General features: G+C 39.5%; 4 protein-coding genes and 2 long non-coding RNA genes across 9 annotated transcripts; 3 read left to right on the top strand and 3 right to left on the bottom strand.

The window, feature by feature from the left end:
* Window positions 1-222: 222 nt before the first annotated feature.
* marco (macrophage receptor with collagenous structure) lies at window positions 223-19420 on the top strand. The gene is made up of 13 exons (XM_044131913.1): window positions 223-378; window positions 1384-1482; window positions 1663-1799; window positions 2040-2157; window positions 2271-2333; window positions 11305-11394; window positions 13239-13301; window positions 13471-13515; window positions 14070-14150; window positions 16463-16498; window positions 16601-16645; window positions 17549-17713; window positions 18982-19420. Exons 1-13 carry the CDS (start codon window positions 276-278, stop codon window positions 19110-19112), a joined length of 1176 nt encoding a protein of 391 aa, XP_043987848.1. The 5' UTR covers window positions 223-275; the 3' UTR covers window positions 19113-19420.
* Window positions 19421-23593: 4173 nt separating this feature from the next.
* Window positions 23594-54907, bottom strand: lg11h2orf76 (linkage group 11 C2orf76 homolog). Of its 3 annotated transcripts, XM_044131914.1 has the most exons (5): window positions 54587-54896; window positions 39560-39610; window positions 37192-37229; window positions 31780-31861; window positions 23594-23925 (listed from the first exon to the last, which is right to left on the bottom strand). In XM_044131914.1, the coding sequence occupies exons 1-5, from the start codon at window positions 54798-54800 to the stop codon at window positions 23849-23851; spliced, it is 462 nt and encodes a 153-aa protein (XP_043987849.1). In that variant the 5' UTR covers window positions 54801-54896; the 3' UTR covers window positions 23594-23848. The 3 variants fall into 3 exon arrangements, with proteins under 3 accessions (XP_043987849.1, XP_043987851.1, XP_043987852.1); XM_044131916.1 differs by lacking the exon at window positions 31780-31861 and having other exon boundaries at window positions 54587-54907; XM_044131917.1 differs by lacking the exon at window positions 39560-39610 and having other exon boundaries at window positions 54587-54902.
* Window positions 54908-55476: 569 nt separating this feature from the next.
* Window positions 55477-64647, bottom strand: LOC122839898. 2 transcript variants are annotated; one of them, XR_006372135.1, is made up of 4 exons: window positions 63021-64647; window positions 56650-56764; window positions 55939-55998; window positions 55477-55852 (listed from the first exon to the last, which is right to left on the bottom strand). It is a non-coding gene; the product is annotated as an uncharacterized LOC122839898 (long non-coding RNA). The 2 variants fall into 2 exon arrangements; XR_006372134.1 differs by lacking the exon at window positions 63021-64647 and having other exon boundaries at window positions 56650-57788.
* On the top strand, window positions 57910-69491 carry dbi (diazepam binding inhibitor (GABA receptor modulator, acyl-CoA binding protein)). Its single transcript, XM_044131912.1, has 4 exons — window positions 57910-58058; window positions 66618-66735; window positions 68618-68680; window positions 69176-69491. The coding sequence occupies exons 1-4, from the start codon at window positions 58044-58046 to the stop codon at window positions 69247-69249; spliced, it is 270 nt and encodes an 89-aa protein (XP_043987847.1). The 5' UTR covers window positions 57910-58043; the 3' UTR covers window positions 69250-69491.
* Window positions 69492-70087: 596 nt separating this feature from the next.
* On the bottom strand, window positions 70088-75273 carry LOC122839897. The gene is made up of 2 exons (XR_006372133.1): window positions 75227-75273; window positions 70088-71572 (listed from the first exon to the last, which is right to left on the bottom strand). It is a non-coding gene; the product is annotated as an uncharacterized LOC122839897 (long non-coding RNA).
* A 5815-nt stretch (window positions 75274-81088) lies between these two features.
* Window positions 81089-106271, top strand: itgb2 (integrin, beta 2). Its single transcript, XM_044131911.1, is given in 16 exon segments — window positions 81089-81183; window positions 82362-82413; window positions 82766-82863; window positions 84353-84554; window positions 84918-85088; window positions 86384-86625; window positions 87238-87396; window positions 87615-87710; window positions 87804-87893; window positions 90277-90414; window positions 91314-91504; window positions 93655-93909; window positions 95498-95743; window positions 95871-96082; window positions 104290-104456; window positions 105884-106271. Coding segments are annotated over 15 exon segments (2382 nt in total). The 5' UTR covers window positions 81089-81183; window positions 82362-82364; the 3' UTR covers window positions 105950-106271.
* The last annotated feature ends 3021 nt before the right edge of the window (window positions 106272-109292 follow it).

Below are 109292 nucleotides of genomic sequence, written 5' to 3'. Positions count from 1 at the left end.
CAGAAAAGAAGAGTTGTGCTTATTTCTGTCTCTGTATCGTAGGTACAGGATGTTATTACATTTGTAATAACATAATGCCCAATGCTGACCCACAATACCACACAATACCACAGCCCTTCAACACACAGAGTCAATATCAAAGTTTTTCCACTTCCCCTCTTTGTGCTCATCTCTGCAGTTTCATGAGTGTTGTGTTGCAATCCTGAGAGGAGTTATTTTCCCAACATCAAGAACTACTTAAGCAAGAGGTAGGCAGACATCAAACTGTAGTGAGAATGGAGACAGCAGTGGACGAGACAATGGACCAGGTCACCCATTACAATCCACTGTTCGACATGTCGCTGAGCAGGAGCGAGCGCTACAGCTTCCAGCATGATGGTGAGCACCAGATATCAATGTTCTCACGACAGATTAATGGAGAAGTTCTAGATATTAGGAAATTGTACACAATAAAACTACTGGTGTTGGCTAAGCTAGGATATTTCCATACAGTGGATACAACTAAAGGCTGTCATTTTACACTGACCAGAGTTTTACTTTGCCAAAATGTTTGCTTTTGACTGTAGTTATGACAGGAAATTTTCAGATTTTGCAAAAAGCCAAATTTGAGTATAACTAGATTTAGTTTCACATACTGTACAATATAACTTGTGCAGCTTGTTAAAATTTTCACCTGAAATCCAATAGAAAACAAATGCCAACATTTATATGAACAGCTGAAAGCAGGAAAGAAACACAAAGAGCTATTTAAAAAGAAAAAAATTGTTTTCAATTAATTGATTTTGTGGGGTTACACTTTCAAAAAGTACAATAAAAATCAGCATCACCAACTCACCATCACACCACACATTTTTAATTTCAGCAAAAATATTTATTAATTGCTCTTTATGTGGACAACTTTGTCATTCTGAATGCACAACAAGGACTACTTAGTTTAATGAAAAGATTCAAATCTTTAAAACGGAACAGTGTAAAAAGAGCAGTGAACACATAAACTGGTGGATGGCTTAATTTAGCAAAAAAGGATAAAAATGTTGCAGCTTGACTGAGAACTTCTTCAGTTAATACCTGCTTGGTTACAACAAGGCATGTAAGACCTTCTACCAGTTAATATGTTCAGTTTATTTATTCTGCTAGAGGCTGAAACAGTTTCTCTGCATTAGTTAATGTGTTGGACTATAATAACTAATATAGCTCAACATTTCAGTTACATAAACCTGTCTGATAATTAAGTGGCACGCCCAAATATATCTTACTATAAGAAGTTCTTTCTATTTGATGATCTGCTCTATAAATGTCTTCCTACAGCGAACAAAGCAGTAACTCTCTCCTGCCTCACAGAGGTCATCATCTGTCAATGTGCATTTTCTCTTTGTGTTTCAGATCTGAAACCAGCCCCCTCCAGAAGACACTGGAGTTTTACTGTGATAATTATCTGGGTCATCTTACAGACAGCGCTTGATGCCTTTCTCATTTATAAAGGTACAAATATTTAGGCAAAAAATCTGGACTAAAATTACAGTTCAGTTTTAAGATAGTTTTAATTCAGATACAACAATTAAAGAAAATTGTAAATATGATGTAACTTATGTTAGTCCTAAAATCCCTAAATGGTTTAATGAAAGAAGTGCTGTTTAACTTATTTTTTATTTCTGGCTGTAGTTGTGTTGGGACTGAGCCCTGCGCCACAGAGTTCATATCATCATAGCGACAACGACCTTGACCTCAACCTTCTCATCCAGAACAACAGCCAAGAAGCCAACAGTCTGAGGAGCCACTTATGGGTTTTGCAAAATCAGGTTCACATACATTTGTATATTTCACAGAAGATTAACGCAGCTGGTTCTGAGTTTTGTTTTCAGAAGTGCAGACTTGAGTCAAAAAAACTATCATTTCAAAAACTCAAAATATGAATGTGTCTCCCAATAAGTTAGAACTTATAATGCCCAATGTAAGTATTTTAATTAGGCTATATGTAACATGTTATTTATTATTTACATGTAAACCATTTGAATATCTTTTGGTTACCATGGTAACAGGTCAAGAGTCTGTGTGGTGAGGAAGGTCAGCTACAAAGATTAAGGGCTGACCTGAACTTGCTCAATACCAGCAACCACAACCTGGAAAACAAACTAACAAACATTAGAATCAAAACAGGTACTTATATGTGCATGGTTGAGTACATTTGTTTAAAATTTAGTAACATTTGTGTTGAGAAACTGATCTGAGGTCAAATATATCTCTTGAATAAATTTATTTTGTGCTTTTAGGCCCACCAGGTACAAACGGTCTACCTGGACAACAAGGTCCGAAAGGAGAGAGAGGCCCAAAAGGTGAGTCCATCTTAACTGGACATTACTAACATGAATGTGAAGTGTCACATTCAGATTTTTGAGTGCATCTCTCAAAACAAGTGTCCTGTTTTGCTACACTCGTACTGCTTACATTTGGTTCTTAGCATGTTGTTAACAAAGAAAATAAACTATTTAAAGGGGTTTTACACTGCAGCAGTGGTTGATACTCTATGTGGTTTTATTTGGTCTTTGGACAATTAAAGGTCTCCTTTGAATACAGTAATTACAGTTAGTCTCAGATTACATAATCTTCTACAGCTGATGTGAGAATTATGGTTAGTTAAAATTTGTGATCACTTAGTCAAACCTTAGAGTCCTGCTGCTGGTGTGCCCAGGATGCAACAACTGAGGAGAGAGTTTGTCTTGTTACATGACTAATTACATGATTTTAAAAGTTTATTGGTGTTTGTTATAGTTGCTTTGCTCTTGATTTGATTTCACAAAAAATATGGCCATGGAGATTTACTCTCTTGGACAGACTCCAGATCAGTTTGTTTCACAAGTTGCCTTGTGCTAAAGTATTTTTTTTCCATTTATTAATAAATGAATCCATGTTTTCATCCTAAGTGTCACAAGTGAACTTGTTTCTTGATGATGTTTCATCTAAAAGGCTCCTTTAGTTCTGGATATGGACTGGAACTCAAAAAATTACAGTATTGTGTAAAACTGCAATATTGCTTACCATTCATCTCAGAAAGTGAAATGGGTATTTTATTGAAATGTATTACTAGTGGAGTAAAATATCTGAAGCTTCTGTGTTTTGCTTTGTTTATAAATATAGCGTACAAGTAAAGAAAAACAAAAGTCAATGTCTCACAAAATTATAAGATCCGCTATCAAAGACAAATGTTTTAACACACATGTCCAGTATGAACATTTCTTGATTACTTGGTTGGGTTTCCTCTTGCATGAAATACTGCATCAATGTGGCGTGGCATGGAGGCAACCTGTCGGTTGCACTGGACAGATGGGATGGAAGCCCATACAGCTTGTGGCTGCCCTAACCCTGTTTTGGCTGGGAAACTACTGTATTTACCCCTCTTTCCTGCTATGCTCCCATATTAGTGTTTTTTCATAGATTTACTGTATCACGGTAGCCATTTTGGCCGCTTCTCCTTGGCCTCCCCGTGGGCTGCCACCTTATGGTGGTGGAGGGGTTTGAGTGTCCAAATGATCCGAGGAGCTATGCTGTCTGGGGCTTCATGCCCCTGGCAGGGTCACCCAAGGCAGCAGGTCCGAGGTGAAGAACCAGACCAAGCGCAGCCTGAAGACCCCTTATGATGACTAATAACCATGGACCTAGTTCCCTCTAGTTCCCTCTAGTTCCCTCTAGTTCCCTCAGCCAGACGCAGGTCTCCAGGGCCCCACTCTGGAGCCAGGCCTGGAGGTGGGGCACAACGGTGAGCACCTGGTGGCTGGGCTTTTACCCATGGACCCTGGCCCGGCTCAGCCTGAAGAGGAGACATTGTTCCCCCCTCCCATGGGCCCACCGCCTGTGGGAGGGGCCAAAGGGGCTGAGTGCAGTGTGGGATGGGTGCTGGCTGAGGGCAGGAGCACTGGAGGTCCGATCCACGGTTGCAGAAGCTGGTCATTGAACTGGTTTTTGATATCTTTGGCAGCTACCAATTCCTGCTGGAAAATAAAATCAGTATCTCCATCCAGATTGTCAGCAGAAATGAGCATGAAGTGCTTTAGCATGTCGTTTGAGTGTGGACTTCAGAGAACCCAGTGGACCAGAACCTGTATTCACTTGTGTTTGGTGGATTTTATGGAATAGATTTCACTTGATAATCCTCTCAAAGCTCCAGTTCTCCCTGTTGCTGGTGCATCTTTTCCTACCACGCTTCTTCCTTTCACTGGATTTTCTAGTAACATCCTTAGATACAGAAATCTGTGAACACCCAGCTTCTTCACCAATGATCTCTTGTGCCTTCTCCTCCTTGTGAAGGCTGTCAATGATTGTCTTATGGACAGCAGTCTTCCCCTGATTGTGAAGCTGACTGACCCACAGTGAGAGTCTATTTAAACATTAAAGGGTCAGGAATCCATTGCAGTTGTTTTGAGTTAATTAGCTGATGAGGATGTGACTCCATAAATTTCCACTAATGGCATTTTCCAGGTTTTTTTATTTTCTGGGATACAAACCTCTGGCTTCTCATTATATCTGTTAAATATATTGTAACGATTCTGTGTTGTAGTTCTGCTGGGGTCCATTTAGTTATTTGTATTTGTTAAAAGTTGCATTGTGACCCATTTTGTTATAGTGTTATGGCTTCCCCTGTCTGACTCTGCTGGCTCCCACTCACATGTGATAGGTCTGTCATGTGGGCGGGGGATCGGTGGAGCGGGAGTTCCAGGACCGGAAGTGGGGAGAGTTTAGAGGCGTGTTAGCAGTGAAGCTATCGGGGAGCGTGCCATTTTGTTGGAGGCGTGAGCTGCAGCCTCAGAAAAAGCAGATGTAATTTTCTAATAAACCCTGTTTGGCGGGACTACATCTGCGGTGTTGGCGTCATTACAATATTAATCAAAATTACAGGAACAGAAAGTTTGGAATATAAAAAGGGTATGGTGTTTTGTGAGGGACTTTATCTTTTACGGTTCCAGTAATGCCAGAATTAATAATAAATACATTGTGGTATTCTGATTTAGTAATATAATTACATTAGTTGTGCTACCACCCCCACGCCACTATGGGCAGTATCAGGCCCGAAAAGATGAAGACTAAGAAGCAGATTTAGAAGTACACAAAAAGCTACGGAATTTGTTAAAAACTGTGAGCTGCGCTGTAGTAAATAAAAGAGAGAAGTTCGAGTACAAGCTGAGAGTGAAACTCCTTCCTAAAGATGAAGCTATATCACAGACTTCAAAAGAAAATAAAAACGGGAGACTGCAGATATATAAATAAATAGCGCCCCCTTCACTTCCGGAGTGCAATGGTTCCATTTCCAAATAAGGTACGTGACTGACACCGGTCTGTCCCCGCCCCTTTCTTTTTGCTGTAGCGAGGTGTCGTCTTGCTTACTGAGGAAACGATTATGGGCCACATTGTAATTTGTAGGGTTTTTTGTTAGTCTATAAACATGATAGAAGTTACATCTCTCTTTTCGGTTATAATACAATATTTAGTAAAACTTGTGTACGGACACACAGTCTGCTAACAGAGAGCTGCACAGTGTAGATTATAATAATTGTGAGTTTAATCACAGGGAGCGACAGGAACACGATCGTCAAGTTTTGTAATGGAATGACCGTGAATTAGCAGCTCGTTTCTCTGAAAAACTGACAAATAATAAAGAGAAACGCAGAGAAGCTGGTCAGAGATCTGAGTTGTAGGTTTGTGCCAACAGTATAAAACACCAGAACTTTATAATATTAGCTTGGTGTGATGAGAATTTCTTTTTTCGCTTGAAATTAAAGAATAAAGTTCATGAAGTGGCTGCAGCAAGTGTGTTTTTGGGCCAGCAATAAAATTTTATAAGACAAAATAAAATATCTGGGATTATTTAGTCCATCACAACCAGAACCTCGAGGTTCTCTGTTGTTGAGTGTCGCTGCAAATCAGCAGAGAAATAACTGCAGCTGTTGAGCTCCAGACCGCAGTACGGAGAATCTCCCCACTGGACCAGAACCGAACCGAATCACAAATTAACTTGTAATAGTATGGAAGCCCGTTTCTGCCACTCTGTTAAATATTAAATAATAATAATAATAATAATAATAATAATAATAATAATAATAATAATAATAATCTCATTACTAATGAGATAGTATCTCAAAACTTTCCTTGCATTTGGTTGCATGTTTTCATACACTGAAGGAAGGTCCTGGAAGCTGTTCCCAGTGATACTGAGTGTTTTGGCCCACTGTTCAATAACGTAAGCAGGTTCTTGGACAAGTGTTTTGTGTGCAAACTCTTGGAGGATTTCGTTTACATTGCTGGCACTGGGCATTCGTCTGTGACTGTGGTTATCAAGAATCTTTATCAATTCCTCTTTGTCAACACTGCTGAGGTCTGACTGCCATGACTGAAACACAAAGCGCTCAGATTCAGACATGCACTTAAGGAAATTCTCCACCACCTCACTTTTTACCTGTCTAAGGGCAGATTGCTCTAGTATGACAAGAGCAAGCTGTCGTACAGCTATCTTTGTATGACAGCTTGGTACTCCACTCGGGTGCCACCCGAGTGGAGTATGTTAAAGAAAGAAATAATAAGTTAGCTTAATTTGGAAAAAGCTTGGCTCTCTCAATTTCTTTCCTATTTCCCGGATTCTTCCAGCGAACCGTGTGTGCCAATCAGGAATGGCGATGCGTGATGATGTCACAGAGTTACAGCGTTTAATCCAATAGAAAACCACAATGAGGTAACCTGAGCTGCAAAACAGCCAAGATACAGACTCATTACCTGAGACAGACAAAGAATAAAAACCAGGACAGAGAAAGAAGAGGCAAAGACATGTCTTTGGAGAAAGCTGATGCCAAAATGGCAGAAATATACCACCAATCTGATTTATTATTACTGTGCACAAACTTTTATAGTGGAGGTGTTTCCTAACTTTTTAATGTATTCAATTGAGGCGTAGCTCTGTATGACCAATCAGACGCTACCTTGGACGCCAATAAAACTTAGAACTTCCCCTAATTTCACGCCAAGATCAAAGGCCATTTGCTCTCTGGAAGAACAATGGAGCAAGCAGCTGCATCCTGGTCTTCTGGCTCTAAGGCCATTTGGGCAAATAAAAGCATAAAACAAGACTTCACAGATACCTGTGAAATTCGGAGTGCCTCCCGGCCAAATCAAGTAATTTAGTTTAAGGAAAGATTATCTTCACAAACCTAGTTTTGCATTGAGCCTCTCCAAAGATTTGAATCTTTGCCCTATTACATAAAATCCTGAACAATTTTCTAATACCAAACAACACATTTTCATTGAAACAATTTCCATTTGGTTCAGATATTATCATAGACAGTACAATTTTCAAATATATTCAGCATTCACCATTCTAAACTTAGATAATGCACTTTAATTATAAACTTGCTATTAATACTTAGAAAAATCTTAATGATCTCAACATTCTATGTTGCATTTTAGTTTAAACCATGCCAGATGTGATTAAAAAACCTTTAATGTTCTGTGAACCCAACAGAGTTCTGTTTCACAGGCAATACTAATTTTATGGCCTCCTGACACAGCAGGAGGAACCTCACAGAGAGATCACAGATTTGACCTACTTCTAAATATTTACCGATAGAGTAGTTTTAGTTTCAAATCCTTTACACAAACCTGTTTAAAATTAAGAAATTTGTTCAAAATCAGACTGTTCATTATAACCTTTACATTTGGGGTAAGATTAGCTGTATTAAGCACTAAAAATAATTATTTTCTTCAACAAGTACCAAGCAAATAATTGCTTGGTAATAATTGCTTGGTAATAATTGCTTTTATTTGCAAGGAGTACCTTGCAAATAAAAGCTGCAAGGATTGTGGACAGAGTTTTAAATGGACCAATAAAATTTACAATAAATTATTTAAAAATGAAGAATCAAAAGGAGAAGGAGGCGCAGGCAGTCCTTGACAATAAGTCAACAAACAAGTCTGTGATATAGACGCTTAGCTGGGCCAAAAACACAATGAAACATCAAGACAGATTCCGTCAATAAATTTGCAATTGATTACGTTTCAAATAAAACTCTAAACAAGTGGGTTTTTAGTTGAGATTTAAAGGAAGTCAGTGTTTCAGCTGTTTTACAGTTTTCTGGAAGTTTGTTCCAGATTTGTGTTGCATAGATGCTGAATGCCACTTCTCCTCGTTTGGTTCTGGTTCTGTGGATGCAGAGCAGAACCAGAACCAGAAGATACAACAGCAGCAGATCTTTAATGTATTGTGGTGCTAAACCATTCAGTGATTTATAAACTAACAACAGTATTTTAAAGTCTATTCTTTGAGCTACAGGGAGCCAGAGGAGGGACTTTAAAACTGGTGTTATGTGCTCTATCTTCCTGGTTTTAGTCAGAACTCCAGCAGCAGCATTCTGGATCAGCTGCAGCTGTTTGATTGATTTGTTGGACAGACCTGTGAAGACGCTGCTGCAGGAATCAATGAGACTGAAGATAAAGGCATGGATGAGTTTCTCTAGATCTGGCTGAGACATTAGTCCTTTAATCCTGGAAATGTTCTTCAGGTGATAGAAGGCTGACTTTGTAACGTTCCAGTCACTCCCGCTCCTACAGCTGGCCGCCCGCTCCTCGACGACAACCAGTCGGTTAATTCGCTGCCCTCAACAGCAATCAGACGGGTGGTCCTCCTTACTGATCAGTCCTCCCGTCTCTAGTCCTTCAGTCAGCCTGCACCATCCTCCAACCACCAGCCCAGGTCCGTCTGCTTCTCCCTAGCTGTCTCACCGTCGATGACTTATCCCTGCTCCCAGTCTGCACGCTGCTTAATTAAATGCAGAACACCTGTGCTGCTGCAATGGGGCGTCTCCGGGTGTGCGTGGCACGTGACCTCAAAAACCAATAAGAAACATGCAACACAACAACCCAACTGAATCTAAGAAAAGTAAATACTTCAGAATATAACAAGCAATCCTAAACAACAAATATAAAGAACATAAATTTAACTCAAAAAGGAAAACCGAGGCCACATTACCACAATAGGAAGATATTTCTCTCTTGTCCATCCAAAATCAATTATTCGGCCTACACTCTCCCACTGCTGCTGTCCATAATCATGTGGCAGAAAAGGCATTTTATAAGTGTTTCCTGTAGTACACTGGTCATAGAATTCTTTCCAGAATTCAGAAAGACAGTCTCTAACGACTCCTCCATCATCATAACCCATCTCAGGTGTTCCATCTGGGAGTACAAGCTGGATTTTGAAATCTCTATCTAGAAGTCAGTCATCACAGAATTGTGCTATGAGCTCAGGAAGTACCTGTCCTCTGTTAACTATCAGTATCTTCTTCAGATGATGTGGATTGAGGGGATATTGGCAAAGTATCATCCAAAATCTGTGGCTCACTGTCAGAAAACGGTCCTAGAAACACTTTGTTACTGCTATCCAAATCCTCATCACTAAGCTCTGTAGAATGAGTGAAAAGTTAATACTGTCATGATTTGTTATGTTTCCAACAAATAGGAAGTCAGAAGTTACTTCTGTGGATATTGTAGATTGGCTGGTCATTGCAACATTTACAGCAGATAAAGAGGAAGGCTGACTCAGAGAACTGTCTTGATCCTGAAAAAATGGTGAAGATAAAACTTCATCTTGACTGCCTGACTGTTTGGCCTTCTTTTTATGGGTGGTCAGGTAAAACTTGAGAATAGTCAGTTTTGTAACATGAAACATTTGTCCAACAGTGATTTTGTCATCAATTGCCACTTCCTGATAATCTTTCAAATCTATTTCAAAATCTGCTTTGAACCCTTCTCTATTTCTTCCATTTGGAAAGAAAATGTCAACAGCCATCTGGATTATCTCACTTTTTTTTAGCATCCTTTGATACATCGACCTTCCCTGTTCCACCACTTTTTCTTGCTCTTACTTGTTTAAAAGCCTGTTGTTCTTCATCACACAGCAGCCAGCCTATTTCGATTTTTCTCTTTGACTTCAGAGCATTCTTCTTTACAGTTCTTTCAGATTGCTCTACTTTTTCCATACCACGGCCATCTTCATGAGCAGTTTTTTTTTAATCCAGCTTTGATTTCAGGCGCTCAAACAGTTTTGATTTGCGACTGTTTGGGGGGCCATTTTCCTTCCTTTTACAGTATCCTAATAGGGCTATGCGGTCTCCATATGATGGCAAATAATTCTTTAGCTCTTCGTCTGTCATGAGCTGGATGACGTTGGTATCAATCTAAACAAGGAAAATGAAAAATAATTTCTTTAAAACTACAAAAATGGAACTAGAATTGCATGCAAATTACTTGAATAAAATCAGATAACATTGTTAGACACATGCTTTAAAAAAACTGTAGATTTTGAAATACCGAATGTTTTCAGCTTGGTACCTTCTCACTCAGCATGGTCTTGATAGTTTCCTCAGGAATATTCCTTTGTTTTCTCACTTATTTTTATTTCCATGGAAGCTGCGCCTAGTCTGGAATTTCAATTGGCTCTGATTCCTTCCTGGAGGAGGAGATAATGCTGCCATCACCTAATGTTTTTCTCCTTCTATTAACTTTTTACATTCAACATCAAAAATAACCCTACATCAGTTCATCTGTTTCTTCTTGTGCATTCTGCTCTGTCTTCTCAAACCTCCAGCCAGTCGAGACAGATGGCTGCTTGTACTCAGCCAGGTTCTGGTTCTGCTGGAGGATTCTTTCTGTTAAAGGGGGGATTTTCCTCTCTACTGTTGCTACATATATGCTCAATAAAAGGGATATCTGTAAAGTCAATGACAACGCAAACGCTACCCAGCAGGAGTGACCTGCTGGGTTTCCTCAGAAACTTTTGAAACTTCTTTGAATAATTAATTTAGTATATTTTTCAGTTTGATAACTTGGATCATTTGGAATGTATGTGTGATTGAATTGAAAACATTTTTCTGTAAAGTGCTTTGAGATTTGTTGTGAATTAAGACTATATAAGTAAACTGAATAGAAATGAAATTTACTTAATCTATTTATTTGCGCAAATATCAAAACCAGAGTCCCCTTCCCATAAATCCTTAATAGAGTTCATATTATGGATACTGTATCTATTCCAAACCCAGGAATTATGACGGATTTGTGTTTATGATCATTGTTCCGTTGTGAGATCCAGTTGTTTCTAAGTCTCAGTTAGTTATTTGTTAGTTGCTGGTTAAATTTGACAAATCTGGTGAGCATATCATTGTGAGTTAAGCAGTTATTTTACTGTTCATTTTCTTTTTTTCTTTCTTTTCATTTGGTGTGATGCGTTGTACACAACAGAAAAGGATTGTATGTAGTGCTTCTGTTTGACAGGTGACAGTGGGGCTCCTGGCCCTTCAGGTCAAAAGGGTGAAACAGGACTCAAAGGGGGAAAAGGAGAACTGGGAGCTGCTGGTGAAGTTGGTGAGTTGTAGTTTTCAGTTACACTAATTATGTATGTATGAAAAGTGGTCAAAGAAATTTGCAAATTGAAACTGGCATAATCGTTGTTATGGCTGACATATAGACCATCTTCTCTGTTGGTACTTTTCTATATCTGTGTAATAATTCTAGGCCTGTCGCGATAAATGATAAATCAATTAGTCGTACGATAAATTAAAACTATCGACGTCATTTTAATTATCTGCATTATCGTCTCTTCCGGCCTTTTTCTCTTTCTGTTGATGACACTGAATGAAAAAAGGTTCAACTCCGCTGCTCTCCACTGACCCTCCCTTCCTCATTTCCTCAGTGTAATGTCCAGTTCACACTACAACATCAAAACCTGAGAGATCACACATTAGCCGACAGAAATCCTAGGTATAACGGTTCCATTGGGTTCCATCGGGCCGTGTGGTGTCCAACAATGCAAAATAATGGCTACAAGTCCAGTTAACTAATTTTAAAACCAGTAATTAATCAATGCTTTACTACAATCTACCTGCAGTGCATGTGGCTCTAGTGTCAGTGTAACATCCTGACTGAATGAAAATCATTATAATCTATTTATGTCACCTTAACAAAGAACAGCTGAAAAGTTACCAGATTCATCAACTGTGTAGCAATTTGGCTCCAACTCCTCCCCTCATCATTTCTATATTCTTTGCACAAAATGTTTTGTAAATATTAATGTTGTTTCCACATATCATCTCTAATGTCCGCTGGACTTCGGGCTGTTTGGGATTCCCCTCTGTAATTTCCCCACAGAAAGCACAGAGGAGAATCTGTGATTTCTGATTGGCTACCTGTTACATTCAACAGGCTGCGTTAAGCTCCCAGTCGGGGAAAACCCCAGAGTGCCACAACAATCTACCGTAACACACCACACACTACAGGATGAGCGGTTAAGAAATCACAAGCAACAATCTTAGAACGATCAAAGTTCTAAGGGGAAAATGTAGGTGTGAACTAACGTGTAGTGTGAACTATTGCATCAGGTAGTCGATGTTCCATCTTCTCTATTTAAATCTAATAATTACTGAAGGGCAATATGGTTTACAGTCTTCATAATCTGAACTCTTTTGGTTGAAAGCAGTATTTATTTACACTTTGGATTTATGCTGCTTAGCTTTTATTCAAGTATATTTTTGTTAGTGGAGACTGAGAATCCATTTTATTTTAGTTTTTGGTTTTGTTTATTTTATCAGTTCCAGTGTTGAGTGTTCTTTTTAAAATAAAGTGCATCTATCTTTGGCAGGAAATTGCATTCATTATTATGTAATTTCCATTAAATCAGCATACAAAGGTCTTCAAACAATATTATCTTCTATCGCAATAGTTTTTGAGACAATTAATTGCTCAGTAAAATTTGCTATAGTTACAGGCCTAAATAATTCACAAAGTCCCAGTCAGCTGGGATTTATGTCTAGAGGTCAGTGGGTAAAAAGCAGGATCCACACTCCTTCACAGGACAATGTGGGGAGACATTTAACCCTTACTGTCATAAGGGAAAACGGAACTAAAAGTGAAGTTCAGTGAACCAAAATTAAAAGTAAATTAAACTTATCTCTTGCTTTACATGCTTAATAAGGATAGAATATGAACTCCTTTGACTCCTAAACAGAAAATGTGTCAGCGGATTGTTGTTATGAAATATTGAAGTGTCTCTTCCCCCTTTAATCTGTGATGCTCATCAGTAATATTGCTGACATGCTGCTACTTAAAGGGAAGACAGAACATATTTTCACAGATGGCATATTGGTCAAACAGCTGGTCTTGCTGTGTGTGTTTTTGTATGTGTGCGCATGTGTGTGTGTGTGCCACTGTAGGTCCGAAAGGTTCAGCAGGGAATCCAGGAGCACCAGGCAATAAGGGGGAGCCAGGGGACCAAGGTAATGTTGTAGGTTAAATGGTAGTGCATAGGAGTGAATACACACTGACATTGCTGTCAGCATGTAAAGCTTTTTTTTGTTTCTTTCATAAATTATTGTCCCTCTGGTTTATCAGTAGACAAATTTTCTTAAAGTTTTTGTCTTGTGTTATCTATTTTTATGACTACAGGCCCTCGTGGAGAAAAAGGTGACTCTGGAATGTCTGGACAGAAAGGTATCCAAAATTGTGTTAATGCATTGATGCCCCAAGAGGGTCCTGGAGGGCCGACATCCTGCATGTTTTAGTTCTCTCTGGTGGTAGTAACAACCTTTTCAGCAAGTAAATGTTCTTTTTAGACCTCTAATGAGCCATCATTGGATCCAGGTGTGTTAAACCAGGGAGAGAACTAAAGCATGCAGGACCCACTTTGAGCACCACTGTGTTAATGTCTTCCTGAAACCACCTCCTAACTGCCATTTTCCTAACAGGTAGCCCTTTAACAAGGGGTTCATAGTCAGAGCAGAGATCAACAATATTATAATCTGATTTCTCCAGAGGAGGTCTTGGTTTGGAGACATTAGCATAAAGCAAATCCAAAATCTTGCTTCATGAGTGGAGCAACTGACAAACTGGTGAAATGTTGGCAGTGTTGAAGAGAGTGAGGCATTATTCAAATCACCAGATATTGCCACAAATGCATTGGGTGTTGTGTCTGTATCCTAGCAAGAACAGAATGTTTGTAAAGGTGTATGTATTTACATAATACATTTTGTTCTTGATTTCTGCAGGGGAGTCTGGATTGTCTGGTTCACCTGGATTAAAAGGACAAAAAGGAGACCCTGGAAGTGTTGGCCCTCAGGGACCCCCAGGTCATCTACTTGTTCACATTCCACAATATATGGTTGCAGGCTATTTAAGTTATAGTTTGTTTATATGACAGGATTTAGAAGTGACAGAAAACAAGTGCATATAATACAGTTTGTTTACAGATATATAGACTATACAGTCATGTATAAAATGACTCAACCACTTTATTCCTTACCATATTTTTGGGCAGTTAGGACTACTGCTTTTATATATATTTAACTGTGATAACTGCGACAATAATGGGAGAAAGAAAAAATGTCATGTTGTGGAAGTCAGCAGAAAAAGACAAATACAATTTGGGTCTTGATTTATTCTCAATGTCTTCCAACCAAAATCAAAATTAGAATGAAGTACAACCATTGGTGTCTTCTAACCTCACCTTCTCCCCTTCACAATAAGAGCACACATTCAGGTGTGAAATATATACATTGTATTCACCACACAATCCACTCTGAACACAAAGAATGTCACAAAAACATAACATGTGAAACAACATCACAACTACATTAAACACACAAATGAAAAACTAAACAGCAGCGACAAAAACAAAACAATTGAAATACCTAACGGTAACCCCTAGGCAGTTAAATAAGTCGGCCACCACGGCTTCTTTTCGGGTTGAAATTGAAGGAGACCCTCCAGATCGACTGCTACCAAACTGTCCATCTGAGGTGGACAAACTGGCTGTTAGAGGAGGACCCGGAAGAGTGATAAAGAAACTGGGGGACAACCACAGCAAGGTGGCTGAGCCAACTCAACTGGGTCCCCTGGTCCCAGGAGGCTAAAGTGGTGAGCGGTGTGAGTCATGGTGGGTAAATAGATACTCGGCAGACACTAGGTCCTTTGGCACAAACACCTGTGGTTGGCAGTGATGTGCTGCCAATGGGGCAAAAGATCTAGATTCCCCAATTAGAACTGTTCTACTCCCCTGGGAATCAACCAAAACCCGCTGGACCAGGAAGAAATTCCCCTGGTACCCTCAAAGGCTGGCCCAGGACCAACTCAGCTGAAGAAAGCCGCAGGTCCTCTTTTTGAGCCAAACATAGGTCCAACAAAACCCAAGGCAGGCGATCTATCCAGCACGCCAAAGCTTAAATCTTACTGGTCACTTTACTTTTGTTTATTTGGCGGCTTGGTACTTTTTCTGTAAACTAAAAATGAATGATCAGAGGTTGAACCTCCTGTAGTTCTAAGAGCAGTTTGGATCCCAGCGGAGCTTGTTACCGTGTCGGTTCTGTTGGGTCGTCGGTTTATGAGCTTCTTTGACGTTTTCTGAACTGGAGAGCTGATGGGTCACCCGTTAGCTGACATCTGCTGCTCTTCCTGAGTGTCTCGCTAAGACTGTGGGTTAAACAATTTAATCTAGTTGAAACGTTAATCAAACATTGTTACTTCACCTCCTCCTTTGGACGTCTGACTCCACCTGAACCTGGGAATCAACATCCTCCTCTTTCCACGGATCTACTGGGTCACCTTCGCTTCCATGTCTTTATTCTTTAGCATCTTTAGCAAAAAAAAAAGAAAAAAAGTGTGCGCTGCTTTAGTGGTTTGACGCTCACATGATGTGCGTTGGAGAGGTGGTTGTGCTCTTGCAGGTCAGGTTCAGTGATAGTTTTGTACCTTCTGATCTGTCGGACATTTTTTTCTACATCTGCTGGTGACCGGCAGCTTTTAAGTTTCTGAAACCACAAAAAAACCTAATAAACCGGCACCCTGCCAGAACCACGCACACTGGAAAAAGGTCAGGCGGGATCTTAGAACAACGGGAGATTCAAACTCCGCTCATCATTTTTGGCTGACAGAAAAAGCAAACTGACCAATAAGATTCAGGCTTTGGCTGCCCTTTGACCCCCACAGACTCACACTTATGTGCTACATACAAGATGTTTTGGCACAAAAGAACTTTTTCTTCTCTCCACAATTTTGTTAATAGTAAAGAGGGTTGGATAATAAAAAAATAAAATAACTTTTATTTTTTTATTTAAAAGAAAATCTCAGTGCCTCCAGCTGTTCAGCTGCAACAATCCAGACTCTCAGTCACTTGTGGACAATTTAGAATCAGACAGAAAAGCTCCAACAGGGAATCAAACTTACAACTCTGAGCTAAGAACTTCTGATCACATGATAGTAATTAACCATATCTGCCATGGTAAATCAATAGATAACTATTGTCAGTAGTCCCTAACATTAATATGATCAGGCAGCTTCTAATCATATATATAAATTTTTTTACAATGCTTGAAAAGATGTGTCTAAAAAAATCCCAACAGCTTTTGTTTCAATGTATTGTTTGTGTTTTGTATTGTTTTACCAGGTGCAAGAGGACCTGTTGGACTTAAAGGGACTCAGGGTATGTGCATACCTAAGATTAATTTTGTTGTGAACTTCTACCAACTATTTAATCAGCTGAATTAGATGTAATATTTTTTCCTCCACTGCCTCAAACCCCCAGGTCCACCTGGACTGCAAGGAGAAAAGGGCGAGTCAGGAAAAGAGAGTAAGTAACTTATAACAGACAGTTTAAACACAGCAACTATGAAAAATAAAAAGACATTTGACATGAATTGATCTGTTGGATTTGATGTAAATATCAACTAAACCAAATTAATGGGGTCAGAAACTCACAGTTACTATTTTGGAGAGTAGAGGAAAGTGGTAGTTAGTAAAAGTATGGTTCAGAACAGTCCTGCAATCTGTGTGGTCTCCATTCCAGCTTCCTTCCTCCTGCCACATGCTCACGTTACCCCAAGTGGTCCAGCGATTAGAGCATCAGCGAGTGCAGCCAGATGAATCTGGTTCTAGCAACAGCTGCTTTCATTTGTTGCCATGGACAGAAAAGCGGCATGTACATTCTTAGCATTTAGCATGTGAAAGTACAGTTGGAGACATGAGCTGTATAGAACATATCCTGGCTGAATGAATGATTTGATGTACAGAATGAAAACAAAACTATATCCAACAAATTCATTTGTATTTTTTAACTGTAATAACTTGTTAGATTACTGACAAAACTGTAATCATTATTACCTTATAGGTATGTTACTCCCTTTATTACACTTAAAGTGGATAGAATCATTAAGTGATTAGCCATTAATAAATTATTGCTTAATACAGATTTTTTTCTACATACAACGGTTTTATACTGGTGAATATGTTAAATAGTTGTCTTGCAATTACCCTGCACTCTGTCAGTTGCTTCTAGTTTTTCTTTTTATACATCTTTCCATTCCTCCAACATATGTTAAATATGACCAACCAGAATTCAGACATTACAATGCTTCTTTATCTGATACTGGCTAGTATGTGTGTTTTTTACAGTTAGTCATTTCTATTAGTATTAGTTCACATCCAACTGATGTGAATTAACAAAGTTTAAATCTTAAACTTTGTGTCTCCCCAGTCAAAGTGCGTCTTGTGCCTGGACAAAACAGAGGACGAGTGGAAGTCATGCACAGTAACATCTGGGGCACCATTTGTGACGACAGCTTTGGAACTTTAGATGGGAGAGTGATCTGTAAGATGCTAGGGTTCCAGTCTGTTGTTTCCACCTTCACTGCTACCCCAGGTAAGCAAGCATGCTCTGCCTTTTTTTCAATAGAGGATCTTAATTTTCCATTTTTGGGGGCCATATGTGCAGGAGGTAGGGCTTTTTCCTGTACCTGGTGGGTTGCTGGTTCGTCCGTCTCAGTCATTGTGCCCTTGTGCAAGACACTTCACCTGCCTTACCACTTGTCTATGTTGAGAAGGCCTGGTGGCTGAGATTGAATGTCAGACTCACTATCACTCAGTACAGGACAGCTGTACCTACATTGTAGCTTGTCACCATTATTGTGTAAATGTGTGTATACTTTGGATGCTTTTTCACTCACATGTGGAAAAAAAATTTGTAAATACAAGCAGAACAAACATTGCCTGATTTTCATTTCAGAAGTAGAGTAGTACCCTAGTAGAGAAATGGAAAATGAACAGAAAGCCAATTGGCTGATCTGAGAGATGCAGCACTCCTCAGTACAGTGAGCCTTCGCTATAACGCCCTTCACCTTTCACGGCCTCGCAAATTCTTTTGTGCAGTTTTTTTTCACACAGTTTATTGTGTTCTGCATCCTGATTGGTTAAACAGTCTCCATGCTTCTTCTCTACATGTGTGCCAATAACGTTACAATATTTAAATATACGTAATACAGCAAATTTTGATAAAATGTTTTTGCCCAGATGAAAAAAAGAGTGACCACAACTATCGATAACTATGTTCTTCTTTCAAAAAAACACACCTGCACCACAGGCTTCAAAAGAAAAAGACACTAGAGAGCGGAGTGAGGCCGCAGTGTCACAGTCAGAGGAACAGTGAAATACACCAGTCACAATTTGTCCAACTAAACTTCGAATTGATCATTAAAATGATTATTTTATTGTAGTTATTTGTAAGAAAGCATCCTCTTGTTAAAAAATGGTTAGGCCTGACAACAGGTTTTGTTCTTTGGTTTCAATGTAGAGTATTTAATTATGCAGTATAATAATTGTAAAAAGATAAAAGTAACTACATCATGGATTTTGCCTATCAAGGGTTCTTTTCAAAACCTAACCCCTGCGAGAAACGAGGGTTCACTGTACCTAGATGGAGAGAGACCTTCATCCCAAATCTTTTCTTAATACTTTTTGGGAATCACCGTTCTCCTGATATTTTCCGAGATAACACAGTTCAAATCAAAATAAATTGTGCCATAAGTAGAACATAAATAGAAGAGGACAAACAAAATTCCGTCCTATGACTGTCGGGTACTTAAATAAAGATTTCTTTAAAGAAGTGTCTCATTAATGCATGTCTGTTTTTAGGTACCGGTAAGATCTGGTTGGATGAGCTGCAATGCACAGGAGCAGAGTCTGACATCTTTGACTGTCCACACAATGAAGTTGGTGTTCACAACTGTAATCATGATGAGGACGTGGGAGTACAATGTACATAGAGGCAGAAGAGAGATTAAACTGTGCAAAAGTTAACTTTGTAGTCCTTATGTTAGACTGAAATTTATCACATTATTTCATGTTTTTCTTTCCAGTCATATTACTTGAGTAATACTATACTATTTGACCATAACTTTAGAGACACTATGTCCTCGGAGTAGGTCCCACATTATGCATGAAACTAAGCAAACTGCGCAGCCGCTTAGGGCCCCAGGGCACTAGGGGGCCCCCTTAGTGGAACTGATTTTTTTTTAGTAATGATTTCTATGTGATTATATTTACAAAAACACATAAATTCATTATAAAGTTGTGATTTTTTGTGATTTTTTTTTTTACAATTTGAAAATGTATGTAGAACATCAGGGGCAGTTCCCCTGGACTGGCAGACTAGGGTGGTGGTCCCCCTGTTTAAAAAGGGGGACCAGAGGGTGTGCTCCAATTACAGGGGGGTCACACTCTTAAGCCTCCCTGTCAAGGTCTATTCGGGGGTTCTGGAGAGGAGGGTCCGTCGGATTGTCGAACCTCGGATTCAGGAAGAGCAGTGTGGTTTTCGTCCTGGTCGTGGAACACTGGACCAGCTCTACACCCTCAGCAGGTCCTGGAGGGTTCTGGGAGTTCACCCAACCAGTCTACATGTGTTTTGTGGACTTGGAGGAAGGCGTTCGACCGTGTCCCTCGGGGAGCCCTGTGGGGAGTTCTCCAGGATTATGAGGTACCGGGCTCTTTGATACGGGCTGTCAGGTCCCTGTATGACCGGAGGCAGAGTCTGGTCCGCATCGCTGGCAGTAAGTCGGGCTCGTTTCCGGTGAGAGTTGGACTCCGCCAACTCTCACCGGAACGTTAATATGAGCTGCTGTGCAGAGCGCTTTCAAAGATAAGTTATGCGCATGTGTGTGTGTGTGCCACTGTAGGTCCGACAGGTTCAGCAGGGAATCCAGGAGGATAATAAGTTAAAACAATTTACAAAAAATTATTTATCCTTCAGGATGAGAGAAAAGACAGAGGAAGAATCGAGGAAGAATCGAGAAAAAGTCAAGATAAAAGTATGTTTTAATGTGTGTTGGTAATGTAATGTTTATCAGAAAGATTTGTGGAGCTGCAAATTGAAAATTAGCTTGATAGCACAAATGTTTGTATTTGTGTGAAACTAAGTTTTAACTTTAAATGAGTTGATTCTCGTGGTTGACCCTGGATGTTTCTGAGTTTTTCGCCTTCGAAACGTGTTTGATATTGTCTAGCAAAATGATTTTCCATCAGGCTACATGGATACTGCATTAATAAACTGATGAGCTACTCTAAGCTGTAGTTGATGATATGTGGTTTGGTGCTGATAATTTATGCATTTAAAACAAACTGTATTTTCACATCAATTTCTAAGTTATGAGAAACTTCTCCAATTAAAATAGTTTGAAGACAGAATCAACCCAGTACTGATCCACATTCTCAAGGGAGAATGACTCAGCTGGCATAAATTTAGTTTTTATCTATTGTAATTACGGTATACCTAAGAGAAATTAATTTAATCATAAAATGTCATGAACATGTGTGTAGGGCTGCACTGATGGCAGTTTTCTGGCCGATCCCTGGTTACTGATCTTTAAAAAGCCTGACCTGCCGATTTTGACTTTGCTGATGTTTTTTTTTTTTGTCTAAAATGTCGCTAAATATAGCAAGAAAGCCGGTGAGTTGGCAACAGTGGGGTAAATATTGCTAACTGCAAACATGCAGACATGACCCGTTAGTCAAACCTCTCACTGCAGAGCAGAAGAGGACAGAGGCTGAGTTTTAAATCTGCTGACGAAGATAAGATCAGGGGATAAGATGGGTTTCATATAATTATCGGCCAATCACCAATCCCATATGAGATGGACCATATGAGGCAGCGTGCACTTCGCAGGAGCGCCTCCATATTCACAGAAGTGATGTCCAATGATTACAGACGTCACACAAGGTACAAGGTATAAATAACATCATTACTATTGTTGCTCAAGAACATGGCAATAAATGTATACCTGTAATCAAAAATAAATAAATCAACTATCAAACATCCAACAATACAAATAACATTGAACAAAAAGGTCAAATGTGGCCTCCTCCTGTATGTTTCCTCAAATGGAAAGTATTTTAACTCTATTGAATAGTTGACCGAACTTTAACATTTAATAATTACATTAATATTAGTGTAAGTACTACTTTTGGAACGGTCTCTAGTCAGGTTGCATTCAGACAGGTTTTCTACCATTTTAGAGTTCACTTCAACTGGACCGAGACCGAGGTTTTTAGGGGGATCAAAGTCTGTTTTGAAATTCAAATTTACATTTTGACCTCCCAAAATGAAAATCGGACTTTCTAGACAAACGGATCAGAGTCTGATTCAGGACTCTAGTCCTGTGTTGGTCTGAATGCAGCCTCAGACATGATGAGTTGAATCCACTGCACTGTAGGTCTTACCCTTACCGAGGGACAGATTTCATTTATGTGACTTTAGTAACTCTTCTATTTTGTGTCTGTTGAATGTTTAATGGCCACAAAAACTGTTTTGGATGCCTGAGTTTTATAGAACGAGTATTTATGATATTCACACAGCCACCTGCATTAACTCTGGCTGACTAAGTGGACAAAACATTTGATACGGAAACATAATTAAAAAATGCTAAAATTAAACCAGCATATCAACAAAGTGAAAACAAACACTCCTCCACTGTCTGAACCACTTAACCACTTACGCACCAGCCAACTGGTACCAATATATACATTTTATCAGCGCAGACACAGAGCCAAGTGCTGGCAATGTGTTGAGATGTAAACAGCGCAAATAATTCTTTGTTCACAAAGACAAATTATTCTCACCGCTCACTCAACGCACACCTCTGAAAGCACGACAGGTTCCGTACCTGCGATTAGCAGTCAGCCTGTGTCCAGTTTGAGTGAAAAGAGACGTGTGTGATCCGCACTGAGGTATACTTCAGACATCAAACATTGACAGGGTGCGAGACGACGCACAGAGACACCAGCAGTGTGATTGGTCCTCTCCCAGCTAATTTAATAGCAGCAGTTCAATCTCACTATCTATCCAAAAACAATGTCTATCAACAGCACTAAAGGGTGGTGCCACAATATAGCAGAACCTCAAGGAAGACACCAAAAGACCTTTAATCCAATAAACACATTTTCATGTTCAACACCATCATATATTAACTTAGCAGTCATACTACATTGTAGTACATTATAGCCCTGCTTGCTCTGTTTTTGTGCTGTCTTTTTCTATATTTTTGGAGCCTTTCTTTGTACATCCTCCAAATCTACAAATTATGGATCTGGTCAACTGGTCTCTCAATGCAATTGATCACATTTTCTCAACGAGAAGACTGGACACAGGGGACACACCCTGGATTTATTAATAATAACAGGGTTTCTGCTATTATCTGGCTTATCAACAAATTTGTCACGAACTTGGATGAACTATCGAACACTCAGACTGTTGGTGTGGACAGAGATGCAAGTTGGATGTGAGTCTTGCTGAGACTTGCAGCCAAGCTGAGGACTCTAAAATTCACTAATGGAATGGACTCGATCTTAGAGAAGTTGCTAGTTTCGATTCAGTGGAATGACCAAACTAATTTGGATGATTGGGAATTGAGATGCATCGGAGAGACTTTAGGGAAGATTGAAATGTATAATCTACCCGACCTAGGACATTGTGTATCTGAATTGGCTTTCCCCTGTTGCTTTGGAACGGCTGCATATTTCCAATCTCCTTGAAGATATGTAAACATAACGCTCCTTCCCATCTCACCCCTCCTGTTATCCATGCAGCTGTGGAGCTGAGCGCTCCCAAGAACATGCCTTGATAACATCTTATTGGACTTCTGCTGGGAGGCTGAGCAATGTGGTTTCATGGCCCTGTGATGTCACCACCTTCACTTGTCTTTGTTTTGTCTGAATGTTGCTATGTGCCCTGATGTGTCCTTTCCTCTTTTTATTTCATTCCCTTTATTATTTAGAAACTGTGGAGTACTCACTTTTAACCCAGAAAAGGAATTAGTCGCCCTTTAGCTTATTTTTTATAAACTGTAGAGTACTCATTATTTAGACCAATATTATACTTCTTAGATTATTTTTTAGATTATTATGCAGAAACTCCTACTACTGCAACCAGAAAAGGAATTAGAACAAACTTAGAAACTAAGTAATAATAATAGTAAAATTTGGTATAAATTTAGCAAATTTAGAGCAGTCCAGAGAATACTTACTTATACTTATCTACCAACCCTGAATAGTAGTATCTCGTTTATCTAGTTTAGATACTTAAGATCAACATTAGATTCGTTTTCTTCTTTTGCTCTTTCCTTTGGTTTAATTTCTTTGTATTTCCTTTTAATTCATGTAAAGCACTTTGTATTGCCTTGTTGCTAAAAATGTGCTACATAAATAAAATTACCTTTACCTTTACTGTGTTAGTACTGTTACACAGTTAATGAAGAACAGTTATTAGAAGTTTATTAACATAATAGTAACACTAATCAAACATATACATTTCAATGGTAACTTGTATCAGAAACATACCATATTAATAAAGGGACATAATAGGTCAGTGTCATACTGTTCCTTCAACTAAAATCAACAACAACAACAACAAAAAAAACACCCACATTTTTACATAACAATGGAAGTCCTGGTTGTTGTCATTCTGGCAGTGGTTCCAGGAAGAACCAAGGTGAAAACTTCCACTGTTTGCTCACCATTTTGATTTGGGGTTTGTTTTATAGAAAACATAATCTTCTTTTCTGAAGAATCCCACTTCTGTTTCATTTGCTGGAGAGAAAAAAAATCAAAATATTTAGATTAAACTGACATGCTTGTTCTGGTAATTTATGTAGCATTTATTATTGACATATAAAATTACACTACTGTACAATTATTAAAGAGCTCAGTATCATTTATTGTCTTACCACCCATCTGTTAGGAATTCATTTCTTTTCCCCCTGAATGATCAATGATAAATCAAGCTGCATGAACATTAATGGGGATTTAAGCATTGCCTGTTACGTTAATTTGTGTAATGAGGGCCTAATCAGATCAATTTCTTGTATCAAGCTACGCATAGAAATCAGGCAGCTTACTTAGGCAATATGTTCCAGAAAAGTTCCAACTCAGAAGTCAAAATGCACTCTTAAAAATGCCAGACTATTGGTGCGTGAGCATACAACCATGACCCATTTTGTTGCAAATAGTCAACAAGACCGAGCTGAAGTCCTGCTTAGGCCTGTCATGATAACAATTTTTGCTGAGCGATTGTCTCGAAAATTATTGTGGTAAACAATAATATTGTTTGAAGACCATTTTAAACTGATGTAATGGTAATGACATGATAAAGCAAGCGATATCCTGCCAAAAATAAATGCACTTTATTTTCAAAAGAATATTTAACACCGAACTGGTAAACTAAATAAATAAAGCAACCAAAAATAAAATGGACTCAGTCTTCATTAAGAAAGAATGCACTTGAATAAAAACTAAACAACATAAAACCAAAGTAGAAATAAAAACTAAATTCAACCAGAAGAGGGCAGATTCTAAAGTCTGTATATTATATTGCCCTTCAATAATCATTAGATTCAGATAGAGAAGAAAAGCATATCCGTCTATCTGATGCAATAGTTCACTCCTCCCTTTAGCCCAGTTCACACTACACATTTTTTTGCCCTGATTTTCCCCTTACGATAATCTTAGAACGTCCTGTAGTGTGGTATGACTGATCGGGTTCAGTCTGTAGACTGGCTGCTCTGATCTACATCAGGCATGTTCAACATGTTGAATTGTCTTGATTAGTTTATCACTGCAGCGTGTGTGGTTTTTTCTGACTGGGAGTGAGAACGCAGCATGTTAAATGTGACCGGAAGCCAATCAGAAAGCGTGGATTCCCATTCATGCTTTCTGAGGGGAAAGCATGAAAGGGAATCCCAAACAGCTGACACGGCGCAAGCTAAAATCCGGCAGATATCGGAGATGATATGTAGAAACAAATTTAATATTTATTCAACATATTGTGCAAAGAATACAGAAATGACAAGGAGAGGAGTTGGAGCAAAACTGGTACTGCAGTTGATATGCCTGATAACTGTTCAGCTGTTCATCGCTAACATGACATAAATAGATTATAATGATTATAATGATAGGGTTATTCATACAGTCAGGACGTTAGGCTGACACTAGAGCCACATGCATTGCAGGTAGATTCTAGTAAAACATTGATTAATGCCTGGTTTTAAAATAAGTTAACTGGACTAAATACGAATTAACCAATGAAGCTTAAACACACAAATGGTAAAGTTGAAAAAACAGAATAACTCTCCTCCGTATCATAGTGCAGTAAATAAAGCTCCCTCCTCTGCTCTTTTATCCAACATCTTTTCTTTTTGCTACATCTTTTGTTGCTTTAAATAAACTCACAAACTATCGCTATTGGGTCTACGTCATCAGCCATGTTTGTTTACTTTAAATTCATGTGTGTTATAGTGGCTTTTACAGGTTTTTCTGTCTGAAATCCGAATGTTGGTGAGAGAAATCGATTTGTGTGTGGTGTGTTACTCTTGCCATGTGGCTGAACACCACACAGCACGATCGTTGTACCTAGGATTTTCTGTTGGCTGATGTATGGTCTCTCCAATTTTGAAAATGGCCTCATGATCGGCTGACAATTCTAAAATCGTGTAGTGTGCGCTGGGCATTACACTAAGGAAATGAGGAAGGGAGGGTCAGTGGAGAATGCCGGAGTTGAGCCTTTTTCATTCACAACACAAAGAGAAAAAGGCTGGAAGAGACGACAAAGCTGAAAAATTAAAATGAGGTCAATGACTTTAATTTATCATATGGTTAATTGATTTATTGTTTATCTCGACAGGCCTAGTCCTGCTCAATGTGATCCAAAAATGTAAATTGACTGTGCCTTTGAGAAGAATGAAACATGGTGCAGCTCTGCTGCGACATGGAAGAGGGTCTCCTCGTGTTGTTTGTATCGTTTTCTGTTAATGTGTTTTTATCAGCTCTCAGCCTGGACTGATCAAGCAGTATATTCTCCAAACATAGGATATATATGGGAGTGCATGATATCTGTCCGTGGAATGGGCTTGAGGAAAACTGTGCAGCTGGCATTGCTGTGGCTAATCCTCTCCAGCTCTGTTTCTCAGTGCTTATTGGAGGTTGACGCGGCACGACTGTCATACCGCAGGGCTGAGTTACTGAGTTTTCGGGAGAACAGTGTGCTACCTTTATCGGACCTACTGGGGGACGTCCCGGGAGGACTACTTCAGAACTATCCTTACCACTACCGGGAGTCTTGTGGACGACGGAGGACCAGGAAGAGAGGCGGCATCAGGGAGCGTGTACGTCGGGCCACTAAGCTACCGCTGCCCTCTATCATACTGTGTAACCCTCGCTCCCTCAGATATAAGCTGGAGGAACTGCGCTCTTGTCCTGTGGCATGCCAGGACATGTTTTCAGCGAAACTTCGTTGTACGATCATTGTACAACGAAGTTCTAGAGAGCTTAACTCAAGTGGATGGTATTAAGAAAGAGATATTTTAAGTTAGCTTAATATGGAAAAGTTTGTCTCTCTCTCTCTTCCTTCCCGGGTTCCTGAGCGGATGACTTCACGTTGGCAAGGAAACAGCGAGGCGTGCTGACGTCACAGAGTTACAGAGTTTAATCCAATAGGAAAACACCGTATGAATTAACAAGGAAACTGCAGAGTTACAGAGATATACATTCTTTACCTGAGTCAGAGAAAAGATAGAGAAAGAAAAGACAGAAAGAAGGACAAAGACGCGTCTTTGGAGAGAGCTGATGCAGGAAAAGCAGAATAGAGCAGCTATCTGAATTTTATTACTCTGCAGTTGAACTTTTATCATTGGAGGTGTGTCTTACTTTTAATGTATTCAACTAGGCGTACCGCTGGTTGACCAATCCAGCAGCTACGTAGGACATTCAGAAAACTTCAACCAAAACTTCAACCTCCCCTAAGTATACGGCCGAAATCAAAAGTCGTTTACTACTTGTTAAAATTCTAAGTTATTTTCATCAAACTTAATTTCTGCTTTTCTGTTTTCAGCATCTCCAAAAACTTAAATCTTTGTCTTGTCACAGAGCAAAATGAGGTAGAATTCCTTTTTGTAATTCAAACAATTTTCCTTTGATTCTGAAATTGTCACTGATAATACACTTTTCAAATACATTCATCATCTACTAGATTAATACTTCTAACTTGGGTAATATACTTTAATCGAACACACGCTACTAATATTTAAGAATGTATTAAAAAATCAGAAGTTCCTAAAATTCCAGGCTTTGATCAACTCCAGATGCAGCTCTCCTCTCTGAGAAATCCCCGACCTCCAACCTCTGAGCAGGGGAAGAAATGGTTTATGGCCTACCTAATTTAAAGCCTTTCAAGAGAATAGTGTTTTGGTTAAACTCCTCCAAGAGAATATTTATCTCCTGTCTCCTGGCTTACATCTGTTTAGCATTTGTCCAAATAAGAATGTTCATTCTACCTAAATGTACATGGCTTGAGATTAACTATATTAAGCACTCAAAAATAGTCATATTTCCTTAACAATAGTTTCACTAGTGTCCACCTGGACAGAAACGCTGAATCTGGCAAATCCAAGGGTGGTGGGATTTGCATTTATGTGAAGGACAGTTGGTGTTGCAACATCGCTGTCAGAGACAGAGTATGTAACCCTGACGTGGAGCTGCTATGTGTCACTTTGCGGCCATACTTACTCCCAAGGGAGTTTACCAACATCTTTGTGTGTGTAGTTTAAGTACTTCCCAATGCTAACGCAACAAGAGCAGCAATTCAAATCTTGGACTGCGTCCATCACCATCTTCAGAATAAGCCGGATGCTCCTATGTTCATCCTTGGAGATTTTAACCATTACAGTTTAAACAAGTTTCTACCTGGCTTTTTCCAGTAGGTGAAGTGCAGTACAAGGAACTCTAACATCCTAGATAAATGGTATGGCAATATTAAAGATGCATACTCTGCAAGAGTTAGACCACCTCTTGGCAATTCAGATCATAATGTGGTTCATTTACTTCCTGCATATTGGTCTGTTTTTAAATCAAATAAGCCTGAGCTCCTCCAGGTTAAGGTGTGGCCCCAGGAAAAAATGGAGGAGTTGAGTTGTTGCTTCCTTAATACAAACTGGGAAATATTTTTCTTGGATGCAAATCATAACTGTATTGCTGAGGCAGTCACTGCCTACATCTCCTTCTGTGTGGACTCTATTACACCCCAGAAGACAGTAAAGAGGTATCAAAATAACAAACGATAAATAACAAAAAAATAAGGGAGTGCATTGCCAGGAAACAATCTGCCTTTAAGTCAGGGGAAAAGGCTGGTGTTAGAACAGCACAAAAGGATCTCAATCAGCTGCTGAGAACAGAACGGCAGCAGCATGAGGACCGGGTGGAACATGAACTGTCTGATTAAAGCACCAAGGGACTGTGGGACTCTATCTGAGCCATGTCCTATATGGCTTCCAAGCGGAAGGCCCTGGCTGCACTAAATAAGAACGCAAAAGCAAATGACAGTTCAAACCTACGGTTTGAAACTGATAAGGAGAGTTGGCAAATATTACAGAATGTAAATTGTGGAGCTGAGAGCAGAATTGTAATTGATTTACAGTCAGTACTTAGGGTCTTTATGGGTTTAAATACATGGAAAGCAATTGGCCCAGACAATATGTCTGCGTTCCTTCTTAAGAACTTTGCAGAGGAACTTTCTCCAATTCGGCTTGAACTTTTTCAGATCTCTATAAACACTCATTTGGTGCCAGATATTTGGAAGAAATCAATTATCATTCCAGTTCCAAAGATTGCCTGTCCACAGACTGATAATGATCATCTCCCGGTAGCGCTCACTTCTATTGTAATTAAATCCTTTGAGAAACTCATGTTGGAGCTACTACAAATGGAAGTGCAGCTATTTCTGGATCCCTTTCAATTTGCTTACACTAGGAGACGTAGTACCAGTGATGCTATCTTGACACTGATGCACTAAAGCATCTGGAGGACTCTGCAGCATATGCCAGACTTCTTTTTGTTGATTTTAGTTCAGCTTTAATTCCATTCATGTAAACATTCTTCTCAGGAAACTGATACAGTTGAAGGTTAATCCTTTTTTAACTAAGTGGTGTTATTCTTTTTTTATCAAAAAGATCTCAGCAAGTAAAATACAATTCAGTTCTCTGATTCTAAGTTAAGTAGCACAGGAGACCCCAAGGTTGCATCAGTTCGCCTTACATTTTTATTTTGTACACAATTGACTGTGTCAGTTCTCAACCCAATCAGTAGATCATAAAATTTTCTGATGATGCTGTTATTCCGAGTCTCTAAACAGACAATCCCGACAGTCATAAAGCTGCTGTAGATAAGTTTGTTCCATGGTGTGACTCTCATAAGCTACAGATAAACACCTCCAAAACTGTTGAATTATTTTTGGATCCTAAATGAATCAGTGACGGGAGTCCCATAGCCATCATGGCTGCTCCATCAAACAGGTCACATCTTTTAAATATGTAGGTGTGTACATAGATGGTGATCTGAGCTGGCGCACACATGTGACAAATGTATGCGCAAAGGTTCACCAGCGTCTATATTTTCTTAGACGACTTTGATTGTGTGGTGTTTCTAAAACAATAATGTTGATCTTTTATAGGTCAACCATCGAGTCTGTTCTTGGATATGGCATTACTGGATGGGTTGGAAATCTTACTGTTAAATTAAAAACTCAAATTCAAAGTCTAGTGATGGTGGCAAGTAAGATTATCAGTACTCTGGATCTATCTTCTCCACAACACCTGTTTGAGCAGGCTACCATCAGACAAGCTCAGAACATCTTGTCTGATGGGTCACATGTGGTCGCATCAGAATATGTTCTGAGTCATCATCTACTAAACATGACGTACCACCAAGTGTCATTAAATTGCTTCAGTTTGGTTCAATATGAGGAAGACTTTATACCCTCCATAGGATGGGTAAGCCACAAAGGTTCATAGCTGAGGATGCTGGCTGTTCACAGAATGCTGTGTTCAAGCATATCAATTGAAAGTCTAGTGGAAGGGCAAAATGTGATATTAGAAGATACACAAGGCAAAGAAATGACCATGGGATTTAATGGTTTATCAAAGGGGGAAGATTCGAGAATCTGGCAGGGACCCAGAAAGAGTGGAATGAGGTTTGAGTCACAGCTTCATAAACCACCACATTCAAAGGCATCTAGGAGATGGGCTACAACTGTCAGGTTTCTCGAGTCAAGCCACTTCTGGACCTGAGCCAATTTAGGAAGAGTTTCAACTGAGCCAAGGAGAAGAAGGGCTTGACCACTTCCCAGTGGTCCAAGGTCCTCTTTTTCAATGAAAGTATAGTGTGCCTTTTATTTGGTAATGAAGATTCAAGGATTTGGAGGAGGACAGGAGAGGAACTGAACTCAAACTGCTTGTACCCCAGCGTCCACAGCTAGTCATGATTTGGGACGCATTGTCTGCTGCAGGTGTTGGTGAACTCTGCTTTCTTAAGTCCAAGTTGCAGTCTACCAGAATGTTTTAGAGGACTTCATGATTCCTGCTGAGGATCTGTATGGATTTCATCTTCCAGCAGAATCTGGCCCTTGCCCATGCTGCCAGAAGGATCAAAACTGGGTTTGATGCTCAGACGATCACTTGACTGGCTGGGCCTAAACCCCATTGAGAATCTATGGTGTATTCTCAAGAAGAAAATGAGGAGCACTTTTTTTCACTCTAGCTCTCTGTGAAGACAGACGCTTTTTGGATCCATAATAACAGGATTTCTGCTAGTTGGAGCTTGTGGATGCTTGGCTTATCAACAAATTTGTGATGGATTGGGCCAAGCTAATGAACACTCAGACTGTATGTTGTGGGACAGATTTCAAAAGAAAATTAAAACGGGAGACCACAGATAATATAGGAAATGGAACAATTGCACTCTGGAAATCACTTCAGGAGTGCAATGCAATGCATTTCTAAATGAGGTATGAGACCGACGGTGGTCCAATGGAAGATTTCTTCTTCACCAACACACTGCACACCTCTTCGTGCACTGCCTCCCTCACTGGTGGAGATGGTGTATTGCAATACTTAAAACGGCCTTAAACAATGTTTCAAATGCAAAGTTCATAAATGCTTTGTAGACATCTTGCTGTAAAACTTCAGATCAATTAGGTCAATTAGAAATTTAAGGCTAAACAAAATGGCAGAGCAACATAATATTACCAGATAAAGCTACGTAATTTTTAAAGTTTAATCAGTAATACTTTTATAACAAATTTATGACAGATCACAATTTCTTAGTTATTGTCAAGTTGTCATAACAAAGACATTTTGAATAATGTCAACTTTGTATTAAAAGTGTCATAATTTACCAAATGACACTTTATTACAACAGTCATAAATATTCAGGAAGACTTACTCATGTTCATGACAGGTGTTATGTTATGTTTATGACAGTGATGTGTCAGTCTTATTCACACACCATCTAATAAAGTGTTACCAAATTAATTAACAAAATTACAACATTCCATTTCACTTGTTCAGGGTAAAAAATACTAATGAGAATTCAAAAGGGATAGCAATTAAAGGTTCTTACCAACTCCGGCAGCTTTGAGGGTTTGGTCATCTTGTAAAATTAACTTTTCATCATCATCCAAACTCATTACCAACTCACTTGTCTGAAACAATAGAACCAAATGTGTACAGTTTATTAGGATAACTTTAAAATAAATATTTCCTGTTAAATCAGTAGTTGAAGAAGCAGTTTTGGGTGAAAATTCATACGATGAACATCTTGATTTTGTACAAGTTTATTTAGTGCAAAACAGATTTGAAAATCTGGCAAGCTGAAACCCGACATGGTGTACTCTGAAAGAATGACCTGTCAGGTTTAATACAAACCATACCTTACACTGTCAAACTGCTTAGATTAGTGATATCAGCCAAAATAGACGTAACCACAGTTTACCAGCCTTCAACAGGTTTTAGAGAGCTGGTTTGCTGCAGATCCTGGATTTATTTGATCACTCTATTTTTCAGACAGTCCGTAAATTTTGCAGCTTTCCCTAATTACTCTAATTACTGAACAGAGAGTAGATACACACCAGTGACATTCTCAGCTCTGGAATACATGTGTACATACTATCAAATTTTACTCTGTATTCACCAAGTCATAAATATTTGAACAGCCAAGTATCTCCTGCAAGAACTTTGGAAATCAAAAAAACCTCAACTGTACATTTAAAATCGATTCCTTGTTATTACTGTACTTTTTAGTAACATTTTGATGTCAAAATTACAACACAGAGGCGTACTGCCCCAATTCTCACAATTTTGAAGGTTTGTAATCCTCTGTGCACTTATGAAGTGTGTTCCATAGAGTACACACTGCACAGTGTGTACTCTATGGCAGTGGTCCCCAACCCCCGGGCCGCGGACCGGTACCGGTCCGTGGGCCAATCGGTACCGGATTCTGTCGGTTGTCTTGCGCGCCAACAGGGAGTAAGTAACAGGCAAAATGAGTAATAAACAGTTATCTTTAGAAAGTTTTTTTACAAAGGGGAAAGTGGTCAGTGAAGAGGCAGAAGAGCCCACTTGCAAGAAAAGAAAAAAAACATTTAACAGACAATACCAGGAGTCCTACTTGAAATATGGATTTATCCCGGTAGGTGATTGTCATATTCCAAGCCCGCTCTGTGTCATATGTTGCTTGCTAATGAGGCAATGAAGCCGTCAAAATTGCTTCGGCACTTAGAATCAAAACATCCCGGATTAAAAGACAAGCTGCTGGAGTATTTTGAAAGAAAAAAACAAGAACATGATGGACAGAAGAAATTACTGAGGGCCACCACAACAGTAAATGCAAATGCCCTGACAGCATCGTCAGGGCATTTGCGGAGCCTTCATTCTCTCAGCTGGTGCAGGATCACCTCTCTTTGCTTTTAAAGGAGTTCGAACGCTACTTCCCAACCACAAAAGACCTACGAACTGGCAAGGAATGGATCCGCGACCCATTTGTTAACAAACCAGGTCAATATAGCATGTCTGTGCAAGAAGAAGATCAGCTGCTGGAGATCGCAGACGGCGGCCTTAAAAATATGTTTGAGACAGCAATTCTGCCGGTGTTCTGGATTAAAGTCATGGCAGAATACCCTGACATCGCCACCACAGCACTGAAAACCCTGTTGCTATTTCCGACATCATATCTATGTGAAGCGGGGTTTTCTGCAGTGACAGCGACCAAAACAAAACAACGGAATAGGCTGGACATAAGCAACACACTTCGAGTGTCGCTATCCCCCATCAATCCCAGATGGGACCGTCTACTTGGAGAGAAACAACCTCAGGGCTCTCATTAATGTGTCGTTGTCATGAGTTAAAATGTTCTTAAAAATAAAATGTTCTTTATATTCATTTTTGCGACATATCTGTATTTTATTTTGAAGGGATGTTTAAACGTTACAGCGTTTGAGCGTTAGGGCAGTGGTCAGCAAGAGAGAGCTTGTGAGTCTATTTGAAATATATTTATATTAATCTATTTCTAATTCAAAAATCGTGCCGTGTTCACATGGCACAATTTTAGAGTTGTCGGCTGATTTTCAAAACCTGAGAGACCACACACCAACCGCTAAAATAAACAAAAAAAAAACTTAAGTACATAACAGTTTCGATCATGCCGTGTGGTACGAGTCAGGAGCAACACACCACACCCGAACCGACTTCACTCACCGACATTCAGATTCCAGATAGAGAAATTTGTAAAAACCCACTGTTTATGAATTTAGAGTAAACAAACGTGGCTGACGAGGTAGTTTGTGAGCTTATTTTAAGCGATAAAAGATATATATAACAAAGAAAATGCGTTGGATTAGAGTAGAAAGAGCGCGAGTACCGCCTCTATTTGCTGCTCTATATGGAGGTAAATTCTGTTACAAAAACCATCAACAGATGGTTGTTTCTTTAAGCGTCATTGGTTAATGACCGAGATAGTTGATTGTTATTACAGTATTTACTATTTTAATGTTTACAATTAAATGTTTACAATTACATTGCCCATTGTTTACAAGAACAATGGGCACAAAATAACGAATATATGTCTAGTTAACTAATTTTAAAACCAGGCATTAATCAATGTTTTCCTAGTGAAAATCTATCTCCAATGTATGTGGCTGGTGTCAGCATCAAGCACTGACTGAATAAATAACCTTATCATTATAATCTAATTATGTTAAGTTAATAATAAATAGCTGAAATGCTAACGGATTTATCAATTGCGGTCGCAATTTCGCTCCAACTCCTCTCCTTATCTTTTCTATGGATATTCCTTTACGAAATGTTTAATAAACAGTCACGTCGTTTCCACATACGATCTCCGAAATCCACCGGATTCTTAGTTGCGCCAGGTCAGCTGTTGTTTGTTTGGGATTCCCTCTTACGTTCTTACGTCACCGCGCTTTCTGACTGGCTACCTGTCACATTCAACAGGCTGCGTTCTCGCTCCCAGTCAGGGAAAACCCCACAAGCGGCGACAGTCCAGATTTTAGATCACGTTTTTTGTAAGACACTACATAGCAGGATTATCGCATTGAAATCACGTTCTAAGATTGTCATAACGGTAAAATAATGGGAGAAATTATGCCATGTGAGACACCCCCCCACCCCCCCACCCAGGCCGCAGAAAAATTTCCAAAGCTTGACCGGTCCGCGGTGACAAAAAGGTTGGGGACCACTGCTCTATGGAACACACACAATGTACTTCATAGAGTACATAGTGAGTACTTTTGGAAGTACATACTTATAGAGTACTTCACAGAGTACTCTATGAAGTGCTTAAGAAAACTCAAAATCAGCCCATTTCCCCATGCTGGAGAGTTTAGCTTAGCTGTTACAATACATGAAGTTCATTTTAAATTTAATCACACAAAGTAACACCTAAACCCAACAGTAAACTCAAATTTCAATAAAATCAGGTTGTTTTTGTTGTTTTGTCTCATGCAAACTTTGCTTTAATTCTATTTCTTTTTCTATTTAATCATAAGAAATCATAGTCAGGCAGAGAGAGAGAGTCATGAAACAGGAACAGCAGGCTTCCTGAAAAAAGATAAAGTTTCAGCTTGCAGATTTATAAAAGGTTTTGAGACTATTCCTTATTTCAATGCATGAAAGTTTTAAAAAATTAAGTCTAAATAAATTATTCAAGACCCAATGCAGAATACTTATATTTTCTCTTTTAAGAATTAACAACTGTAACTTTGGTGTCAAATAATTAGGATCATGGATGATTCCTGTTTTCTTTTCATAAGAACACTTATATTTACTCACATAATGATTATAAGAAGAGAAACTAATAAGTTATTGTATCAATAATATAAATGAATGCTAAATCAGAGAAGCTAAATAAATTATAGATGTAATTTTGAAATAATGTAAAAGCTGCCCATAGAAAAAACAAGCTCTTCTTGCTTTTTCTATGGGCAGCTGGAAAGCTGTCCAAAACAAGCAGCTCTTACAGCTGCATGCAATTCTTTAAGTGGCCATTTCCAACCTAATCAATCAAAGTCCCCAGGCTTTGATGGAACAGAGACGCCATTAGAACATGGAAACATAAAACACTAAGGCCACCAAGCACTTTTTAGATACATTGCTGTATACCAATAACATTTCTTTGTTTATTTCATTTAAAACCCCTTAACCCGCACCGGAACGCCCGCCTGCCGTTCATCTATTGTATTTTACGGGGCTGAGATTTATGGATTTAAACTCTGCCGGTGTATTGGGCAGCCTAGAGCTCCCCTCCTCCCCCCACTTTACATTGACACGCATTGGATCAATAATTTTATGAAATGGCTTTTTCCGAGCCAATAATATCCAGAAAGCAACTTGAGCTCATTTTGACATGCCTGTATTCTTTCTGGAATATTTCTGACTGGTCAACTCGGAGACTAAATCTAAAGCCACTGATGTGGCCACCACGTGTCCTGTCATAAAGATATAAGACATTTTGGGGTTAGTTTTGACATGAAACCACCAGCTGCATGCGTAATCTATGCGCCCTGATGCGTAACCGTGTTTACAGGACTTAATCTCACCAATGGAGAGACACATTGTCAAAATGTGTCAAAACTGGATATATTTCTTAAGCAGAACTTCAACACAACTAGCGTATTAGAAGGGGAGAGAGGATCGGAGAAGGAGGGAGATCCCGGGGGAGAAGAGGGTGGGCCGGCCAGATGGGGCTGGACAGCGTATTGCAAGAAAGGGGAGGAGGTCTGACTGTATGCTAACCCCTTCTGTCCCCAGATATGCTATTTTATTTATAGAATTATAAGTAATTTCCACTATCAGTAATGTGTCTATCAGAGGATTCCGCTGGTCATTACCTTTCATTAGAGCCTCATTGATGACAGTATGTTGAAGCACTGAGGAGTTACAGTCATTTGAAATTTGAACATCATGTGTTGTCCAATTGCACCATTTGGAGATGAAGACTGCAAATGGAACACTTGGACAACACCTGTACATCCTCAAAAATAAACATGTGCAAAATGACATTTCTTTTTTCGGCTATTTTGATCAATCTTGAAATCCACAACCACAATACTTTATTCTACAGATTTATTGTATTTTCCACTCCATACATTCAACACTCAATGTGTATTCACAAGAAATAAAAATAAAAAATCTAGGTGAAGCAAAATTTAAAAAATGTTTTTGTTACACATATAATAGCTACAAATACTTAAAGTATTTTTGACTGCTTAAATAGAAAATTTATCTTGTCATCTTCATAAAGAGACCAAGCTTTTGCATGTACTCCAAATTGTTCAAGAACAGCTGCTGATTTAATTTGGATTTACCTTTTCAGCTGTTTTTAGAGATTTTGGGGGCGAGAGCTAAGGGGTAAAAAAATTCAACACTATTTCTATAAATCTTAATCTGAGAAGTCTTTTTTTAATTTAAAAACAAACCATTTTGATGCTGCATTGCTGACTTTCCAACAGACAAATACCTTTGAACCATGAGCTTGATGAATAATCTTCATAGTGTCTGAAAATACAAAATAACAGAATTAGAGAATATGTTGAGTTTTAACAGAATACCAAACTAAGTCATGCTGATCTCTTAAGTTTTTTAAAGTGAAACCTGGAGATGTAATTCAGATTCATTTAGTGCTCTACAATGGGGAAAAATAACTCAAAACCACTTATTCTTCTTTCTCGCTCTCTGTGTCGCTTTACGCTACAAGTTGCCATAGCAACTGACAACAAGGCAACTTTATGTATCAAGATTCAGCACCAAAAACAATCAAACATTACCCCACATAGAGCAGAACATTCAGCTATAGTTATGGGTTTTTAGGCTAGATGTATATTTTGATATTATTAATAAGTGATTGCTGTGGTAGGTTAGTCACCGCTGCTATTATTGGCCAATCTAGTTGATTAGCTAATTTAAACACCTGCTCTACTGATGTCAAATTTTGTGCTAAATGCTGCTTCTCCTCGTTTGGTTCTGGAGATGGAGAGCAGAACCAGAACCGGAGAACTTGAGAGGTCAAGAAGGTTTATACAACAACAGCAGATCTTTAATGTATTGTGGTGCTAAGCCATTCGGTGATTTGTAAACTAACAACAGTATTTTAAAGTCTATTCTTTGAGCTACAGGTAGCCAGTGGAGGGACTTTAAAACTGGTGTTATGTGTTCTATCTTCCTGGTTTTAGTCAGAACTCCAGCAGCAGCATTCTGGATCAGCTGCAGCTGTTTGATTGATTTGTTGGACAGACTTGTGAAGACGCCGTTACAATAATCAATACGACTGAAGATAAACGCATGGATGAGTTTCTCTAGATCTGGCTGAGACATTAGTCCTTTAATCCTGGAGATGTTCTTCAGGTGATAGAAGGCCGACTTTGTAACTGTCTTTATGTGGCTCTGAAAGTTCAGGTCAGAGTCCATCACTACTCCCAAGTGTCGGGCTGATCGCTGGTTTTTAGCTGTAATAACTCTAGATCTATGACTCTAGATCTAATAACTAACCAACTTTCTTCTCCCTCGCTATTTTTTTCTTAATTAAGACTTTTTTCTGACCTTGTTATCTAGTCATAGTGTAGACAATTCATAGCACAATACTGCGTCCCTTTTTATTTAATATGCCTAACAGAGAATTGAGGGCGGGAACGTGCGTGGGTGACATCCTGATGCAAAGAGTCTATAGTTTAAAATAACATTGAAGCTCATCTAAGAATATCGTGAAATATATTGTGTATTATGATATAACAAAAATATATCAAGATCTTAGATTTTTTTCATACCCCCCAGCCCTACCGTCAAACTTATTGTTTTTACGTTTTTTACTTTATTTCAAATAAATAACACTAACATAGATAGAGGATCTCTATCACTAAGATAAATTTCACGATATTATATAAAAAATAAGGAATCACAGACATTGACAGTGTTGTTGGTTTTGCTTTTTTTAAATTTCAAACAGACATTTCACCAATAAAATAAAATAATAATAATAATAATAATAATATAAAGACTTTCATGTTTCTAAGTGTAAATACAATATTTTACTATCAAATTTACATAGTCAAATACATGAAATACATAACATTCTGTGATTGTGAGTCTGAAAAGGAGTATGATGAAGTTTACCTTTTATAATCATAAATAATCATATATTTCCATTCATTAATTCATAGCATAAATAGTCTTCCTGTTTCCAGTATCCTTTCCAAAAACATATAACAATAATAACAACTATAATATTTCCTGAACCAGATTAAGGTAATACATACACCCATATCTCTCTCTCTCTCTTTATATATATATATATATATATATATATATATATATATATATATATATATAAAGAGAGAGAGAGAGATATCTCTATATAGATATATACACACACACACACACACATACGTATTTACCTGCATATATACATAAATAATATATACCTATTTACACACACATACAAAAACCTGCACCCAATTGCCCAAGTTATCCACAGTGCTATAATTCCCAGCCAAATTCATCACCCCTGTTCATCCTCATGCAACTTATATTTTTGGAACCTTTCTTTCTTTGGACGTCCTCCAAATCTACAAATTATGGTTCCATGTTTCATAAGCAAGCAGAGAGTCCAAGTATAGAGTAAGTGTGAGCGTTGACGTGAGACTCTTTGAGAAGAAAGACATAAAATCCTGCTTTCAAAATTAAAATGTAAGCAAAAGCATTAAAAGTTTTCAGAACAAAAGACATAAAATCCTGTTTTTAGACTGAAAATCTAGCATTATGGCAGAACACTACTGACAATGAATTACACTTTGTTTCAGAAACTTATTGTGAAAATAATAAAACAAACATACCGTATCCATACTTTCTGAAAGGAGGAGGAAGTCCTTCCCTTGTGGCAATATCTGGAAGAAATGTATGTCTCAACTTAAAGCTTTTCATGGAAGTTTAGTAATAAAAAGTCCTGGATGATCCCATCTATTAAATAAAAATAAACCGGGAAGTAATAGAGCGCACAAATAGAAGATGTTGAAAGGCTAAAATAATTAAGCAGTTTTTATATTGCAATTTGACACACAACAAGAGACATAAAATAGTCAAGATATATTTTTCCTCCAAGTTTTTTTTAAGTCTTTCTGGGTAATATGTATATAAGGCACATTTATTTGGAGTTACATATGGTTCACAATTATTCATTAAAAAAACACCTAATTTATATTTAGAAAAATACAACTGTGATCAAAACGTTTGGAACTGTAATAACTTTTTTTTAACAAAGAAAATAATTTAAATAACTTTTTTTTTTTTTATTAAAATGACTATTTTGTGCATGTCAGAAATCTTTGGTGTCAATTTTCTATTTTTTGGTTGCGCTTTCAAACTTTTGCTTGCGAATCTCACATGAACATCCTGGGTGGGGCTTAAAGACGAACAATGTAAGATGTGTTCCTATTGGTTAGTGCTGACTCAAGGGAAGATTCTAACTGCCCCCACCTCAGAACTCTGTCCCAAACTGGCAGACTGACAGGGAGAACTTCTCACCTGGATGAATCAGCGTGGCTTGCTCTGAGCCGAAACCCACTTTCAATTTCAAAAACCAAAAAGGCTCCACCGACCCCACTCCAAGAACAAAGTGACCAGTGTTGAAGAAAATAATTATTTTTAGTGCTTAATACAGCTAATCTTACCCCAGATGTAAAGGTTATAATGAACAGTCTGATTTTGAACAAATTTCTTAATTTTGGGGTAAGGGATTTGAAACTAAAACTACTCTATCGGTAAGTATTCAGAAGTAGGAAAATAATGCAGATAAAAAGGGGATCTCTCTGTGAGGCTCCTGCTGTGTCAGGAGGCCATAAAATTAGCATTGCCTGTGAAACAGACCCCGGTTTGGTTCACAGAACATCAAAGGTCTTCTAGAATCACATATGGCATGGTTTAAACTAAATACAATATAGAATGTTGAGATCATTAACATTTTTCTAAGTATTAATAGCAAGTTTTTTAACCAAAGTGTATTATCTAAGTTTAGAATGGTGAATGCTGAATGTATTTGAAAATTGTACTGTCTATGATAATATCTGAATCAAATGGAAATTGTTTCAATGAAAATGTGTTGTTTAGTATTAGAAAATTGTTCAGGATTTATGTGATAAGGCAAAGATTCAAATCTTTGGAGATGCTGATTGCAGACGAGAAAAAACTAGGTTTGTGAAGATAATCTTTCCTTAAATTAAATTACTGAGGTTAACTTTGTGAAGGAGACACTTTAAAATTCACAGGTATATGTGAAGTCGTATGTTAAGGGTCTATTTGATCAGGTGGCTCTAGCAGCTGCTTGCTCTTTTGTCTTACAGGAGACAAAAGGAGCTTTTTGATCTTGGCGTGAAGTTAAGGGAAGGTCTAAGTTTCTCTGAGTGTCCAGAGGAGAGCCTGGTTGGTCATACAGAGCTACGCCTTAATTGAATACATTAACAAGGAGAGAAACGCCTTCACTATAAGAGATTGAACATGATAATAATAATTTAGATTGCTGTCATATTCTGCCGTTTTGGCATCAGCCTTCTCCAAAGACATGTCTTTGCCTTTTCTTTCTCTGTCTTTGCTTTTTTTTATTTTTTGTCTGTCTCAGGTAATGAGTCTGTATCTTGGCTGCTTTGCAGTTTTTGTTGTTACTTCATTGTGGTTTTCTATTGGATTAAACGCTGTAACTCTGTGACGTCATCATGCATTGTCGTTCCTGATTGCCACACGCTGCTCGCCGGAAGAACCCGGGAAATAGGAAGAAAGAGAGAGCCAAGCTTTTTCCAAATTAAGCTAACTTAGTAATTTCTTCCTTTAACACCAGCCAGGCCTCAAAACATTCAGACTCCGTGGGAATCCCACTGAAAAACAGATTTCCTGCACTTCAGCCTGAGCCTCTGAGGGAAACCTCACCTTCAAACATCAACAATGAGACAAGACCAACACATCCACCCCCAAAGCCCCAAAGGACAAAGCGACTACAAGAAAAATGAAAGGTATCCCAAAAGTGATTATTGTTGGTCAGAGAACTATAATGTCTTAAGTGAGAATAGAAAACATAAAAAAAGGAGGAGGTGTGGCTTCAATATTTAAGAATTTCATAAATTGTAGTAAAATTTCTTTGGGTCACTTCACTTCTTTGAGTATCTTGGAATTGAGGTAAAAGGCCTCAAACGAACTTTAACACAAAACTCCAACATATGAGAGATAGAAGTTCATTCAACTCAGCAAAGAAATTTTTCACATATGTATTGATTATGATTGTTTAATAATTGTCAGTGAGTTCAACATTCATGTTGACAACTCCTAAAACAGAGGGGCTAAAAAGCTCTAATATCTTAGAGACTTTTGGTCTAACACAACATGTCAAACAAGCAACACACACTCAAGGACACACACTGGACCTGGTTATCAGTAAGGGTGTGAATATTTCCAATGTCTCTGTAACTGATGTCGCCCTGTCGGATCACTTCCTGTTATATTTGAAAGTTCTTTATCCTTTAACCCACTTGGACAAACAGCTACTGTCACAAAATGCTCTTTCACAGAAAACAAAGTAGAAACTTTTCATCAAATCTACTCTTCTTCCTCACCCTTAAGCTGTAATGACATAGATAAGTTGGTAAAGGATTTTCAGTCTAAAGTTTCAGATATTTTGATTCTATTGCCCCAATTAAAATGAAGGTTCTGTCTGGTAAGAAGAAATCTCCATGGAGAAATGCACAAACAGTTAGATCTGCAAGACAACGAAATGGCGTAAAACTCAACTTTACGTTTATTATGAAATCTTTGTATCTATCGTTCAACACTAAAACATGTAAGGGAGGCTTTCTTTGCAGATCTCATAAACAAAATCATTAAAAAGCTCCAGCTTTATTTACAACAGTTGACAGACTCACAAACCCTCCTACGACGTTACCACCTGAATTTCAATCCAATGTCGCCTGCAACAAATTTTCCAGCTTCTTCTCAGAGAATTTTTTTAAAAAATCAGAGGACTAACTGCACATACTAATGCTGTGCCCAAACAAAACAAATACAGGAAAAATGATCCAATTTCAACTACTTAATTATAAAACCCTAGAAGAAATTGTAAGTCAATTAAGTTCAAATCCCAGCTGTCTGGATGTTCTACCCACACATTTCTTTAAAAAACTGCTGCCTGTTGTTGTTAATGAACTGATCCAAATTGTAACTCATCACTCTCTTCAGGCGTTTTCCCCCAGGCTTTGAAAAGGTCAGTTATCAAACCACTGATAAAAAAAGAACAATCTGGACAAATCACTACGGCAGAATTACAGGTCAGACTCCAAAGTTCCATTCATCACCAACGTTGCTGAAAAAGCTGTTTAAACAATTAAATAGCTTCCCAACAATAACCAACTACTTTGACTCCTTCCAGTCTGGTTTCCCATCTCACCACAGCACAGAGACTGGCATCGTAAAAGTATTCAATGATGTCCAGCACTGTGGTTCTCCACAGTGCTGATTTTGTTGGACCAGCACTGTTGACCACAACATTTTACTGAATGGACTGGAGAGTTGGGTCGGACTCTCCGGTCCAGTGCTGAACTGGTTTGAATCTTACATAAAGAACAGGGATTTCTTTATTTCAGTTGGAAACTTCTCATCAAAGAGGTCAAAGGTCACATATGGGGTACCCCAAGGTTACGCGGATGATACACAGCTCTACATTACCACTAGCTCTACATTGTCACCAGGAGACTCAGAACCCATCCAATCACTGAACAGATGCTTAGAACAGATAAATGTTTGGATGTGCCTAAACCTTCTCCAGCTGAACAGAAAAGAAACTGAAGTTATTATTTTTGGACCTAAAGAGGAACGATCTAGAGTTATAGATCTAGAGTTATAGTCAATGCACAGTTTCAGTTATTACAACTAAAAATCAGCGATCAGCCCGACACTTGGGAGTAGTGATGGACTCTGACCTGAACCTTCAGAGCCACATAAAGACAGTTACAAAGTCGGCCTTCTATCACCTGAAGAACATTTCCAGGATTAAAGGACTAATGTCTCAGCCAGATCTAGAGAAACTCATCCATGTGTTTATCTTCAGTCGTATGGATTATTGTAACGGCGTCTTCACAGGTCTGTCCAACAAATCAATCAAACAGCTGCAGCTGATTCAACATGCTGCTGTTCTTGTTCTCACTAAAACCAGGAAGATAGAGCACATAACACCAGTTTTAATGTCCCTCCACTGGCTCCCTGTAGCTCAAAGAATAGACTTTAAAATACTGTTGTTAGTTTATAAATCACTGAATGGTTTAGCACCACAATACATTAAAGATCTGCTGCTGTTGTATCAACCTTCTAGACCTCTCAAGTTCTCCGGTTCTGGTCTGCTCTGCATCTCCAGAACCAGAACCTAATGAGGAGAAGCAGCATTCAGCATCTATGCAGCACAAATTTGGAACAAACTTCCAGAAAACAGTAAAACAGCTGAAACATTGATTGTATTGTATTTGAAACATAATCAATTACATATTTAATGACGGAATCTGACTTAATGTTGTGTTTTGATTGTAGATTCTATGTTGAATTGTGTTTGTTTTGATGTAAAGCACTTTGAAATGCCTTGCAGCTGAAATGTGCTATACAAATAAAATTTTATTTGATTTTTGATTTGACAGTCTTGTCTGCTGCAGTCCCTGTTATCATATCATGCTAGCTAATGTTAGCATTAGGTAAAGTGAATATACTAGCCTTGTGTAATATTCACCTGTCCTTATGTTGAATTTATTAATCGTCACTCTTTTGTTGAGTTGCAAAATACCAAATGTATTTGGAGGAAATATATGTTAAAAAACTGACAAGTGACCATACAGATTATTTATTTACCAAGCACATAATCAGTGCTGTGGATGAGGGGAGACAATGTAACTCTTAAATATATATTTTCTTCCAGATGCAAAATGAAAAACCAAGGTGGTAGATCACAGGCCAAAGGAGAATATTCACCTAATTTCTGCCTTTTTTCAGTTTTATTTGGTGTGTCTGTGTCTCTTGTATTTAGTTTTTTTGTAATTATATGTAATATGCCTTTTGCTGTGTTATGTTATGAAATGAAGTTGGTGTTCTCCTAATTCCCTATTCCAGAACGACCAGCAGAGAGCAGCTGAAGCAGGATTGCTGAACAGAGCAATTCCTCCACCTGCAGTTTGGGACAGAGTTCTGAGATGGGGGCGGGGGGGGCGGGGGGGGGTCAGACTCTTACCTTGAGTCAGTGTTAACTAATAGGAACACATCTTACATTGTTCGTCTTTAAGCCCCGCCCAGGATGTTCATGTGAAATTTGCAAGCAAAAGTTTGAGAAGCGCAACCAAAAATTAGAAAAGTGACAACAAAGATTTCTGACTTGCACAAATAAAAGTTAGTATTGCAAATAACTTTTTCACTTCATGAGACAAAAAGTGAAAAAGAAGACCCCAATGATGAATGTGAATGTAAACTTTGCGTGTTCCTCGCCCGGACGCGGGTCACCAGGCCCCCACTCTGGAGCCAGGCCTGTAGGTGGGCTACGATGGCGAGCGCCTGGTGGCCAGGCTTTTCCCATGGAGCCCGGCCGGGCTTACCCCTGAGAGGAAACATGGGCCCCCCCTCCCATGGACCCACCACCTGTGAGAGGGGCCAAAGGAGTCGGGTGCATTGTGTGATGGGTGGCGGTCAAGGGAGGGGACCCTGGCGGTCCGATCCTCCGTTGCAGAAGCTAGCTCTTGGGATGTGGAATGTCACCTCTCTGATGGGGAAGGAGCCGGAGCTAGTGTGTGAGGATGAGTGTTTCCGGCAAGAAATAGTCGGTCTCATCTCAGAGCATGGCTCTGGTTCTGGAACCAGTCTCCTTGAGAGGGGCTGGACATACTTCCACTCTGGAGTTGCCCAAGGTGAGAGGCGTCGGGCAGGAGTGGGCATACTTGTTGCTCCCCATCTCGGCGCCTGTATGTTGGGGTTTACCCCGGTGAACGAGAGGGTAGCCTCCCTCCACCTACGGGTGGGGGGACGGGTCCTGATTGTCGTTTGTGCTTACGGGCCGAACAACAGTTCAGATTACCCACCCTTTTTGGAGTCCCTAGAGGGGGTACTGGAGAGTGCTCCTCCTGGGGACTCCCTTGTTCTGCTGGGGGACTTCAACCCTCATGTGGGCAATGTCTTGGACACTCGGGTGAAGAGAGGTGCGGAGCTGTCCACTGACCACTACCTGGTGGTGAGTTGGCTCCGCTGGTGGGGGAGGATGCTGGTCAGACCTGGCAGGCCCAAATGTGTTGAGAGGGTCTGCTGGGAATGTCTGGCAGAATTCCCTGTGAGACGGAGCTTTAACTCCCATTTCCGGCAGAACTTTGAACACATCCCGGGGGAGGTGGGGATATGGAGTCCGAGTGGACTGTGTTCCATGCCTCCAATTTTACCATACCATACCATACCATACCAGCTTTATTTATAAAGCACTTTAAAACAACCACAGTTGATACAAAGTGCTGTACAATCCAAAAACAAAAACACAACAAAATAAAAATAATTGTAATTAAAAGTAGTTTAAAAACAAAGACATACACTTTAAACTAGATCTCACTGGTGTTGAAAGCCAAGTTAAATAGATGGGTTTTAAGACGAGCTTTAAAAGTGGACAGAGAAGGGGCCTCTCTGACCTGCAAAGGTAAGTCATTCCATAATTTGGGGCCCATAACAGAGAAAGCCCTGTCCCCTCTGAGCTTCCTTTTTGTTCTCGGTACCTCCAAGAGCAGCTGATTTGCTGACCTGAGGGACTGATGGGGTATGTGGGGATGAAGAAGCTCAGTGAGGTAAGCCGGGGCAAGATTATGCAATGATTTAAAAACAAACATAAGAATTTTAAAATGAATCCTAAAATATACAGGCAGCCAGTGAAGTGAGGCCAGGACAGGGGTCACATGGTCCCTTTTTCGAGTACCTGTCAACAAACGTGCAGCAGCATTTTGTACTAGCTGCAGACGTGAGAGCAGCGCCTGACTAACTCCCAGATAAAGTGCATTACAGTAGTCCAAACGAGTTGAAATAAAAGCATGGATCACTGTTTCAAAATGCTGCCTGGAAAGAAAAGATTTCACTGACGCCAATCGCCTTAAATGATAAAAGCTGGACTTAACCACGGCTCTAATTTGGCTGTCCATTTTAAAATCACTATCCACCTTAAAACCAAGATCTGTAATAACAGGTTTAAAATATTCCTCCAAAGGTCCCAGGTCAACAGAGGAGGACTCACAGGAGCCACTGGGTCCAAACACCATCACCTCTGTTTTGTTTTCATTAAAGTTTAAAAGTTCAAGGCCAACCAAGCTTTAATATCTCCTAGACAAGCCAGGAGATGTTTGATTGACAGTACATCCTGCTGCTTCATGGGCAAATAAATCTGACAATCATCAGCGTAACAATGAAAAGAAATCCCATGTTTCCTAAGGATAGAACCCAGAGGCAGTATATAAAGAGAGAAAAGCAGTGGGCCAAGAATTGAGCCATGTGGGACACCATAAGACATTGAGGCCAGAGATGATTCAGAGCCACTAATATTCACTGAAAAAGTTCTCTCCTCCAGGTAAGACCTGAACCATTTAAGAACAGTGCCATCAATACCAACAATGTGGTGTAATCGCGATATTAGAATGTTGTGGTCTACTGTATCAAAGGCAGCAGTTAGGTCAAGTAACATCAGAACAACATGGTGACCAGAATCACATGCAAGAAGGACGTCATTAAAAACTCTAATCAAAGCAGATTCTGTACTATGGAGAGTTTTAAAACCTGACTGAAATACCTCCATGATGCCATTGTCATCTAAAAACTGTGTCAGCTGACAATACACAATTTTCTAAGACCTTAGAAAGAAAAGGCAGCTTCGAAATAGGCCGATAGTTAGCCAGAACAGTAGGATCAAGGCTAGGTTTTTTAAGCAGTGGCTGCACTACTGCATGTTTAAAACTAGCGGGAACCACACCTGAAGACAGGCTGCTATTTATAATTGCAAGAACAGGCTGCCCTATACTAGGAAAAATATCTTTAAAAAGTCGTGGAGGCACAGGATCCCGGGGGGAACCTGATAGCTTAATGTGGCCAACCACATCCTCTAACAGTGAGACAGTCACAGGCTCAAACTGATTGAAAGCAGCCGAGCAGGGGACTGAAATTGAAGGGTCAGAGTCAGGAGCTGTGATACGAGCCCTGGTACTACCAACCTTTTCAATAAAGAAATGCATAAAATCATCACACAGCTCAGGAGAAGCTTCCAAGCAGGCATTCTGAGAACTATTTAGCACAAAGTCAATGGTGTTAAACAAAACACGTGGATTATGACTGTTTGAAGAAACGATATTTGCCAAATATTCCCTTTTTGCCTCTTTAACTGTGCTCTGGTAGAGACGCCAACAGTCTTTTAAAATCTGAAGAGTAACTTGCAGTTTATCCTTTTTCCACCTGCGTTCAACACGACGACATTCCTTCCTTGCAGCACGAGTTCTGTCATTAAACCAAGGCTCAGGTTTAATCCTGGGGTGCCTGGTTTTTAATGGAGCAACCGAGTCCAGGATGGTTTTACAGGAAGAATAAAACCAGGACCAGAGCTCTTCTGTGTCGAAGTGGAGGAAGTCAAATAATCCACAGAGCTGAAGAAAAGCAGTAGAAAAATGAGTGGCAGTGGAAGGGTTAATAATGCGACAGCGCCGAACAGCAGTGCGAGTTTTTACTGAGGTAGGTGTCAAAGTAACAGTGAATAAAACAGGCCGGTGATCCGAAAACACAGAGTCACAGATTTCCAAGTTAGTCACAGGCAGACCGCAGGAAATGACCAGGTCCAGTGTGTGTCCATGTTCATGTGTAGGGCCGGATACGGCCTGTACCAGGTTAAAAGAGTCCAAAAGGGTTAAAAAGTCCTTTACCAGAGGCTTATTTGGACAGCACACGTGTATATTGAAGTCCCCAACAATAAGAACATGGTCATAGTTAGTTAAAATCCCAGATAAAAAATCAGAAAAGTCGCTTATAAAATCCTTATCATATTTGGGGGGCCGGTAGACTACAGCACAGAAAACTGGGTCTACGATCTCATCTCAAAAGACGAAACTCAAAACTGGGGAATGATGTCTGTAAAAAACACTGCTTACATTTGTAGTCCTGTTTGTAAACAGTCGCTGTGCCTCCGCCTCTCCCCGAGGCCCGTGGTGAGTTAAAATAAAAACAATCCGCTGGTACAAGCTCAGATAGAGCACTGGACTCACCAACACTCAGCCACGTCTCAGTCACACACAGAAAATCCAGGTTGTGGTGACCAAAAAAGTCCCGAAGAATAAAAGTTTTATTCTGGCGACCTGGCGTTTACCAGGCCAATCCTAACAGGAACTTGATCCTGGGCTCCGACAAGTCGGGAAACCCGGGACAGCGGTCTCAGGTTTTGGTAACTCCGACGGCGCATATAGAGCCGAGAAAAGCAAGGGCGGCGGCGTAAAGGAACTTCAACGCCGACCACTGGCACCAAGTAAACACCAACGGGATCCAAGAAACGCCGAGGCACCCGAGAGCCCAGGAACGATCCTTGCGATGCTCGAGCAAAAGCAGAACAGTGCGTCATGTAACACTTCAGCTTCACCAGCCGGCCGCCTACCGTCTACGACGCACACGACTCCTCCGTGGAAGCAGCTCAGGAACCCGGAACAAGTGGCTCGGAATCTCCGACAGAAGCGGGGGCAAAGATTGTCGGCCCGCAACATTGAATAACTCCATATCCTGGACCAAAGGTTGGAGGTCTAGTAGTGTGTTACGATCATACACCAGCAGAGACTCAGTTCCATAGATGACACAGGACAAAAACAGTATAAACATCAGCAGACGTAAGAATGACAGACGAGCAGCCACACACACCGGCGCCATCTTGTTCCATCTTGCGCCAATTTTGAGGCAACCTATCGGACCTGTGGCCGTAAGGTTGTCGGTGCTTGTCGTGGTGGCAACCCTCGAACCCGTTGGTGGACACCCTCAGTGAGGGATGCCGTCAGGCTGAAGAAAGAGTCCTATTGGGCATTTTTGGCCTGTGGGACTCCGGAAGCAGCTGATTGGTACTGGCAGGCGAAGTGGCTTGCGGCCCGGGTGGTTGCTGAGGCAAAAACTCAGGCATGGGAGGAGTTCGGAGAGGCCATGGAGAAACACTTTCATACAGCTTCGAGGCGATTCTGGGCCACCATCCGGCGTCTCAGGAGGGGGAAGCAGTGCAGCACCAACACCGTCTACAGTGGGGATAGTGTGCTGCTGACCTCAACTCGGGATGTTGTGGGCCGGTGGGCAGAATACTTTGAAAACCTCCTGAATCCCACCAACATGCCTTCTATTGTGGAAGCTGAGTCTGGGGACTCTGGGTTGGGCTCTCCAATCTCTGGGGTCGAGGTTTCCGAGGTGGTCAAAAAGCTCCTCGGTGGCTCCTCGACCACAAATACGATCAGGATATCTGACATCACCACTACAGATACCCCACTGGCAATGGAGAACCATTATTTTTCAATTGTTGATGCGAAGACTTTATGCCTGTATGCTAGTACAGTAGTAGTCTAGCACTACATTAGCATGTGTTTGTGAGACATCCACGCACGTTGTAGCTGCACTATTGCAGTGGTTATAAAACTATTTTAGACAACTAAAAGGGAAAACAAGATCTAGTGATCTACGATCAATTGTTTTGGTCTTTCAAGTTCGGCGTTACAGACAGATACGCTAAAGGGTAGCCTAAGTTTAATGAAGTTGAAAAACAATGTGTTTTCTTTAATGTTACTTTTCCGGCTATGTTTGTTTATAATTCTTGAAAAGTTCAACCTTTTAGATTTTTAGTTATGACAGTTTGTTAATTGTTCGAGTTTCGATTGGTTTTGTCTGATCGAATGTAGGGGAATGTAACGGTTTTGCTCCTCCATACAACATAGGAGACGAAAGTAGTAACATTGTGTCTGTGTTTTCATTATTCCCCTACAGGTAAAGTTTATTCATAAGGTGTAACTTTAAAGCTATCGATTACATTCTTTTAATGAACAGGGAGCATTGTGGTGACTGTGATAACTATAGTCTAAGACAGGGGTGTCAAACTCCAGTCCTGGAGGGCCGCTGTCCTGCAGTTTTTAGATGTGCCACAGGTACAAAATACTGGAATGAAATGGCTTCATTATCTCCTCCTTGTGTAGATCAGTTCTCCAGAGTCCTGCTAATGAGCTAATTATTCTATTCAGGTGTGGTGGAGCAAAGTCACATCTAAAGGTTGCAGGGCAGTGGCCCTCCAGGACTGGAGTTTGACACCTGTGGTCTAAGAGCTACTATACTCATCTTAACTTTCTGGTTAGCCGCGTCCTGTGTGTGTTAGGTTTATTTTACTGTGATGGCATAACCGGAATGTGTGTAATGTTTACTCAATATGTGACAGTGTAGTGTCTGAAACTGTTTTGAAATATTACCATTACAACACTGGAGACGAAAGTAGTAACATTGTGTCCGTTTTTTCATTATTCCCCTACAGAGTTCTTACTCCTAAGGGGCGTAATACTATTACGTAGAATGGGCAACAGCCAATGAAAAGCCAATGCCCTCTGGTAAGGTCCATAGGAAAAAAAAACACATTAACAATAAACACCAGACTGCAGTTTGTTATGTAATTACTTAGGCTGAATCAAGGCAAGCTGCCACGTTATGTCTTGGAAATCAAAACTAACAAAACTGGCTACATTTCATCGACTTAAACTTTTTTTTGTCAAAGGCAGTGATGTCAGTAACGCGTTACTGACGTCGGACCACTTTTTTCAGTAACAAGTAATATAACGCGTTGCTATTTCAAATCCAGTAGTCAGACTACAGTTACTTATCAAAATCACTTTGCATTACTGCGTTACTATCTTCTTTTGTTATTTAATGGTATTTCCTCTACCCGTCTTGTCGAGTGACCGACGTCTCTATGCAACAGAAATGTAAACAATGGAGGGAGATGAGCATTTTGTTGGTGGAAAAACTGGAACTATTTTGAGTTTCTGTCGACAAGTCCGATTATTATAAACGGCTTTGGGCTTCATTTTTTAAAAGTCGCTTGCAGATTTAATGAGTGGCGGGTTGAGCCTTTTTGGGCTCGTTTTTGAACGTGAAGTTACTCATTTGGGTTTGGAAATGAGCAGAGACTCATAATAAATCCCAGAATTTATCCGTCATTAAGGTAGTTTTACTCAGTCTCTCTCTCTCCATCATTTCCCGGATGATCCGTCCCGCTGTGTCTTTGTTAATGTCAAGTTAATGTTTTACCTCTGAATGACGTTGAGCTTCACGTTGCGCTCCAGAAAACTGCAAACATCGAGACCAATATGAACAGCGCAATAAACGTGAAAACAGCCACGAATGAACGTGTCCGTAGTTGGCAATAATTATAATGGCAAGTTAACGCAATTCTAATTATTAATATTAAGATAAGTGTCACAAATCTGTGCAGCCATCTCAGCGGTGGAGCTGCAGGAGGAGCTCTGTGCGCTGAGCTTTGACACCAAATGCAGGGCCGTAACCAAGAACCTGGAGGCTTGGGGGAGGGGAGGGGGGTTGAAATTCTTTTTAGAGTTTTCCAGACAACAGTGGACCACACAAATTACTCACGTTTTTGTTTTTTTTGTACAATCTCCTCTTCAGTTCAACCTTATCAGTGGAGACACATTGTTGATGTTACCATTATAAAATAGCTGATAATTAAGAATTGGCAAAGCTCAATGTGATTTTCACAGTAGGTGGAGCGTTGTTGTTAGCAGCTGCTGAAAGTAACTAAAAAGTTACTTTTAGTGTAACTTAGTTACTTTCCAAATCAAGTAGTCAGTAATCTAACTAAGTTACTTTTTCAAGGAGTAATCAGTAGTCCGATTAAAGTTACTTTTTCAAAGTAACTATGCCATCACCAGTGATGGCATAGTTCACTCCGCCTCCTGTGAAAATCACATTGAGCTTTCCAAACCCAAATGAGCAACTTCACATTCAAAAACGAGCCCAAAAAGGCGCAACCCGCCACTCATTAAATTTGCAAACGACTTTTAAAAAATGAAGCCCAAAGCCGCTTATAATAATCGGATTTGGCGACAGAAACTCAAAATAGTTCCAGTTTTTCCACCAACAAAATGCGCATCTCCCTCCATTGTTTACATTTCTGTTGCATAGAGACGTCGGTCACTCGACAAGACGAGTAGAGGAAATACGATTAAATAACAAAAGAAGATAGTAACGCACAGTGATTTTGATAAGTAACTGTAGTCTGACTACTGGATTTGAAATAGCAACGCGTTAGATTACTGGTTACTGAAAAAAGTGGTCCGACGTCAGTAACGCTGCTACAAATTAACGCTTACATTGACATCACTGCCTTTGACAAAAAAAGTTTGTAGAGGAAATACGATTAAATAACAAAAGAAGATAGTAACGCACAGTGATTTTGATAAGTAACTGTAGTCTGACTACTGGATTTGAAATAGCAACGCGTTAGATTACTGGTTACTGAAAAAAGTGGTCCGACGTCAGTAACGCGTTACAAATTAACGCGTTACTGACATCACTGCCTTTGACAAAAAAAAGTTTAAGTTACTGACATCACTGGCCATCACTGGTCAAAGGTAGTAAATATCTCAATTATATTTAGCTCTCTAACTCATACTAATGAGAAGAGTTTGAAACGGCACTAGCCGACAGCTCAATGTGTGGGAGCCGAGATCAGATGCAGATAGAGCAGAAAGAAAAACAGAAAGGTTGGTATGCTTTTATTTCTTACTATCAACTGGATATTTTTCCAGAAAAACCAAGGTTTTTTTATTAAGTTATCATTAACTTAAAGTTATTATACTTCCCAAATATTCATTATTTCTACCTACTTGTTGGTTCTCAGCTAACTATTAGGTAGAAATAATGAATAGCTTTCTACCTACTTGTAGAAAGATACAAGTAGGTATCATGAGAAAACCAAGGACATGGTTTTCTCATGTTTAAAAAGGTTTAAACATGAGAGGTTTAAAAATAAAGCAACTTAAGTTATAATTTAAATAGCCCATAACCTGTATTGAGAGCCACTACAAAAAAATTATATTTATGAGGAATTTCATTAAATAGTCACTTATTAAAGCTTTTTATTTAAAGGTGTAAAGGTGTAGCAGAGATTAGATCAGTGACACTGAACCAAACTCATATCTGAACATTTAAACTTTAGTTTGACTTATGTGGGTCTCAACAGTTTGTTTACTGAGACAAACATGTTTAATGTGAATTACCTCTTATTAGTCATTTGGTCCTACAGCTTAAACACATTAAAAACTTTTAACTTGGCCGACCCCCAGTAATGAGATAGGATTTCCTCCCTTTAACTCAGGGGTCTTAAACTCCAGTCCTGGAGGGCCGATGTCTTGCAACTTTTAGATGTGCCTCTGCTGCACCACCTGAATAGAATAATTAGGTCATTAAGGCTCTGGAGAACTGATCTGCACAAGGAGGAGGTCATCAAGACTTTTCATTCCAGTGTTTTGTACCTATGGCACATCTAAAAACTGCAGGACCTGTCCTGCAGTCAAACTCCTGTCCTCGAGGACTGGAGTTTGAGACCCCTGGTTTAACTGATTAAATTTGTAAAACAACCAGTTTCATCAACAAATGATTTCTGGTTCTGAGAATAGGGGAATTACTTCGAAACTCATTTTAAAAATAACCAAAAACATGCTAAGTATCTGTTTCAATTGCACTCGAAATAGATTTTAAAGTTGGAGCTGGAACTGAGCCAGAAATGGGATATTCAGACGAGTCAAGGTGTCTCTCTTTCAACTCCCCCGACTCACCGTCTCTCACCCAGCGCATGAAGTCCTGCACGGTCTGGTTAAGGCTGACCTGCTGAAACACCACAGGCTTGAAGTTTCTTTGTTCAAATGACCTGATGAGGCGAACTGTGACCACAGCTGGAACATCCAAGTCCTCCGGATAAGATAATCTTTCACCGGCCATCCGTCCAGAAGAACACACACAAAAAGTGTAGAAAAACAAACCTCTACTCATGTGGAAAACAGAAACTAGAAGTTTAAGACCAGACGAATCGATCCATGATTCCTTCTACCTTGTCGAGTGGATTCATACTCTTAAGTGTCACCACCTGGCGGTGTGGAGGACGTCCTCAGTCGTGACATAATAATATGCAGCGATACCAAACATTTCAGGCGTGTTTAATGAATTAATATACTTTATTAATCTTAAAGAGAATTTTACAAATAAAGCATAGTGTCAGTGAAACATTACGGAGTATAAGGTTAAAATTCCCTCTTATATCCTGATTTGAGGTTTTTATTTTATGTTTGTTACGTTGGATTGACACATGAAAGAGGTCTTGTGTGAAATTCTGTTCCTCCCGTCTCAGGAGTGATCGGTGCCGCCAGAGAGGATCCGTTCATTTATCGGCGTTTCTGGTCGATTTCTCGGCACAACAACTCATATAATCATGCCAGGGTTGTGACTTTCAGTTTAATCGACAGCTGCTGTTTAAAAAAGAAGCAGTAACAAAATTGTAAAATAAATAAAGAGAGAATCGGTCTTCTTCCTATTTTTATCACTTAAGCCTGATAAATAAAGGTCAGTAACCAAACACAGTTTTCCAACACACTGTATCTATTTATATTTTTTTATTGCTAATATTGCTAATATTTATTGCTAATATATTTTTATGGCTGATAGCAGGGCACAAAGATTACTTCCTGAAAAGATGAGAGTGTAGGCTTTCTGGAAAATTATTGTTATAGCCTCAATTAGCCAAAGCGCAATAATCAACAACCAGAATTAAGTTAATTATTGATATTTATTGTTGCATAGATAAAACGGATTCCCCGCTAACTTTATCCGTCGTTGTCAACCCCGGTAATGGGGATCACGCCAAACAAGATATAACAATTCAGGGAAGTGCCAAAAAAAACAAAACAATTAAACAAAAACCAACAAAATAAATGAAAGGTTGTCAGCCCGCCCTCACAAATACTACGAAAAGAAAACAATCATAACTGGGTGGACTAACAACAAAGAAAACCCAAACGCTAAAAGGACAGCAGGAGGCAGTGCAAAAACTGTAAAACAAAACAAAAAAAATTGTTATATTCTTATTAAATCATTTTAATCAAATCAACCTAAAACACATTAAAACACTGCCTACCTGTGTTGCATAAATCAACACTCCCAGCTCAACCCGTGGAGTAGCCGATCTGGTGCAACCCTGACAAAAATATAAAACAATATATAAACATACAATTAGTTTTTATTAAAAAAGACCAAGTATAAAACCTACCTGTGATGCCACCTCTTACATTATGTTCTACTGTAAAATATGCTGGATAAAAGACATTTCTATCCATAAAAAACATTTCTAATTTTTGCTGGCCCAATCATACTATACTATAGTATTTGCTATAGTAACTGTAGCAATCATTGAGATTTTGAAAACATTTGCTCATTATTATTTGCCAGAGTAAAAGTGGAGGCGGGGGGAATTTCAGCTGCCTGAAATAATCTGTTCCCCCTCCATTTCATAGGATTAAATTAATTTAACTGTGCTTATTCGTCTCTTGATGAACAACAAATTCTGCAAGTTTAAAATATTTGCTCATTAATTGCTAGATTTACCAGGGAGAACAACATATTTTAGCTGCTTGAAATTATCCATTTCCTCTCCATTTCATAGGAATGGACAATATGTGAATTTTCAGCACCACATTCAATTTTCAGCCTCATTTGCTTTGGTACAGCATAGAAATGTTGAGAAGCAGTAGTTCATGAATCACTGTCACAGTCCACCATGAGAGAAGATTGATGGACGGTCCCACCCACCAGGTCATCTACTTGTGCAAGTTTTACATCAGTCACCTACCTGTCGGTTGCCAACTCCATCCATTTTCTGTCCCTGGTGGGGTCAGGAGGGGTTCTGATGCCTATTTCCAGCGAACTTTTCAGGCGAAATGGTTGCCAACTTAGTGACCTTTTTGCTATATTTTGCACACGCACAAAACAAATCAGCAAGTCAGGTTTTTTAAAGATCGGTGATCACCCAGAAAATTGCAATCAGTGCACCTCTGCTTTCTTTCCTTTTTTTTCTCACTTTTTATTCAGATTTTTCAGTGCAAGTCACATTACATACATTACATATAATATATTTTACAAACTACATGTACAACCTCACATATTGTGCTCCATAAGAGGCTTTGTTTGTCCACAGTCTTAAAAAAATAAATAAATAAAAGTGAGAATCTCTTATTTATCAATGTAATCTCCATCAGCTGTGGTTTGAAATGAGTGTTTGAATTGGGGACCATTTTTTAAGAGGATGTCACTTTTCAGCTGTAGTTTTGCTGTAATTTGTTCCATGTGCTACACCTCTCCCCTCCCTCCATCCCTCATGTTCTTCCACTGACAGACTGCGGGGGGCTGACGTTTCAGCCATGGGTCCATGATCATTTTCTTTGCGGAAACAAAGAAATTTATGTCTTTAAGACATAAATCTTACTGTAATCTTAAATTTTATTTAGTATTGTTAAAGATGGCTCTAAGGGTGCTGTAATGCCCAGGCACATAGTCATTTCCTTTTGTATCCCTTTCCAATAGGTTGATAGTTTTCGCTGCTTTCTTTTTAAAATTGCAATCTGTCTGTAGAACAGTTGATTACTGGAATGAATGTAAAGACCGTTACTGCAAACTAAATATATTTAGTAGTTATTAAAGAAATACTTGAACATCTTGAATGTCTGTTCAACAGAGCATTCCTTGGGGTGGAGGAGGAGGGGGAAGAAGGGGGGGAGTTGGGGGCGTTATATTTTATTATGTAGAAGATATAACCTCCAAAATTACAAGAAATAAAGCTTGATTTCTTATGTGCAATAAGTCAATATAATATATGAATTCCCTTCTCTGAAATGAATGGGAAAAAATTAAGATTTTCAATTTATTTGACATATTTATTTGCAACTACGAAATAGTAACATAAGCATTAAACTCTTGTCGGTCAGGTGATTTTTATTTTAATTAAATACGTTTCATACATGCTTGATCTTTCATGCGTAGAAGTCAGAGTAAAACAGATGCCTCACGTTTTGCAAACGAATGTTGTAACAATAAAGTTAAAATAAAAAATAGTGCTCGGAAAGGCGTGTCTAAACTTTGAACTGTGGTCCCAATGAGAGAAGGAAGGAGCGCTGAGCTAACCCTCCATTGTCGGCTCGTTGCACGTCGTCAGTAGATTCACACAGCAGTTGAGGAACGTGACTGAAAATGACAGACCTACAAGTGAGTATGAATACACTGACTAAAGTGTGAAGCGTATTCTAGCACATTAAACAAGTGGGGAGTTTAGTTCAGTGGTGTATGTGGTGTTTAGCTTCTTCACAAGGAAACAAATCCCTTTTCCAGCCAGGATCCTTTGGTTTAGAAAAATAAATAATTAAAAGGGAGCTGTTATCGGGAAGAGTGTTTTTCTGGTGGCACGGGTTTAAAAATGATCGTTGGTGTAAATGTTCATCAGGTTTTATATCTGCCGCTGGCCGTAACAAAGAGCAAGCCTTATCAACCCACCACCTATTAACCTTGCTGCTACTGTGACTAACGGCACGTATGATCTTATTAATAAGTAGACCGGAAGTCTATTATGAAAAGTGTCCTTTCGTTACGTCACCACAAACCGCTGATCATAGATCAGACACGTGTTCATATTTCTGGCTGATCAATAGGCTGCTGTCCTGGAGGAATATGTTTTCGAACACAATAACAATAACATGATGACTATATTATACAAACTGGTGTCAATGTTGTGGGTTAGTTTGTCAAGAAGCCTGATTAAAATACTTCAAAGCTAAACCGTATGTGCATGGGGAAATATCCAAAGTCCATAGTTCCAACAGCTTACCTAAATTATTATCAATAATAATACGTGTTCTGTAACAATAAAAGGTATTAACATAATCAAACATTTTGGCAGGTACAAGTACTTACAGGGGTCCCCAAAGTCTGTCGGCCTCCTGCATGTTTTAGTTTTGTCCCTGATTTAACTGACCTGGATCAAAAGAAGAACATTGACATGCTGAGAAGGTTGTTGGTGCCACCAAGGAGAGAACTAAGACATGCAGGATGCCGGCCCTCCGGGACCCCCTTTACATGGGGGAATTTTTCTGCCATAAATCAAAAGCACACATTTTCAGTCTGAAAACTTGTAATACTTTTGCTTACATTTCATTTTGAAAGCAGGATTACATATTTCTTCTCAAAACTTGTAATGTTTACTCAAACCTTTCACCTGGCAGCCCAGAGAAGGAGCCGGACTAGTTACAGGTAGCAACTGTGACATTATTCACAAAGTGTGAGTTAATTGTAGTCTGATTGTAAACTGTATCAGCCCAGCCGCCTCGCTCTTTTCTCTCTGTCGGTGGTACAGCGGTGATGTCAGGGACTGACGGCTGAGTTATAGTCGCTTTCAACAGTTTGGGTTCAGCGCGTTTTTGAGCCACGACAGCAGTATGGTGTTTATAGTTAATAGGCTCCAGGCTCTGAGTTGAAATTGACCAAGTGTCAAAATGATCCGAACCCATCCCTGGTTCTGAACTGTTTTGAATTTGTGTCATTTCATCATTAGTGACCAGCAGCCTGATGTTTCTGTTGTTCTCTTGGTTTGTTGAACTTCATGTCAGATGGATTTCAGAATGACAGTCGCTCTCTGTGGTGTTGAAACTTGTAAGCTCCGCTGTTGCAGGCATATCTATGTTGTAAAGTTAAATGAGCTTTGTTATTTGGGTTAGTCATTAGCCCCACCCCCTGGCCCGACTCTGACTTGTTCCGCTAGTGGCCATATCCGAATTCAGGGAATGCAGGCTTTGAAGGACCCATCTACCTAGGAAGGGTCCTTCGCAGGCCGCGAATAAATGAAGACCGAAAGAAAAAAGCTGTGAATTCAAACAGCTCTGGCCTTCAGCCAGCTAGACATTGCGGGGTGTGTGGCCGTGTTTTCTAGAACTCGCAGTGCAAGTCGTAAATTCTACTCTTCTTTTGGGTCAGGGGTTCCCAAACTTTATCATGCCAAGGCCCCCTTACACCAGTACATTTTCAGCTGAGGCCCCCCTCATATGAAACATGCGTAAACACAATGTGTAAGTTACAACAACAGAATTAAAAAATGAGTGAGCAAACCATCTAAATAAAAACACATTTATTTTGTAAAGATGAAGTCACAATTATATTTTATTAACCTTTAATTCATTAATTTAATAAATAACATATAACAATAATATAGGCCCACCACTTTAATTTTAACAACCTTTTTTTAAACAATGAACTTCTTTATACCTTGCAAAAACAGAAAGATTTGTGAACAAAATAAAAGTTTGTCCCAAATTAAACATGCAGGCATTTTATATAATGCAGACCAAACAACAAATGTAGGCTACATGAGAGAGAGAGAGAGACAGAGATATACCATGCTAATGGGAGCAGTGGGCCTGATGGCTTCTACACAGTTTGTCAAGTCTGGGCTTGATGTCTGTCAGAGCAACACGCATGTCATTCTCCACATTCAAACGTGATCTGTGTTTAGTTTTCAGTACTTTTAAAGTTGAAAAGCCAGACTCACACAAGTAAGCGGTTGCAAATGGAAGGAGACATTTCAGAGCCCTTTCAGCTAGGGTGGGAAACTCTTGTCTTACATACAGCCAGAAATTTGGGAGAGAAAGGGTTTCAAATTTGACTTTTAAGTCCCATGAGGTGGACATTTCAATCAGTTCCTCCTGTGTTTTTAAGTCCAGAGAAGAGCCAACATCATTGGCAAAGGGGGTCCTGACCCAGTTTAGCTGAGAGTTGTCAAGGTCAGGGAAATAGTCTGAAATATCCCTGGAGGTGTTCCAAGTGTGACAGTATCAAAGGGGAAATGGTGTCCAAATCACCACCAGATGACAACTCTTGGTGTCGTTGCGGGAACATTTCTGTAGTCCCTTCTTGCACCTTGCTTGCCCATAGGACGACTTTCATGGAAAACGCACGTACTTTGTCTTGCAGATGCAGTATGTATGTTTCACGTCCTTGCATGCTTTGGTTCAGTAAATTTAGATGGTGAAATATGTCTGCCAAATATGCAAGCTTCAGAAGCCATGGTGCATCTGTGAAACGGCTTGCCAGCTGATGTTTTTCAGACGCAAGGAATTCAGCGATCTCTGTCCGCATCTCGTATACACGGTTTAAAACTGCCCCTCGAGAAAGCCAGCGTACATTTGAATGCAGCAGCAATCCTTTAAACGGAGCTCCCATTTCGTCACACAGAATGCCAAAGAGTCGGTCTTTCATGGGGCGACTTTTAATAAGGTTAACCACCTGCACGGTCTCCTGCAGTACTTGGTTAAGCTCGTCATCGATGCGTTTAGCCACAAGGGCTTCGCGATGGAGCATACAGTGTGTGAAAATGACGTGTGGGGCTTTCTGTTTTATTAGCACAGTCACTCCGCTGTGTCTCCCTGTCATAGCTGCAGCCCCATCCGAACAAACTCCAACACAACGGGACCAATCAAGTCTATTTGTCCTCATATAATTGTCCAAGACACCAAAAATCTCCCTCACCATGGCCCTATGTTCAAGCGCTTTGGAGAACAGTATTTCCTCTGCAAACTTTTCTCCTTGAAGGTACCTAACGTAGATGAGCAGCTGCGCGGCATTAGCCACACCAGTGCGGCATTAGCCACACCAGTGCGGCATTAGCCACACCAGTGCGGCATTAGCCACACCAGTGCGGCATTAGCCACACCAGTGCGGCCTTAGCCACACCAGTGCGGCCTTAGCCACACCAGTGCGGCATTAGCCACACCAGTGCGGCATTAGCCACACCAGTGCGGCATTAGCCACACCAGTGCGGCATTAGCCACACCAGTGCGGCAGTAGCCCCACCAGTGCGGCATTAGCCACACCAGTGCGGCATTAGCCACACCAGTGCGGCATTAGCCACACCAGTGCGGCATTAGCCACACCAGTGCGGCATTAGCCACACCAGTGCGGCATTAGCCACACCAGTGCGGCATTAGCCACACCAGTGCGGCATTAGCCACACCAGTGCGGCATTAGCCACACCAGTGCGGCATTAGCCACACCAGTGCGGCATTAGCCACACCAGTGCGGCATTAGCCACACCAGTGCGGCATTAGCCACACCAGTGCGGCATTAGCCACATCAGTGCTTTCGTCCAGTTGCAATGCGAAATAGTCACTTGCTTGTACCTGGTCCAAAAGTTGATTAGAAACGTCCCCTGCCATGTCACTTATTCGCCTACACACCGTGTTGTCCGAAAGTGGTATCGCATCCATTTTCTGTGCCGCGTCCTCACCAAGCATTTCCCGAACCATGTCTTTGCTTGCTGGAAGTAAGAAATCTTCTCCGTCGGTGTAGGGCTACTTTGCCTGAGCTATGTGGTACGATGCCGCATAGGATGGTCTCAGTGCTCTCTTGGAGACGTTAGCTTGCTGCACAAATCTTGTCGTCTGCTTCGTTATTTGTTCCTCCTTGCGTTTGAAATATTCCACTGACTTTTCAGCCTCCGCTGGATGTTTCTGTTGTAAATGCCGTTTAAGTTTGGACGTTTTTAAGACCTCGTTTGAAAGAATTTCAAGGCATAGCACACATTTAGGGCACTCCTGTCCATTTTTGTGTGTGATCGTAAATCCATAGTTAATATAGTCCTTTACATACTTCCTCAACTTTTTTGCCCAGTTGCAGCTCCTCTGTGTTTGATCAGATGTTTGTGGATTGGTGGGGTCTTCGCCAGGTCCTCTTCTTTTCAAAAACTTGTCCATGTTTGCCTGCTATCTGTTTAGCAGTATTATTTTCACGAAGCTAATGTCGGCGCAAGGCTAGTCAGGTTTGTTTACGAGTGCGTCATGGTCATGGCTATGCCAACCAATTAGAAAGAGATGCAAAAAAGAAAAGAACAAAAAAGAAAGAGATGCATTATTTAAAAATATTATTTGTAAGTTTTATGTGAATGATTTTCATAATGCAGTTATACCCAGACAGGAATATTTTAATTATTTTTATTTAATAAAATAATTTAATGTATAACTTCTTTTTTTTTCCTCCATCTTCCCGCGGCCCCCCAGGCGCCCCCTTGCGGTCCCCCAGGGGGCCGCGGCCCCCACTTTGAAAACCACTGTTTTAGGTGAACTCTCCACTAAAATGACCAAAATTGCTTCCCAGAACATTAATAAGTCACTCAAGTCTAGAACTCACCCGTAAAAGAAAGAAGTAACTTCTAAGACAGACCACGGCTACATCATGGACACTTCCACTCAAAATAAAAGAGAACGAGGCGACTCTGCATCCTCAACGCCAAGCAAGACACCTGGAGAAAAGCGACGCAGGTCAGTTGAAGAGGAAGAAGTGGAGGAAATATCTCTCAGAGATATAATGAACAGTAGTATGACGCTAGGAGAAAAAGTGGACAGTATTGAACAACAGGTGACACACAGCAGTGTTTTGCTTGCTAACCTAGCCAAGATGGTGGAGTTCAATGCTAATGAAGTTAAAGAATGCAAGGCAAAGGTTAAAGAGCTGGAAAAGCAAAATGGAAAAACTACAAGAGGGGAATGCTGATCTTAAAAAGAGGCTTAGAGAACAAGACAGATACAGAATGAGAGGGAGCCTTCGCATAAAAGGCTTGAAGGAGGAGAAAGACGCCAGGCTTTAGTCATCAGACTCTGAAAGCACATCGTTTCTGAATCTGCGTCAAGGCTGGAGGAGGATGTGGATGTTGTTCACCGACTAGGACAAAAGATGGAGAACAAACACAGAAACATCATTGTGCTATTTACACAAACATTGTTTAAAAAAGAAATCTGGAAGAAGACCAAACAATCCACTTATTGCAAATGACCTGGGCATCTGGTTTGCTGAAATGCTATCCAAAGAAGACTGGGAAGAGAGAAATTGTGGCTGCACATTGATCAAACCAGGAATGGTGGCCTACTTCTGTGGCCCCTTTGAATATATTGATGGACACCAGATCCGACTGGAAGGTACACATGCTGAATAAGATGGAAATGTAGACTTTGTCAAGGGATTTACTGCTTCACCTCTTCAACTTAAGTTTTTCTACAGCTAGCTTACTGAATATCATTTCGTTCAGTTTAATTGAATTTTCTTTATCTTTTCTATTCAAGAACCTTTTTTGTTTATCATGTTGAATAAGAAAATTTCATTTGGTTCACTCATTGTTAGAGGTTTAAAAGACATTGTTAAAAGAAAAGCATTATTCTTTTTTCCGAAAGGACAGAAGTCCTTTCAAGGGACTCACTCTTCAAGTTCACACTGGCTAACAGTGGTGACCAAAGTTGATCATATAGTCCTCGTAGTAATTAATATTTATGGCTCTAATAATGACAGTTTAAACCAAACCTTGCTGGAAGAATTAACTGAAGATTTACTGGAATTTAAAACTTGGTACCTCAATGACCATGTTATTCTGGAACATGGTCATTGACTGGAACATGACTTTGAATGAATGGCTGGACAGGTGACCTCCAAGATTAGATAGTCTGTAAAGTTGGTCCAAAGTAAGTCAGCACTAAAACTGTTTTCTTTGATTAACAACTTTGACTTGCTGCAAACCTCTGTTGTTTTAAAAATAATTTTATGTATTTATTTATTGTACTGTCACACTATTTTATTTGTTGTTAATAGTATTTTGAACCTATGAATTCTGATATTTTGTGTTTAATATTGTTGCCTTGTTTGTTTGTAAAGTGTTCTAAATAGTCCTGTCAATTAATTGCACGATAAATTAAAACTATTGACGTCATTTTAATTATCTGCATTATCGTCTCTTCCAGCCTTTTTCTCTTTCTGTTGATGACACTGAATGAAAAAAGGTTCAACTCCGCTGCTCTCCACTGACCCTCCCTTCCTCATTTCCTCAGTGTAATGTCCAGTTCACACTACACCATCTTAGAGCTGTCAGCCCATTTTCAAAACCTGAGAGGTCACACATTAGCTGACAGAAATCCTAGGTATAACGGTTCGATCCTGCTGTGTGGTGTCCAGCAATGGGCAGAAAATAATGGCTACAAGTCCCGTTAATTCATTTTAAAACCAGTAATTAATCAATTCTTTACTACAATCTATCTGCAGTGCATGTGGCTCTAGTGTCAGTGTAACGTCCTGACTGAATGAAAATCATTATAATCTGTTTATGTCACCTTAACAAAGAACAGCTGAAAAGTTACCAGATTCATCAACTGTGTAGCAATTTGGCTCCAACTCCTCCCCTCATCATTTCTATATTCTTTGCACAAAATGTTTTATAAACATTAATGTTGTTTCCACATATCATCTCCAATGTCCGCTGGACACTACAGGATGATCAGTTATGAAATTACAAGCAACAATCTTAGAACGATCAAAGTTCTAAGATTGTCATAAGGGAAAAATGAACTAAGGTGTAGTGTGAACTATTGCATCAGGTAGTCGATGTTCCATCTTCTCTATTTAAATCTAATGATTACTGAAGGGCAATATGGTTTACAGTCTTCATAATCGGCACTCAAATTATTCATTTTTGTAGTAAAGGCTGTTCATAGTAAAACCAAACATTATACTGCTAAATAATATTGGTGTTTAACTTCCACTCATTTGGGGAAAGCTAGAGGAAGTTTTTAAAACAATGTGCTGGGAGTGAGGCGTTCTCTCCTGGTAGACCGAACCTGGAGTGAAGGGAGCTGGCTGTTGATGCAGTGGGAAAGGATATCTGTGAAAATGTTGGTCCAATGTTGCAATTAGGTGACGTGTTGAGGAACCGAGCAGATATTTGAGATTTATCTGTACAGAGCTTCATTCTTTTCTAAAAACATGTTGTATCACTTAAAGTGCAGTATAGCAAAATAATTTGCCACTCCTCACTGCCATTGCTGCTTTGCCTGAACGCCCGGTTTGGACCCGATGAATGAATTATGGGATGTAGTGGGCTGTGAATGATACACCGGACCAATCCTTCAAAACTGGGGAAAAGGAGGATGCATTTGAAGGAGTGTTTGAATTCGGACAGGCCTTGTTGCCACGCTATGACGTAGGTGGTCTATGAATCTACCCTTTGAAGGATGTAGCCCTTGATTTCAGACAGCTATTCCCTGCTTGTTTTTGGAACCTCCTTTTGGCACCATCGCCTGGCAACCTCTCAGCCATTAGAGTGAAAGTTGTACTGGGCGTGTTTGTTTCCTTCCAGCTAGAGGTGTGCTGATCGATTGGCCACTGATCATAATCGGTCGACTTCTGTGAATAAGTGTATGATGGGTGATCGCCGATCACGGCCTCTTGTTGACGATCACCAAAACTGATCACATTTATCTAACTTTGCAGCCTGCGTGTGCAGCTGATCTCCTCTTTCCTTCACACTGCGCAAGTGTGCAGCAACAAATCCTTTTGTGTGGGACTTTAATGGTCTGACTGAACGAGGACGTTTGTGTGTTGCGGTGGGAAATTACCTCGGCGTTGAAGCATGTCAAAATGCATAAACACAACAAATCTAATATGGCATTTAAAAAACAAGCACTCGATGGAGTTTGGCTACATCGAGGCTCAAGCCAGATAGCAGGTAAAGCAGCGCACCACTACCAACACTCACCTGGATTAGCATCATAGTCTGAAAGCTAAACAAATAACCTAAAAAATTATTCAAATCTTTTTTTTACTTCTGTCCATTTAAATTTACAATGTTTTTCAAAATACTGTGTTAAATCAACTAAAAGTAATTAGTTTGATAATACCGAAAGTTGTTTGGGCCAGAGAAGGTCAACAGTTTGATGTTTAAAAGAGCCTTTCTCTTTTTCCCTGTAGGCTAACTTTGATGTGGCTGCAGCTGAAGTAAAGCAGCTAAAGGCGAAACCATCTGATGATGAGATGTTGCTGCTCTATTCCTTGTTCAAGCAAGCCACCGTGGGAGATGTTAACACAGGTGAGACTGCCTCCTCACAGAGTGCATTCAAATTAAATAAAATTCAAAAATACTTTATCAAAGGGAAATAAAAGGTTATAACTCAATAATTCACAATTCTTCAAATAGTTGTTATAGATACTGATGGCTGTTGGGTGGAAGGATCTCTAGTGGTTGGTATCACAGTGACTTGAAGAAGCCTCTTCAAATCACTGTGTTTTCCTCTTATTTTCCCAGAACAGTGTCCTGAAGCGGACGGTCAGAGTTGTTCATAATCTGTTTTATTTTCTGAAGATTCCTTCTTTTCATTGGGTTCAGGTCCCATAGTCATCCTTAGAACAGAACCAGCCTTCTTTATCAGACGGTAGAACCTTTTTAGGTCTCTGGCTCAGATGCTGCTGCCCCAAGACATGACAGCAGAAGAGATGACGCTCTCAACACACTTGTAGAAGATCTGCAGCATCTTGCTGAAGGATCTTAGCTTCCTGAAGAAGTACAGTCTGCTGTGTTCCTTCTTTTAGATGCTTCACTGTTGTATCTCTAGTTCAGTCTGTTGTCCAGATGAACACTGACATATTTGTATTCCTCAACCACCTCCACTTCTTCTCCCATGATGGAAATGGGGTTTGATTTAATCCTGTTTCTCCTGAAATCTATAATCATCTCCTTTGTTTGGTTTACATTCAAGATGAAGTGATTATTCCCTCACCATACCACAAAGCGGTCCACCAGATCTCTGTACTCATTTCTTGTCCATCTCTGATTCACCTGACAAGAAGTCAGACTCATCGGGGTGTGCTGCGGTGGTGTAGGGGATAGCTCAACCCACATTTGGAGGCCTTGAGTCCTCGACGTGGCCGTCGCGGGTTCAATTCCCGGACCCGACCGACATTTGCCGCATGTCTTCCCCCCTCTCCTTCCCCCTTTCCTGTCAGCCTGCTGTCATATAAGGGACACTAGAGCCCACAAAAAACCCCTGGAGGAAAAAAAAGTCAGCTGCCTCTTCACCTGAATTTCTAGATACAGAAAAGTGGGAGGGGCAGTCAAAGAGAGCAGCAGCATCTCCTGATTTGGTTGAAGACAAACTTGTGGAAACAGAAGAGTCCATGACTCTAATCTTGATTTTGAGCATCCCAAAGATGATCCTCCTTTTGTTTGAAGCCTGTAATCTTCTTCATCCCTGACCACACATTTCTGATTTGGTTCCTCTGCAGTTTATTCTCCAGTTTCTTCCTGTACTTCTTCTTGTTGTCTCTAATCTTGACTTTGAGCTGTTTCTATATACTCCTCAATAACTCCCTGTCTTGTTCCCTAAGGACTCTTTTCTTATTTTACAGTTACTTTAGTTCACTGGTGATCCAGGGTTTGTCACTAGGGAAGAATCCCACTGTTTTGGTGAGGATGATGTCATTCACCATTGTGGCATTGATGTCCTCAATGCACCAATCTACACTTCAATTTTACTACTAGCTTTTATACTGTAGAACAATTTTGATTAAAACAGAGCACCTTGTTTTAGAAACGGAAGTCAAACAGGCTTCTATTTTCATTGTACATCACGGAGTCAAACATACTAGGAAATCAATTTAGTTGTCTGTTGCATGATGGTGCTGCTGATAGCACTGTCACAAGGAAGGTTCTAAGTTCAAATCCTGGTCATTTCCAAGTGTGTTGCCTCAGTTCTCTGTTACTCTGGCTTCCTCCCACAGCCCTAACATGAATGTTAGGTAAGTTTGGTCACTCTCCCCCCATGCCCTGCCCTATAATAACCAACAATACTGAGCAATATCAAACAGCTAAAAATAGTCTGCTAGCATGACAGTCCAGGTTGAATTTCTAAGCAATGTGACTTTAAAAGCAGTACAAGTCATCTTATCATCGTATCTCTTTCATCTTTCTGAAGCTCGTCCTGGAATGCTTGATTTTACTGGAAAAGCCAAGTGGGATGCCTGGGAGAAGCAGAAAGGTATGTTGGATCACAGTGTACACCTCCATAACCTCCCAACATACAGTATGGAATATAAATGGAAACTTAATACATTTTGATACAAAGTCAAGAATCCTCATTAAGTAAAATGATTGTGTCACATGTTTTCCTTTTTTGAGAAAAGTTAAACAACTGAGTCAGTAATGAAATGATGTCGGTCTTGAATAGCGTAAAATTTCAGTTTCATTTCAGTTCAGCACACATTCACTGCTGATGGTGGCAAGCTACTAGATTGTAGCTACAGCTGCCCTGGGCTCAGTCTGACAGGGAAGGCGAGTGAAGTGTGTAGCCCAAGGTCAACAGAGGTGGGCGTCACGGGGATTGAACCAGCGACCCACCGATTGCTGGACAAACTCCTACCGCTATTTCTGTTTATTCCACTTTGCATGCAAAACTAGAGTCGTTCTGGAGACACAAAACATATTCAATGGTTTATTTCTCCTGAAAAAAAATGTTCTTTCATTCTTCTGTCAGGCAAAAGCAAAGAGGATTCCATGACTGAGTACATCAAGCTGGTAGAAGAGCTAAAGCAGAAGCATGGAATCTAATCACTGCCAACGAGTCAGGACGGCTGCTGCACAGATTTGGACTTTGTCCAATAATTTCTTCCAATGAACCTGTTTAAACACTATTTTAATAAAGCCGAGGATCTTCTACTTATAATGTTTATGATCAGTAGCATGAAGTTCTCCTAATGTTGCAGTGTTAGTTACAAATTGCCTCCAACTTGCTATTTAGTGTTATTATAATGTCCAATGTCATTTCAAAATAAAATAACTCCTTAAAACAAGTGTGTTGTTCTCATTGACGGTCCTTATGTCTTCTTCCTTCTCCAGTTTGCTTTACATTATATTTTGGGGGAGAGAAAGGGTTGAGATTTGAGTTTTCCTCCTATGAGACACCATCCATCCATTTTTTTAGCACTAGTGGGGTCAGGAGGTGCTGGAGCCTATCTTTGGTTAGTTTTAAGCCAGGAGCCCTTGGTGTTTGTGTGTATAACATGTGTAACAAAATCTATCTGGAATGATGATGATTTAATGAAAAAACAATGCACAAATAATCCAAATCCAGGCAGCACAGCTGAGCAAAAAGGCTAAAGCTCAACACTGGTAGCAACTGGCAACAATCCAAACAATACTTGACAGAAACAACAGACAAGGACCCGACACCGGGTTCCCTGACTTCCTCCCACAGTCCAAAAACATGACTGTCAGGTTAATTGGTCTCTCTAAATTCTCTCTAGGTGTGAGTGTGTGTGAATGGTTGTGTGTCCTGTTGTCCTGAGACAGACTGGCGACCTGTCCAGGGACGTTCACTGAAGTGATTACTTCTGGTAGTCGGAGGTTCATCTGTAGCACGGGCATGGTGTCGCAAACAAAGTTGTTGTTTGGTTATGTTTCCAGGTCTCAGACCAGAGTTGTGTGTGGAATAGGGTAGCTGTGCACACACATAGCAGTTGGTCTCATTTCCCTCATATGCAGTCCTGTTCATCAGTTGCCACCACAAGTTGGTGCTGTAGTCATGTGGATGAGTCTGGAGGGAGGATGTGTCTGCTTCTCTCCTTATCCTGTTGAGAGTGAGACCACTCCCTCTGCAAAACAGTAGAGGATCCACCTGGCATGTGGATCATTGCTGCTCAGAATACAGAGATGTCAAGACCCCCAGCCTAGCAGAGTGAGGATCTGTTGAATTCTTCTGCTGACAGTTGAGACGAACTGCCCTAAACAACAGAACCCCTTTGAAAGTCAGGCTTCCCTGTCACTCTGATTTAGAGGTCCAACACCCTCTGTACCTTATAGTGACTGAGATGTATCCATCTGGGTCTTTCAGCAATCTTTACAGCAGTTGGTGTGGTTATCAGCACTCGGAATGGTCCCTCCCACCGTGGACTGGCCCAGCACTTTCTTTTTATGACTTTGATATACACCCAGTCTCCTGGCTTGATGGGAGGGGTTTCCTGTGAGAGAGCAGGGTCAGACCCTAACCCTAACCCTTTGCATTTGACACTTCTTTCTGTCTTAGAGTCCTAATCGTCTAGTCTGCCATTGTTTGCTCCTCATCTGCTTTCTGTAAATCTGCATAAAAAAATAATAAAATCTGCATGGTCTTCCATGAATTATTTCAAATAGTTAATCCTTCCTGTGTGGGTTTAATTCTCATGTGCAACTTCACCAAATCTAAACATTCTGGCCATGGCCTGTTAGTTGTTTCTATACATTTTATTAATCTATTTTACTGTTCCATTGTTCTTTCATTAGGTCAGCACTAATGGTTTTTCAATCTTATTCCTAATGAGTAGCCATACTTTGTATAACCTTGTTTACAAAATGTGGTCCATTCTCACTATAAATAGTTTGGTATACCATTTGTTGGAATAATGGTTTTACATATAGCTTTAGCTACTGTCAAAGCATCTGCATGCTTTGCTGGGACTTATTAAAACCCATTTAGAAAATGCATCAATCATTACCAAACAATATTTATAAGGCCCACTTCGTGAAGTTCAATAAAATCCATATGCATTGTCTGGAACAGATAAGAAAGGTTTGGGAAACTTCCTCTTTTTGGTCTCATGTTTCCTTGAGGATTGTTTTTCACACTGATGTAGTACAAAAAATTTTAAGTAAGAATTAGATTTTTTTTAATCCATAATTTTTAATCCATATTTGGTAGTAATATAGTAATTATCCTCCCTATTGACACATTGAGAAATATCCATGTGTCAAAATTGCAGCTGTCTTTCAAGGATCTTGGTAGATGTTACGGCCCTGGGCCTTATGGGCTGAGTCAGGTGCCTTGTTGTCGGTCTTTGTGCTCCTCCCCTTTACAGGTGCTGCTGATTTGTTCATTTGGAGCACAGATCATTTAAACCTGGCCGTCTCCACCAGAGGCGGAGCTAGAGGGGGGGCCGGGGGGGCCGGGGGGGCCAGTGCCCCCCCAGCCATCTGATTGGCCCCCCCAGCGGCCCCCCCAAATGATCGACATGTCATGACACCCAGTCATTCCTTCACAGTAGGTAGCACTATGTACCACAATGGGTTGTGACACTTGTGACTGTTGTGACTGCTCAAAAGCAGCAGGGGGCGATATGCACCATTTACGTTTATTGTGATACACCATTTGGACACAACAGAGTTGACCCAACAGAAGAAGAACCAGGAACAGCTAAGAGGAATACAGTCGATTTGACTCCAAGACGGATAATCTGACTTCAAAGGTAAGTTTTACAATGGTTTACTACTACCAATAAAAAAACCCCGTTAAAAACATTTTGTGCTCAGCCAGGAAATAGTTTCTGGTAGTTGAGTTACTACTATAAGTTGCGAGCATCAAGCTAACAATGCTACAGCTATAGACATACGTAGATCGCCGACTTAGTGAGCGAGTCGGCCAGTTCCTATGATACGTCACGTCTGCCAGTCAGACTCGTAATGCACGCAGAAGCAAAAGTATTGTAAAGACGCTGACGTGTTTCTGTGTGTTTACCACTCACGTCTGCCTGAACAATGTCGGGAGGATAAATTCGGGATGTTTTTAAATAAGTATCCAACGTGGTGCATGTGTTATCAGACAGAATGGATCACGACATTCCTGATTATATGACCTGCCAAAATCCTCTGGTCTGTAATGCTCTTTCTTTCTAACAGCGATTTCTTATTAGCTCTCGCATTAAATAAAACTATACAGAATGAAAAATGTTAGCTATACTAAGAAAATAAAAATCAGAGTAGTTACTTCTGGCCAATATAATTACATGGGAAATATTTATTGGCTCAGAAGCTGTCGTTTGGCCACAAAGTCAAGAAATTCTGTTCATAAAATTGTGTTCTTTCTTTCTTACCTGTGAAAGGTAATGCTAATGGAGCCAGCTTGTACTATAAAATGAGTGAAAAAACTCCACACAAGTTCCCCACTGACATTTGCTATTTTTACTAATTCTTTTCTAAACATTTTCTATGAAACGGCAACACTTTGTTAGAGGTTCCGTTCCCCTAGGAAAGGGCATGAACTTGTGACAATTTAATCTGTTACTCTTTTTGCTTTATTATGTTTTCCATGAAATGTTTAATTTATTTAAATTCTTATGTGTTTAGCTTTGTCATTTTCTTTTATGTTTTCTTTTATCTTATCGCTGATGTTTAGCACTTTATTTCAGCTCTTTTGAGATATTGTAATTGTGAACTGTGTGACACTGCATTCTCATTGTAAGTCTTGTCTTGTTACAATGGTGTCATTTAGAGGTTAATGTCCACTTATGCTTTGTGTGGCATGCATTGATAATAAACTGCAAATTACATGAGCAAATCTCATTTCATGAGTCTTTATTTATATATAGTATGTGAATGAAAGTACTTTTACTGTATTGTCATTGTCATAGTCAGTGGACCCCTTACAGATAGCCCTGGCCCCCCATTGGCCCCCCCAGAAATAAAAGTCTAGCTCCGCCACTGGTCTCCACCTTCTGGGTTGCCTTCGGCGTCCACTCTGCCACTTGACGCTTGTGTTTTGGTGCCAGGCCTCAGCTCCCCTCCTTCTGCACATTTGAGTTTGTCTTTGTTTTTGCACGTCAACACTTCCATATGCACTCATACACCACATCCAAGCATTTGCATTACACCACTGATACCGACATTCACAATCCATTGTTGTTTTTGTTAATAAATATTCTTTGTTAAGCACTTCAACCACTGCATGGTCTCCCGTTTTTGTTATGACCTTGAGCCAGTCGTAACAATTGGGGGCTCGTTCAAACTGTTGCGAGTTGTTTGGTTCGGTAAGTTTGACTTTTTCCTTTGACTTAATTATGATGTTTGAGCGCTTGTTTTGCGTTGGCTTTCTGGCTCGTTAGCGTTACGCTGAGACGCCATTTCTGTGCGTTTACTTGGCGATGGTGGAAGCCCGTGACGTAATTGTCCTTATTTGGACTTGTGCGCTCTTGGGGGATATGCAGGTGGTTCGTTTAGCATGCAGTGCTTTGTTTGTGATTTTTGGAGTGGGACGCTTGTTCCGTGGCTGTGATTTTTAGCGAGATAGGTAAGTGTCAAGTTTTTAATATGCACTAGTGAAACGATTTTGGGCAGGTGTCCCCTTGCAGGTTTTGGCGGCGTTTCCCAACAGGGGTTTCACCGCATTGTTTCCTAGTGTGGAGGTACGGCGGGTAGAGCTTCCCTATCCCCTTTCCCTTCATCGGCTCGGGAGCATTCCGTGGTTTCGAGGGGGTGACAGCCTGGTTGTCGCCTTTATCGTACCACTGGTTTTTAAATGCATAACAACCCATCGCTACGCCTGAGTTTGGAAGTTTCTTCGCTAGGCAGTTAGCGGGGACACACTGCGGGTTGTCGTTTTGAGTTTTTTTTTTGTGCATTAAATTGTCACTTGTCCGTCGTTATAAACTTGAGGCTTTTAATGGTTAAAGAATGTCTTGTAGATGTGTTAAGAACTGTTATAATGATGGCAGAGCATTATGATGTTCACTTGCGTGTCACATAGGAATGTGATCAGCACTTTTCGAAATTTTAAATCTGTTTGAGGTTGGTGTGTGTAAGCTTTGTCAAAACTCGTCTCCGTCTCTAATGGCGAATGTCACTGGTTTGTCTGGGGGGCAGCAAACTGACTAGTTCAGTGTAAGGAAAAAGTGTGCTTTGAGTCTGGTTGTGAAATGACTGTTCTGGTGGAGGAGTTGGCCCACGTTTTGTTAGAATCCTTTAAGAGTGTGGTAGTGGACCATGCTGGGATTGTTGTGGGTGTGGCTCTCGTTTTGTTTGGTCATTTGTGATGAGGAGAATCCTGAACACTTGGTTAAGCAGTGACGTGACCTTTTGGTGTTGTGGAGATGTCGGCTCACTTTGGTTTGACACTCTTTTGGTGTTGCTGGCTGTGAGACAGCAGTAACTTTGAGTATGGTGCTGGACCATGCTAAGGGTATCGATCTCCATATTGTCGGTCACGTTTGCTTACCTGACTTGTGTAGCAACGTTTTGTGGTAGTGGACCACTTATTGCTGTGACCTTTTGTGTTGGGTAATACCAGTTCAGATCTGGTTGGATTGCTGGTTATTGCTTTGGCGAGTGGTAACTGGGTGAATCCATTTTGATTTGGCTGTGAACCTGTGGTAGGTCACTTGTGTGTCAGGTCTGTGTTCAGTAGTGGTTTTTTTCCTCTTGAGGTACCTTGAGGGTGTTGAAGCGGTAAGAACATGTCCTGTTTCAGCTGCTGTACTATTCTTTACCAGTTTTCATAACCAGTGACCAACATGATGGGCACAGCGACTTATGGCTGTGGGACATGGAGGCTGACGATGTGACGGCTGTCATCCTGAACACAAAATTTTGGTAATGTACTACCAGCCCAAACATTTTTAAATTAATATTTGTTTTGAGTTATTAAAGGTTCCCCTTTGGGGCCCTTTTCTTAAGGGTGGGGGTGTTACTATGGGCTGAGTCAGGTGCCTTGTTGTCGGTCTTTGTGCTCCTCCCCTTTACAGGTGCTGCTGATTTGTTCATTTGGAGCACAGATCATTTAAACCTGGCCGTCTCCACCTTCTGGGTCGCCTTCGGCGTCCACTCTGCCACTTGATTTTGGTGCCAGGCCTCAGCTCCCTGCACATTTGAGTTTGTCTTTGTTTTTGCACGTCAACACTTCCATATGCACTCATACACCACATCCAAGCATTTGCATTACACCACTGATACCGACATTCACAATCCATTGTTGTTTTTGTTAATAAATATTCTTTGTTAAGCACTTCAACCACTGCATGGTCTCCCGTTTTTGTTATGACCTTGAGCCAGTCGTAACAGTAGAATAAGTTTGTTTATTTACTTGAAAAATTTTATCATCATTCAGTGTTGCCCCATTATTTATTCTCATTTGTTTTCTAGTTGTTGGAGCATTATCCTGCATGTCAGCTAGAACAATGTATCTATTATTTGTTCTTTTTCATCTTATTTTAGAAAGTTTCAAGTTCTATGTTATCCTGTTGCTGCTTCTTTTATTTAACATTTGATCAGCTAACCTTTTTATTATTATAGAACCTCATTCTTTCCTGTGATGTGCGCTGCACACTTACAAACTGCTAGTTTTAGCTGGCAGTTTTATTGCTTTTAGGAAAGCTGTTAGCAAAGAGGCATTTAGTTAGAGATCTTACATGTGGATGTTGTTAAATTCATCAAGGTGGATCACTTCTGTTTTACTCCTGACAGATGACACAACTCAGAGTTGGCTCTTCTGCAGAATATTGTTTTTTTACTCCTTTTAAACAAAAATGACCATCCTGAAATTAAACCAAAATCTCAAATCCTTTAATTCAATATTTCTTTATAAATTTAATAATAATCAATCAAACAAACCTAGACTAAAGGTTTTAAAATTTAGTCTAGAAAATATTACTCTTATTCACAATCATCAGTTTGGAGTAACCAATTACTTAAAATCAAAGTTTCTTTTAACCTTGCATTTTAAAACAGCTGACTATTATTATTATTAAATAATTAATAATTTGTTCTTGAGTACAGTTTGTTTGTTCTCATAATCTCTCATTTTCATCAACAAAAGCAACAAAAACAGAAACATAAAAATTGATCTGATTTTCAGTCAGTCACAAATTTTCAGTCTGCTTTCATTGTTTCTTTGCTCAAATTATTATCAAATTTACTGAAGCTTCAAGAAATTTTGAATAGTTGTTAATGACATTTTTAATGTGTTAATATTTATCTTTAGTTGTCAGGATCTTGTTTTAGATATCGTGCACATTTCTCAGACGTGGTAGAATCCAGCAACTTCCTGTTGCTGGAACACTTCACCCATTTTAATAAAATGTAAATTCATTTATAGAATTAAATTCTAAATTAACTGTTCAATTTAAATGCCACAAATACTTTATGGTATATTAACACTTCAATATCAGTTATTTTCAATGCTTAAAGATATTTAATTTAATTCCAAACTAGCATGTATTACCAGGATACTTCTTTAAAAAGGAAAAAAAAAAACTTTTGCAAATCATTCTTAGCTTAGACTCTTTGATAATTTTTAGTTGGTGTAATTTAGTGGCATAAGTTTTTGTTAGGTCTTTGCTGACCTTTTAGTAATTGCAGTTTTCCCTTTAGGTTTTCCAACCTATGGCTCGTGGACCCTAAGAGGATCCTTAGCAGTGGTCCTGCTGTACAGGACCGTTACGGCCCCTGGCCTCTTGAGGCTGTGCATGCTCCTTTGTTTTGTTATGCAGGTTCAGCTGTGCCAGAACACCTCTTCTGATTGGCTGCCTGGAAGCTGCAGGAGCCACACCCCATTGGATCAGCAGAGCATGGCAAGCCAAACAGATGCTGATGAGCCTCACCTGTTCCTTTAAAAGGCTCCTGAAACATTCCTTCAGGGGGACAGCTAGGGGCCGTAACAAGTTAACAGGGACAAATTGCAATAGCAGTGTATAACAACTGTGTGTGTGATACACTTATCTTTGGATGTCTCCTTTCTGTCTCACTTCTCCCTCCTCCTCCTGGTTCTGGCGTCACTGAGGTGTAATCCTCCCTCCTCCCTCTTACTCTCTCTGTGGTTTCCTGTCAGTCCAACTGGCTCTGGTGTTGGATCTTGAGTTGTCCAGACTGTCCCTCTGTCAATGTCCAAACAGTTCACAAATGAAACAAGCATCAAATAGTTCAGTTTGTTGTCTTCGTCTCTGAAGCACATTATCTGTTCCTTCTCCACGCTGATGTCAGGGAGTCGATCAGCGGAGGTTGTAAGAGTTCAGTTGCATCCAAACACAGGAATGTAGTTTCAGTCCAATGTCCAGCAGGACACCATGCAGGAGTTTGCTGAATGGCAGTTCCCAGGTGTCAGGGAATTAGGATCAGCAGATACTTTAGTGTCTGGAGGTGATGGAACTCTTCTTTGTCTTCTTGATCGCTGTCAGAAGCTGATGATGAGGGAGGGACTTCATCTGATCCATTGCAGGACAGCTTCGAGTTGAGGTCAGAGGTCAGACGCACCGCAGAGGAAAAGGAAAGAAGCAAATAGGAGTCAATTAGGGTTTGTCTTTCTTTTTGTGTTTTTTATTTCTAAATATCTCATGTATATCTTTTCTCCCTTTTGATTTTATAGTTTTAGCCACTTATTACCCAACATTGTTTATATTTTATAATTATAAATCATTTAGAACACATATAAACATGAAACATGTTAAACCCATAATCTCTTTATATCCTTTGTCATGTTAGATTTTAAAATGTAGAATGTAAATGTTGGGTAAATTGTATTATTTGTATTATCAATTATTTGTTTTTCATGTAGTCTTATAATTATATCTTTATAATGTCTTACTTATATGCCTTTACTTCATTTTAATCTTAGTATAAAGTGTTGTGCTGAATAACTTTGATTCCTTCCTGAGGCCTTCCTGAGAGAAAACAGTGACAACCACTTCCAGCAGAGTTTGCAGCCCGGCCGGAAACTCTGCTTTCAGTTGTCTGGAAAGCAACATAATCTTGTCGATGAAGACACAACTTGTTCTGCTCGACTTTTGCCTAGAACAGAAGAATCTAGTGTGTAAATGCTTGTGTCTAGATAGTGATTGTCATTTAGCGCTGCAACTATGTGATGATTTTTTCCCTCCTGAGTCTGCAACCAGAAGTTAATGTTAAATGCAATACAGAGAGAGTAACAGGCATATGTTTTGGTGATTTCAGGCCGGTAGAGATTGTGAAAGCACTGTTCTCCTCTGAAAGATGATAGAATCCATCTCTCTTGTCTTTCTTGTGTTTAATTCATTTTGTCTTTGATAGGTGTTTGAACCTGACAGTAAGTTAATTTAATTAACTTAGTCTGAGTGAACATCTTATCAGTATCAAGATAAAAATGTTGAAATATTAACTTTAATTGTCATTTTCTTGAGATTTACATTAAGCCTCTGCTGGTGAGCCCTCCTCTCATTTTGGAATTTAAGTGAGATATGAGGCTGGATAAAGTCCAGGTCGGTACCAAACTCTGATCGGTGACCCCTCCAGACATACAGCCAAAGGATCATAGCACCAAGTTGGTGTTTTAATCTTTCGTAATTATTCTACTCCATTTTTAGCATGCAAAACAATCCTTCCTATATATATATATATATATATATATATATATATTTAGGTTATAAATATAAACGCTACAAACTTTTTGCGGTTCCGGAGCCCTTTTTTTTTTATTTTATTTTATTTTATTTAGCTCAGTGAGACGTCTCCCCACTGGCTTTCTTTCTTTGAAGGTGTAGAAATGCTAGAAACCATTCACTATCTTCCCATAATTTTAGTACTCTGTGATTTAGCTTAATATAAACATTTTGTGTTTTTCTTCAGAGAAAGTGCTCCAAGTGAGCGCTTAATGTGCCCTGAAGAAGAAGGCTTGTAGGTCAAACTAACTTTGACCTGGTCCTTCACTTTGGATTCTAATTCCAATGAAAGAAAGCTTCACTCTCATAGAATGAAACACCATCCATACACACACACCCACACACACACATTTCCTGCTTGCTTGAGGTTCTTTATTTTAGTACTCTGCGATTTTGTTCAATATGATCTGTTATTTTGTGCTTCGTCGCGGAAAGTGCCACATGTGAGCACCGATTGTCCACTGAAGGACAATAAGTAGAACTTCCTGGGAATTCAGCACCAGTCACACTTCACATTCACATTCCTACATAACTTTGGACCTCATACAGGATGGGACACACAAATTCAAAACATCCTGCCGGCTCAAAGTTCGTCCTTATGGGGACCTCATCCACAAAACGAAGGGGATTATACCCGCACTTCCCTTGGATAGTTTCTTTCTTTCTTTGGTGAGAAAAAAAGAGTAAAAACACCATTATCTTTTTTTACTTAAAGGTGAAAAAAGAAAAAAAAAACACCACTATCAGTTTCAACTCACGTTTCTGTTGGTTTGTCTTGTCCGGTTGGATCTCTTCAATCCGCCGTTGACAGACAAAGTCAGATCTAGGCGCTGGCCCAGCAAAGAAGTTACTTCCCGAGACTTTGTTTCCAAGTCCTGTTGACTCTGGCAGTGCACGGTTTTCAGCGTGTTGTGTCAGCGAACGGGTATGTTGAGATCCGGGTCACAGCACCAAAATGATAAGTATTTTTTAAACCTACATAAAAAGAGACAACCACAGACAACGTTTATGAGTTTTCAACCAAGCTTCTGCAGAAGGAGAAGACACAGCAAACCACTTCTCCAAGGTGTTCACCATGTGTTCTGACTCCCTGCAGCAGAGCCTGTCTTTTTATTAAGCAGGAGGAAAGAAAGGAGTCGGGAGTGAAATATGGGAGAGTGATAAATTAAAAGAAGGGGGCTATTCTGAAACAAGGAAGAACTTCATTCTACACACTTGCAGTTTAAGGAGTTTACCAAGATAAGAAGCAGCTGCAGCTTCAAAGTTTAGGGAAAAAGCAAGTTTTGTCTTTCACACAGTTTAACAAATTCTTCCTGTGTGGGGTGTGAATACTAAACCTTTAAATGAAAAGCAAACTGGTAACTACTTATGTAAGAATAATAACAAAACATAATTATTCTAACACCATCAGATTTTACTGTGTATTATTTTGTTGGTTACTGTGTGATAAAGTGAAAGTGAACTGAATATCTGTAGATTTCAGTTGTCTGGAAAGCAGCATAATCTTGTCGATTAATATGTTGTTACTTTTGGGTGATTCAGTGAAATGCTTAGGATTTGAAGCCAATCATAAAGAGCAGGGTGTAGTTGACCAGCTGCCCTCCTGACCCTTCTGCAACCAGAGAAGTTAATGTTAAGAGAAGTACAGAAGTGAGTAACTCCAATGTTTTGGTGACTCTTACAGCCTGGTAGATGTGGAGTTGTGGATACAGGTGAACAAAATTACTGCTCTGAAAGATGATAGTACTTTTTAAATTTCGTTTTCTTTTTGCTCTAATCTAGTGGCCTTTTTTGAGAGTGGTTAGACAGAAAATTAGGTAATCACCCCTGAGCAACTACAACATCCACTCAGTAAAAATCAAGATAAAAATGTTGAAATATTAACTTTAAATTGTCATTTTTCTTGAGATTTACATTAAGCCTCTGCTGGTGAGCCTATTTGGACGCTGTCCTGGAATTGGTAGTGATATAAATATAATATTTTTGTTTAAGTACCTTTAGTCTTTCTCTTCTATTGTGACTCAATAATGATTCAGTGAGATTCAGTTCAAATAAAATTCTTTCTATTATTCTTTCTCAGTGGGTGTTTATAGTGAGTTAACAGCCCATATTATTCATGCCCATATAAATAAAAACAAACATAGTAAAAATAACTTTTACCATGTCAAAGCAATGTTTTACAGTAATAGTTTGAGGAGAATGAGGAACTTTGTGTGTGTGGGAGGGAGACGGGCCTTGGGGTGAGGCACAGTTCTCCTAAATACGGTCACACCCGTTAACTTCCTTGTCTGACAGCACGTCTATCTGCACTCAGAAAAGCACCATCTTGTTAGCGGTAAGTTTGCCTTCACATATTTTTTTTGTTGTCTCTTGTTTTTTCCCCCCTTTGCTGTAGTTTGCTCGGTTTCTACATGAAATTGTACTAATATAGAGATTCTAACACTAAGTACAGTACAGACTAAAAGTTTAGACACACAGTTGTGTCCAAACCTTTGGTCTGTACTGTAGGAAAAGAACAGCGATAAAGACAGAGAGACATATGATGAAATATTTGGGTTTAAAATACTGCACCAAGCAAGAACAGTCAGGGCTACAACGTAATTTGATCAAAATCACATTGTAGTTTATTGTGTCACAAAAAGACAAAATTCTGCTTTGATTTGGGTTTCAGAATCTCAAAATGTGTATCATAAGAATTTCATTTGAACTTGACAAAGTTAGGATGGTATGAAAGTTCAGTCTCTCAAAAAGGAAAATTATTGATCTTAAAACTACATTGCAGTTTTCTGAAAACAGTAGGAGTGATCTAGAGCTTAAAAATGATTTGGGCCCTTTAAAGCCTAAATGTGGAGGCTTAAAAACCCCACATTTGAAAAGGTCTGAAACATCCTTCAATTTCTTGAAGGATGTTCAAAAAATTGAAGATTTTAATCTAAAATTGAATTAACTGTCATGATGACACCAGTATCCTTGTGGATATGTTGCCTTGCAAAAAGTTTCCAGTATTTATTTTCACCGGTACATCCAACTATGTGCAAGAGTACAGAAAATGGAGCATCCTGCTGCCATCACTCTTTATTGTTAGTATTAGAGCTTACTTATATTGGCTTGTCATAAGCAATTTATGTAACTTAATGGCCACTTTTTACATTTAATTGTTTACCAAAATAAATTCTTGGAAGGTATAATGACTGAAACAAAAGCTTTTCTCAGAAGATGTTAGCACATCTTGCTAATAAAGGAGTGAGTTGCTTGACTAAATCAGAAAGAGGAAGTTCATGATGAGCTGACGCCGTCAGCTTTTTCCTTTTATGGTGTAAAATTTGATCTCTCTGAATTTATTATTTGTCAAATTAACACAGGACTTTGATGCCATGATGCTGCAAGAACTGTTTATATTTTATATTGTAGCTTTAATTTTTGTGTTGTTGAAGAGATTTACTAGTTTAGTCTAGTATAATGTTTTAGTGTAATCTTGGAGTTAATTATTTTTTGTATGTTTTCGGTCATCAGAGTATGGACTGGTGTGTGCTTCCACTTCTGCTCCTTATGCTGGGCAAACATGGTAAGTTTGAATAATTTGAAAAAATATTTCCATGAATAAGTTTTATGATATGTCTTTCTGTGAGAGCAACAAATTAATTAAATAAAGAAAGGTCTCCATATGACCATTATGTTATTACTTAGATTTGTTTGCAGCAAGGCAGGAAGCCTCAGAGTTTGCAAAGGTGTTTTCTAATATAAACACAGAAAATTATGCAGATAAAAATTGTTTCCATTCTACAGGCATTACCCACATTTTACTAATACATTAAATATCTGTAGAAGACTGGAACAAAACATTAAAAGTTTGTGTGAAACATTTTGGTTCCACACCCCGTTATGTTACTTACATGTACTTTGTGGTTTCTTTGAAGGGCTGTGTCTGCAAGAGGAAGTTTGCTCAAAGTCAGTGATCACTTCCTGTAAAGACTGCATCACATCTGGGCCATTCTGTTCATGGTGTCAGCAGCTGGTGAGAAACAGTTATTGTATCAGTAGTTTAATGAAAGTGGCTGGATGTATTAACACTACTTATATGCATTTATGAATCTTTATATTTACTGTAATGCAGTCAGTCTGCAGTAATGGGTTAATGATTACAAAGGCTGGTAACTTGCAATAACATATAAATGCATTCCTGGCATATTTACTTTAACTGTCACTCAAAAAGCTTACATGTTAGTCAATGGGTCCACCAGTGGAAACCAGTGGAAACCAGTGGACACCAGTGGACACCATTGTCAACATGCCAGTTAAAGGCATTTACCCCAGTGCACAGTTCTTTTCCCAGATGTAATATAATTCATATTATCCACCCTAAACACATATCCTTGTAAAGTTTCATAGTAACAGCTACCTCTGCAAGGTTTTTAATTGTCTTATTGTCCATAAACACATTTAGTTTGTTTGCACCACAAATGTTTCCATGTCATAACACTTCACTCATCAGCACATATGTGGTAATCTGCAGACATCATTTGAGCAGTACTGGTAACAGGAAGTGAGCTGGTTTTCTAGTGAATGTTCCATTTTTAAATTTATCACCGTTGAACTCATATAACAGATAAGTTGATGTGTATCAATCCAACCCTTATATTCTCTCTATTTTTCATTGTCCTTTCATCGCCACTTCATCACCAAACAGGAAGTTTGTGCAACTTTGAGTTAAGGCCCTATTTCACCCAACCTTTTTTCCTGTTTCACAATAGACCTTGGTTTCATGCAACTGACTATAATTTTCCAGGCTCACAGCTCCATTATGCACTATGCACTAAAACGGTCAGTATGGTCATATTCAAAACTCTCAACTGTATATCCAGGCAGAACACAACCAAGGCGGGAAACCCAAAACTTCTTGCAGTTTAATTTTGAAAAATGTTTTTTGAAGTCATACTTAACTTAAAGTAGCTATGCATCTGGTTTCATATGATTTTATACTAACTAAAAAACACTAAAAAAAGCTAGAAACATTCCTCCTCCATCTGGTTTAAATAATTCACAGACTACATTCTCCATATTTTATGGAAATTTCACGTGTCGAATCAGAGACATAACATCAACCAAGAAAATAATACACCTTAGCTAAACATTTAAAATTAATTTTCTTGTTGTTGAGCAAAACATGTATTTCCTTCTTTCAGATAACAGGACACTACGAATTCTTATTGTTTTTTCTGTGCTACAGCTCTGAAACCAGAGGCTTAAAACCCCAACCACACAGGAGTATTTTCTTTTAAAATGGAAAAATTTCAACTGTTTGTGCAAGCACATAGAAATGTTGTTTTATTGGCCCTAAAACATGTTGTTGTTTTTTTCTCAAAGTGAATATTTGGGGGTAGAGTGTTGCACAGTTGTTTACCACTGTTTGCAGAGACTGTCAGCTACTAATGATTTCCATTCTAATGTTTGCTCTTTAGTTTGAAAGATAATTTCTGATATTTTGTTGTTTGGCTTTCATATAGACTTTTACCAAAGCTGGTGAACAGGAAGCAGTTCGCTGTGACACTCGAGCAAAGCTGATTGCAAGAGGCTGCAAGAGAGAAGAGATTATTTCTCCTCAGAACAAACAGAACATTACACAGAAAGATCCTTTATCCCAAACGTTTGACATTAAAGAACCTGTCCAAATGACTCCACAAAAAATCCACCTGACACTGCGACCTGGTGAGTGCAGTCAGTTGTTACTGTCCATATCACTGAACATATATATATATTAGTATATATATGTTAGAATAAAATTGTGCTCATTACATTTAGGAGTAAATGTTATCATCCTTCGGAAAACTCATCTCTTATTTTATAGATTGTACTAACTGTCATTGTATCCACAACCATATTGTGGGTGGAGCAGACGCTCTACCCACAATAAGGTTATTGTGGTACCCATAACCCACTCATTGGTAATGGGTCCATGCTTACAGTAGATTGTAGCAGAGCAGGAGCTTCTCAGTGATGACTGTCAGGGTCACAACTGAATTCTTTATGGGCACTGAAATGGAACTAATTGTATCTTGTCTTTGCTTTTAGGGCTTCCACACAAATTCAATGTGTCCTTTAAAAGGGCTGAAGGTTACCCTGTGGATCTTTACTACTTGATGGATCTCTCCTACTCCATGAAGGATGATCTGGCTAATGTAAAACAACTGGGAGGAAATCTTTTTGATGCTTTGAATAAAATTACTAAACATGCTAATATAGGTAATGCATTCTTAAAGCATTTCTCCTCAAATGCACAGAAAATTTCTCAAGTTGTTTCTCAAACAAAGTCACAAACCAAAAAGCTGAGATTCTAATTCAGTTCTTCTGCTGACTTTAATCTTTTGAAATGAGCAGCTGACGCTCTGCCCATTTGGAAAACAATCAAATGGGATACTTAACAAAAAAAAAAATACTTTGGGCACCACAGACACGAGAAAGGTTAATAATTTACATATAGTAGAGGGAATTCAGTGTTTGGAAATTCCACACAATACATACAACATATAGTCATATTTAAATATTTGTAAACATATAAAAATACTCTGAAGCAGTCTTTTGACTCATGTTACCCTGAACCATTCCAGGAGTTTTTTGGCTTTCAGTCTTTTGACACACAACAAAATGTCTGTCACTGGCCACAAAAACAGCTGAAAAAATGGCAAGAAAAGGTCCTGAAGGTTTTTTCACAAGTTAAAGTCATTAGGCATCTCTCATCAAACAGTCACCGTGCAGCAACAAGTCTTCATTCTTTCCTTCTTGAAGTCAGTTTCTAATGAGGGGATTCCGGTTGCTTTCATTTTTTTATCACCATTGTTGGTGCTTTAACTGTTTAATATGCATTTTTTGCTGCTCTCTGCGGCCACCAATGTGGTTCAACATTGATGTGAAATTTAGTCACTGAAAGCCTCGCTACTTTACTTTTCTATAGTTTAGAGTGATTGAGGTTACACTTTAGAGCAGTGGTGCTCAAAGTGGGTCCTGGAGGGCCGGCATCCTGCGTGTTTTAGTTCTCTCCCTGGTTTAACACACCTGGATCAAATGATGGATCATTAGAGGCCCAAGAAGAACATTGACTTGCTGAAATGGTTGTTACTACCACCAGGGAGAGAACTAAAACGTATAGGATGCACCTCTGCTTTAGAGTATAACAACAATGAAAGAATGACATGAACATTGATTTAAAATGTCAAAATAAAACAGTAAAATGTCTGTTCCTGCAAAATTCCTCCTAGCCCAAAATGAGACATTTATTTGTTTGTTTATTTTCATGATTTTCTGCTGCTGTTTTGTGTGAAATAATGAAAATATTTTAGACTTTACTTCACTGTGAGATTTCTACGCATAAAAATCAATAGGACCTTATCAAAATGACCCTTTTTCACTTTTTTGAACTATAGTTAAAGTTCTTTTCTACAGCTTTCAACAGGTTTGGCTGACAAAGTTCTCATCACAGTACATTTTATTTGACTCTATACTGTTACTAGTCTTCTTTATTTACATCTGTGTAATTACAGGATTTGGGGCCTTTGTTGATAAGACGGTCCTTCCTTACACCAACACCAACGAGGAGAAACTCAAGAAACCATGTGATGAAAATGAGAGTCAATGTCAGGCTGCCTTTGGCTACAGACATGTGCTTAGTATGACACCGAGACGGGAGGTGTTCACGCAGAAGGTGAAAGATCAGTTTATCTCTGGGAACTTAGACTCTCCTGAAGGAAGTCTTGATGCCATGATGCAGGCGGCTGTTTGTGAGGTAAGGACTCCACCAAAGAGTGCACAGTTATTTACAAGCTGATAATCAGTGAAACTACATGAGGACAATTGTTAAGGCTTGTTTTCATGTAAGTGAAAATACTCCAGATGTGATGTAATTGCAGAACCTCTGTGGTAGAAGTTTTATATGATTTATGCAGCAAGTTTATGGTTTTATTCACAAACCAGTTGTTGAAAAAAAATGATTGCCCATAATTTGGTAGTTAGGAGGGGCAGTTAAACCCTCACTCCTCCTTACCATGTTGTCTTAACAACAAGGAGGCAGACACACTGAGAATCTGTTCAGTCATTTTAGACCCAGGGCTGCCAGGCTAATTTACTTTCCTAAATTGTTTTTGTTAGGGCCCTCCAATAGTATTTATTACTGTTTGTGCCCCTCTAAATAAAAAATAAACTAAATTATTGATCAAAAAAACTCAACAAAGGGCACTTGGAGCATCCAAGGGGTATTTCTGACAAATGTTGTTACACTAACTGATGGCACTGTTCGTTTCATTCATCATTAGTTGTACTCATCATCATTGCACATTTTCCAATAAAGATGGAAGTTTATGGTTATAAGACATTTTTCCCTTTCTGACACACTTTACAGGATAAAATAGGCTGGAGGAACAGCAGCACTCGGTTAATTGTACTCGCCACAGATGCTGGATTCCACATGGCTGGGGATGGAAAACTAGCGGGCATTCTAGAACCCAATGATGAACTGTGCCACATGAAAGACAACCTTTATGAAAAAAGTAATGAGATGGTATGTATGAATTTGTGTTTTATTTCTGACAAAGAGAAATGAAGGATGGACAATTTTGTCTTATAAACGATGCAGGAGGGTAAATGATAAAAACTAAATACTGAAATAGATGCTGACATTTCCCTCCTTTTTAAAATTTTCCTTGCTTCACAAAGACACGACTTCTTTATTATAATATTTTAATTCTAACTAACAAATTCTTCAATTCTCCTGTGCAGGACTACCCATCTGTTGGACAATTAGCTATGCAGCTGGAAAAAAACAATATTCAGCCAATATTTGCTGTAACAGAAAACGTGAAGAATGTTTACATGGTAATGCTGAACATTTCTTTTAATACTGAAAGTTTTAACAAAAATATAAAAGTCAACTTAATCTAAAATCTGTTTGTTCCATTCTTTCTTTAGGAACTCACTAAAATGATTCCAAAGTCAGTGGTGGGAGTCTTATCATCAGATTCAAATAATGTTGTTCAGCTCATTGAAAATGCCTACAAAGTAAGTCTGTTGTTTGTTATCTTGTACTTTTCTATGCACACGTCAAAGAGACTTAGGCTGCGTTCAGACCAACCCAAGATTAGAGTCCTGAGTCAGACTCTAATCCGTTTGTCTAGAAAGTCAGATTTTGTTGGGAGGTCAGAATGCAAATTTGAATTCCAAGACTGACTTAAAAACCAAACTCTGATCCGACTAACAACGTCGGTCTTGGTTGAAGTAAACTCTAAAACAGTAGAAAACAAAAAAATAAATAAATAATTTACTGCCTGATGACCCACAGAAAATCGAGTGATTTTCTGTGGGTCATCAAAAATAATAAACTGAAGTTATTATTTTTGGACCTAAAGAGGAACAATCTAGAGTTATAGATCTAGAGTCAGTGCACAGCTTCAGTTATTACAACTAAAAACCAGCGATCAGCCCGAAACCTGGGAGTAGTGATGGACTCTGACTTGAACCTTCAGAGTCACGTAAAGACAGTTACAAAGTCGGCCTTCTATCACCTGAAGAACATTTCCAGGATTAAAGGACTAATGTCTCAGCCAGATCTAGAGAAACTCATCCATGCGTTTATCTTCAGTCGCATTGATTATTGTAACGGCGTCTTCACAGGTCTGTCCAACAAATCAATCAAACAGCTGCAGCTGATCCAGAATGCTGCTGCTGGAGTTCTGACTAAAACCAGGAAGATAGAGCACATAACACCAGTTTTAAAGTCCCTCCACTGGTTCCCTGTAGCTCAAAGAATAGACTTTAAAATACTGTTGTTAGTTTATAAATCACTGAATGGTTTAGCACCACAATACATTAAAGATCTGCTGCTGTTGTATCTTCTGGTTCTGGTTCTGCTCTGCATCCCCAGAACCAGAACCAAACCAGGAGAAGCAGCATTCAGCATCTATGCACCAAAAATCTGGAACAAACTTCCAGAAAACTGTAAAACAGCTGAAACACTGACTTCCTTTAAATCTCAACTAAAAACCCACTTGTTTAGAGTTGTATTTGAAACGTAATCAATTGCAAATTTATTGACGGAATCTGACTTGATGTTGTGTTTTTGTGTTTGATTTGATGTAAAGCACTTTGAAATGCCTTGCTGCTGAAATGTGCTATACAAATAAAGTTTGATTGATTGATTGATTGATTGATCATTGAGATATAAGTCTTGCAATAACCTATGGGGTGCACTGAATCAAATTCCAATATAATTTGATTGGGCTCTTCAGAGGTTAACCCAGGTCATTTGATTTAGAGCCACCCATATGAAAAAATCGAGGGATTGAAATTCACCATAGCACCACACCCACATGTCACAAGTCCATCTTGAGAGAAACATTCAGCATCATGTTGTTCTACGTCGGGGGTCTCCAACTCCAGTCCTCAAGGGCTACCATCCCGTAGATCTCTGTTGAAACACACCAGGATCAAATAAACTGCTCATTACCAGCCTATTGCAGAGCTGATTGGATGCAGGTGAGGGAATTCAGACATTTTTGGAGCAGAGATGCATCTAAAAGTTGCAGGACGGTAGCCCTTGAGGACTGGAGTTGGGGACCCCTGTTCTACGTCATCAGACAGGTTTAAATCTGTATGAATCAAAAAAGGCATGCAGAATCTAACAACATTACTTCCTGTTTAAAGTAATTTCTGCACTTTGAAGGGGGGGCTAGGTCCCACCTGGCTTTAATGATGTAAGCATTTGACAACATATGTTGGTTGGACACTTGAGAAAGATCGTTCACACCAAGTTTTGTGTATTTCAGCCTTTGTATGTGGAAGTTATAGAGTTTCGAAAATTTTATGAGAAAGCCAACTTTGAAGCCAGGCCCTGCCCATTTAGAATGCATGAAAACTCAAGCTTTTGATAACTTTTAATCCCCTATGCTTTAAGGGCATATTGACCAAGTATGGGGCAGATACTTGTTGAAATCCCTCTGAGGAATTTGTTGAAGTTCAACATGCATGAGAAGTGAAAAACTCTCAAAAATTATTTGACTCAAAATTGTCAACCCCTTGCAGGGTTTAGAGCATACGGTCAAAATACATTTTTCTTGTTTGAGGGGTTCCACCTATGTACCACATTTCAGCTTTCTGTGATTTACCAGTTGGCCTATCTCACAATAGGAGGTTCTGTACATCAACTTGGCCACACCCATTAAAGTCAATACAATTAAGATATTTTAATATATTCAATATATTAAAATTTTGGGTACAGTTTGGAGAATTTGTAAGCTTCCAAAGTGATTTTTGTTTGTCTGAGAATCTTAATAATAAACATTTGAATTATATAGGCCTTCACAGTGCTTTTGCTACTTGAGACTAATAATTGTTTGCTGGTTTTGCAAAAAATTTACAAATATGCCAAATCACTATATTGTTGCAGAACTTGACATCTAAAGTCACAGTGACTCATGACATTCTTCCTGACAACGTAAGAGTTGAGTACTTGGCGTTGTGTGATCACCGAATAAATGACAGCCCCAATAAAGGCGTCTGCGATCAAGTGCAAGCAGAACAAGAGGTCAGTGTTTTGAGATGTTTTTATTCTGTCATAATCAAGTGAAAATGAACCTTTTCAGATCTTTGAACCTGATTTACAACTTCAGATAAAAGATATGATAAATTTTTATCTTTTACCCTCACAGATTTGTTTGACATTTTTTGCAACTATTGACAGATTAAATGATTAACTGCTGTAGATTTTGTTACCCAATAAAAAAATGAAACATGTTATGGAACTGTAGTCATTCCAACCTGCTAATACTGGCGTATGAAGGGAAATCTAGATTTTCTTTTGCAGCCCTCACTACATCTAAAAAAACGGATTATTTGCTGGCTTGGTTGTGGTATATATAGAACTCTGTTACTTTACGTTACTGTTACTTTGATGCTGTTACTATGGTTACAGCGCGAGCACTGTGTGTCCCGTTCTGGGGGAAAACCATTAGAGATGCTATCTGTTAGTGTGTGTTTTCCAACTGTCAATAAAGCTGAGTTCTAAAGGACAAAACTAAAGCTTGTTTTAGTGTGTATGTAAATATACCAAAGTGTTGTGTTGCTGAGATTTGTGGGAACACTAAAAAAATGATGTTCGTGTACAGGAACCAAACATTTCTCTGATTTCTGGCTCCATTCTGGCTTTAGCTCAGAGATGCTGCACAAAGTAGTTGCTGAGAGAAAAATGTGCTGCAAGTGCACTTGCTGTTGTTGTAAAACATCAATGTCTTACTCTTGGAACGACCATAAAATAGAAAGGGACAAAGTGGTAATGTTAGGCATTAAGTGGGCTGGAGCTCTAAAATTCTTTGGTACAGTGGAATTTTAACTAATACACATTTAATTTTGAACTGGAGATGTACCATGGGAAGTAATGCTTTAGATAGCTTGTTAGCTCTGATAGATCCTTTGCTCTCTGTACAGATATCTTTTGAGGTTACTGTGACTGCGGACACATGTATGACGGAAAAGTCCTTCACTATCAGCCCACTGGGAATTAAAGACAAACTGACGGTAACCATTTCTACCAACTGTGAGTGCCAATGTAATGACCTTAAAGACAGCAATCAACGTCACTGTAGCAATAGAGGAAACATCACCTGTGGTATTTGTAGGTAAGTTATTTTCCTCAAAGTCCCTCTTTTAATATTTTAGTCACATTTTGAGATCGAATGGAAAAATGTGTTTTCAGTAAAACATAAGCATTTATTCAGTATTGCCATAGGAGTGAGACATGTAGTAGGAGGCCCTGAGGGTAAGTTACCCCTAACACTAGGCATTTGAGATCTTTGCTCATTGTTTTAAAGCCTAGTTCACACAGCACTATTTTGGAATAGTTGGCTGGTTTTCAAAATCTGAGAAGTCACACACACAAGCAGATTAAAAATCTTAAGTTGGCCTGTCACAATAGCAAATTTTGCTGAGTGATTAATTGTCTCAAAAATTATTGCGATAAAAATAATATTGTTTAAAGACCTTTGTACACTGATTTACTGGAATTGACATAATAATGCATGTAATTTCCTGCCAAAGATAGATACACTTTATTTTCAAAAGAACACTCAACACTAGAACTGATAAAATAAACAAAACAACCAAAAACAAAAATAAAATGGATTCTCAGTCTCCATTAACAAAAATGTACTTGAATAAAAACACCAAAGTGTAAATAAATACTGGATTCAACAAAAAGAGTTCAGATTATGAAGACTGTAAACCATATTGTCCTTCAGTAATTATTAGATTTAAATAGAGAAGATGGAACATCGACTACCTGATGCAATAGTTCACACTACACGTTAGTTCACACCTACATTTTCCCCTTAAGACAATCTTAGAACTTTGATCGTTCTAAGATTATTGCTTGTGATCATCCTGTAGTGTGTGGTGTGTTACAGTAGATCCTTGTGTAAATCAGGGGTTTTCCCCGACCGTGACAGGTAGCCAATCAGAAAGCGCGGATTCTCCTCCTGCTTTCAGAGGGGAAATTACAGAGGGGAATCCCAAACAGCTGACACGGTGCAACCCAAAGTCCAGTGGACATTGGAGATGATATGTGGAAACAACATTAATGTTTATAAAACATTTGGTGTAAAGAATATAGAAATGATGAGGGGAGGAGTTGGAGCCAAATTGCTACACAGTTGATGAACCCGGTAACTTTTCAGCTGTTCTTTGTTAACGTGACATAAACAGATTATAATGATTTTCATTCAGTCAGGACGTTACGCTGACACTAGAGCCACATGCACTGCAGGTAGATTGTAGTAAAGCATTGATTAATTACTGGTTTTAAAATGAGTTAACGGGACTTGTACCCATTATTTTCTGCCCATTGTTGGACAACAGGCAGGATCGAACCGTTGTACCTAGGATTTCTGTCGGCTAATGTGTGATCTCTCAGGTTTTGAAAATGGGCCGACAATCGGTGGTGTAGTGTGAACTGGACATTACACTGAGGAAATGAGGAAGGGAGGGTCAGTGGAGAGCAGCGGAGTTGAGCCATTTTTCATTCAGTGTCATCAACAGAAAGAGAAAAAGGCTTGAAGAGACGATAATGCAGATAATTAAAATGACATCGATAGTTTTAATTTATCACAAGATTAATTGATTTATCGTTTATCACGACAGGCCTAATCCTAAGTATATCAGGTTTGATCATACCATGTGTGGTGTCCAGCCACAGGGCAGGAGCAACATACCAAACACAAACCGATTTTATTCACGAACATTCGAGTTCCAGGTAGAAAATCCCATGAAACCCTAACATCCCATACATGAATTTAATGTAAAAACAATTTCATCGTTTCTTCTTTTTCTGTTCATCTTTGCCCCAGACAAAGTACCATCATAGAACCTCGCTTCAGTATTGTCGCAATTTGGGCAAATATGAATGGATCCATTTGTATTGATTTTGATAAAAATTAGTACCTTAAATAACTTTTTTGTCATATAGATTATATTGAGGTATTATTTTGACAACCCTACAACCTACTGACGGTTGTTTTTAAACAGGTAATGGGGTTATCAGTGTAGTCGTCTAAATAGTTAGTACACTGCATCTGGATTTTCTATCAGGGACTGGTGAGGTGAGCCTCAGCCCCTCACCTTGAACAGGTTTACCTGGACATGCAAAATGGATGAATATAATGTATGGAATAAATATTTTTATGAAATAGGTAAAGACTGTTAAAAACAAAGGCAACTGTAATTAATTCTAATTTTGATCTGGTTGTTGTATTATTTTTAATATCTTGTTTTGCAGCTGCGATCCAGGTTTTGTGGGTCAGTTCTGCAACTGTGCTGTTGGGGATAAAGATGAAGGCTCTATTCGAGCATCCTGTCAGAGGCAAAATAGGACAGAGTGTGAGGGTCGAGGAGATTGTGTATGTGGCAGATGCCAGTGCCACACTACAGAGCAAGGAAGCTCTTACCATGGACCCCACTGCGAGTGTGATGATGAACACTGTGAGAAGTATGAGAACAAGCTATGTGCAGGTAAAGTGTTTTTTTCTAAATGGATGTGGGACCTTTTATATACAAAACAAATTCAAAGTGGAAGTCATAAAGGTCATTTATAAACAAAAGAAAACATTTGCATCCATCCATCCATCCATCCATCCATCCATCCATCCATCCATCCATCCATCCATTTTCTAACATCCTTGTCCCTAATGGGGTCAGGAGGGGTGCTGGTGCCTCTCCAGCTACATTCCGGGCGAGAGGCGGGGTGAAAATATTTACAAATAACTATATTTGCAGTTTGGTCTTGTAAGTATTACTATTAAGCATTTTTGAGCTTACATAACAGTTCAAAATATATTTATTTTCTGTTTAAATACAATTATCTAAATGCTTTTAAAACCCAACATGTCTTCACACTCATCCTGCTGCTCTCCAGCTTAATAAATGTCACTTGTGCTCATTCTGTCCAACAGGATGAGCACAAGATATATATATCTGGGAACAGATATATATATCTGTTCCCAGATATATATATATATATATATATATATATATATATATATATATATATATATATATATATATTTATATATATATATATATATATATATATATATATATATATATATATATATATATATATATATATCCATCCATCTTCTTCCTGAAACCTGACAATAAGTCAGATTCAACCACATCAGCTCATGGATAATCCTCCTCGTTCTGAATGTTTCATCCAGAAGGTCTGGGCTCTCTGCTTTTGAGAAACAATTGCTTCCTGGAGGTGGGGACTCTGTTGAAGTTTTACATTTTATCCAATCGCTAACATTTGGCCATGATGTATGCCATGCACCAGTTCAACTTTGTGTGGCTGCAAGGAAACAAAGACAGTTGAGACAGTTCTTCTGATTCTTGAGCTTTATGGCTTGTTGCACCAATTAGAACAGTACATCATGCACTCTGAGCAAGGCTCTGAACAATTTCAATTTCAGTCTTTTATCAGTACCCAATTCCAGTTACCATCCCTCAAGTTCTAGATGTATACCTTCTTCAACTCACTGGAGTGATTAAAAATCTGCATCAGTCTGGTCAAACTAAATAGCTCCCTTATCAAATTCCTCTTTAAAACAGCTGCAAAATAATAGAATCTAGAAGAGAAGGATTGAAAGCAAATAGTCAGGCTATCTTCAGTCCAGCTCATTCATTTTATCAAAGTTTTCTCACCATAAATTTCCTCTCACTGGATGTGTCTGGGGAGAGGGATGTCAAGGGTTTTCTCCTTCCTGCTACCTGTGCACTTGATCTAAAATAAACTAAAGTACATGGATGAACATACTGTTGATTAAATTAATTTTAAAAATAAATACTGAAACTATTACTTTTAATGTAATACATTTAAAATAATAGTTTTAAACCCCTTAATCTACACCCCTGGAAAATGCAATGGAAAAAATGACCCACGGACGTTCCACTGCATGTTGAGGGGTTAAACAGTAAATCACATCTGCATGAGTATGAGGAAAGATATTAAAGACATGAAGCAACAAAAATGTGTCTGGGGAGAGGATGTCAAATGCTACCTGGAGGTCATTAATTAAAGTGTATAAGTACATGGATGAACATACTGTTGATTAAATTAATTTTAAAAATGGCAAATGCAACTTTTAATGTAATACATTTAAAATAATAGTTTTAAACCCCTTAATCTACACCCCTGGAAAATGCAATGGAAAAAATGAAACTTCTGAGGATGGCTGTCGTACACCAGACAACAGTGTTTGCTATGGCAGAGGGACCTGCACATGTAACCAATGTGTATGCATAGGGGGATATCAGGGTCCACACTGCAAGGAATGCAGTGGCTGCACTTCTGTATGCCTAACGAAACTGTAAGAAGATTAAAGTTACTACTTTATTTTAAGTTACTTCCAGAATGATAATGGTTCCTGTGAAAATTCTATGCCTTATCTCATTTATCTGTTGTATTTTAACCTGTTCTATTTATGCTATTCTCAGGAGTTGCATTAGCTGCCTTGGCTTGAGTCAGTCGAAAGAGAACTGCAACAATGTTTGCAACAAAAGCATTTCAAAATATGAGAAGGTTGAAAAATTCAACTTGCAGAGCAAAGAATGCCACCAGAAGGACAGTGAGGGGTGCTGGATCAAATTCAAGCTGGAGCAGTTAACTGGAGAGGATAATTACAGTGCTGAAATTCTGAAAAAGAGAGGTATGTCACCGATTGTCCATTTTTTGTTTTTTTTTTTGTTTTTACACCTATTTGAATGATAAACTGCATTGTTAAAGAGTGGCCTGGGAGTCCAACCTCTCTCATGGAAAGGTGTTGGACTCTGGTGAGAGGCCCCAGGCAGGAGTGGTCATACTTGTTGCCCCCATTTTGGCACCTGTACATTGGGGGGACGGGTTCTGACTGTTTGTGTTACTCGCCAAAAAACAGTTCAGATTACCCACTGTTTTTGGAGAGTGGCCCTCCAGAGGACTTCCTTGTCTGCTGGGGGACTTCAATGCTCATGTGGGCAATGACAGTAAGACTTGGAGGGGTGTAATCGGGAGGAATGGCTCCCCTCAATCTGAATCCAAGTGGTGTTTTGTTGTTGGACTTATGTCACATTACAACAACAAACCTGAACATATATATGTTCAGGCATCAGGAGGGTGATCAGGGATGCAATATTGCCTGGGCAATCCCGCTGGATTGACAGAAAGACCACAGAGTGTGCTTCAACTACAGATGGGTCACAATCTTAACTCCTGGAGAAGAGGATCCGTTTTTTGAACTTCAGATTCAGGAAGAGCAGTATGGTTTTCATCCTGGTTGTAGAACACTGGATCATCTGGAGGATGCATGGGAGTTCACCCAACCAATGTACATGTGTTTGGTGGACTTGGAGAAGATGTTGGACCGAATCTCTTAGGGAATACTGTGGGGATGCTTTGGGAGAACTCTTTGATAGGGGCTGTTAGGTCCCTGTATGACTGGTGTCAAAGTCTGGTCTGCATTACCGGCAGTAAGTCAGGCTCATTTTTAGTGAGAGTTGGACTTCACCAAGACTGCTCTTTATCTCCGATGCTGTTCATTACTTTTATGGACAGAATTTTTAGGTGCAGCCAAGGTGTTGAGGTGATCAGTTTTGGTGGGCTTTCTGCAGATGATGTGGTCCAACTGGCTCCATTAGGACATGATCTACAACTTTCACTGGAGCGCTTTCCAACCAAGATGAAGATCAGTGCCTCCAAATCCAAGGGCATGGTCTTGAGCCGGAATACATTAGCGTAGCGTGCCTTCACTAACCTGCCCCACCTGCCTGGTAATGTCTTGCCCCAAGTGGAGGAATTTAAGCATCTCTTGATTTTGTTAACTAATGAGGGAAAATGGAGCAGGAGATTGACAGCCAGATTGGCACAGAATCTGCAGTGAAGCGGACGCTGTGCCGGTCTATCATGGTGAACAGAAAGCTTTGAAGCATTCCACTTGTGTCCATCGCTTAGTAAGAAAGTGTTTTGTCCAACTTTCTTCATGACAGTCTGTGGTTCTGTAAATCTTGAAAATCCTTTGGAAACGTGCTCTGGTCTGCGAACAGTGTCACTCACTTTGACTGTTGGTACTTTAGCTCTTCATTTTTTGTCTGTGTATTCCTTCATTTTATTTTGCTTTTGTTTCACCCTCTTTTGTATTTGGGCATGTGTTTTGCTTTCTAGTTCTACTGGGAGTATGTTTAACTTGGTGCGCATCTTTTTGTTTCTCAGTAGCTCAAATGGGGTTACTCCGGTGGTTGCAAGAGGAGTAGGTTAGTAGTTGTGCAGGAATTCTGTTACAGCTTCTTTCCATGAACTGTGACTTCTTTCAGATGTCTGAATGCAGTCCTTAAGTACTCTGTTGAATCTTTCCACAGCACCATTTGCTTTAGGGTAGAATACACTGGATCTTAAGTGCTGTATCTCTCTCTCTCTCTCAGAAAATTACTAAATGCATGAGAAGTAAACTGACAACCATTATCTGAGACAAGGTACATCGGATTACCTTCCCTACTGAACACGGTGGCTAAAAAGCGAATGACGACATCTGTAGTGAATGCAACCGCAGGCCATTTGCTTTAGTAATCTGTAAGTACAATAGCATAACGGCAGTCCCATGTAGCATTTTCAAATGGACTTGTAATGTCTATAGCAACTTTTTCCCATGGTTTACAAGGGAATTCAACTGGAGTAAGTGGAACAGGAGCACTTATGGCTACCTTATCACTGTACTGGCAGTTAACACAAGAAGCAATGACAGAATGTACAAATTTGGTCAGTTGTGGCCACCAGAAAAGTGCATGCAGTCTCTGCTTGGTACGGACAATGCCTTGATGTCCTTCATGTGCTAAATCAACAACTCTGGAACGCAGTGAAGCAGGAACAACTAGTCGATCTGTCAATCTCAGTATCAGTGAGCCATGAACTGACAACTCATGTCCTATCTGAAAGTATGGAGCAAGGTTCTCTGGAAGACCTTGTTTGCATTTAGGCCAACTTTTTTCAATCTGGTTGCGCAGTATGGACAGTTCTGGGCAGGTTTCACTAGCAGACGTGAACTCTGGAAGAGAAATGGCATACAGTGACTCTTTAAAAACAGCTGCAATAATATCAGGTTCCTTTGTTGCCTCGTTTTCAGCAGTTAGTGGTAGTCTGGACAGGCAGTCAGCAGTGACGTTTTGGTGTCCTGGGTGGTAAGTGACGTCATACGTAAAGCAGAGCAGTCGAGCGGACCATCTGACAATCCTTAGTCCAGCACGGCCAGAACCTATAGAGGTGAGTAAAGTCGTAAGTGCTTGGTGATCTGTACAAAGAACAAATCGACAACCCCAGAGGTAGATTCTCCACCTTTCCACAGCCCAAACGCAGGCAAGAGCTTCACGCTCGACCGTGGAGTACTTGCGCTCTGTAGAAGAAAGAGTTCTGGATGCAAAAGCAACAACTCTCTCACTTTCATCTGAATGCAGTTGAGTTAACACGGTGCCCAGTCCATAACCTGAAGCATCAGTAAGAACATAAGTTGGTAACTCAGGGTCATACAGAGGTAAGGCAGGACTGTTGACTATCAGTTCTTTAAGTGAAGTAAGACTAGACTGTGCTTCTGTTGTCCACTTGAAGCTTAAATCTGTGGAGTCTCTGAGCACTGCACGTAGTGGCTCAATGACAGTCGCAAAATCTGGAATGAACTTACTATACAATGATGCAAGACCAAGGAAAGATCTCAGAGAAGATGTGTCATGTGGGGCTGGAGCATGAATCACAGCAGTGACTCTATCCTAGTCCGGTTGAAGACCTTCTTTTGAAATGGTGTGACAGGCAGTTTAGTGAAGGTTGATTAAGTTTGCATTTGTGCATGTTTAGTTTGAGTCTGGCATCTGTCAAGGCCTGAAGCACTTTGCGTAAATTTTCGTCATGTTCTCTTTGTGTAGAGCAATAGCAGATTATGTCATCCAGGTATGCTTGTACACCTGGCAAACCTTTAAGAATGATCAACATCATTTTTTGAAATGCTGATGGGGCAAAAGCTAAACCAAATGGAACTCTGCAGAAACAAAAAAGTCCATCATGAGTGATAAACGCTGTAATATCACAACTTTCAGGATGCAGAGCCATTTGGTGGTAGGCAGAGGCTAAATCAATCGTGGAAAAAACGTAGATTTGAGAACAGTTCATCCATGTCTGGTAATGGATGGCAATCAGCAACAATGACTTTATTTGGCTCCCTTAAATCAACACACATGTGTGGCTTTCCCCCATCTCTTCTTTGTGTCACGAATATGGGAGAAACCCAAGGAGAAGCATCAATACGTTCAATGATGCCCTTATCCTGGAGATCTTTGAGCTCCTCTGAAACAGCTTGTCTTACTGAAAATGGAAGTCTCCTGAGTTTTTGATGCACTGGAACAGCATTTGGCAGTATATGAAGTTTTTAGCATAGCCAACTTTCTGAACTGACACTTCTGGAGCATGTTCTGATACAGTCTCTGGAACAGCAGTTTGAACTGTAGGGGTAGGAGTACTAGTAGTAACAACTTTTCGTCCTTCAAATTTTATTTGCAATGCCTGAAACAAATCTAAGCCAAGAGCAACACCTGACTCAACAACAACAAGAGTACCTGCAGTAGAATGACTATCATGAGAAATGGTAGCTTTAAAGCACCCTTTTACAGAAATTTTCTCTTTTGCATAGGTAACAAGAGCAAATGTAGGTTCAGTTAGCACACATTCTGAAAAGTAGGTTAGGTAAATGTTCTCTGGTATAATAGACACCAATGAGCCTGTATCCACAATCAGCTCAACATCTTTGTATCATCCATTAACAGTCACTTGAACTGTGCAGAGGATCTTGTCTTGCACTGTATTGTTCATGTAAAGAACTGTGGGCTAATTAATGATGACTTCACATATCTCCTTTAGAGTCGAACGGCACACTCATGAAAAATGTCCCACTTTACCACACTTGTTGCGTGTCATTTTAGCAGCAGGGCATGAAGGTTTGTTAGCAAGGTGGTTGAAAGATCCACAGCGGAAGCAGGAACAGCTACCAGCAGCTTGAACCATGGCAGGAGCAGGATCCGGCGGCTTCTTCTCGGCTTGGCTTTGGTTGCTTTTGTACGGCCCTCACTGGAGCGGAAGCGCTAGCAGCGGTAGCATCAGAAAGAACATTAGCATCTCTTAATCCACTTTCAATTTACAACCCAATGTAGTAGCTTTAGCAAGTGTTAGGTCTGGTTCAAGTAATAATCTGTCTCTTATGCGAGTATTAACAACATGCTCGATCAGGTGATCACGTAGCATTTGTTCCTCCATGTTCCCAAAATCACATGTAGCAGCCAACTCCCGTAAAGAAGCTAAGAATTGGTTTACCGTCTCATCCGGTCTCTGTGCTCGTTGTCGAAACTTGTGACGTTCAGCAATAACCTTCACCTTCGGCACAAAATGTTCTTTTAGGGCAGCAATAGCAGTAGCAAACGTGTCTCCGGTATTCGGCAGGGTGTAGAAAAGCCTTTGACCCTCTGTACCCAGGGCATGAAGTAAAACCGCGCGCTTTCTGGCGTCAGGCCATGCATCCCTGATGTAGCGACCACTAACATGTACAGGTCCTTCTCAAAATATTAGCATATTGTGATAAAGTTAATTATTTTTCATAATGTAATGATAAAAATTTAACATTTATATATTTTAGATTCATTGCACACTAACTGAAATATTTCAGGTCTTTTATTGTTTTAATTATGATGATTTTTGGCATACAGCTCATGAAAACCCAAAATTCTTATCTCACAAAATTAGCATATTTCATCCGACCAATAAAAGAAAAGTGTTTTTAATACAAAAAAAGTCAACCTTCAAATAATTATGTACAGTTATGCACTCAATACTTGGTCGGGAATCCTTTTGCAGAAATAACTGCTTCAATGCGGCGTGGCATGGAGACAATCAGCCTGTGGCACTGCTGAGGTGTTATGGAGGCCCAGGATGCTTCGATAGCGGCCTTTAGCTCATCCAGTGTTGGGTCTTGCGTCTCTCAACTTTCTCTTCACAATATCCCACAGATTGTCTATGGGGTTCAGGTCAGGAGAGTTGGCAGGCCAGTTGAGCTCAGTGATACCATGGTCAGTAAACCATTTACCAGTGGTTTTGGCACTGTGAGCTGGTGCCAGGTCGTGCTGAAAAATTAAATCTTCATCTCCATAAAGCTTTTCAGCAGATGGAAGCATGAAGTGCTCCAAAATCCTCTGATAGCTAGCTGCATTTACCCTGCCCTTGATAAAACACAGTGGACCAACACCAGCAGCTGACATGGCAACCCAGACCATCACTGACTGGGTACTTGACACTGGACTTCTGGCATTATGGTATTTTCTTCTCCCCAGTCTTCCTCCAGACTCTGGCACCTTGATTTCCGAAAGACATGCAAAATTTGCTTTCATCCGAAAAATACTTTGGACCACTGAGCAACAGTCCAGTGCTGCTTCTCTGTAGCCCAGGTCAGGCGCCTCTGCTGCTGTTTCTGGTTCAAAAGTGTCTTGACCTGGGGAATGCGGCACCTGTAGCCCATTTCCTGCACACTCCTGTGCTCGGTGGCTCTGGATGTTTTTACTCCAGACTCACTCCACTGCTTCCACAGGTCCCCCAAGGTCTGGAATCGGCCCTTCTCCACAATCTTCCTCAGGGTCCGGTCACCTCTTCTCATGCAGCGTTTTCTGCCACACTTTTTCCTTCCCACAGACTTCCCACTGAGGTGCCTTGATACAGCACTCTGGGAACAGCCTATTTGTTCAGAAATATCTTTCTGTGTCATACCCTCTTGCTTGAGGGTGTCAATGATGGCCTTCTGGACAGCAGTCAGGTCAGCAGTCTTACCCATGATTGGGGTTTTGAGTGATGAACCAGGCTGGGAGTTTTAAAGGCCTCAGGAATCTTTTGCAGGTGTTTAGAGTTAATTCATTGATTCAGATGATTAGGTTCATAGCTTGTTTAGAGACCCTTTTCATGATATGCTAATTTTGTGAGATAGGAATTTTGGGTTTTCATGAGCTGTATGCCAAAATCATCCGTATCCGTACAATAAAAGACCTGAAATATTTCAGTTAGTGTGCAATGAATCTAAAATATTTGAATGTTCAGTTTTTATCATTGCATAATGGAAAATAATGAACTTTATCACAATATGCTAATATTTTGAGAAGGACCTGTAGTTGTGGAACATTTTTAGCCATGTTGGAAATGGTATCGCTGGTTCCCCTGGGCATGGCATGAACGGAGCAGGTAAAGGCACAGAAATAGACATCCTCGTTGCCAATGTTGTGGTGTCGCTGTATTGAAAAGGTAGGAAATAAGCAGTAGTTCAGCTTCAGTTCTTTCTTTACTCTCCTGCATTCTACTCTTCTTCTCAACAGACAGCATATTTTGTCACATACATATTCAGAGCTCCCCCTTCTGTCCTTTTCATGCAATAACAGAACATAACACAGAGCAACGCTGCAGAAACACGGCAAGTATAGCACCAAAACCCAACCACAATCCCATCCCAAATGGTACAAATGGCACTTACAATTTCAGATGAGCGGATCAAGCACACCAGTCATGTGGACAGCCGACATGCAGTAGGGGAAACGAAGACACACGCACCTCGCAGCGGCCTGTTCAGCTATAAAGCCATCTGACCCTCCCACCAATCAATGGCGCGCTTCTTACTACACCTGGTGCACAGAGTGGGGAGGGTGGAACACCATCCCACAACAATAACTTTGATATGACTTGGGAAAAATATCTTTATCGGCATCACTGAATGTAACCTTACTGAGGCCTTTCCCTACCATATGTATTTCCTCATGTCCTCCTTTGAGCAACTATTGGAAGGAAATATTTGGTACACTATCTCATATATTCAAAGTCAAATTAGAACCAAACCAATTAGCAGCCTTTTTGGGCGTCTGGAAGTTAAATCTACTTTAACTAGTGTTAGGCGTTCTACAGATTTTGGATTGCTTTTGAATATCACAGTTTATTTGAAGAGCATTTCTCACATATAGAAATATAAAGTGTTTTACATAAAATAAAAGGAGCTTAAAACATAAGTAAAAAGATTGATCATTTACAATCTACACAGCAATTTAGACTTTAGTTGAAAAATCAATTAACAAATCAAGCAAGCAGCAGGCTTGAAGTACAGAGCTAATTTGTCTACATGACTAAATAAAAAATTAGATTTTCAAATTTTCAACCTTCTTTGTTATCTATGCCTAAAGCCTTTGTATGTTGTAGCCTGCAATAAGACTTTGTTTTTGCTCATTTTGGTGGCTTACAGTTCATACCAATATAGACTTTTTTGCAGTTCATTCAATAATTATGTTTAAATAAAATGAATTATTTAACACACATTTAATGAAAACCATTAGTTCATATAAGAAAAAAAAATATTCAAAGTTTTAATGTCTATGTCTTCAGTTTTCATGAAAGTGGTTTTGCAGAAAATGAGTTTTAAATATCAAATATCTTCTAGAAATCAGGCATATAAAAATTGCTTGTTTAGTCAGTGCCAGGACTAAGATAAGTAAATGTATTAATATGTAATAATTACAAAATGTAGACAAGGATAAGTCATGAAGAAATTTTATACCTATAGTTTAGTTATTTTTGTAAGACAAGTTAATTCAATTCAGTTGATCTAAATGGTAACGTTTACAACAAATATCCCAAGATATTTCACAAAAAAACAAATATATCCATTCATTCTATTTGTACATTTGAGCATATGTTGTCTAGAATGGGCATTGGGCACAATACACCATTACATTAGATGCCAAGGGGTCAGGGTTTGGGAACTTTTGGACCATGTTGTTGTGAATATTTTATGAACTGTATATCATTAATACGTTGATTCTAATCTTACAGAATGCCCTGAACCACCCAGCGTCATAGCTATCATAGGAGGTTCCCTTGCAGCTGTGGCTGTAATTGGAATTCTGCTGCTGATGCTGGTCAAGTTTCTGATCCACATGAAGGACCTGAAGGAGTTCAAGAAATTTGAGAATGAAAAAAAGAAATCCAAGTGGGCAAATGTAAGTTGTTTTTAGAATTAATATTCCGCCTGCCTCCCTGCATATGTGTTTGTGTGTAGCGTTACTCTAACCGGGCCACTTTTTTCAGTAATTTAACGTATTACTATTTCAAATCCAGTAATCAGATTAAAGTTACTTATACATATCATTGTGCATTACTATTTTCTCTTGTAATTTAATTTTATTTCCTCTGTGTGTCTTGGGGAGTGACTGCCGTTTCTGTGTGACAGCAGCAGCTGAACATGTCATGACAGAAATGTTAACCCTGGGGGGAGGAGAGAGATGCGCATTTTATTGCTGGAAAAACAGGAAATATTTTCAGTTTCTGTTGTCAAGTCCGATTATTATAAGCAACTTTGGGCTTTTTTTTTCTATTTTTTCAGAATGCGTGTGTGTATATATATACATCTAGTTCCGTCACGCTGTGTCTTTGTTAATGTATTACCTCTGAATGACGTCGAGCTTCGCGTTGCGCTCCAGAAAACTGCAAACATCGAGACTAATTTGAACAGCGCAATAAACGTGAAAACAGCCACGAATGAACGAGTCCATAAAGTTGTGCAACTAAGTGGCATTATAATTATTAATATTAAGATAAGTGTCACAAATCTGTGCAGCAGCCATCTGAGTTGGTTACTGTTGTAACCATTAAACAATCTCCTCTTCAGTTCAGCCTTATAAGTGGAGACACACTGTTGATGTTAACATTATAAAATACCTTACAATTAAGTATTGGCAAAGATCAATGGGATTTTCACAGGAGGCGGAGTGTTGTTGTTAGCAGCTGCTGAAACTAACTAAAAAAGTTACTTTTAATTTAACTTAGGTACTTTATAAATCAAGTAGTCAGTAATCTAACTAAGTTACTTTTTCAAGGAGTAATCAGTAATCCGGGGCTGCACAGTGGCCCAGTTGGTAGAGCTGTTGCCTTGCAGCAAGAAGGTCCTGGGTTCGATTCCCAGTCTGGGGTCTTTCTGCATGGAGTTTGCATGTTCTCCCTGTGCATGGTGGGTTCTCTCCGGGTTCTCCGACTTCCTCCCACAGTCCAAAAACATGACTGTCAGGTTAATTGGTCTCTCTAAATTCTCCCTAGGTGTGAGTGTGTGTGTGAATGCTTGTGTGTCCTGTGTGTCTCTGTGTTGCCCTGCGACAGACTGGAGACCTGTCCAGGGTGACCCCGCCTCTCGAATTTGAATGGGAAAATGCGAAAATTCAGAAGTTCATTTGTCAACATAACTGGATAAGACCCAACAGTAAATTTTGATGATCATTCACATTGTCTGTCTGAGGTATTAAAGATTATGACTGCAATCAATATAGCCCAATATTGCATTCTTTATTCTAGTTCAGTCCATAGAATGTGCCATTTTCACTAGACTGAAACCCATAAAGAAATGTAACTAATGATAAACTTTCTTTTATACCAGGCTGACAATCCGCTGTTCCAGAATCCCACCACCACTGTGGCTAACCCTCTGTTTACTGGAGAGTGAAGACCCTCTACTACATATGGACATTTATTCAAAGCTTTTCTTGGAAGATATAATGCTTTCAATGCTTTCATTTATTTGATTTATGTGATTTTATGATTATGTTGTATTAAAATCTACTTAACTTTGTAAAATGTGTATTTTTGAGGATGGAGTACGGTTGGTTTGAGGAGCTCACATAATCCATTTGTTAATATCATAACATCTAGCTGTTTATGGAGGCAGTATAGTTTGTCTATTGTAATAATCAATAGTTTGGAGAATTGCACCATTTATTTTCATGAAACTGTAAAATCTTAGTACAAATAAACTCATTGGAATATGACCACTTGCCTTAAACTGAGTTTATCTCTCTTTTGCCATGATTATTAAGACATAAACAAAAATCTTCCAGGTTTTTTCTTTTGTTTTAATAGGTAAAAACTGAAAAATTAGTAATAAAAACATTTAGATTTTGTTCATGTCTCTCATTGTGTCTGATAATATTGATAATTGATTTAGCCTTTTATATAATGCTTTACATGTCTGTTAAAATCTCAACTTCTGTGAATATCTTTTGATCCATAGTCAAAAAACTATGGGTCAGAAATGACCAGAAATAAAAGGAAGATTAGCTGCACTATTACCACGCACCATGTGGAGAATGGAACAGGTAATGACCAAACACAGTGCCTAGAAAACGTGCTAACCCTCTTTGCTGTTTTGCCCTTTACATTCCTATTACAACTAAATCATGATCAACATAATTTGGCATTTTTATTACGTTGTATTTACAAAATAAATAAATAAAAATTTAAACAAGAAAGGGAAAACTGATTTTTACAAAATACTGACAGGTAAACAAAAACATCTAGCATAAATTAGTTGATTGCATGAATCTTCACCCCATTAATTCAAAGTAGAAAGAATGGAGGTAACCTGAGTGCTTTCAGTGAGTCTCAACTGGTTGTATATAAAGACACTGGGTCTGGAAGGTCCGTTTACAAAGACAAAAGTACACTCCAGACAACTGATAGAAAATGTTATAGAAAAGTATAATTTTAGGGGATAGAAACAAAAACACTAAGTAACTGAACAACCTCTGGAGTTCAGTTGGAGCCGTCAAGAAATGGAAGGAATCTGGTCAATGCAAGGGCGAAGGTTTGGTCTAAGTTTTGGTGGGACCTTACAACTTACTGGCCACACCCCCTTCCCCACCCCCACCCCCGCACCGACCATTTTTGACCAGTGGCAACCTGGTTTGACTTCACACCAGCTTAACTTAATTTAAGACTAACACTTCAAATACTATATTTACTGAGATAATTTCACAGTATATTACATATCTGAGAACTAACACCTCACCTGGAGCCCTGAAGCTCCAGCCACCTCTCCATCGTTCTGCTCTGCCCCTTGCTCTGCTGTCTGAGCATCCTATGTGAAAAAATATTACATAATTAACAGACCTATTCTACCTCACATTCAGTGCTGACCTTACTAAACACCGGACTTTACAACAAATGCGTTGCGTGATAGATATCTAATTTATGGGTTCACTCACTGTACTTACAGCCGAGGTAGCGAAATAACTTCTAATGTCTGTCGTCCTTTTCTTTTTTGGTCTCGGAGACTAAATAATAAATGTCAAACTCAGAAGGAAACACGTTCACTTTCAGCTCCATGGACCAAGCTTCCGTTCCGCGTGTGTCCAGCTGGCCGCCGCCTGTTGCAGCCAATCAAAGAACGTAGATCCACGTTCTTTGAGCCAATAGCGGCATGGGTCGTCATAGTTCATAACAGCGAATTTTAAAATGAATGCTACCACTGCGTAGTATATTGAAATATTAAACTAATCAATGTAGATTTTCGTTTATTTATTTTTTTTATTAATATGGCAAAAATTGGTTGGGACTATTTTATATCCCTTGAATATTGGTCGTGACATGTGACCGTCCATACCCAAACCTACGCACATGGGTCAATGTGTCAGGTTGTGTCCTCATGATCTGAGTGACTGAAGCTCACCAGGCTACCATGGCTGTCCTGAAGGAGTTTCCAGTTTCAGCTGTTGAGATAGCACTATAGATCACCACAAACACACCATTCCCACTATGAAGCATAGTGGTAGAAGCATCATGCTGTGAGGTTGTTTCTCAGTAGCAAGTCCTGGAGGGAAAGGGAGCTGAAAGTTACCAAAGAAAAATTCAACTGTAAGCACACATTCAATCCTTTCGGCATCTAGCTGATACTTCTGCTTTGTAAAAATCAAATGAGTTGTGTTTTCAGTATCGAAACATGCAACATGTTTTACCTGAGTTTTTCTTTCAAGCTAAGGTAACTAATTTGAGATTAGCACTCTGGTTCTGGGACCAGACATTATATTTGGGCAATCAACCTGTGGCCAAAGTTTGCTAGTCTTGGACCAGCAGTGCAAACTTCTCCATCAATTCCCCACAATGTGCAAAAGTTCTTTGATGACTCTGCCATAATACCACTCACAGTGCAGCGTAGACTCAGGACTTGGTGAACTGGTGCCAACTGAACTACCTCCTCAACAACAGAGGAAAACCTGGTAGGACGGGTCTGAACAGATTCTACCGGCTGAGAGACAGAAGTTTCTAGGAGTGCAGGGGGCGCTCCTGAAGATCTTCTTTGACTCTGTGGTGGCATCAGCTATCTTCTAGGTATTGTATGTTGAAGCAGCTGAGAGGAAGTGGTTCGATAAACTCGTCAGACAGGCCAACTCTTTGATAGGATGCTTCCACGACCCAGTGCAGGTGATGGAGAGAAACAGAAGGACTTTCGCTAAGACACTGTAACATCACTGATGAACAATTTGTGCCACCATTCATGAAGCTGGTGCTGAACTAGAAATCTCCTTCAACAACAAACTGCTGCATCCTAAATGCACAAAAGAGCATTATGGGAGATTCTTCCTCCAAGCAGCTGTTAAGACTTTAGAAACATCACTCCTCCCAACAAATTCACAGTGTTTACATCTCTTCTGGCCTTTGCACAATCATTTGAACTGTTTTTCTAATTTCTATTATACATCTGTTATATACTTCATATACTGGATTGCATCATTTTAATGTTCAATACACACATCTGGAAAAGGGATCCAACATACTTGCAAATCCCTCGGATTGAGTCCGACATGCCTGTTTCTGAGAATTATTATTCAACTTTAGACTTTTAGTCTGCATTGTTCCCAAGATTCAACATAAAATGAAGCCCTCATGAAAAGCACTTTGATCTGCATCGTTACTAAATTGTGTAAATTGAAAACATTTTATTACTTTAATTGTGGGGAAAAAATTCAACTTTTCATATTTTAGAAAAAAAACATGCTGTCATACCAAACAAA

Source organism: Gambusia affinis, linkage group LG11 (genome assembly GCF_019740435.1).
Source record: "Gambusia affinis linkage group LG11, SWU_Gaff_1.0, whole genome shotgun sequence".
In the NCBI taxonomy this organism is placed as follows: Eukaryota; Metazoa; Chordata; class Actinopteri; order Cyprinodontiformes; family Poeciliidae; genus Gambusia; species Gambusia affinis.
Note: the sequence above shows the minus strand (reverse complement) of the source record. Positions and strands in the feature narration are given on the sequence as shown.

What these genes read in the sequence shown, in the direction of transcription:
- marco (XM_044131913.1), top strand. Translation starts at nt 276, where the DNA reads ATGGAGACAGCAGTGGACGAGACAATGGACCAGGTCACCCATTACAAT. An exon ending in TATGGGTTTTGCAAAATCAG is followed by an intron (nt 1,800 to 2,039) that starts GTTCACATACAT and finishes CCATGGTAACAG; the next exon opens with GTCAAGAGTCTGTGTGGTGA. An exon ending in TGGAATGTCTGGACAGAAAG is followed by an intron (nt 13,516 to 14,069) that starts GTATCCAAAATT and finishes TGATTTCTGCAG; the next exon opens with GGGAGTCTGGATTGTCTGGT.
- lg11h2orf76 (XM_044131916.1), bottom strand. Translation starts at nt 54,800, where the DNA reads ATGAGTAGAGGTTTGTTTTTCTACACTTTTTGTGTGTGTTCTTCTGGA. An exon ending in CATGCGCTGGGTGAGAGACG is followed by an intron (nt 39,611 to 54,586) that starts GTGAGTCGGGGG and finishes CATTTCTTCCAG; the next exon opens with ATATTGCCACAAGGGAAGGA. An exon ending in TTTCAGAAAGTATGGATACG is followed by an intron (nt 37,230 to 39,559) that starts GTATGTTTGTTT and finishes TTGTATTTTCAG; the next exon opens with ACACTATGAAGATTATTCAT.
- dbi (XM_044131912.1), top strand. An exon ending in CGTGGGAGATGTTAACACAG is followed by an intron (nt 66,736 to 68,617) that starts GTGAGACTGCCT and finishes ATCTTTCTGAAG; the next exon opens with CTCGTCCTGGAATGCTTGAT. An exon ending in TGCCTGGGAGAAGCAGAAAG is followed by an intron (nt 68,681 to 69,175) that starts GTATGTTGGATC and finishes TTCTTCTGTCAG; the next exon opens with GCAAAAGCAAAGAGGATTCC.